We start from the raw sequence: 140,244 nt of genomic DNA, 5'->3' as shown, positions 1-140,244 counted from the left end.
CCCCAAAAATTGTGTTCTGGATCCGCCCTTCTCTACTACAACTTGTCCCCTCTGTTACAAGTACGTTTGTTTTGTTTTGTTTGCTATTTCTGTGAAGAGATAAAACAACACTGCCAAACATCCGCTGTTTTCGTTTGTCCCTTTTTAAGTGATCACTGATGTTCGGCTGGTTGGGCCAATGCGACCACTATCGGGTCGAGTCCAAGTACAAATGAATGACTCAACGTGGATTGACGTGTGCGATGATATGTGGGATGACGAGGACGGTCGAGTGGTCTGTCGGCAGCTGGGATTTCAGGGGCTATCTGAACGTGTGACACGCCTTGACATTGGAGAGCGAAGTACAGCATCAGTCAGGAATTTTAGATGCCAAGGCAGTAAGTCTGGTAGCGAATTTCTCTCATTTCAATTCTTAGGCAGTATAATGCCCATCTTTCATCATAACACAGTATTGATAAAGGTCGTTTTGTCATCAAGTAGCAAAATCAGACCCATAACAAAACTAAAATGAAAAGATAATTGAGAAAAGTTCATACTTTTCTCGTTCACAGTGTGTTTCAAATGAACTCCTAAATCTGTAGTCGACTCTGTGTAAATTGTATTATTTTTCCCAGTCGAATTCCGATTGAAATTGTGAGAGTACATTGTATACAAATAATTGTTTACTCAATTTTTATATATTTTTGGTCTGATGACTGTATTAAACAAACTATGATTACATCGATGAAAATCCTGTTTTTGCAGGTGAATCTTCACTTTCGGAATGCTGGCACCAACTTAGAGACAATATGATTTGTGACTCAAACAGAGGAGCTGCAGGAGTTACATGCAGTGGTAGGTGTTGTCTAAAGGATGAATTCCTTTATTTTAAAGGGCAACTGTAATTTTGTTTCAATGCAGTCCTTAAAAATACACCTTTGTGTCCCATTTACCTTATTTTCAATTTTCGTTTCGCCATTTCTAAGGGTATTTTGGTGCCTTTTTGGTTTTTATGCTTATGCAAATTTCCATTTCATGTGCAAAACTGTGATGTCTCTCCGGGCAGAAACGTCAATGCTACAACTATTGGAAAGTATATTACATGACTGAGGAAAGGCTCGTCGTACCGACAAGACGTTGCGATGAAAATACTTTTTCGCTAATCTTGGCTATCAAGTTAATATTTTGTCAACACTGTTTTTGTTTTTCCGAGTGCATCTGGAGAAAAGTGGTTATAACGGGACAACATCGTCTCTAAAAAGGTGTAAATGTTTCACTTTTTTGCTTTTCTTGTTGTGTAATTTGTTAAACGCGAGGTGGCCTATCCCTGCTATTTTGCATCAGCTTTTCCAACAACCAAACCACCCACCGAAGCGACAACTGCAGTACGTTTAACAGCAGAAATAACAACCAAGGGAGCAACTTCCCAAGAGCCCGAGCGAACAACACTCAGCATCGCCGGCACGACCGAAACAGACGAGATGGGAGGAACCACGGCCAGGGAGTCAGTCCCTTCCGCCCAGACTACGGGAGAATCCGTCCAAAACTCCCCAGTGACGATCGGGACCAGAACCGATGAAACCACGAACCCCGAGCTGACGCGGTCGCCTAACGAGAGAGACGGCACAACGATCATATCCACAGCCGGAGACGGAGGATCTGATGCGCGAGGCGGCTCAAATCCAGGTAAAACGAATTTTTGTATTTCGTTCCTGGAAGTAAACATTGTTGGGAGTAACTCCTTGCAATTTCAATCTTTTTAATGACGACTTAATATTTACCATTACCAACCGTTATATCCAATATTAAGAAATGTGCATGCGTTCATCTGCAAGTGCTGATACTCATTCTTCCTCCGGTTGTGAATATTGTCGGCTGCCATCCCACCAATCAGAAACACAGAGTCATGCATGCCAGGGAACCAGTTCAAGACACTCACCTCTTATTTTATGCATTATCAGCCTCTTTCCGAGGTATCAAATGATAATTACTTTCTCATTTCTTTGCTTCTGTTCTTTTGTGCAGGAGCATACATTGGCCTAGCATTAGGATGTGTCCTCTTCGTCGTGTGCGCTAGCATTATTGTCGTCTGTCTTCTGAAAAGGTACGGGTTCTCTACTTTAATAAAACAGTTTAATTATATCTTTAAAGCTAAAGTCACTCAAGTCTGTGTCTGACAAGGCACGGAATATGCCCTTACAAATCAATTGACTCAACTTGAGTAAAATCCGAAACAGGTTGCACAGTTAATCATCATCTTCCATGTCCTTTAATACCACATTACACTAACTAAAAACCGTTCCCAAAAATACACCACACGAATGAACAAATCCGCGAAAAAGACTAGGTCAGAACGAAAGTCACAAGCCAGTCACACCCGATACCAAATTAAAAACGAAACTCACAAACGGTTTTTATTTAAGTCTTACCCATGCCTAATCCCGTATCTTTTCTGATACCTCAGTGAAGCACTTCAATAAGCAACCGGATAAATCCTTCACATGCCTTGTCTTGGTTTCTGTCTTCTTATTAGACACAAGAGGCAAGACAAACCCACAGTCCCAGCCGCCTTCCAGTCGTCAGCCGGCTTCCAACAACACAGCGCCGTCTACGATAACTCCCAAGGATCGAATCATCTCAAGATGCGTGAGCTTGGAAACTCACAGGCCGAGAAGGCCGCTCCTAAACCAGCCGACGACTCAGCAGAATACGCTTACTGCGCTGTGGAGGGAAGAAATCTAGAGGTCGAGGCAGGATACGTTGCTCCTAATCCATCACCGGTCAAGACCCCCCAGGAACATCCGGTGTCTTCAAAACAAAAGCCGAGCAACGAGTTGGCTGGGAAAATAGCAAATCCATGTTACCTAGAACTTGATGGGAAAATAGCTCCGGATGACAAGGCACCGACATCTGGTCCAGAATCCGACGACGCGTACTATTTTAAACTGCAGCCGGACTCGCCTAAACCGGTGACAACTGACCAGGTTGCGGGGGGTACCGACTACTTCACCGTTGAAGAGGGAGGAGACTTGGTCGACAACGGGCAGTACACTACCGGAGTGGTCGGGGAAAAAGCCACACCAGAACCGCCCGGCAACCCAGATGACGTCGATGACCACTACTACTCCTACGCCAAACCGGACACCACCAAACAGTCGGATCCTCCGGAAGACGACGTGTACACGTACGCAGATGCACCGATAGATAGCACCAACAACCTGCCACCAAACACCGACTATTTCATGATTGAGGAAGGGGGTAACTCCATGGGTTCCCCCCAGCAACCAGCGACGGAGAGCGAGTATGCCTACGCAGATCCCACCCAGCTTCGTGAGGAGTCGCCAGACGAAACCGAGGGATGGGTGGAAAATATCGTGTATGCTGCGGGTCCGTTAAAGTAGTCCAGGCGGCCACAGTCACAAAACCCTACATAAGTCGCAAGCCAATTAAAAGTCCTCCAGTCACAAGTTAAGTGAGAAGCTTTTCAAAGTGAAACTTAAACATCAATTTCGACATTATTTATAATGTGACTACTTGTACTTGTTTGAAATCGACTGAATGACACTCTGCCCAATGTGTACAAAGTTGTATGTAATGTAATCTCTGGACAAATAATTTGAGAGCTCCCATCTCCAACAATGCTTAAGTTCGTTCGGTTTTTGCTTGTATTAATAGCAAGTTGGATTTTAGTTTTCCAATTGATGCAAGGCAACATTTTGTACAAAACAAATAAAAAGCTCTATCAATTTTAGACAGTCAAAGTTAATAGATATCGTCATCGTTGGTCACGTTTTTTTGAGCAAATATATTAAAAATCCGAACTTAAAAGCTTTGAATTCTCCTGTGAACAAATGGCTGTATTCGCTTGTATAATATCATGCTGCGCCGCTGCCGCTGTATCGAAAATTATTGGGGTTTTTTTTAATAGAATAATTAAGGTATATGCTATATTTTGCTGTACATTGCCTTTGCGTTATGCCTTTATCCAGCAGTACATATTGAATTTTGATACTTAACTAATTATAAGGAAGTCACTAAGTATAATTGTGTATCTATTGCTTCTTTAATACTATACGTTACTCTATTTTGTATTATTACGATGTATAAATCTGTATTGTCAGTGGAGAGTACAAAACAAATGTTTCATGAATTGAAACAATTGAAATAAAAGATAGAAAATAGCTACAAAGAAAACCAATGATCTTATCACCAGCGTTAAGACAACGAAGACTTTTTTATTGATTCTGATTGCCTGATTATCTTTTGAAAATTAAAAGTGTATAATTTCAGTCGCAAACATATTTGTTCCAAATGAAACACAAAAATCACATTGTGACATGAGTAATGATTTGACTGAATCGCAATTTAATCCTTTCTTGTATTAAGCATATATTATATTTCGCAGTACAGTGTCTTTCTACTATGGTTTTATCCAGATGTACAATTATATTTGCTTGATTATCTGCTAAAATATAAAATATATATATAACTTAAACAATGTTTTTGATACACATGTATACTTTTCCAATCTGTGGATAATGGATATTCTTGGTCATAGGCCTATTGTTTGTAAAATGTCCTAAAATGTAACTTAAAATATTTGCGTTTGCTGTATTTTTCAGAAATGGATGGATTTGGTGGTTAGTGTTTTATAGCAAATAACATAATTACTGACCTGTTTAAAGTTTTGTGTTCAGATGCTGGACATCGACAACCAAGACAAAAAAGCTGGTCTCGTGATCTGGTTCCCTGACCCTACTTCAAACGAAACGGAGCAATTTATAGACGTCGCGGAATTGTCAGGACAGGGAACCAGAATAACTGACTTGCACCCGTTCACGGATGTGTAACCGATTGCAAGCAAACTGTGGACTAACTAAATTTGATATGTTGGGGCAGTATTTGAAGAACAAAGTATTTTTTCAAACGTGGTCAGCTTGAGACTATAATTCATTTTTTGAGTCAAGTAAGGTATTTCGTAATAATTTTGTAGTTTTTGATGTTTGCAAATATTGTATGATTGCCTTTAACCTTGTATGCTGTAAATAAACATCTGTCCATATTACTTGTATAAGATAAAAGAAGTTAAATATAACTCGCTCAGAACAATGAAAAAATGATGAACAGAGTAAACTAAGCTAATAAAGAAGGCAGCTTATACACGCTTTTAATTCACTTTCAGCCTGACATTTTTTTAATGGTATTGATGAATTTCCAATTGCCATTCAAACCAAGGTGCTCGATGCCACAGATTGGCTTAGCACAGAAAGCCTCGCTTTCAATTCCAATTCTTGATTCGTCTACTGCATTGTGTGCCGCTTGGCAACCCTTGCAAATGTGTTACGCAACGCGGTACGAAAGAGAAAGACAAGTGAACAGGAAAGAGGTCGTGTGCTCATGACCTTGTATTGATTTCATGAACAGGTAAAAACAACAGACACAATCCAAGATACGTGCCAAACGTCTGCTGAACACTGACTGAGTACTTGGAACGCGTGTAACTATATGCTTTACGTGTATGAGTAAATAAAAAAGTTTTGTCTTGAAAAAAAATCGCGATAGAGAATGCCATTATTTGTTCCAAGGCTGCCACTGAAAAGAATCAACACACATGGGCAGTTTAATCAGAATACACAACCAATGGGGTGTAGGGGGAGGTGTCGCTCCCCCTTATTTTTGTCATTGGAACCGCCCCTCCCCCTCCGAATTCCCAGCAGCCAAATCACTCCGGACGTGCGTCACTTGATTTGTACGTGTCCATGTTGAACGAGACAACACAAAGCAGTTGCGATTTCCAAAACAAAAACCAGCGTCACATTCGCATGAAACAGGACAGTGTGGTAAACCATCTTCCTTTGCGATTTCTGTCATCATGAAGTTTAACTTAAATTGCCGATCTTCGGTTACTGACCACTGGTTCATAACAGTGGTTCCTGCCCGTCTTTGCCACATCAATCATGTGCGTCAATTCCGTCTGTATCACTAAAGCGAGTGGCAGTGAGTTGCATTCAAGGAAGTATTTGGCATTATATTAAATTAACGCAGACAGCAAATAAACACGACCTCACGGCTTCAAGTGAGCAGTCGCACTGTGAAAAGAAACCCAGTTTCTACAGCGATTTTGCTCATTGTGCTGATCGTTCAGTCGTTCACATCACCTGTAGCCAATTGGACGACACTGACCTCCCTCTTCACTGGGAACACATCAATACACGTCTTTCTCAACGAGAAGGCAACCTAAATGCTGAAGGTAGGCAACGTTGATGAGCCATTCCTAAACAAAGATTTGTTTTTTTAATTTGGTGAGTTTGTAACTTTATTGTACCTGTTTCCAAATTACAGGAGGCTCGGGTCCGGGTACATATGTAAATGACCCTTTCGTTGATAAGAACATTGGTTTAAATTCAATTTTCAAAAACGGAATGTTAAATTTCCTCCTCACTTGCTCGTTTGATCTATAGTTGGTGTTGATGATTAGATCTGTTTATGAAAAAGATATCATGATGGACATTGTGCTATAGTATCATTGCAAAAATAAAGTCAAATAAAAAAATTCCATTATAATAAAATAGAGTCTGTCACGACCCAATTTAGTCATCAGTCCACCACAGGTATTTTTCCCTGGATAATGTTGCTACCATTATATACTCTTGGGTTGAGAGAGGCAGGTGGGGTAAAGTGGCTTGCTGAAGGACACATGCAACATTATGGCAATTAAGCGGTTGGATTCGAACCTGACACTCTGATCATGAATCACAAACTCAAACCTCTTGGCAACATTCCCACTCTCATAATAAAAAAAAAGACACTTTCATTAAATTATACTATGGTGTTATCTCCCCATCGTATTACTGTCACTGCTAGTATTATGAATTCATAAAGAGAGCTTGGCGGATCTCAACTTTGACCGGCAACATGACGTTTTCCCGTACGGCTTCCTGAAAAAGATATAGGAATACACAATACGCCAACCGGTGACCTTGGAGTTTGGGAAAGCTGTAAAGCGAAGCCTAATGCAATTCTCACAATGGTCTTTGTCATCCTTTTATTTCATTAGTTTTAATCACACGTTGTGATTGTCAACTCTGTATGGACACAGCAATAAATTATAATTTTAATAATTATGCATATGAAAGCGCTTAACGTTAGTCTCGTTTCCGTCTTTTCATTGATACTCAGACATGAAGAGTTTCATCTTTCGACTCGAGTTTGTGCTGCTGGTCATTGTGTGTACCGTGCCACGGTTATCGTTGCAGATGGGAAGAAAAGATAAAACGCAATATGGTAAGACAAACATTATTTTCATTTACTTGTTTAGCCTATTACATTGCGTTCGAACATCCATTCTCTAAATCTGCATTTTACCACCGAGGAATTATGCATGTGGGTCAGTCACAGTACCTTACTGCTAAATTACGTCCGAGACAATAATGTGTCATCCGCGAGAATGTGCTGAATGAATTTAGACACAGCGATTTGTTTTGCTGAAAACTTGATTAAGAATAAAAACAATTATTTTACTTGGCTTTAAGCAGGCGGGGGGTGTCAAACCCCTACCCCCATCTATGACTCAATTTTTTTCATATAAATAAATAAAACAATAATGTGAACCCCCCCCCCCCCCCCCCCCCCCCCCCCCCCCCCGCTCTGACACCCCAAAACAGTTATACTGGTAATAATGTCCGACTGTGCACAAAATCCGGACCGAGCCAGCAGGGTTACGGGGGTACATGTATGTGTACACTATTCTGTAATATATAGAGTTTTTTAACAGCGCCCCCATTGAAAGTAAAGTACGAGCCCCCCCCCCCCCCCCCCACCCACACACACCCACGCACGTATTGAGTTTTAAACTAAAATACGGAGACCTGTCAACATGTTAGCATTGATTTGATAATAACCCCCCCCCCCTCCTGTATCCGCCCATTGATGACAACGTACCTGTTTACAAAAAGCTTTTCATCGTGTATGGCTACTTGTGTTTATCTGAAGAAGAAAAACCACGGCAAAGTACGTTGTTGTTTTTATTTGTGTGTATTTTTATAGAGTTTACCGGTGTTAAGCTGGTTGAGCCATGGCAACCAAACTCGGGTCGAGTCCAAGTACAAATAGGAGACTCAACGTGGCTCGATGTGTGTAATATGATGTGGGATGACAAAGACGGACAGGTTGTCTGTCGGCAGCTGGGATTTCAGGGGCTGCCTGTAAGCACGGAACGCCGTCGTTTTACAACGAGAGAATCTGGAGCAGTCAGGGAATTCAAATGCAATGGAAGTAAGTCTAATGACGAATTTCTCTAACTGCCCATCGTAGGTAGGAAGTTTGTTTCCGTATTTCATACAGTATAAGGATATGAAGGCCTCTTTGTTGAGTAGAAACGATTTCTTTGTACATTTACTTCTTCTGATGTTTGCTATTTTCCTTTATGACAGGAAGGTAAAGACAAATCCTGATAACAAAATATAATTGAATCACATACATAATTTATGTACATTTGATTAATATCCATAAAATTTCTCTTCGTGCAGTGGAGTCTTCACTGTCGGAGTGCGAACACAAAACTGCTAAAGACTGTGGCCGTAACAACGATGGAGCCGGAGTGACATGCACCCGTGAGTCAGTGTCGGCCTACGGCTGGATGGAATGTTTGACTAGATCTCTATGCACAACTACGCCATTAGAGGAGAAAACACGAAATACCAGCCACCGTTTATGGCGGAAGATATAACGATTTTCGGGCAATGCATATAATTAACACTGTTTTCAGTTTGTGCACGAATTTGATGCGCATCTAGGCTTAAAAATCACATTTTACTTGAACGAAATGAGTTGCCGCCATTCAGACATAACTGACGTGACCTAATGGTTTGTTGGTGTAATTTAGGGCTACAAATTTCATTTTTTCTCAACAATTCTTTTCCCGAGCATATCTAGAGTGTATCACAAAAGATTATTTTAACAGAACAACTTTGTTTCTTTAAAAGAAAGAATTAAATGTTTCACTTCTTTTTGCTCGGTCTAATTTATAAAGTTGAGTTTCCTATCTCTCTTATTTTGCTTAGCTTTTCCAACAACGAAACCACCCACCGAAGCGACAACTGCAGTACGTTCAACAGCAGACAGAACAACCAATGGAGCAACGTCTCAAGAACCAGACCGAATAACACCCAGCATCACCGGCACCACCGACACAGATGAGATGGGAGGAACCACGGCCAGGGAGGCAGTCACTCCCGCCCAGACTACAGGAGAATCCGTCCAAAACTCCCCGATGACAATTTGGACCAGGAGCGATGCATCCACGAACCCAGAACTCACGCGGTCGCCCAACGAGAGAGACGGCACAACGGCCGATTCTACAGCCGGAGACGGGGGATTTGATTACCAAGGCTCAAATTCAGGTAAAATAATCTTTAAATTTCGTCACTGGCAGTAAACATTGTTGAGAAACACTCTTTGCATTCTTTAGTGGTCGATTATGCCTCCTTCCTAATGATGACTTAATGTATTATTAGTGCACCGATCGTACACTTTTTACTCAAAGAAAGCAAAATATTATTAAGACATAAGTTATCCAATGTTAAGAAAGGTGCATACGTCCATCCTCCAATGGTTCTCATCGTTACCGAGGTGTGACATCTGATTGGCTGCCATCCCACAAAGAAACTCACCTCTTATGTCAAGCATTGTAAGTTTCTTCCTGAGGTATCTAATGATTATGTATTTCGAATTTTCGTTTCTTTCTACTCTTTGTACAGGAACATACATTGGCCTCGCATTAGGATGCGTCCTGTTCGTCGTGTGCGCTAGTTTAATTGTCGTCTGTCTTCTAAAGAGGTACGAGATTTCTCTCGATGAAAAGAAAATCTAAAATGCACCCCATTAATCAATTATCAACGAACCCGGGTGGGTAAGATCCAAAGTCAAGGACAGTCAGTGAATACTAAATCTAACATGAAACTCAGAAACTAAGTTTAACTAAGACTTACCTATTCCTAATCTTATTATTCTCTGCTACCTCAGTGAAGCACTCAGCAAACTGGTGAATCTTTCCATGCCTTACAAGCCTTGTCTTGGTGCCTATCTTTCTAGACACAAGAGGCAAGACAAAGCCGCCTTGCAGCCATCTGCCGGCTTTCAACAACACAGCGCCGTCTACGATAACTCACAAGGATCAAATCATCTCAAGATGGGAGAGCTTCACTCGCAGGCCGAGAAGGCCGCTCCTAAACCAGCCGACGACTCAGCAGAATACGCTTACTGCGCTGTGGAGGGAAGAAATCTAGAGGTCGAGGCAGGATACGTTGCTCCTCATCCATCACCGGTCAAGACCCCTCAGGAACATCCGGTGTCTTCAAAACAGAAGCCGAGCAGTGAGTTTGCAGGGAAAATAGCAAATCCATACCACCTAGAACTCGATAGGAAAATAGCTCAGGATGAAAAGAGACCGAAATCAGAAACAGAATACGACGACGCGCACTACCTTAAACTGCAGTTGGATTCTCCTAAACCGGTGACGACTGACCAGGTTGCCGGGGGTACCGACTACTTCACCGTTGAGGAGAGAGGAGATTTGGTCGAAAACGGGCAGTACACTACCGGAGTGGTCGGGGAAAAGGCCACAATCAAACCGGCCGGTAAGCCTAAGCAAACTTCAGATCCTTCAGATGAAGATGACGTCGACGACCACTACTACTCGTACGCCAAACCAGACACTGCCAACAATTCGGATCCTCCGGAAGACAACGTGTACACATACGCAGATGCGCCGAGAGAGGGCGCCAACAACAGACCACCAAACACCGACTACTTCATGATTGAGGAAGGGGGTAACTCCATGGGTTCCCCGCTGTACAACGCCGGAGAGAAAGGTGCCAAGCAACCAGCGACGGAGAGTGAGTATGCCTACGCAGATCCCACCCAGCTTCGCGAAGAGTCGCCCGACGAAACCGAGGGGTGGGTGGAAAATATCGTGTATGTTGCGGGTCCGTGAAATAGGCGTCGCGAAAAGAAAAAAATAATCAAAAAATCCTATACCTAAGCTAAGTAGTCAATACTTCAAGTCACATGTTTAATTATCACAAGTGACTTAGAAGTCATCCTGTCTCAAGTCAAGTAATAGACTTGGTTTAACTATGAAAAGCTACTCCATTCAATCTCAATACGAGAGGCATAGTTATCAAAATGAACCTTAAAACTCACATTTACTTGTGACATTGTATTAATGGTGAGGAAACGACCGACTTACAACTCTCCCCAATGTGTACATAATTAGGCCTATGTGACTGTAATATCTGGGGAAATTATTTGAGAGCATCCATCCCAAACAAAGCTTGAATAAGTATTTGTTTTGGTTTTTGAATTGTTTCATTTGTTTGTATTAATAACAAATTGGATTTTAGTTTTCCAATTGATGCAAGGTACAATTTTGTACAAAAAGATAAAAGACTTTATCAATCTGCACAGTTAAGGTTAAATAATGAATACCGTTATCATATGTCATGTTTCTTTCCTGAGTAATTTAGCAATAATCCGAACTGAAAAACTTCGCTTTTCATAAGGAAAAAATAGCTGTATTCGCTTGTTTAATATCACGTTGCGCCGCTGGCGCTAGCGCTGAATCGAAATTTGATATAAGGATTGATTTCGTAGTACATTGTCTGTTTTTTTTTATGCTTTTATCCAGCTGTACATACTTAAAAGGGAAAAAGTATACATCAGGAAAAACCTGAACCTTATCACAAGCTTTATTTAACACAACGAAGACTTGCTTAATATAAGTGCGATTGCTTGATTTTCTTTTAAGATATAAACTGTATATAATTTAAGCCGAAAACAATTAATTTCTTCTACTAAAACAATGTCTAGATACAAATGTAAATTTTCCAAGGTGTGGATAATACTCTTAGTATTGTTTACATCTTATTTGATAAATTTCCTTGAATGTTACTTCAAATATACCACATTTGCTTTGTTGTAATTTTCAGAAATTGATGGATTTTGGGGATTCATATTTTATAGCAGATACTGTTAAACTGACCTGTTTTGTGTTCATACTGGGGAAAAAACAAGAAAAAATGCTCATCTTGTAGTTTGGATCCCTGACCCTATATACTTCAGACAAAACGGAGCAATTCAAAGACGTCGGTGAATTGTCAGGTCAGGGAACCAGAGTACCTGGAATGCACCCGTTCGTGGATGTATAACAGATTGCAAGCAAAACTAAATTTGGTAAATTGGGGAAGAATTTTTTAAAAGTCATTCCCCTCCCCCTTAACGTGGTCGGCTTGGGTATATTATTCACTTACAGTCAAGTGAGGTATTTTATAATTGTGTGGTATTTTGTTTATGTTTGCAAATGTTTTATATTTGCCTTATATATACCTTGTATGGTGAAAATATACATCTGTCTATATCACTTGCTTGACGACTGGAAGTTAATTCAACTCGCTCAGAACGAATAAACAATGATGAACAGAGTAAACTAATCTAACAAAGAAAGCGCCTCACTCATGCTTTAATTCACTTTTAATAGCCTAACAGTTTTCGAATGGTATTTCCGCTTGAAAAGCCTGCAAATATTTTATGCAACGAGGTACAAAAAGAAAGAAAAACAAGTGAACAGGAAAGAGGTCATGTATTCATGACCTCGTATTGATTTCATGAACAGATAAAAATTCCCAGTATTCAAATCATTACAAAAATAGTGTCACATTCGCGCGAGACAGGAACAATGCGGTAATCACCTTCCTTTAATTGTGATTCCTGTCAGTGTGAAGTTCATGAATTTGCGGAACTGCGGTTCCTGCTCACATGGCTCATCGCAAATTGTCCCTCAGTCTGAATTACCAAAGCGAGTTGAAGTGAAATTGCACACAAGGAAGTATATGGCACATGTCACGCGGACAGCAAATATTATCAACACTTTATCTCAAAACACATTTTTTTCAACGATTTTGCTCATTGTGTTGATTGATTACACCACCTGTAGCCAATTGGACAACACTGACCTCCTACTTCACTGAGAGTACGTGAATGTACCTCTTTTTCAACAAGAAGGTCACCTGCACGCTGAAGGTAGGCAACGTTGATGAACGATTCTCATACTAAACATCGCTATGTTCATATAAACTAGGCCTACAATATGCAGTGTTGATATTGTTAATAATATTTTTTATATTATGATCGATTGTAATGAGGGAAAGCGTCTTCTTATTAATGCAAAGTAAATATAAAGTCGTTCATCGTGTGCCGAGGCAATCCATCGGGCCGGTGTCATATGAAAATTAGACTCGTTTGAAAATCGGACTCCTTTACCCGTTTATTGGTCAAATCCTCTCGTGGTCGGTCAATCTCCTAATTATCTTCGCTTAGGCATGCGCAGGAGTCCGTTGTTCATATAATCCACGCTACACCGGCATTTGTCTCCGATTTTCTAGACATTAGATAGCTGAATTATTTCCATATATCCCTATCCCAGTCCGATTACTCATCTTCCAATGCTGGCATCTATTTGTACTCTTGGGTTAATTTGAGAGAGGCAAGTGTAGGGTAAAGTGGCTTGCCCAAGGACACACACAACGTTAGGGCAAGCAGTTAAATTCGAACATGACACTCAGATCATGAATCCTCTTGGCAACATTCCAACTATCATTCCATGCAATAATAAGGTATTTTCCCTCGCATTTCCTTGTGGAGCTGATTGGTTTCACTATCGATACAATTAATGCAAGATTATGGTGGGTCTCCTGATCTCATCCTGAAAAACAATGGGAATTCAAAGTATACGCCAACCATGTACCAGTGACCTTGGGGTTTTAGAAATCTGCAAAGTGAAAGAAAAGAAGGTTCTGTGCGTCGATTGCTGTGATACTAAACATTTATGATGTATCACTTGTGAATTTGCAGTTTTTTTATTATGTTTATAATACTGTTTATGAAATGACAATTAAAGGAAAAACCCATTGAATCATCAGCGACGTTGGAATCAAAAGTGGTGCAGTTTTGCGGGTCTCAAGGGCCGGCCTATTTCCTCCTTGTATCTAAACCTCACTGACTGACTGACTGACTCCCCGACTGACCCCCCCCCCCCGACTGACTGACTGCCTGTCTGTCTGGGGCCAGCCTTACGAGATTTGCTTAGTCTTGCTTTCGTCTTTTCATTGATACTCAGACATGAAGACTTTCATCTTGCACCTCGAGTTTGTGTTGCTGGTCATTGTGTGTACAGCGAAACGGTCATTAACACATTATGGTAATGGTTGGTTTTTCCTTTTTTTTATTACAACATGTACAAACACGTTCCTTTTCAACACTTTTTTACACATGTCATTTCTTTCAAGAAGCACTAAATCATCTTTTCCCACACGAACACATGCACAACGTCTCCTTCCGCATACAAATTAATAATACTTTTGAGACAGCCTGATAGCCGAGGGAAGATTTGCTGGATGATTGTAAACAACAATTGATTTTTCTGCTGAAAACTTAAAATTATTTTATGAGTCTCTGCTGACAAAGTATTTACAAAAACGTTCCCTCATGTACATTATAATATAGCCACTTGTTTTATTTGGAAAGAAGCAGAAATCTCATGATAAATTCCTGGTTTTGTTTGCGTGTATTTCTTAAAGTTATTACTGATGTTCGGCTGGTTGAGTCATGGCAATCACACACGGGAAGAGTCCAAGTACAAGTCGAAGACTCAAGGTGGCTGGATGTGTGTGATAATGAGTGGGGTAGAGTTGACGGTCGAGTGGCCTGTCGGCAGCTTGGATTTCCAGGGCTAGCCAAACGTTTGGGAGGCCTTCCTATTGGAAATCGAAGCAAAGAATCAGTCACGGATTTTGAATGCCAAGGAAGTAAGTCTAATCAAACCCTTAAAACAGTAAAACAAAACAAGACTGATAAAGGTTCATAATATTTACGTTGTCTTGTATAAAGCACAAAGGTTTCAAATGCGTCCTTACCAACTTACCTCGCTGAATCTTGAGTCTGCTCGGTATAAGTTTTATTTTCCAGTCAAATTCCAACTAACATTTTCAGAGTATGGTACAGAAAAAAGTTATACATTTTTATATTGTTTTGGCCTGATGAGTTTAGGTTTAAGACCAATTAGGCCAAAAAAAAATATTCGGTCTCTGGTCAGACCAAAGTTCCGGAATTGACGCGGCCGCGCGGCTTTTTTTTTTTTTTTTTTTTTGCTTTTTTTTTTTTTCTTCAAGCTTGGATTGTACAGACAAGGTGGGTACTATTTTGCTTTTTTGGTGTCCTCATGTACATTGATGTCCTCCATAATTTGCCTTGGTGCTTTCGATCATTTGCCTTGGTGCAATTTCCCATTCCTTGTGCTCTTTGGTAAAAAAAAATTGAGGAGGTGCGGAAATAGAGAGCGCTGTTGGAGCTACCGTGGAACATTTTGGGAAAAAAAAGATCGACGCGCATGCTTAAAATCGACGCGCGCGCTGACCAGAGACCGACTTATTTTTTTTTTTGGCCTTACATTAAAATTTAAATCCATAAAAATCACTTTTTTGCAGGCGAGTCTAAACTTTCGGAATGCAAGCACGAAAATGGCACGATGTGTGGTTCGAACAATGGAGCTGGAGTTACATGCATGCGTGGTAGGTGTTGTCTAATGGCCCATTTATTTTAACGGGTCTGTGCATATGCATGTATCAATTTGTAGCACCCTTTTTCAAATTCCCTTTCTTTTTCTCGTTATATTCTAATTTGCAAGAAATAATACAATTCGGTTTTCCAACTCTTTTTATAGCTATCAGTATTTTTATAAGATAATATTGATATCAGTATTTTGTTGTTCTGGGGCCTATAGAAAACCTCGAACACATGCACAACGTCTCCTTCCGCATACAAATTAATAATACTTTTGAGACAGCCTGATAGCCGAGGGAAGATTTGCTGGATGATTGTAAACAACAATTGATTTTTCTGCTGAAAACTTAAAATTATTTTATGAGTCTCTGCTGACAAAGTATTTACAAAAACGTTCCCTCATGTACATTATAATATAGCCACTTGTTTTATTTGGAAAGAAGCAGAAATCTCATGATAAATTCCTGGTTTTGTTTGCGTGTATTTCTTAAAGTTATTACTGATGTTCGGCTGGTTGAGTCATGGCAATCACACACGGGAAGAGTCCAAGTACAAGTCGAAGACTCAAGGTGGCTGGATGTGTGTGATAATGAGTGGGGTAGAGTTGACGGTCGAGTGGCCTGTCGGCAGCTTGGATTTCCAGGGCTAGCCAAACGTTTGGGAGGCCTTCCTATTGGAAATCGAAGCAAAGAATCAGTCACGGATTTTGAATGCCAAGGAAGTAAGTCTAATCAAACCCTTAAAACAGTAAAACAAAACAAGACTGATAAAGGTTCATAATATTTACGTTGTCTTGTATAAAGCACAAAGGTTTCAAATGCGTCCTTACCAACTTACCTCGCTGAATCTTGAGTCTGCTCGGTATAAGTTTTATTTTCCAGTCAAATTCCAACTAACATTTTCAGAGTATGGTACAGAAAAAAGTTATACATTTTTATATTGTTTTGGTCTGATGAGTTTAGGTTTAAGACCAATTAGGCCAAAAAAAAATATTCGGTCTCTGGTCAGACCAAAGTTCCGGAATTGACGCGGCCGCGCGGCTTTTTTTTTTTTTTTTTTTTTTTTGCTTTTTTTTTTTTCTTCAAGCTTGGATTGTACAGACAAGGTGGGTACTATTTTGCTTTTTTGGTGTCCTCATGTACATTGATGTCCTCCATAATTTGCCTTGGTGCTTTCGATCATTTGCCTTGGTGCAATTTCCCATTCCTTGTGCTCTTTGGTAAAAAAAAATTGAGGAGGTGCGGAAATAGAGAGCGCTGTTGGAGCTACCGCGGAACATTTTGGGAAAAAAAAGATCGACGCGCATGCTTAAAATCGACGCGCGTGCTGACCAGAGACCGACTTATTTTTTTTTTGGCCTTACATTAAAATTTAAATCCATAAAAATCACTTTTTTGCAGGCGAGTCTAAACTTTCGGAATGCAAGCACGAAAATGGCACGATGTGTGGTATGAACAGTGGAGCTGGAGTTACATGCATGCGTGGTAGGTGTTGTCTACTGGCCCATTTATTTTAACGGGTCTGTGCATATGCATGTATCAATTTGTAGCACCCTTTTTCAAATTCCCTTTCTTTGTCTCGTTATATTCTAATTTGCAAGAAATAATACAATTCGGTTTTCCAACTCTTTTTATAGCTATCAGTATTTTTATAAGATAATATTGATATCAGTATTTTGTTGTTCTGGGGCCTATAGAAAACCTCGAGGTGTTTAATTCCTCACGAAACATTCCAAATTTGTCTAGTGTTTGAAGACATATAAAAGGATTTGAGGACGATTCCAGAGGGGATGAGATCGACTTTTATGCCTAAAAAGTCGACATATTAGCCTATAGATACTTAAACAAGCCGCAAAGAAAATAAAATACCATGTGTCCAGATTTGTTTCCATTTCAGTGATTACTGATGTTCGGCTGGTTGAGGGGCAACCACACTCTGGTCGAGTCCAAGTACAAATCAATGACTCAACGTGGCTGGATGTGTGCGAGAATGGGTGGGATATAGGGGCCGGTCGAGTGGTCTGTCGGCAGCTGGGATTTCAGGGGCTCTCTGAAATCAAGACAGGCCTTCCCATTACTGAGCCAACTTCAGAAGCAGTCAGTAAATTTATTTGCAATGAAGGTAAATCTAGTTGGGAATTTCTCTTATAGCACTCTGTAGACAGGAATCTTAATATAAGTTTTAACTATCATTTACAAGCTGCGAGTACGGATGGTTTGATTGTCGAAACATATACTTTGTATTCATGTTGATGTCAAGTTTTTTTTTTCGTCATGGCACGGGTAAGAGACAAATTCCGTGATAATAATTCCAATCCAATATACATGTATATTTGATTTATCAGTAAAATTGATTTTTATGCAGTGGAGTCATCACTCTCAGAGTGCGAATATAGAACAGCAGCTATCGGGTGTGGTGATAGCAACAATAAAGGAGCCGGAGTTACATGCGTCTGTAAGTGCTACCGTGCAATGTTCTCATCAGTATTAAACGAAAATCGAAATATCATCACTAACGGAAACATTTATCATTGCCATATATTAGACGTGTATTAGATTGCGTGCATGAACATTATGAAAGTACATTTGACTTGACGAATCAGAAATTTAGCACGAGTTACAATCTACTTGGACGAGTTGTAGTGCGGTCATTCAGGAGTATCTGACATGGCCAAGGAAAAACTCGTCATACTTACGTAATCTCAGCTATCAATTAAATCGTTTCTCGACATTCTGTTTGTTTTAACGAGTGTATCTCTAAAGAGGTATATGGTTATTATAGCAGGAGACCATCGTTTTCCAGAAGAGATTAAATGTCTCAATCCTTTTTGCTCTTTCTAATTTATAAACATGAAGTTTCTTTCTCTCTCATTTGCTTTGACGACAACTACTATGCGTCCACCAACAGATAGAACAACCGAGGGAGCAACGCCCAAATCCCCAGCCGGAGATGTAGGATCTGACGCCCAAGGCTCAAATTCAGGTAAAACGAATTTTAAATTTCGCCCCTTGCAGTAAAGATTCATGAGAGTTACGTCTTACATTTGCCGTGTCATTAGGTCATTTCCATTAAAAGAAATCAAGGTATTATTAGCGTACAACCGTACATGTTCCACTCGAAGAAAACATTGTTATTGAACAAATCCAATGCTAAGAAAGGTGCATACATTGATCTCCCAATAGTGTTACTGTAATACTGAGGTGTGGCATGCGTTGTTGGCTGCCATTCTATTAAGGAAATTGAACAACCCAGAAATGTTCATGTCAGGGAAAAGACTCTCCTTATGTCTGGTATTATAAGCTTCTATCTAAGTGATTATTTCTTTCGTCTTTTTTTTACTCTTGCAGGAACGTACATTGGACTAGCAGTAGGATGTGTCTTGTTCGTCGTGTGCGTTAGCGTTATTGTCGTCTGTTTTCTGAAAAGGTACGAGATTACTAACGGTGCTACTTTGCCCACTAAAGCGAAAAACAAATAAAACAGTTCAATCGTTAAAGCCAAACGCACCCAAGTCTGGGTCTGACATTGCAAGGCACGGAATTGTCCTTACAAATCAACTGACTCAACCTGACTGAAAATCAATTTCAACTTTATCCAACCGATCTGTTCTGCCAAACCAAATTTGCCCAAAAAATGTTTTGTTTAAAACATGCCAAGCCAAATCAACTTACAAGGCAAATCATTCAGTTTTAGATATATTGAAAGTCTCACCGCTGTTACTTTAAAAACACTTGTCACTCATTATGTCACACTTGTCACTTCTATGTCTTGCACCACATTTACACCAAAAACGTACGTTCCTAAAATCCACCATAGTAATCAACGAACCCGGGAAAGAATGGGAGTCAGAACCAAAAACAAAGCAAGTCATTCAACACCAACTACATTGTACCAATCCAAACCCATAGACCAACTACAGTATAACACATTCCAAAAACTACCATTCCCTCCTCCCACATTCAAGCACTTTGACAAGCAGCCTGAGAAATTCTTTCCAGTGCTTTTTATTGGTTTCTCTGTCTTTCTAGACACAAGAGACAAGATAAACCCACACCCACAGCCACCTTGCACCCGTCTGCCGGCTCCCAACAACACAGCAACACTCGGCAAATTCCAGCTCCTTCAGCTGGAGGTGAGGTGGATGACCACTACTACTCGTCTGCCAAACTGGACACCACCAAACCGTCTGATCCTCCGGAAGACAGCGTGTACACGTACGCAGATGCGCCGAGAGGCGGTGCCAACAACAGACCACCAAACACCGACTTTTTCATGATTGAGGAAGGGGGTAACTCCATGGGTTCCCCCCAGCAACCAGCGATTGAGAGCGAGTATGCCTACGCAGATCCCACCCAGCTTCGTGAGGAGTCGCCCGACGAAACCGAAGGATGGGTGGAAAATATCGTGTATGTTGCGGGTCCGTAAAATAGGCCTCGCGAAAAGAAGCAACTAATCACAAAACCCTACCCTACCTAAGCTAAGTAATAGGCCTCGCGAAAAGAAGCAACTAATCACAAAACCCTACCTAACCTAAGCTAAGTAATCAAGACCTCACGGGTCTAATGATCACAAGTGACTTAGAAGTCATCCTGTCCGAAGTCGAGTAAAATGCTGTACAAAATGAACCCTTAAGATCACATTTTCTTGTGACATTATTCATAACAACTCTGCCCAATGTGTCCATCATTATGTGATTATGACATTATTATGTGAACATGATGTCTGGAGAAATAATCTGAGAGTAGGTGAAGGGCAAAACACAATATTGTACATATGAATTTACATGACGTCACCCCCGACGAAAAAAATCCATTTGATGAATAATTTGAGAGCACCCATCACAAACGAGGCTTAAGTATTATTTTTCTGTTTTGATTGTGTATATCAATAACAAGTTCCAATTTATTCGAGGTAGTACTATTTTGTACCAAAGAATAAACAGCTTTTCACTCTTGGACAGTCGCTGCCACACTATATCGACTTTTTTTGTTAAATAGAACATATTGGTACATATTATAGTTTGCAGTACATTGCCTTTCCATTACTGTTATCCAGCTGTACGTACATTTTGAATAATTATAATTGCTTGATAATCGTTAAAAATATAAAATGTATATAATTTAAGTCGCCAAAAAAAATTACTTCCACTTAAACAATATTTTGATGCTAATGTAAAATTTCCAATCTAAGGATAAGGCCAAAAAAAAGTCTCCGGTTTCTGGTATGCGCGCCCGTCGCCGTAGCCATGCGCGTCGGCAAAATGAAAAAGTTTTTTTTTCAATAAAAGATGATGTCTCAAAACCGCCAAACTCACTGGTTTGACTGGAATCCTGCTGCTGCACAATTTTAACGTGTTTTTAGATGGGGTGATGATCGAGAATAAGCTTGATGTGGCCTCTCTGGACTCCCATATATTTGCACTAAGTTTAGTCGGGCACCATTTGCAGTCATCAGCCGACATTTGAAGCAAAAAAAAAACACGTAAAAAAAAAAAAAAAGCCGCGTCGCCGCACCACTTTTTGGGCAAGCTCCATACCAGAAACCGGAGACCTTTTTTTGGCCTAAGAGATAGATTCTTATTATAATATTTTATAACTTATTTAGAAAATATCCTCAAATATAACTTAACCATGTGTGCTGCATACTTATCACGTTTTGTATGACATGTATGAAGACAGAGAGTTAAATTAAACTCGCTCAAAACGAATAAAAAATGACGAACAGAGTAAAATAAGCAACAAAGAAAGCACATTACTCACGTTTTAAGTCGCTTGTTTGCCTAACAGTTGTCGAATGGTATTGCATTGTATGCCGATCAGCGGCGAAGCCGGGGGAGGGGGAGGCCGGGGCAGGGGCACTCGCCCCCGCTGTAAGTGAGCATAGTCCTGTAAGTGAGCATGGATAAACGGGTTAAACAGAAAGTGGGTGTCTTCTCTGTAACATCCAGCCCCCCTCCCCTCCCCCTTATCCATTCCTCCCCCCCCCCCCCGAAAAAAATATATATGTATATAAATAAAACCGTGGGAATTCTCGCTGCCCTCTATTGCCGTGCCAAACCCTGCAAATAGTTTATATAACACGATTCAAAATAGAAAAACCAAGTGATCAGAAAAGAGGTCACGTATTCATAACCTTGTATTGATTTCACAAACAGTAAAAACAACAAACCAAATCCATGTTCTGTGCCAAACGTCCGCTAAACACTGACTCAGTAAATTTTGACTCTGCGCGCAATGAGCAATTAAGAAAGTTTTGTCTTTAAAACAAATCATGGAAGAGAATGCTATTATTTATTTATAAAGGCTACAACTGGGAAAAAAATCATACATGGGCAGTGGGGTGAAGGGAAGAGTTCGCTCAACCCCCTCCCCTCCCACTTATTGTTCACCGCCCCTCCAAATATCCCCTCAGCCATAGTGTGTACGTGAATGCCCTTGCTAAACGAGAAAAGCACAAAGCGTGCGCTTTCGAACAAAATCAGCGTCAGATTCGCACGAAACAGGAAATAACAAAAATCTGCTTTCGATAACAGTGCGGTGTTTTGCTTGGATGTTGCTGATCTCTGGTTCCTTTCCACTGGCTTATCACAATGGGTTATTCCCGTTCTTTGAATTTCATTTCTCAGACTGTGCTCTGCTAGGCTGCAGTTGTATTGAGTTGCACACAAGGCAGTTAATGTAAGGCATAACACGGACAATACATGAACATGGAGTGAGAGTTTACACTGGAAACCCCGTTACTATTGGATATTTCAGTTTGTCAGCATTTCTGCTCATTGTGCTTATTATTCACAACGCCTGTGGACAAGTGGACAGCAACAACTTTACTTCAGACTCCATTCTAGTCATAAAGCAGATCATTCTTTCACCGAGAGTACTTGTTCATACTACGTTATTATAACTTGAATAACCTGCACGCTAAATTAAGGTAAGCAACTTTAATTACTCATTCTCATACTTAACATTAGGCATTCATCTCATTCATCACAATAAAATATGCAGTTGTGATATTATGTCTGTTGTATCATTTTCAAGACCACAGGAGTCTCGGACGTTGCGTAAATAACCATTTCATAGATTTGAATCGCTGACACTCAAATCACGAATCACCTATCCCAACATTCCTATCATTTGTGAATCTTCAGTTATTACATGTTTATTCAATTTTCATTATTTTAATTTGTTTGGGGTTTAATGAAATGAAGGTTTTCCTGGAAGTGCGAGGGCACCTTTATCAGTTTCAGTAAGGAACACTATAATTTAGGAGGTTCTCTCTCTTTGAACTATTTATTTTTTTTGGGGGGGGGGCCTGAAATGACAATTTAAGTTGGAAAAAACGAAATTACGTAGCGATTTTGCGATCAAAAGTGGTGTATTTTTGCTGGTTCCAGAGGACCGGCCTATATGTTCTCTTTGTACCTATCTCATTGACTGACTGACTGACTGACTCCCCGACTGACTGTCACTTAACTTAGTCTGGGGCCAGCCTTACGAGGTTTGCTTAGTCTTGCTTGCGTCTTTTCATTGATACTCAGACATGAAGACTTTCATCTTTCACCTCGAGTTTGTGCTGCTGGTCATAGTGTGTACAGCGCCACAGCTATCGCTGCAGTTGGGAGGAGGAGACCAAATGCCATTTAGTAAGACAGTAATTGTGATTTAGCCTATTACATTTCTTTTGGACATCTTGTAAACATTCATATGGTTTGTTTTTTTATAATCCCATTCCTTTCGAGAAGCTATATACATTTTCATTTTACCACCAAAAAAAAACATGTAATGTTAATCTTGGATGGGGCGCCATAAGAAATCCTTCCACCTTTATAATAAAATAATACGATACCCAAGAGAATGATTTGCTGAATGAGTTTAGCCACGAATTGATTTTTCTGCTGAAAGCCTGATTAAAAATCGGAAACAATTATTTTACGCGTCTCTTCTGACAAAGTACCTGGTTTATCAAACTGCTTTTCCTAATGTATATTATGACTATAGTTGCTTCATCTGAAAGAAGCAGAAATGTCATGCTAAATTCGTCAGCTACTTTTGTTTGTGTGTATTTCTTAAAGTGTTTTCTGATGTTCGGAGGAGCAGAAGTTACATGCAGTGGTATGTTGTCGAATGGCCGGCGAGATTTCTTATAATGGATTCATGCATATTAAAATGCATGTTGCTTTTGAACATCCTTTTTAAAATCCCCTTCGATATCTCGTTACATTTCGACTTGCTTCAAAAATAGGATTAGATATTCGAATTCTTTTTATAACTATCAATGTTTTGATGTTCTGGGGCTTAAACAAACACGGGGTGTTCCAATTCCTGACGGAACATTCGAATCGTCCTGTACACATGGTGTATAGTGTTTGAAGACAACTCGCTTTATACGAGCGAGAGTAACAAACACTCGAATAAAGAGCGAATATGGCTACATATTCTTTTGTTTGTTTGCTTGTTTTTACATCTGGGAAGAGGCAGAAACAAACAATATTGAATATCCACTTTTTTATATACATCCCTTTTAAAGTGATTACTGATGTTCGGCTGGTTGAGGGGCAACCACACTCGGGTCGAGTCCAAGTACAAATCAATTACTCAACGTGGCTGGATGTGTGCGATAACTTCTGGGATAACGAGGACGGTCGAGTGGTCTGTCGGCAGCTGGGATTTCAGGGGCTAGCCCAACGTTTGACAGGCCTTCCAATTGCCGGATCCGAATTGCCGGATCCGAAGTAACTTGAAAGGGATGGCGGAATGATACGATCAGTTAATTGTCAGTTCGCAAGAAGAGCTAGATCATAGCACCCTATCCCGAAATAATACAAGGAGGCTCTCTGCCGACAAACTCAGTTCGTAGTCTCATATGCTACGGTTCCTTCTGTTTTGTTTGCCATTTCTGGGAAGAGGTAGAAACAAAACTACCGAATATCCGCTGTTTTTGTTCCCTTTTAAGTTATTACTGATGTTCGGCTGGTTGAATGGCTGGTTGAGGGGCAACCAAACTCAGGTCGAGTCCAAGTACAAATCGACTCAACGTGGCTGGATGTGTGCGATGGTATGTGGGATAACGAGGACGGTCGAGTTGCCTGTCGGCAGCTGGGATTTCCAGGGCTAGCCGAACCCCGTTTGAGAGGCCTTACATTTGCCGGACAGCGAAGTGCGAAATCAGTCAGGGATTTCAGATGCCAAGGAAGTAAGTCTGGTAGCGAATTTATCTCATTGCAATTCTGAAGCACTTTAATGTTCATCGTTCATTATAGTACAGTATAGTATAAAGCCAATTTCGTACTTCAAATGACAACATCAGACCTAATATAAGAAGCTACAAATAAATAAGATTGAGAATGGTTCATAAATACGTTATCTTGTACGTTACAGGTTTCAAATGCATGCTTACCACTTACACCTGACAAATAATTCTGTTGTCTATTCGGTATGATTTTTGTCATGACTGTATGGGTTTAAGATATGCACCGCGAATCATCCACTTCAATTATACCGATCAAAATGCTTGTCTTCGCAGGTGAATCTACACTTTCTGAATGCGGGCACGAAAGTAGAGACATGATGTGTGGCCCGAACAATGGAGCAGGAGTTACATGCCTGCGTGGTAGGTGGTGTCTAATGGATGGATAGATTTATTTTAAAGAAGCATAACTCACGCTCTTCAAAAAAAGATTTGTTCTCAAGACGAATTTTCAATGTGTATGTTTTGTTTTAACACAAAACAATACTATATTCCGATTTTGGGCGTCTGCAACCCTCTGAGAAAGGGCTTTAATTGTATGCACATTTCGTCAGTGAAACAACGAAGTGTCACCCATGTGGACTTGAGAGTTCGCTACGCGCGCGTATTTTACAGAACCGAGTGATTTGCGTTTTCACGAAGTGACTCTCATGTACACAGACAGCTGAATCGGTCATTTTTGTTTTCACGAAGTAGCACTCATCCTATTTCATCAGTTTGAAGGCTTTTTATTAAAATTTCCTGGAATCCTACATGAAGAGGTTTTCATTACATTCCTGTCGCACGTTTTTAAACGCTTCAATCCAAGTAGTATTTCCGTAACAGTGTGAAAACGAAAATCGTTCCCGCCAGCGTCAAATGTGCGCGCGCACACTTGAGTGTTACTTCGTGAAACTAAATTTGTCATTTTGCAGTTTTCAGTAACGCTGAAGTGGACTTGGGTTACTTCGTGGTGTCACTGACGATTTAATTGACTAGCAGCCAATAATTCGAATTTTGTGAAGAAAAAATCCAATGACTAAACGTTTGTTGAATTTTTTTTTTTGATCTACGTTTTGTTCTAATATGTCTACATTTCCTCTTGTTTATTTGCTGGTTTTGTTTTAATCTGGATGAACATACCGCTTGAAGATGCAAGATTTTAATAGGGATTATACACTTGAACGAAATGGCTTGTATTGCCGACAAGACTTTGAAGAAATGAAAACTACGTCAGCATTCTCGACTTTCAATTCCTATTAATCTTATCTTGATGATTTACGGTTGAATGTTTCGTTTTTCGGTGTCTCTAGAGATAAATTATCTCAACAGTTAACAATGCTACCTTTTGCTTCCTCGTTTGTCTATAAAATGGGGTTTCCTTTCCTCTCATTTGGCGTTAGATATTCCAACAACTGAGGCACCCACCGAAGCAATTACCCATGGGCCCAGCCAAACAACAAGCAGCTTCGCCGCCACCACCGAAACAGACGAGATGGGAGGAACCACGGCCAGAGAGGCAGTCACTCCTGCCCAGACTACGGGAGAATTCTCCCAAAACTTCCCGATGCCAATCTGGACCAGGACAGCAGGAGTCACCAACCCCGAGCTGACGCGGTCGCCCAACGACAGAGACGGCACAACGACCCAATCCACGGCCAGAGACGGAGGACTTGATGTGCGAGGCGGCTCAAATGCAGGTAGAACGAATCTTTAAATTTCGTCACAATTGCAGTGAATATTGTTGAGAGTTCCTCCTTGCATTTACCAGCGGCCGCATATGCCACCTTTCTAATGATGACTAAATGTATTATTATAGTGTTTACCAACCGTACACTCTACACTCAAAGAAAGCAAAATGTTATTAAACATAATGAAATGTTACAGATCAATTCCCTGTGCTATAAGTTAGCTAGTTTCACCTTGGAACATTTGTGATTGCTATTTTTCAAGAAATATGAAAGCTATTCATTTGTGTAAGCGACATCGAAGATAAAATCCACCGATGTTTAGTTATTGAAGTATATGTCTTCTCAAAAATCGAACTATTGGCGGCCAGGCAATAAATCGGCTCTCGATAGGCGGGTTAATTTGTATGCAAGATGAAGTTCCTTTTTCAGAGGGATGCAGACGCCCAAAGTCGGAATAAAGAAATGTTGTGTTGTTAAAACACAACATACAATTTCCTAGCTGATACTCAATGCTGATACTCGTCTTCATTAAGATTTGACATCTGGCTGCAATCAAGGAAATAAAACAACACAGGAACACTCATACTAGGGGAACAAGTTAAAGATCCTCCCACTTATGACAGATGTTATCAGTTTCTTTCAGAGGTATTTAGTAGTATTTCCTTCACCTGTCATTTTTCCTGTTCTTTTGTACAGGAGCATACATTGTACTAGCAGTAGGATGTGTCGTGTTCGTCGTGTGCACTAGCGTCATTGTCGTCTGTCTTCTGAAAAGGTACGAGATACTTGTACTATAGCAAAGAACTTAACAAAAAAAATATTTCTGTCTGACAAATCATGGGGGAATTTCCTAACAAATGTACCGACTTGACCTTATACCGACTCATCCAACCAATCTGTCCTCACCCAAACAAAAAGCTTCACCAAGCCAGTTCAACTTAAAACATTCAGTCCCCGATCGATAGAAAGTTTGTTTAAAAAAATATATATTTATATATTATTCTGTACCACATTCAAGAATGCAACACAAAAACAACGAATCCCCCCCTCCAGTAGGCGATATCAAAAGTAAATCCCAGTCATCCAAGACCAATACAAATTTTTAATCCAAACCCCTAACCAACTTAGTTTACCCCATTCCCAACTATAGCAAATCTCCTCTTGACCCATCCAGTAAGCAGTCTGAAATATTCGTCATCACATGCCTTTTTCTTGGTTTCTTTATGCTTTTATAGACACAAGAGGTCTACCGACAATTACAACAAAGAACACGAAAACTCACAAGGATCAAATCATCTCGTTTTGGGAGAGCTGGAAAACTCGCAGGCAGGACAGGCCGCTCTTAATGTAGTCGACAGCTCGGCAGAATATGCTTACTGTGCTGTGGAGGGAAGAGAATATTCAGAGGTTGACGCAGGACACGTTAGTGCTCCTACTCAAGCACTGGTCAAGACCCGCCAAGCCAAGCAGGCCGCTCCTAAAGCAGCCGACAACTCAGCAGAATACTCTTACTGCGCTGTGGAGGGGAAAGGAATTCCAGTCGACGCAGGATACGTTAATGCTCCTAATCAAGCACCGGTCAAGACCCGCCAAGCCCAGAAGGCCGCTCCTAAATCAGTTGACACCTCGGCAGAATACGCTTACTGCGCTGTGGAGGGAAGAGAATATTCAGAGGTAGACGCAGGACACGTTAATGCTCCTACTCCAGCACCGGTCAAGACCCGCCAAGTTCAGAAGGCTGCTCCCAAATCCGTCGACAACTCAGCAGAATACACTTACTGCGCTGTGGAGGGAAAAGGAATTCCAGTCGACGCAGGATACGTTAATGCTCCTACTCCAGCGGTCAACACCCGCCAAGCTGAGAAGGCAGCTCCTAATCCAGGCGACAACTCGGCAGAATACGCTTACTGCGCTGTGCAGGGAAGAGGAATTCGAGAAGGCAGTGTGGACGCAGAAGCGGGATATCTTCTGCCTAATCCAGCACCAATCAAGACCTCTGTGAACATTTGATGTCAAAACTAAAAACCGAGCAGTGAGTTTGCTGAGAAAATAGCGGATCGGTATTACCAAGAACTAGACAAAACAAACACCGACTATCTTCATGTTTGAAGAAGGGGGTAACTCATCGGGAGAAAGGTGACGGGCAACCAGCAACTGAGTCTGCCTACACAGGTTATTAACAAACAAACTCTACCATGAGACTTAATAAAAACTCCTCTATCGAAACGATGAGGCTATCAATATGCACCTTTGACAAAATCTGTTGCCAAGCACGGCTTAAATGTATGCCCTTGGTGCAGCCCATACAAAAATGGCGCTCAAATTTCACAAAAAAAAAAAAAAGAAAGATATATTAGTAGTCAAGACCGCACAGGTTTAATGCTCACAAGCAATCTTCTCTCAAATCGAGTGACAAGGTTTGAAAATGAACCTTACAAAAACCAGATTTATTTGTGGCTTGACTGTTTGACTGTGTTTTTTTTTACTTGTGAGTGGACGACCGATGTGTACATAATCTGAATATATAATGTCTATTAACTTGAGAGTAAGCATCCCCCAAAAGGCATGATTAGATATTTTTTGGTTTTTTGTATTGTTGATATTTTTAAAAACACGTTGGATATTATAGTTTTCCAATTAATGCAAGAAACAGTTGTGTACAAATTAAACCCTGTATCAATTTTAAGCAATCAAAATTATATCGTTATCTTTTGCCAAAGTAATTGATCATGCGCTGAGAAAAAGCTTCGAATTTTCCAGTGAACAACGGATGTGTTTGTTAATTTGTAAAAAGTCACGCTGCAACGCTATCATTGTACCGACATTCCTTTTTTTTTAATATAGGCCTAAGGTATATATATTATATTTAGTAGTACATTGTCTTTACTTCATGCTTTTATCCAGCTGTACATAAACCAACTATGCAGACAAACCTAAAACTCATCACAAGTTTGAATAAATATAACGAAAAACACTACATGTGGAAAGTATTTAGTATCAGGTCGCCACATCGGTGGCTGAGTGCGACGTTCATTAAAAAAAATCTTTAAAAAATGCAAGTGTTTCTAAGTCCTGATTACCTTCTTAATAGGGGTGGGGTTGAGTGTGTGGTGGTTTTTTTTTTATAAAACTTGAATATTAAGATATTATGGTACTGCAATTTGTTCTATTAATATACATTCATCGTGTAGTGCAAACGCTGTGGTAGGCACATCGGGAGGGCAGGGTGGTGGTTCGGGGGGGGGGGGCAGGGGTTATGTTCCGTCACAAGGAGCAGTGCTTTGTGGTTATTTAAACAAATAAACATAGCACAATGATACATACCTGTCAGTGCGGCGCTCTTCTTGAAATCCTCCATGAAACTCAGGAACAAGATGCTGTAGTTAAACGCAGATCCCAAAGCGAGGGCCAGTTGCACCAACGCGATGTAGACGATGATCCAGCTCCACCAGCGCCGCGGACATTCACGCGAATTTGAGCTAGGCCCCCCCACCCCCACCCCCTTATCATCAACCATAGTCATTATACTAGCCTTCAGTCTGTCCGGCCGTAATTTGGGACTCCCATGAAATCCGTTGCCTTTTAACGTTGGTTGAACTTTCACATTCCTCACGTATGCATGCGCAATGTACAACAAGTGAATCAGTAATTTTCATGGTCCGAAATGCACACTACACCAGCCCAGCTGCGTTTTGCGCGACTGTCGCGCAGTACGCGCGACGCGCACGCCAATGTCCTTATAAGGTAACGAGTTATGCAGGGGCATTCCATATTATAGTCAGAGGGGTGTTGCGTAAAACATGAAGTAAAATTGTTGAGTTAAATGGTTGGCAACGTCTAGTTTTTGACATGTTTAGATTTTTGGACTGAAAAAATGTATTGTTTTTTTGACCGAAAAGGTATTTATAATGGGAATAAATATGTGTTCGGTCGGTATAAACCACTCGTTTAAAAAAATCGCCTCGGGTAATTATCACCCATCCAGACTCCCACCGGTCTTATAGTGTTATAATTCCCGATCACATATTTTACTCCCTTAACAATTATTTTTCTTTATATGTGTGGTCATTTGTTTTATTCCTTTCCTACCAGATTTAGCCGGGAAAACTGCATTGGAAGAGTTTTCTTAAAGTTGTCTTACCCCAGGCTATTCTAGTTTTACCCCTAAAAATTTAAGTCATTAATTGCTTTTTTTATAGCATTTCATTTTTCTGCCATTTTGTTTTAAGGTGACATTGAATCCGCGCACATTTATTACAGAATCATCTCTTTACATTTTCAAATTTGTTTGTAGCTCGATGATAATTCACGTGGACATTTTTGGTGTGTTTTTGAGCTGCAAAAGCAACCAAATTAAAGCCCTTTTTTGAGAGGGATGCAGAGGTCATTGTTGGGAGAAAAGAAAATCGAATTTGAAACAGCACGGTAAGACATAGCACCAATATAAAAAAAAGCATCGCAATCGACATTTTATTGAGACAGACTACCGAAAAAACTAAAATAATACAATATCAGTTTGAAGTTACACGACTTTACAGGCTAATTCGAGTTCACTGTCAATATGAAGGCAACTGTACATCGTCATAGCGACGGTGCGGGGTTCAATACCCCCACCACATCCATCCAACATTATCTGTGAAAGATGTTGAAATAATAGCTGTACACCTACGTACCTACTGTGACGGGTGGAGCGCAGCGAACGCTCGACACAAAGTGGGAACTGAAAGTAGAGGTGTAGTCTGTTACTGTACCCGATTTCATGAAACTCATCGTAACTTACGATGCATCGCAGCGATGCGACGCGTCGCATCTCTACGATGTGTCGCAGCTGCGACACACGTCCTGCGATCCATTTCACAAAACACGTCGTAAGTGAGTAGGTGTATTTAGCACAACTCGTCGACTGCTTCATGTATTTAGTCAGCGTATAGTAAACAGTCGTCTGATACTCAACAAAGAGTCGTCGGTTCTCCTCTCGAAATTGTTTAACACGTAAAACAAAATGGCGGCAATGCAACCGATTTTTAAGGAAATCAAGCTCTCAGTGGGCTGTATGGCCACTCTGAAATTTCAACTGCGATGACAACTTTACACACATTGTCTCCAGCATTATAGTCTCGTTTGCGTATTTTTATGGCACAAAACAGCTAAGAAAAAGATTCATCTTATTTCTTATTAATTTTACTCAGTTTCTTATTATAATTTTAAATAACTTATATACGGTGACCGTTTGCTAGTTATTTTTTATCCATAATTCCCTCATTTTTTATTTTTTTTTACCACTGATGATTTACGCAATGTGTTAGTTCATGTTTGTTGACGTCATTAAGATTGTGAAACGGGCCAGGATTCTTGCAAAAGCGGCAGAGGTAAAGGGAGCTTGTACTATCACAACTAGTGAGTTCTTCCCATGGGGCTGAGTGCGTGTTTGCTCCATCGATCTCATAAAATACCCCGGTGACGTCATCCCCTTCCGGGGGTCCTCCGCTGTCTGGGACGGCGCATGACTGTCCCTGCTCGGAAAGTTCTTCCCATGGGGCTGAGTGCGTGTTTGCTCCATCGATCTCATATAATACCCCGGTGCCGTCATCGCCTTCCGGGGGTCCTCCACCGTCTGGGACGGCGCATGACTGTCCCTGCTCGGAAAGACCCAAAGCGGGTGGTTGACCAGCAATAGGTCGGTTGCACACAGAGTCTGCTGAAATCCCGGGATGAAACGGACTCGAAGGCCCCGCAACGGTGGCATTCCCGTGGCCGAAGCTGATGGGCACTGATGGGAAAACATCTCGGCTAATTTGGGCGCTGTCTTTCACACTTACACTTCCCGGAGTCGCATCCGGGACACGGGTTGATTCGATTACGGCGGGGAACGAGTCCAACCCCTCAAGTTGAGCCCGGAACGGAGAGCTTTCAAAATCACAGTCACCGGCAATGCATCTGCTTGGCTGCGGATACTGCTGCAATATTTGGTAATGCTTCCCGTACAAATCTCGGCGCGCAGTTTCAAGCAAAGAGCAATGCAGCCGGATCCCGTCAGCTGCTGCTATCACCTTGAGGGTCAAGTCGTCTTCCAGGAGCCGAAAAGACTCGCTGCCAAGACTCCGGCCTTGGTTGCTCTGTAGCGCGTCGGCGTACCGGGACAGCGCCCTGGATGTTCCGGAGAGCCGACGCACGAGATTGGCTCGGCGATCGGTCAGGAAGACATTATCGACTGGGAACCGCTTTCTCACCGCCACCTCACTGGAGTAACGTGCTAGTGAATTGACTGCAGAAGACAGACAAACATCTAGCAGTGACCTGTCCTTTCTTGGTGACATTCCGAATCTTCTGCGCCGTTGAGGCTGAACAACTATCAAGTTGAAACTGTGTCCGGAATTGTAAATGGGAATAAATATGGGGGGAAAAAGTTTTAAAAAGCTTGTCTCCGTGTGAGAAATCAGTTTTCACATAAAACAAAATACTCTGCTCCTTACAGGACTTAGTGTAATATTTGAGGCCACAAACCAACTTTGTCCTTGCAATTAATATCGTGACGTCCTTATAAAACACCTCATTGTTAGTGACAACATAATCAACTTAACCACAGCTCACACTCAAAGTAATAAATGGTACTTTTTGCGATATTTTTTTCATTGAAGTAATTGTACTGTTCTCCGAGCATAATATTTTCAACCCTGTGAAAGATGCTGAAATAGCTGTACTTACCTACTGCGATGGGTTAAAACAGCAGAGCGAACGCACGACACACTATGCTGGAAAGTGGGAACTGAAAGTAGAGTTGTAGTCTGTTACATGTTTCAAAGATGTCTGACAATCGTGAATACAGTCGCATTGTGCTGTATGCAGAGACACCGTACCAAGGTGTTCATAACAACAGACTAGCAATCCCGACCTAGTTTGCAATTTTCTATAGTCGCACTTGATTGTGGCAGTGAAGTGTGACGACATTTTCAAAAGAGGGCTGAACAACAAACACTGACCCAGTCCTACATGTAGACCTAAATGTCACCGATGTAATATTATAGCACAAAACATTTCACGTCGTCGCTTTATTATTTTTTCTACACACATACAGTACTCAGGGAAAAGTTTCATTTGTTCTTAAACCACTTCGTAATATCTTTGAGATATTTTAAGTTTATATCAGAGGGATTTTTGTAATTTTTTTGCGGTAAACATTGACAATTTTCATGTATGGGTCGACACTGAGGCAGTAATAGCTTGTAACGTTACAAGTTAGTAATTATTATTATCCTGATAATGAATAAACCAAGGATTCTTAAAAAGGGAACAGGCAATATTATGGATTGAAGCCTGCAGAAAACTTGAGCGGGAAGATGCATATCAGATGAAAAAGAAAAATTCGGCTGTAGAGTTTGGAGGAAAACTTCAGAGGGGCATTCCGGGGTGAACCAACGGAATCAGGCAGGGACTGAAAGTCCGGGTGTCGGCCTAGATTGGACCTGGTCACAGAGGTGGAATCAAAGAAGGTAGCGGTGACCCACCTGACTCCCTTGAAGCTCTACTTAATCTAACTGAAACTAAAATTTAGTCCCCGGTGCCAGTACGGAGCCACGGGGGAAAAAACGAAAGAAAGCAGTGTTATTCCAAAATTATTACAACTTCCCAGTCCTGTTCATGTTGATGTCTCCGAGTCGAAGTCGTTTTTCAAGGGCATTGATGATACCTCCTATTTGCCTAATCTTTTCCCGAGGGTATTGCTTTTGCAGTTTTGTTCCAGGGTCACAACATCTCGATTTATTTCGATAGATACGGTGCTGATGAAGGAATCCACCTGCGAGTGGAGATCTCTGATGTCATCCAGTTTCTTGAAGACCCGCAGGATCTTCCAGTCGGGCATCGGGTAGGACAGCGTCGTTCCCCGGTACTGGTTGGACAGGGAGATCAGCTGGCTCTGTACTGGCTCTGGGCGGAGATTGTCTAAGACGATTTGAATGGCCGCGCTGGCGAGATCATCGCAGGGGTAGTAGCGCTTGGAGAGCTCTGATGCCGCCTTCACCGATGGTAGGAAGGTCATGTTGAACGACGTCCATGCCAGTAACAGAGCCACGCACAAGCGAACTTTAGAGAAGCCCATACTGTTTCGCCTATTTTTAAGAACGAAGGAAAGTACTCACATTATTTTATTTTTTTTGACAAGATGCGGGAGTGTCTTCAATACGAGATGATGGTGATGAGTGACTATCAGGTATCTGTGATTATAGTTGCGAGAATAAAAGGTTGCTGAACTTGAAAAAAAAGGTTTAATAAGAGAGCTATTGTACTATTAAAGAAAAGTGTATTGCGGAATTAATGACAGCATTAATTCGAAATGGATGCCTGAAAACGGAGGCCTCTGTACCCAGATCCCAAGTGTAAAACAAATACTTTGTTTCCGAGACGTTATAAGTTTGGGATATTTTGCAGATTTTACACTTACCTGTTCTTGGACGGAATCATCTTGAACCAAATGCTTTTCCTTGTGAGTCACCAGGACAAAGAATAAGGTGTCTCAACCTGTACTGCCCAACTGAAATGCTGCAATGATCCACATCCCATCCTTTATAATGGTTTAATTCCCCAACAGTTTCCGTGTGGTATTTGATTATCGAGTATACACTCCATTATGTACACCAACCGATACAATCATGGATTGAAATAGAATACTTTTATACGCGTGATATTGATCCAAAAAACGGAGAACTTCTGGAAATTGGTCGTCGAAGTTTGCTTGATTATAGAAATGTTTAATAACCGCGTTTACCTTTTGTGAACCGACATATTAAAATGGTCACATTTTTAATTAGTTTCTCTATTCAGTGTTTACAGAAATATTATATCTTTCTGTTTTGAGCGTCCTTCTACATCGTGGGAGTTGTATCAATTAAATCAAATCGATCACAGCGTTGTCGAAATCCATAATTTCTGTTCTTTTTTTTTCTCTTCAAAACGGCATATCTAACGAAGCTCCTTTATTTTGTGTTTATTCAGATGCCTATTCAGATGCCACAAAGAAAGATGAAATACCGAAGAAAATGTATTATTTGAACGTCGGGGTGTACAACTCCTTCATGTTGAACTGCATCAACCCAACGATCTTAAAGCCACCGCGCTCGGCGAGGGTGAGTTATTATGACTAAAAATCCATGAGAATCGGTTCAACATGTGTGTCGATATACTCTTTTCAAACAGGGTGTATTTTACAACGAGCAAATCCAGAGATTCCTCGAAAATAATCGAGGAATCTGTTTCTTTTTCAAAGTGATGTGGAGCACAAACGTTAGATACTTTCAAGGGGCAGTTATATACTGACTTCAAACTCTCTGACATCGGAGACATCAAAACGAACAAGAAGTTGCAATAATTATGCTATTTTGGAATATTACTGCTTTCTCTCGGTCTTTTTTCCCCCGTAGCTCTGTACTGGCATGGGACTACCATTTAGTTTCAGTAAGATAAAATAAAATACATATAGAGCTTCAAGGGAGTCAGGTGGGTTCACCGCTACTTTCTTTGATTTCACCTCTGTAACCAGGTCCAATTCTCATCTAGGCCGACACCCGGACTTTCAGTCCCTGCCTGATTCCGTTGGTTCACCCCGGAATACCCCTCTGAAGTTTTCCTCCAAACTCTACAGCCGATTATTTCTTTTTCATCTGATATGCATCTTCCCGCTCAAGGTTTCTTCAGGCTTCAATCCATAAGGCCAAAAAAAAAAATGTCTCCGGTTTCTGGTATGGAGCTTGCCCCAAAAGTGGTGCGGCGACGCGGCTTTTTTTTTTTTTTTACCTGTTTTTTTTTTTTTTTTTTTGGCTTCAAATGTCGGCTGATGACTGCAAATGGTGCCCGACTAAACTTAGTGCAAATATATGGGAGTCCAGAGGCCACATAAAGCTTATTCTCGATCATAACCCCATCTAAAAACACGTTAAAATTGTGCAGCAGCAGGATTCCAGTCAAACCAGTGAGTTTGGCGGTTTTGAGACATCATCTTGTAATGAAAAAAAAACTTTTTCATTTTGCCGACGCGCATGGCTACGGCGACGCGCGCGCATACCAGAAACCGGAGACTTTTTTTTTTTGGCCTAATATTGCCTGTTCCCTTTTTAAGAATCCTTGGTTTATTCATTATCAGGAAGAATAATTACTAGTAACCTGTAACGTTACAAGCTATTACTGCCTCAGTGAACCATACATGAAAATTGTCAATGTATACGGCGAAAAATATATTACAAAAAAATCCCCCTGATATAGACTTAAAATATCTCAAGTATTATTACGAAGTGGTTTAAGAACAAATGAAACTTTTCCCCGAGTACTGTATGTGTGTAGAAAAAAGTATTTAAGCAACGACGTGAAATGTTTTGTGCTATAATATTACATCGGTGTCATTTAGGTCTACATGTAGGACTGGGTCAGTGTTTGTTGTTCAGTCCTCTTTTAAAAATGTCGTCGCACTTTACTGCCAAAATCAAGTGCGACTATAGAAAACTGCAGGCTAGGTCGGACATCCCAGTCAGATGGAATTGCGGGGTGATAGCATTGTGTTCCTTTTATATCTTTTTCTAAAGATCTTCTCTCAGGGGTGATGTTTTTCTATTGTTAAGATAGTGGTATACAAGTATGGTATGGTCAGAGCGGGGTCGCTAGTCTGTTATGCACACCTTGGTACGGTGTCACTGCATACAGCACATTGCGTCTGTATTCATAATTGTCAGACATCTTTGAAACCTGTGTAACAGATTACACCTCTACTTTCAGTTCCTACTTTCCAGCATTAGTGTGTCGTGCGTTCGCTGTTTTAACCCATCGCAGTAGGTAAGTACAGCTATTTCAGCATCTTTCACGGGGTTGAAATAATTATGCTCGGAGAACAGTACAATTACTTCAATGAAAAAAATATCGTAAAAAGTTCCATTTATTACTTTGAGTATGAGCTGTGGTTAAGTTGATTATGTCGTCACTGACAATGAGGTGTTTCATAAGGACGTCACGATATTAATTGCAAGGACAAAGTTGGTTTGTGGCCTCAAATATTACACCAAGTCCTGTAAGGAGCAGAGTATATGTAGTTTGATTTATGTGAAAACTGATTTCTCACACGGAGACAAAGCTTTTTCAAACTTCATTTCCCCCTATATATTTCCCTGAGCAATTTCGGACACAGTTTCAACTTGATAGTTGTTCAGCCTCATTGTAAACGGCGCAGAAGATTCTGTTTTAACCCTTTCACTTTTGTGCGCAAGCCAATTCAAATCTGGTGAAAGTGAATAGCTAGTGTTCACTCATGCGGAAAAGCTGAAGATTGACATGGTGGTAATTAAAGCATAAGACCTTGGTCCATCAATCGATAGTGACAGATTTTTGGAAAATTATCAAACATCCGTTTTTGATACATTTTTCTAAGTGTATACTTTTTTTTGATACACCCTGTAGTGTGTCGAGCCTAATTCGCTCCGCTGTTTTGACCTGTCACAGTAGGTAGGTGTACAGCTATTTCAACATCTTTCACAGATAATGGTGGGTGGATGTGGTGGGGGTATTGAACCCCGCTCCGTCGCTATGACGATGTACAATTGCCTTCACATTGACAGTGAACTCGAATTAGCCTGTAAGTCTTGCAACTTCAAACTGATATTGTATTATTTTAGATTTTTCGGTAGTCTGTCTCGATAAAATGTCGATTGCAATGCTTCGCGGTTTTTTATTGGTGCTATGTCTTACCGTGCGGTTTCAAATTCGATTTTCTTTTCTCTCAACTAATGGCCTCTGCATCCCTCTCAAAAAAGGGCTTTTAATTTGGTTGCTTTTGCAGCTCAAAACACACACCAAAAATGTCCACGTGAATTATCATCGAGCTACAAACAAATTTGAAAGTGTAAAGAGATGATTCTATAATAAATGTGCGCGGATTCAATGTCACCTTAAAGCAAAATGACAGAAAAATGTAATGCTAGAAAAATAACAATCAATGACTTAAATTTTTAGGGGTAAAACTAGAATAGCCAGGGGTAAGACAACTTTAAGAAAACTCTTCCAATGCAGTTTTCCCGGCTAAATCCGGTAGGAAAGGAATAAAACAAATGCCCACACATAAAAAGAGAAATAATTGTTAAGGGAATAAATGTGTGTTTGGGAGGTATATAATAACACTCTGTTTAAGACCGGTGGGAGTCTGGATGGGTAATTATGACCCATCCAGACTCCCACCGGTCTTAAACGGAGTGTTTAATACCGACCCGGAATTCACTACCTTTTAGGTCAGAAAAAAAATATATTTTCAGTCTAAAAATCAAAACATGTCAAAAACTAAATGTTGCTAACCATTTTATTCAACAGTTTTACTTCATGTTTTACGAAACACCCCTCTGACTATATTATGGAATGCCCCTCCACAACTCGTTACCTTGTAGCGTTCCCTTTAAAGTTCAGACTGCGCCTTTAACGCATCTTGTACATAATGTTAGTTCAAAGGTCAACTCAACCATTGTGCATTCATCATTGATTATTTCATTCATTTCGTTTCATTATCGTTCGTCTACAGTTTTCTGTCACACACGCGATTTTTACAGTGCATTTTCTATACTTTCGCTAGGAAATTACAAGCTAGAATCAACACTACATTTTACATGAGTTAGTAAACATCGGCAGAGCTATTCCAGTGAGCAATCCAAGCTTCTTTTGTGGACTTTTGTGAGTGTTTATTGACCGAACTTTTTGTGCGTATTCATCACGTGAGTTAAAACACGGATCCTACACACAAGGATGAACGACTCGGCCGCGCCTGCTGCTGCTGGTGGTGGCGCTGTTTTAAATAGAGATAAATTGAATATGATTGTTCTTAACCTGTCGAACAGTTTGCATTAATATAAATATGACGAAGTTGTCGAACTTTTAAAAAGTTTTTAACCTGAATAAATTGGCTATTAAAAGTCAACCAATCAGATGACAAGGATTTATTCAGCGGGTGTTATATAAAACAAATAATGAATGTTTCACGTTCGTGCAATGGAAAGAATAATTTCATTCGGTGACATGTGGAATAGAACATTTCATCTGTCACCTCATGAAATTATTCTAACCATTGCACTCACAAACATTCATTATTTGTATAATAAACTCGGAGATGAGTAGGATCAGGACAGTATAACTAAAACCTACAACCTTATAAGGTCATTGCCGTGCGCGTCGCGCGTACTGCGCGACGGGTCGCGTAAAACGCAGCTTGGCTGGTGTAGTGTGAATTTCGGACCATGAAATACTGATTCACTGGTAGTATTGCACATGCATACGTGAGGAATGTGAACGTTCAGCCAATAAAACGTTAAGGCAACGGATTTCTTGGGAGTCCAAATATCATGTGACACTGGAAAAGTGATTTAGACCATCTAGCTTTATCATCCGTTTAAGACTGGCCACGTGACCGTGCTTTCGACCAAAAGGAATGCGTAAACTGCATGTCTTAGGTATTGATGAATGGGAGTTTATTGCCTTGGGGGAGGGCCGGGAGGGGGGGGTTGTGGGTGTATGGGATAGAGGGGTGGAGCTTTACAACCAAACTAGAATGCATTCTTTTTGTTGTAGTATAGTATTCAGTAATGAACAATGATGGGTTCTGCCGGTACGGTATTCCCCAGCTCAGCTGCATGGGCACTGAAAGTAAAAAAAATGATTGGTTCGTTAATTGAAATTCTACACCTAGGCGTAGCCGGGGGGGGGATATCCCCGCGATATGTTGTAAAGACTGCCCTTTTCCATTCAAATGCATTTTTCCCCCCAGCTCTTACCCCCCCCCCCCATATTTGTAAAGAGTGCCCTTCTGTCGCTAACAACATGTAATAATTATATGTTGATACGCTGGTATCAGTTATTTTTAGCTATTTTACACTCTAAAAAAGAAGTGTAAATTTATGTTGTGTAAAACTGTTGTGTAAAAAAATTGTGTCATTTCTGCTCAATATTGAGCAAAATGAAAATTTCGCTTGTACCTCCTACTTGTGTCAAATGTGTTACACATGAAAAGGTAAAATAATACCCAACATTGACTACAAGTCCAAGCAGCACAGGAAAAAAGTTAAAATCATGGTATTATTACCCAAGTGATGGGTTAAAGAAACTGAATTTACCCCACAACTGTGTAACAATTCTTTCATTGAACACGTCGAAGAGTAGAATTTACCACGACATTAGTAAAATGTTACCACGGTGCGGGGTAAACTGACGCACGTGACAACGTTTGCCCAATATTGTGCACGCGTATCACTCATGTACAAAATGGCCACCATTTGTGAGACCTTTAACAATTTGGGGATTTTGAAGACGTGATTTCTTTGTTCCAGGTAAGTCAGTGAAAAGAATTTTAGTGTTGTTTCCTCTAAATGCGATCCTGATGTATGAGGATTAATATCGGAGAGATTGGACAAGTGACATGCTTATTATTTAGACATTATTTGCAACTTGGACGTCACGGCTCTGTCATCCACGATTCCATGCACATGATGCATGCGTTTCATGCACCGTATAGTGAGTGTTCTCAGATCTAGAAACACGGGGTAAAGTGACCGACATTTGGGGCATTGTTTTTGAATGAGTTGATTGAGGGAAATTCTAACACCCCTGCCCATCATTTAGCCCACGTTCCTCGTAATAGTCCTCATGCATCAGCACCATATTTGGGGAAATATCATCTTATTCATTTTACTGACTTTCCAACCCAGGACTCAGTTATTGAAATCCCTCGCGATTGCTGTCTCTAGCATGCAATTCACATTGCAGAGTTCAAAGTTGAATAAAACCGCAAGGGTCAATAACAAAGGTACATAACAACTAATTTAAAAACAACCCAAGTGATGGGTAAATTTAGAACCCAACAATGCAGGGTAAAAATTAGAACCCAATATCTGGGTAAGAAACTGACACAACACTTGGGTAAAAGGAGGGTTGGGTAAAGTTTACCCAATAATTGAGTAAAAAGGGAACATGGTCGTCACATGGGTAAACTTTCTTACCCAACTTTGTTGTGCAAACACGAACACAATTATGGGTAAAAGTTACACTGAAATGGGTACTTTTCTACACTTTAGCTGTTGTGTAAAAAAAAGTACACAAGTTGACGACCATGTTCCCTTTTTACTCTCGAAAAGGTAGTAATTTTACCCAATATTGAGCAACTTTTTTTTAGAGTGTACGGAATTGAGTGGACTTTGGACCAAACTCTACATGGCCCACGGATCCTACACACAAGGATGAACGACTCGCCCAACTCCTGGTTAGACGCGTGATAACGGCCTGTACTGGTGGCAAATACCATGAATACTTTTCAACAAAGACCACTGCGCGCGGTGGCTGTCAGATTTGCAAGACTCTTCGCCCGATCTGGCCTCGAGGTCTGTCAAACCAGCGAATTATATTTTTGAATATTCATGAGTCTACGTTTTTGGTCTTTATTATTGAATTCTGATGTGATAACTACATAACCACATGGTAACGCCGAGCACAATATCTTTAGCTTTGAAATGTCGCTTTTGTTTCATCGGTTCGGCATCCTATCTCTCTAAAACTTTGTAATAAAAGCCTAATTAAAAACGAAATTTGGGTAAACGGTGTTCTCCTCGAAATTTGACGTTTATTTCCCGGGTAAATACTTCATCTATGACGACAAAAACTGCACAATACCATCTGTTATATCCTGAAGTATTTATTTTTTTAATAATTTGGAACAATTATATCTTAAATAAGAAGTAGTTTTACTTACAGTTTTATGAATATTCCGTGTTAGATGTCGTGCAAAAACCAAACACAATGGCACATCTGGAAAATTCGCGATTACGCGCCAACGGGTATTAATGCCCGTTATCACGCGTCTAACCAATTAAGGCAAGTCCACTGAGTGCATTTTGTACTAGAGCTCAGAACAGTCGTTTATCCTGGTGTCTAGGATCCGTGCACGGCCAGACCATTATCTGTTACCATCTGGGCTACTATTATCTGGGCTACTCTTTCCATTATTGGTTTTCTTGTAACTAATCTTTCGACCGATATGTCTTTTTGTAGGCTTATTTAATAAGGCTGAACCCGTTACAAGAACCCATCAATTTGAACCGTTTCCCAGTTTTGGACTGCATTCTTCTTTTTTAAGGATATGTTTGAAAAAAATGGAGCAGTTTGAATCGACAAACTTCAAAGCAGATATATACACCAAGCAATCAATATCAGACATTGCAAGATGGACCATCGAGGAACATTTGATGGTGGAACAGGTACATATATGTTTTTTTCTGTCTGGCTTGCTGTCAGTCCGTCTAGTGGTTTGTCTATCTATATCCGGTATATTCGCTGTACGTGGTAACTTGGGAAAGAGATCATGAGCACCAGTAAACCATTAAGGGGCCCATGACAAGAATTTTACTTAGGAACATATTTTGTACATCTTTCTAATCCTCTTAAATTTATGAAAACTATTTTACATCCTCTTTTGGTTAAATAGTCTTAATGAAAAATCGATTTTTGTAAACATTTAACATTCCTGACAAATAAGGGCGCTGTTGTCGGAATGATCTTAGAAAGATGTTTAGGGGTTTTCTGTTCAAATTGTGAACCTAACATTTACTCATTAAATCATTTGTGGAAAAAGTTTGCTCATTTTGCTCATGTCTTGTACTGAAACAACATCAAATCACCAAAGAAAAGAAAGTTACAACAGCAAAATATCCCAAAAAGTTAAGGCAAATTTTGGTGCTGAAATAGCTGGAACATTGAGGTTTCTGCCTGAAACTACATCACACTTTTGCATAAATATGCATAACATGAATATGCAAATTTCATAAGCATAACAACCAAACAAAAAGGCACCAAAATGCCCAAACAAAAATTTAAAATAAGGTTAAATGGGACACAAAGGTGCATTACATTACGTTACTTCGGCCTTCAATGTCGCACGATGAAGGTTTTATTGAGTGTGATCGTACTATTTTGAACACTTTTACTTGAAAAACTCCGTGAAGTTTTCTAAATTAAGTCTTCATGGCATTTTCTGGATATGATTGTCAATTAAGTGTTTATTACTTATTTGCCATCAGTTAATTTATATTCTGAGAATGTGAGTTTCAATTTGTTCAATGATAGTCCGTGTTCAATGATTATTGAATAAATCGATTAATTTCTTCCTTTGTATTTTGCTTTATACCAGGATTACGGTGATCCCTTTTACATTTGTGACCTCGGTGACGTGATTGCAAAAGACAGACAGTGGCAGGAGTTGCTACCTACAGTAGAGACATTTTATGGTCAGTATATTGTATTCCTTTATTTTTCTCATGTTTACGGTCATATGGAATTTTGACAACAAAGAAATGGTCCCCCTAATGAAAATTACTACATGTCGCTACACTGTCTCGGTGGCGCGGATCGACCTGCGCTTTATTTCACGAATTATTAATCAAAAGTTAAACCGAAATATTACTTCCATAATGCAACTTCTTTGCCTATCCTGACAAAAGCAATGCTTATACACATCCCATTACAGTTATTGATATATTTATATCTGTATTGTGTAATTAAGGTCTTTTATCCCTGTAGCTTATGTGTTAAGCACCCTATAGCCACTAATCTCTTCATCTAGTGGTCTTCATATCTTCAATTGTAGCCGTCAAGTGTAACCCTGACCCGGCAATTTTGAAGTTGATGGTGGGACGTCATCGAAGCTTTGACTGTGCAAGTAAGGTAAGAAGATAATTATCTTTCAATATTGTATGGACGTGTGATGCTAGTCATGGAGAAATAGTGACATGCTCGAGTTTTCTTTTGTATCTAAGAGAGAGATTGAGATGGTGTTGGATGCGGGAGCTAGCCCTGACCGCATCATCTACGCCAACCCATACAAACAGGTGTCGCATCTCCGCTACGCCAAGGAGAAGGGAGTCAGTCTCATGACCTTTGACACCATGGAGGAGTTGCAAAAGGTCAAACGCGTCTATCCAGAGGCAAAGTGAGTATAAAGGAGACTAAATTTGTCTCAAACCTCAACTATGATGAAAGAGGACGCATTAAGAGTTGATGTTTAAAGTCCCTCGAAGTCAGCATCGGTACCAATCTTTAAGTTTTCGTGCTTAACTTAGAAAGCAGTAATTAAAATCCAGGGTTGTTATAAGCCATCTAAAGTGAGTATCGTGTAGATGCTATAGCTATGTTCCCGCTTGTTTACTCCTGTAGGCTTGTGCTGCGCATGTTGTTTGACGACCCGAGCGCAGTCTATAAATTGGGGTCCAAGTTTGGCTGCCCACTGGATGACATCCCAGGATTGATGCAGCTAGCTAAGGCGTTGGCAATGGAAATCATCGGTGTCAGGTGTGTTTCTGTAGCAAGAATGTTTGATGGGAGAAGATACAATAGATCTTTATCATGCTACCGCCATTTCAGTCATGTTCCCTGTATCCAATAACAGGACTGAATAATAGTTTCCTTTGCAAAAAAAGGAAACAGACTATTTTTCCTTCCAGCCTCGCTTTGGTTACGTTGATTTGAATAGGAAAAAAACAAAATGACCATAACATGAAAATGGTCTTTGAAGACTTGTATGTTAAAGGGAAAATACAACATTTGCAAACATCAAAGAATAAAACTACCAAATCATTTTGAAATACCTTGTTGGACTGTTAGTGAATGACAGTGTAAAGCATCCTGTAAAATCATGGCACCTGGTATACTGTCATTTTCAAGAAAAGTGATATTTTTGTATCAATTTCCAACGCTGATCGGCCGATCAGCGTTGGAAAAAACTGGGTTTTTTTTTCAAATACTGGCCCCAATTGACCATCGCACTTGTTTGCAATCGATTACAAACCTATGAACGGGTACGAGCCAGCTAGACTGGTTCCCTGACCTTACAATTCCCCAATGTAAGTAAACTGCTCTATTTCTTCTTATATGGAGTCAGGGAACCAGACTACAGGGAAATGATTGTTTTTCTTGGTTTTTATAGCATTTTCGAACCCAAAACCTCAAAAAAGTCAGTGTAATTATATTTGATATATATTTCCAACCCCCCAATTCCATCCATTTCTGAAAATTACAGTAAAAGCAAATGATGTATATTCCCTTTAACCAAATATCACGTTTAAAGCTGTACCATCATCGTTCTCCTTCCTGTCCATTTTTCATTGTTATAAATACCAATTAGAATTCTTTCGTTTATTTGTCGCGACAATTCTGTCCCGACTGTGCAGCTTCCACATTGGGAGCGGTGCTTCCAATCCGGAGGTGTTTTCCGGGGCCATATCGTGTGCCAAGTCGCTGTTTGACGCCGGGAGAGCCCTCGGCCATGACATGAAGTTGTTGGACATTGGAGGAGGATATCCTGGAAGAGAGAACTTCAAACCTGGATTCCAACAGGTGATTGAAACACACGTTAATTGCTCGTTTGCAATACATGGTTTTTCTGTTTTCCAGTCAAAATGATAAATTTGTAACGAGTATCTAACTATATATGTGCAGTTATATCGCTTATGGTTTTAGGAAGGGGTGGGGGGGGGTACCCGAGGAACAAGAGAATGACAAGTTGAAGTTATTTTCACGTAAAATTTACCGACGTAACTTTATACGCAGTTTGCAGATGCAATAAGCGAGTCATTGAAGCGGCATTTCCCGTCGGGCTGCGGGGTGAGAGTGATCGCTGAGCCCGGTACGTACTACGTCGAATCGGCGGTGCATCTCGTGGCTAACGTCATAGCCACACGTGATGGCAACAACAACGGTAGGCAGTTTCTTTTCTTTTCAATTTAATAATGACCAGCTCGTTAAAACGGCCTATATGAGCGAAGTTTTTACTTTGCAACTGCTTCTTCTACCAGATATTTACCCATTGTTTCCGATGTGTTTTTTTTTTTAGGTGCTGACCAGAAAAGTGGCAAACTGACAAAATATTACTATTTAAATACGGGGTTATACAACTCCTTCAGTCCGCTCTTCACGGATCCGAATTTCTTCGCGCCACCATATCCGCTGAGAGTAAGTGGGTAACGCAAGTACAAAACAAATAATCAATGTACATGTACTAAATACAAATAACTGTATTCGTTAATCGATATACTTTGTTTTACCGACTGACAATAGAAACTGCAAAAAGACGAGCCTTTGTACCCATCATGCATCTGGGGTCCGACTTGTGATGCAACTGATTGTCTGTTTCCCGACTGCAAGCTCCCGCTATTAACAGCTGGCGACTTCGTCATTTTCCAAAGTAAGTCCAAAATTAGGATATATTTCTAATAATAAGGTTGTCTCAAAGGCCCGCAGAGCAAAGTTGACTATGGTAGAGCCGGGACAGAAACTCCATGCATCATTTCAAGATATGTTTTCCTTTTGTGCATGTATGTGTTTATTTAGCCATGGTGTCACCGTTAGTGCGTGCAAACGTTTATGAATTTGTTGTGTTCATTTCAGTTCAAACCTCTGTACGGGCCCGTTTCCCGGCAAAAAGTCTCGTAAAATGGCCCTTTTTCCGACGTTTCCAGTCATACTTTGATAACCATTCGGTATTTTTCAATAGGGTAAAACGGTTCTATACAATTGAACTCTTTGTATTTCTCACGATATTATATATTTTTTGATCTTGAACATAATCCACGTACTTGTGATTTACGAATGACTGTGCACTGAATTTGCAAATAAAGGTCAATAAAATAGCGAATTTTCATTGGCTTTCATTTATCTTGATGTCATTTTTTTTTTAACCTTTTCTGTTCTTAAGATATGGGAGCATACGCGTCTTCAACTAGCTGTGATTTCAACGGATTTGGAACCCCGAAATCCTATTATGTCGCACCAAAAGAATCTCTGTGAGTAGACAGATTGCATATTGGGGCAAGTGTTAAATTTCCACGGCATATCACGATATTGTCCTTTTTATCCTTTGCTCTTAGCGTGGGAAACAGGCTACCACATTATCATCATCGTATATAGGCCTACATTTTCGAGGATAAAACATTTGCAGAAATTGACATCAATATTCAAAATGTCTAATTCTCCTATATTTCTTAAGATTGGCATCTCAGAAACCTATTAATTGTCTATAGTTCCGCACTTGTATTAGGCTGAGTGTCACCCGTCCAACGGAGCCCTCTTCGTAATTAACCAATGTGAATGTCTGGATATTAAATGAGCAATGCAAATTTTATGCCACCCCGGCGCCAGCCAATCAGGATCGACTTAAATGACGTCATTGCGAATCGATCAGAAATACGGACTGAGCTGTTCAGTGGTCAATTTGGATGCCATATTTTTGTAATACAACAACGGTTTATTGAAGCCCCTACAAGGCGCCTCCTGAATGGTCGGAATCTCGCGGTCTTGTTTTGCACAGTCGTGCCGAATCTGCACAGCAAAGGTCTATTCCCTGCACAGACTACACTTGAACATGCACGATATAGTATTATAAAGTCTGTTGAGGTATGTATGTAAGGCCACTCAGCTCAATATTGCATGGATACGTACACTATCATATGGGTGAGTCAAATAAACGAAACCCAAATGTTGAGACCATTGTTTTAGTGAAGTTCTGCATGTAGCATTTTCAAAATCTAGGATATAAAAGCCCAATTAGTACAAGAATCATTCAAATTACTTCTGTACTTTTCAAGTTACGGAATTTTAAACACAACCACCGTTTTAAGGTTCCGTCCACGGATCACAAAAAAAGTTCAGCGTTCTTTCATAAATTCAGCAAAACGAAAACAAATCACATAGGGATGTGTGTGAATTGTTTTTGTTTTGCTGAAAGAACGCCCCCTTTTTTGTGATCCGTGGACAGAACCTTAAAACGGTGGTTGTGTTTAAACTTTGAATTGATTTGAAAGATTCTTGTACTAAAAGAAAGCTTATGAATTGGGCTTTCATATCCTAGATTTTGAAAGTGCTACATGCAGAACTTCAATAAAACAATAGTCCCGACATTTTGGGTTTCGGTTTTTTTTACTCACCTTGTATTTTATTTGATTATTTTTCCTCAGACCCATCCTACGCGAGATTTTCCAAGACAGCACCATGAGCAAAGGAGTAGTTTTTGATGAGCAAGCGTCCGTATAAAAATAGGTCTATTTAAGTAGGGCCTACTATAGGTTCCACTTAGGCCTACACGGTTCAGAAGTTTTTCATTCGAAATAAACTTTCGAAATGAATACTAAGATCGGTAAATCATAAATAAATGTTACCTGATTAGTGAGTAATCAACTATAAAAACGAAAGGATCTTCCTATTAACAGCGTCTCAATGCTTCACTCGTTCCCAGGCCGCTGGCAGCAGGGTTAGGGTTATCTGGCCGTTAATTAATACGGCTGAATTTCGTACAGCTCTTATAATACGAGAGATTTTGGTTAGCTGAGGACCCCCCCCCCCCCATTTTGCTCGTGTTTCTACGCCATACAATGCAATTTCGTAGAGCTGTAAAGTAGGGGGATGGAATGGTTAGCAAATTTAGTTGCTTATTATTTTTATTTTATTGATTTTTTATTAAACTTCTCCACTGGCCGATATGAAAAAAATATTACAAGATACATATACACAATCATAAATTTAAAAATACAAAGAATTTACAATATATATCAATTGTAAAAAAAAGAAAGAGAGTTTATGACAGACTACAGATGAAGCCAGTGAGCGGTAAGATGACTAGCACCGTACCTCTACAGAGCCATCCTACCACTAGCCTTTCGCCAAGGTCATCGTGGCTTAGAGCTGCTGTGAAACAGCGAGCGACTGGTCGCGTATGTGGTCTCCCGCTCCAATCGCTTCGCCTGTCTAATTGTATTTGACTGATTTCAATGTTTTAATTGCTTGTTCTCCCAATTTGTTTTGAGTATATTTTTAGTATATTTTATTATATTTTTCTGGTTCAATTGTTTGTTATTCGTTTTAATTGTTTTAGTTGTCCATATTATATTTTTGTTGTAAACGTTTATGTCCCTAATGCATGTGATGATCTTATTTTAATGTATTCTGGTATGTTTAATATTAACTACAATTTAGTAATTTCCCTATTTTTTCTATCTTGATTTAGAGCCGTATGTTACATACATATTTTCCATTATTTTAACATAATATGTATGACACGTTAAGGATTTGTTAGGGGGGTGTTTTAGTCTTTTCTTGATTTTAATTTCTTTGTTTTATTTTCAATGTTTTGTCTCTATAATGTGTTGTTCATACCTTTTAATATGATATGTTTGGCATTTTATGATTAACTTACTTTTACTTATTCATATTTTCTTATCCTCGCGTCTATAGAGTACAGTAAATTCATTTTCTCTATTATTGTAATCTTGATTTATCAACTACTTTAAATCTTACATTCTAATTTGAATTTTAACAGACCCACTGGGCATTTTACCCGATATTACCCGGGTTGTAACGAGTAATAACGGTAGTTATTACCGGGTAACATTATACCAGTGGGTAATAACGGGGAAATAGTAGACCAATATTTCCTTGTTGCAACCCGTTATTACCCTATTTACCCAATATTACCAGAGATATGCTACCGATATTTCCGGCATTACCCCATTTACCCAATATTACCAGGGATAATGTAACCGATATTACCCCATTTACCCAATATTACCAGGGGTAATGTAACCGATATTTCCGGCATTGCCATGTTATTACCACCCGATATTACCCCATTTACCCAATATTACCAGGGATAATGTAACCGATATTTCCGGCATTGCCATGTTATTACCACCCGATATTACCCCATTTACCCAATATTACCAGGGATAATGTAACCGGTTTTTCCGGCATTGCCATGTTATTACCACCCGATATTACCCCATTTACCCAATATTACCAGGGATAATGTAACCTGTTTTTCCGGCATTGCCATGTTATTACCACCCGATATTACCCCATTTACCCAATATTACCAGGGATAATGTAACCGATATTTCCGGCATTGCCATGTTATTACACCCGATATTACCCCATTAACCCAATATTACCAGGGATAATGTAACCGGTTTTTCCGGCATTGCCATGTTATTACCACCCGATATTACCCCATTTACCCAATATTACCAGGGATAATGTAACCTGTTTTTCCGGCATTACCATGTTATTACCACCCGATATTACCCTATTTACCCAATATTACCAGGGATAATGCTACTGATATTTCCGGCATTACCCCCATTTACCCAATATTACCCCCATTTACCCAATATTACCCCCATTTACCCAATATTACCAGGGATAATGTAACCGATATTACCCCATTTACCCAATATTACCAGAGATAATGTAACCGATATTTCCGGCATTGCCATGTTATTACCACCCGATATTACCCTATTTACCCAATATTACCAGGGATAATGCTACCGATTTTTCCGGCATTACCCCCATTTACCCAATATTACCAGGGATAATGTAACCGATATTTCCGGCATTGCCATGTTATTACCACTGTATGTTGATCCGTTTTTACCCACATTACCGATCGATATCTAAGACCATTATTACCGATATTACCTGTGGCATGTGCCCATGGTAATAACTAAACATACGTATCCGCCTGGCTATAACAAAGGAAACACTGCACACATATATATTTTTTAAAAACATATATTTACCAAACAAACTTATACTTTTAAAATATGGTCCAAAGAAAGAACAAATTACATGTACCTTGAACTCACACACTAACCAGGCAAGTATGGTGGCGCATGCGTTCTGCTGATGTAACGCATAATGCGACAAGTTAGGACAGAGTGAATTTGGAATCATTGGCAGTACTGCGCAAACATATCGAATGTTACACACAAGGGAACAGATATATAGTAGTCCATGTGACGCCCAAAAAGTGTTAAAGACCAGCTAGCCGGTGCTTTATAAACTGTTTCCGGTCATGTGATGGCTCTCGACCAATGGCTAAACTGTCTCAGTATTTATGAGTATTTAATTTCTTCACAGAGGTCATTCTCTCAATGTTAAAATGCATTCTGTACATGTATCCAAATTAAAAACTGTCAAATAAACCCCGAGGGAAACTGACTGGGTTCAATTTTGGTGATTTTAAAGTTGAACAAAGAATTGACTGGGGCGGGACTCGAACCTGCAACCTCCGGGTTTACCGTACCAGAGCTCTACCAACTGAGCTATCCAGCCCTATGTTGGTAGTGTCCCAAATTGTCAGTCATCTTTGTGATCAGAAGCCATGACACCAATACATACTGTGTGGCCAAGGATCACTAGATACATGCAGCATTAGCAATGCTGCAACTTGGGAAGCAGTAGTAGGGGATCACTGTGAAAGGATACGGCTTTTTAATATCAAATTGTCAAATAAACCACAAGGGAAACTGACTAGGTTCAATTTTTGTAAATTACAAACTCTTAATAACACGAACAAGTTTCAAGTTTCCTTAAAATCCAACTGAATGTACATGTACAGGGTGCCCCACAGTCAAAGACCAATTAATAAACGTATACATGTATTGCATGCAAGTTTTGGAATATTTTAAAATCACCTCTTAAAGTCAGATAATCAATCTACCATATAAACTTGATTTCGTTCAAATCGAAGCACTGGAACGGACGCTATGCTTCATCAAAATCAGAGGATGAAAATTGCCTGGGGCCACTTTCCTTGAAAATGAGACAGCGCAGTTGAAACACACAAAAGATGGGCCAAACACAAAGGATAGATCAAACACCCGCACGCGTATGTGTGTGTTTCTCTAAACTGCGCTGTCTCACTTTCAAGGAAGGTGGCCCAACTCCATTTTCATCCCCTGAGTTTGATGAAGCATAGCGTCCGTTGCAGTGCTTCAATTTGAACGAAATAAAGTTTACATGGTAGATCACTGACTTTAAGAGGTGATTTTAAAATATTCCAAAACTCACATGCAATATACCTTTTTTAATTGGTCTTTGACTGTTTTTTGTTGTGGGGCACCCTGTAGATGTGTACTTAGTCAGTATGATTCACTCTGTTTAAGACCGCTTGAAGTCTGGACATGCCTTCGGCTCTGGTAATTATAAACACCCAGACTCCAAGCCGTTGTAAACTGATTGATTTATACTGACCAAGCACATTTATTCCCATTCACAAATACATTTTCGGTCAAAAAGTCTAAACTTTTTGAACCCCAAAATCCTGATTTTGATTAACAATTTCACTTCATATTTTTTTGAAACCCCTCAGCTAGTGAGATAAACAACACCTTTTATGGTGATTGGTGTGTGTGTCCCACAGAATGCACTTGGGATGTTGCATTGTGAATTTATTTGTAAGATGGAATTCGCGTCGGGGTGATGTATTAGGTTTTGCCCTTCACCAATGTAATGTTTAAACACTGTACATGTACATGTATAATCAGTGTGTTACCGCCCGGGTGAAAGTCCGAAAAAATCACTTTGGTGGGACTGTATACAATGTATACAGTGTTTATACCAGTGTTGTAGTCGAGACCGGATAGTCCGAGACCGAGACCAAGACCGAGACCTGAAGATTCGAGACCGAGACCAGCCCCTTCAAGGCGGACCGAGACCGAGACCAATATGGTCCGAGACCGAGACCGAGACCGAGACCTGAAGATTCGAGACCGAGACCGAGACCAGCCCCTTCAAGGCGGACCGAGACCGAGACCAATATGGTCCGAGACCGAGACCAAGACCGAGACCTGAAGATTCGAGACCGAGACCGAGACCGAGACCAGCCCCTTCAAGGCGGACCGAGACCAATGTGGTCCGAGACCGAGACCGAGACCGCTGATAATAAATAACAATAGTCGAAATAAAAAAAAACAAGACACGTTATTATCGTTGAAAAATGTAACCTTTCTATTCACAAAGAATACAGACCAAAATTTTGACCAGTGGCAGTGTTGACAAATTGATACATGACACCTTACTTGAGCAAAAAGTAGTTACACTTAAGAAATATGGGCTTTGACATGTTGTCTACACCCAATCGTGACAAAAGTAAAAAGTTAAAGGCAGATGCTTCTTTATCTGTTATAGGAACTCGGATCCTAAACTCCACAGTCACCCCCTTGGTTTCAGCTATGACTTCTAACGGATATTTAAAGATGCAATTTTAATTTTACATTGCCTCTTTTTTCCTAAAATAAATTTAGGACTTAACTTTTAACAAGACTTGTGTACTTGATTTTAAAAAATGGGAGCTAGAAAATGTTGAATTAATTTTTAAATTTGTGTCATAGAATGTGGACTTGTACACAAGTTGCGACCCACAAGTTGCGAGGTGGTAGCCAGAATGTGTCAGATATGGATTTTTAATTTTTTTCTGAACGGGACTTTTAATTTTTGAGGAATAATGGGGTACTTTAAAATGAGCAGCCAGAAAATGGGGTCTAATCATACACTCTCATGGCAACAGTGAGTGGTAACTGGTAAGAGTGTGTGAGCTCAAAGCTGGAAAATCAGGTAAAATACTGTCCCAAATTAAAGAGAACATTGGTGGGGTCGAAAATATAACTAATTTGAAGCACCTCATTTATTATCAGAATACAAAATGCAAGTGATTACGCCCACAGGGGTGGGCTAAACTACACACCTTCCCGAAAATGGTTGACCCTTATTGCATAAATTGTTACAAGTTTATACTTTGCTTTATGTGGCCGACTCAACAGATAAATGCCGAACTTGTTCCAAATCGTTCAGTGACTGGTACTGCTGCAGCTTTACATGTACTTTGGGGACTTCCAACGTGCTGTCGAGTCCAAACCGAACGCGATATATAACAAGCTTGATCTACGGGCTAGCAAATGTTTTAAATAACAACGGTACTGAACGAAGTGAACACAAAGTAATCGATCGAGCTGTAAAAGCTACATATTGCCGGTCTCGACCCGAGACCAGCCAAAATATCGAGACCAAAGGGGACCAAGACCGAGACCAAGACCGAGACCACAGCTTCCGAGACCGAGACCGGTCTCGAGACCTACAACACTGGTTTATACGTATGCCAGCGAAGAGCAAAACGTAATATTGTGAATTTAGGCAAGCCTAACTCATTCACTGTCGCTGGCATCCCCAGCCTGAAGATTGGCACCTGCTGCTGCATCCGCCACTGCATCTGCCTTGCGGCCTTTTTCCTCTCGTCTTTTTTTTCTCATCGCTTCCAGGGATTTTTGCTTTCGAATTTCAAATTTCGATCCACCCTTTGTGATTGATGCTGTCTTGATGAGTGAGGCAAGCTTGCTATGCAACGTTGGCTTTATTTTGTTCTTCCCTCTGTGTCTCTCCACCATATCTGAAATCATTAAAGAAACGTGGAGACAAATTTATACAGAGTTTAATTTCTGACATGTATGTATACAGGAGAGCAGTAAAACCAAGCTGATTTAGAAATGTACATGTACCTGTACAAGTGTACACATCAGGTACATGTACCTGCATGCTGTACAAGTGTACACATCAGGTACATGTACATGCTTGAGTGACCCTCAACAGGCATGTGTACAGTTCAATGCATTTTGGCTTAACTGTTCTCCTTTCATCTGTCCACAAATGCCTTGAGATCCCATTTTTATATTTTGCAAGCAGCACAAGTACACTTGGAAATTATTTTTTGTGGCCCAAGAGGGGTCAAAGGTGAAACTTAATTTTGCTTGACCTCATGTTGAAATGTTCACTTGCCGCGTAATTGGCAAACAAGATGGTTTCTCAGGTTTTGATGAAAATCATCTCTACATGACATTCCTATCCGGAGATATAGCTGTTCAAATTTAGAGGACAAATCAAAAGGTCCAAGTTCAATGACCTGTAACCTACAAACCACATGACCAAAAATATTTAAATTTGGGTTTGGGATATTCTCTCATGCATGACCCAACATATCCAGTAAATTTTAGGGGACTGTGAGACCGAGTGCAAAAAAAGTGTTTGATTTGAAATGGAAAGAACCCAGGAATAAGTTGATGTGTAATAGATTCCAGAATGTTTACAGTTAATCTAGCCACTTGAACTTACATGTTTTTACTGGTACATCTGCAGTCGACTCTCGTTAACACAAAGTCAGCCGGATCTAGATAAAATGTTGTTTTATCAGAATTTTGTATTAAGAGGAGTGCTGGTCCCGCTCATTGTGCACATAAAGCACAATCAGGACCAAGGCTTTATGTTTGCTATAACCAGCATTTGTATCATACAGTAGATATTAACGAGAGTCAACTGTAATTGCCAACGTTATCCCAATGAACTGTCACAGATGCAGAGCAACAAAATGGTGCATGTATTACCTTCCATGAGCACGTGGTGGTTGGATTCCTTCACTCCGGTGGTACCGTTTCCGCCACCCCAAGTGATCGCCTCTACGACCTGGTGCTTAATCAGTTTGAAGAGCGCCATTCTCAGAAAACCATCTGACGGCACGCGCACGAACTCCTTAAGAAGCTTGTTTCGCTGTGATTACAGAAAGGTTGAGAAATATTCAATCATTAAAACATCCAGGCATGCAACTGGGAATTTAGAAATAAACGAGGAAACTCCAAACCCCAAAAGACTTTGTAAAGTGATTTTTCAATTTGTAATGGCATTAATGAGAAGTAAAAAAAACGAGGAAATCAACAGATCCGAGGAAAAGTTGCATGCCTGAACATCGCCAAATACTTTAATGCCCACTCTTTGTTCAGATTAAGCTTGGGCGGTTTCAGTTGAAAATTGGTTCTACCCGGTTCCAAAATGAGAACCAGAACCGCGGTTCCACTCTTTTGTTGAACCCGGTACCCGTGATTGTCGGTTCCAGATGCCGAGAACTGGGTCCGAGAGCCATCTCCACCATACCCCAAAATACATATTTGCCAGACCGAAATTTTAGAAGACATTAAGTTACAAGCAACACACTTTTTCAGCACATCTTTGTACCCCACGGCATGAACAAACATACTTCATGTACTTGCACCTGTTTTGCAAATGCAGCATTTCGTGCTCTCAAGAGGCATTGCGAAATGTGACTGTCGCCAACTTTTTTTGAGTCAACAAAATATCACCGATCGTGAAACACCACACGATAAATGTAGCCTGCATGTAGGTCTAAGTCTGAATACATCGTGTGCTTTTGCAATGTATCTGGCGCGGTAATAATTTTCCCTAGACTATGGCCTACACAAAATGAACCGCAAGAGGGCGCGCTACTATTCTGCACTGGGCGAGCGCTGTGTGCAGAGCATGCACGTCACGCATGCAACGGAAACGATTGGGCTTAAATTTACGCATGCAATCGGAAACTTAGCGCACCGCACATGGTGTAATCTTGTGGAACCGGTTCTGACTCGGAACCGGTTCTGATTTATGGAACCGGGTCCAAAAGTGGTGGAACCGCCCAAACTTAGTTCAGATCAACTTTAACATTTACGCTTACCACTAAACGGCGTGTGTGAGGGTCTGACAACTGGTTATCATTCAGCAGAAACTCTTCTTCTGTTTCCGCTGGCATTTTGAATTTGAGACCTTCCTCCTCTTCTTGCGAGCCTTCTTCCTCTTCGTCAGCCACAGTTCTCGGGGTGGATGGTAATGTGTCCTCCCCTCTCATTGCTGCTACTTCACGTTCAAGGGAAGTCAGCCTGTTAAGGATGGCTTTCTCGATAGTTATAAACTCATCCATCTTTTTCAGTACTAAATCCAGTTTATCCTGAAATTATAGATGAAAAAGAAAAAAAAATTGTGTTGCCTAGCATTGCAATGCATTGTTAATTTTTCTCAGCATTGTGGTGTGTTGGCATTTCAGCCCCATTCACAAAGCGTACGGAATGCCGTTACGTCTTGGCCTATTTTGATAGATATTGATAACATGCCTCTCATATTAAGAACATTTTCTGACTATACCAAGGTCCTCACCGGCTGTACTTTGCTGTTCTGAACTTACAGCTTGGGCTTAGGCCTTCACTAGATTATGATTGGAAATACACCAATCGGCTAAATCAACTCCCACTGACTTATCTTAAAAGTGAGATTTGTCTGGATTATTCCCATGTGATAATTAATGGCAGCTACCAATTTTTACACAGCTTAAGGCTCCTTTTTTTTTTTTTTACAACTGTGTGCTGTACAGTTAAGTCGACATGTACAGGACAGTCGAGGTTCATTCAGCAGACATGAAATATTATTTTACCAGCTTTATGTGTAGAATTGGCAATAGGAGAGTGACTGATGAGACTTAGGCACAATTCACCTACCTCATGAGTGTCGTGTACAGGACGACCTTCGTCCATAGGACTATCGCCACGTCCCCCATCACAGTTAGTTGCATCATTAGCATCCATGCTGTTCCCTGATGATAAAATTGCAAAGCATAGTCAACTGCGGATAAGTCGGATCCGACAGCACCGACTGATTTTGTCAGACTTGAGTAATAATCTGACTTGTGCATACAGTCATTGATCTCCAACCACACAACGGTTGATAGTCCACAAAGCATGAAATAAAGTAATACCGCCATTGTTTTCAAACATTCAAATATTTTTTCTCACACTAAATGTATTGTAAAACAGAAAATAGAAGCATGTTTCGCTGGTCATGCCACGAGCTCAAAAAAACATTTTTTTAAAAATCAGCCCGTGATCAAGTGCGCACATAGACTTTTTCCAGCGGGTAGTACTTGCCCCTGATGCACAACGCTAACTTATTTAGACGCAGGTGAGGCAGCCTTGCAGGAATCAGTCATGCAAACCTCTTGCCATGTATTAATTCCTTGGGTAGTTAATATTCACTGCTGTATATAATACCCACCTGCCACACTCTCTAGTGGGGTAGCATCCGAGACTTCAGAGTCTTCTTCTTGTAAATCATCATCCAAGTCCATAAGAGCTGTAAAAATAGGTCATTTTGATAAATCATAAATAAATTTAACAAAATTGTCAATGCTTAGTTCTTAAGCGATATTATGTTTCTGATGCAATTTGTTTGTGTTTGTAACCTACCCACGTTCGACGTTGTTTGCCTTGGTCTTGAAAGGGCACTTGACAGCTTCACTGTAGACAAAAAAAAAATAAGATACATGGAGTAATTACAGGGTGCCCACAGAAATCTGAAAACCAAATTCCAGGACTTTCATGACTACAATATGAATTTCCATGACATTTAACGCCAATTGCATACAATTTGTCAGCATTTAAATATAAGTTTAAATTAAATGGGCTCCTCTATAGCCACAACTAACTGACAAGAATATATATAGCCCTGTAAATCTGTCAATATTCTGTTATCACATCAAAAGCGGTTATCAAAAAGAACCGTATCATACATGATCTTGATTTTCATGACTTTTCCATATTACTCAAATTTTCAATTTTCCATGACTTTCGTTTTCCCCCAATTTTTCCATGACTTTCAAGGATAACTTTTTTTCAAGGATTTTCCATGACTGTGGGAACCCAGAATTATACTTAAATTACAACTGACCATGAAATAACTTTATGCGTAACTAAACTGAAAGACCTGCTTACCTGTAGGTGCTCCAGCCAAACACCTAGGTCTGGGGATGGCTTCCTCGGCGTCTAGTATTGCCAGGCTGGCGTTGCTGGCATCCTTGGGTGGTGGCTTGTAAACAGGCTCCTTCCCGACTCTCCTCTTCTTTTGCGGCACTTCTCCTGTCTTGCCCATCTGCTTTTTTGGCACTCTCTTTGATAAGCCTGTGTCAAGTTCCAAATGTTTAATTGACAATGGAATATTTGAATATTCCCTATTTTCAAATGAGAATTTGTTGTGAATGCAATAAATTGTTAGTATAAAGAACCAACCTTTTGATATTTGATTTGACACGTCAGAATGTACACACGTATTATGATAAAATTAAATGGAAACATTGCTAATATATTCCAACCACAATCTACGGCGCGACAACACACAGCAACAAGACATGCAAGTCTGCTCGGCAAAACAAGAACCAAACTTCACCAATAGAGGTTGCCGTTTTATATTAGTGCACCATAGGGTCATCGGATAGTGGTCTTGCTCATGCTATAGGTACGCGCACAAGATATAAATGCGGGAGCAATCTGTGTAAAAGAGTTTCAAACATGACATTCCTGTGGTGATTATTTCTCCGATATTATAACTACATGTATATTTGTAAATATTACAGCTTTACTTTCTGGTTCTCAATTTTTGAGTTGGAATGCCTAAAGGAGTTTTTGAAAAATAAAAATAAGTTTGATCTCCTCTCCAACAATCGCGGAAATTCAAACACTGATATTTATTACAACAGACAGTTGTGCGCGTGAATATCATTGCCACTTTTAATGCCTTAGTGCCACCAAAAATTCTCCTGATATGACCGATTCCAACAGTAAAATTCTCAAATTGTCTAGGGCTTACTCTTTGACTGGCTGGTGTCAAGCTCTTCAGAATTAGACGAGTACTCGTCAGAATCAGAGCTCCAATTATGGTCGCTGTCCCCGTTGTTCTCTTCAGCTAACCGCATTGGCCTAGCGCGTACACGACATGGTCGCTGTGCATCCTTTTGAGGAGCATCTGATGAAGATGAGGCATCAAGGCGTTCTCTGAGGAGGGACTGGCCGACTTCATAGTCAGTTATTGCTATAAAGCAACAAATTATAATTAAAAGTAACATGAAAGAAATTGGCACACAGGCATTCCAAATTTTAGAAAAATGTTGTAACAATGATATAAAAAAACGTACCTTGGCGTACTACAACAGTAACCTTGAGCCATTCAGCAATATTTGCACTGGGAGGCTTCGCACAGGTTTCCTTGAGACGAGTGTACTCTGGCGCCTTGACTGTCCCTTTTACTGGGAACCAGGCACGTTGGCAGTCTTCACCATGCCTCTTTCGGACCCAGCGGAACGGGATGAGGTCATATGTTGCATCTCGCAGGTACTTGACAAGCGTCCAGCTCTTGTCGGGATTACAGCCTGCCAAAAAGGACATTAACCAAAAAACAATAAACATTTACTAAAAACGGCCCCACTCAAGACTTTTGGAAAGGAACATCCAATTTCACACTTGCAATTAATTTAAAATGACAGATACATATTGTGCCTTAATTGTACAACATATGTACATGTGTATAATCCATCAAAAATGTGCAAACGCACCGTTAAATTAGCGTTAGCCAACAAACTTTTTAGCCGTCCCTTGTTTAAGCGCACACTTCAAAAATGTGGGAGTTAAGTGAATAAAAGAGCAGAACATTCTTTAACAAACCTGTATATCATTTGATCCTCCACGTTTATGCATTCAGCCTCAAAACCAAAGAGAATATTTTGAAGAATTGAAGGCAGTTGGGGTCAAGAGTCAATCTAGTCGATATCCAGCTAAGTGTTCTGTGCGAAAGCAGAGCAGTGATTAAGAACCATAAACAACACTCGGTTGACCCCAGGAACTGTGTGCTTCCATACTTTAGCAACTATCTTGGTGTCACCCATGTCTGTTGGGAATGAGAGGCACAAGTTCCCATTGGGGCACTCAAGGAATCCCACCAAGGTGGTGTCCACTGGGGCAGCGACAGCAGGCCGTAACCGTGTGTATCGACGGTAGACGTAGGTGCCATCATCAGCCTTCTCGAGTTCAATAATTTCCCCAGTAGCAGTCAGATATACATTGTTCGGGGCTGTAACGCAAAGTTTTTCCTGTTTCCAGGTATTTGATCTGATGGGGTTTTCCCTGAGCCGCTTAGCCAGCTGCACGAGAGGCTTGTGACCAGGCCTAACCTTCTTTTTCAGCTGGCCGAGAAAGTTTTCAAACTTAAAAGCTGAACAGTTTTCCAAACAACCATGCTTCTCAGTGACGTCTGCCAAATGTAGGAGATGGTGTACATTGTATACAACAAAAATATCGCCGTAGAGCCTAAAAGCTTTCTTTACAAACAGAGTTAACAACTCCCTCGCATAATCTATCTGCAGATGAGCTGTCCTCTCACTCACTAAAAGACCGATGGCCACTGACAAGAGAAGAAAATGATTGTAGTAAGCAGGCCTCAGGACACCTTTGAAGGCAACCGGGCCAGTGTATAGCAGAAGTGTCCTGTATTCAGTAGCCTTATATCTACTGATCTTTTCCAATGACCTTGGTTTGCGGGCAAAGTTGAATGGCATTGTCACCTTCATCCTCATTAATTTCCTGTTAATGTCAGCCACTGCAACCTGGTCTAGATGAAAGGCTGTCCGATTAAATTGCCTGTTCATCCAGAAATCTGTTAGCCGCTTAACCACACCAAGACAGACCATGTGCATGTAATCCAATGCAAACCCATGTATCATGTCAAAGCCTGGAATGTTCAGCCATGGGCTGTCGATGCAGCGAGAATTATGATGTTCAGTGTAGTCTTTCCTGCGGAATGTGTCGTCACTTTGCAGGTCAAAATCCTCAGTCCTGTAGAACACCATCCTACCATCCACCTTGATTGCTTTGTCTCGGCAGCGCTCACAAGAATGACCAGCCATGTGTCCCATGATGCTTTTCATGAAGGCCCGGGCTGGTGCATCGCATACTATGCACATTAGACACACTTGGTGGTGGTTGCCCCTGTAAACGAAGCCATCGCGGAGTAGACTAGACAACTCATCGACGCACTGGTTCACATAGGACACACAGCTTGGCTTGCCACCCATTGTTGCACATAATGGAAAGATTTTGTTCAGTGACTGGTCATTCTCTACAGACACCAGTACTGGCCACGAGTTAACGTCTGACGAATCAAAAATCAGTACACCATCGACACCAATCATAAGTTTGATCTCTTCATCAAGACGAAGTGGGCGAACCAAATAGTCAAGAGCACGTGTTAACTGGTCATCAATGCCAAACCAGTGGTACTCTACACCAAAGTAGGATGGATTTATGTTAACAGAGCCTGGTGTGCAAAGTAGAGTGCGCGGATCCTTTGGCAAACCCTGGACACCAGCACGGTTGAAAAGCCCAAGTAGGTACTGCTGCTCAGTCCGTGAAAGTGATGTTCTCCCAAACAATTCACGCAATGACCTCTTGAAGAACTCGGCCTCATTCGCTGCTTCTTCAACATCAACCTCCTTGACATACACAACACGATTGTCATCAGCCTCTTCATCAGAACTGCTGTCGTGTGTATTGTAACCAGGGCTCGCGGGACCGGGAGTGTCGTAACCAGGGCTCGCGGGACCGGGAGTGTCGTAACCAGGGCTCGCGGGACCGGGAGTGTCGTAACCAGGGCTCGCGGGACCGGGAGTGTCGTAACCAGGGCTCGCGGGACCGGGAGTGTCGTAACCAGGGCTCGCGGGACCGGGAGTGTCGTAACCAGGGCTCGCAGGATCGGGAGTGTCGTAACCAGGGCTCGCGGGACCGGGAGTGTCGTAACCAGGGCTCGCAGGATCGGGAGTGTCGTAACCAGGGCTCGCGGGACTGGGAGTGTCGTAACCAGGGCTCGCGGGACTGGGAGTGTCGTAACTAGGGCTCGCGGAACTGCGAATATTGCCGTTAGGGTTTGCAGTGACATCATCACCCTCTTCATTATCACCATCTTCATCAGAAGGGCTGCTGTAGTTATATGCATTACCATCAGGACTTCCTGTTTCAGAAGCGTTATAAACTCTGTTTGTTGGACCAGGGGAAGAGTCTCCAAAGATTTCCTGCAAATGTCTCTCAAATAATTCATCCTCGGTCACAGTTTCTTCATCGACCTCCACATGTACGGCATGATCAGTACTGCCCTCTTCATCAGAAGTGCCATCACATGAATCAAGGTTTACTGGACTGGATACATCATTGACAGGTATTGAGGGGCCGGGAGCACTGTTTCCAGGGGCATCAGCACAGAGTGGCCTTCTCCTCACGTCTTCTAGGACAGAAACAATTCTCAGTGCATCTCTTTTCTTCTTGGCCCATTTTGCTTTCTGTTCACGCCGCTTTTCCTTCCGGATATATTCGTCCTCATCCATTACGGCTTCTTTTCGAATTGGTCTATATGCTTAAGTTGGTGTGTCACCCTGAAAAATAATTTTTCAAATGAATTGATAATTTTCTAGCATATTGTATTTGTTATCAGCTTTCGAATGAGACATCGCACACAAAAAAGAAGAAGGGGAATCGGTCCGCACCAAGTAATTAATTAAGCGTCCTAATTACAAAATGCAACTTTTTTCCCTGTTTTTTGGGGGGTTGTCAAAATCAAAAAATGTCAACGACAAGTTTTTAATTTTTTTTTCTCTAAAATCCACATTGTTTTGGCAGTGATTTCATAATTAAAGTAATTGAAAAAAAAAATAATTATGAAGAGTTGGCCCTGCCAAAATAGTTCCTTGCTGGTCAAGAAATACAAGGGTGATCATTACTTACCAAGACCAGACATATTGCACACAAGAAAACCACAGGCACAGCACACCTCCACCAAGGGAACTTGAAAATGTGGGGGAAATGGAGGACAATTTATTAACCCAATCTAAAACTCATGAGAAATTGTTACATGTACCGGTACACTACATACACATAGCAATATAGGCTAAATATCATAGGCAGCAACCGGTCATGCCAATGGTCACAATATGCTTTCCTATACCTGTACATTTACGTCAGCGATATTATACTGCAGGAGTTTTACACTTTGAAGTAATTAATTTACAATATTCTTTAAAAATATGAAATGTACATGTATCTGGAAATCTAATTGTACACATCCTGACATGTACATGTCTAGAAATCTTTGAAAAAAAATGTAGGTCTACAAGTACAACGTCCAAATTTTTATTTTTATATTTTTCTTAAAAAATAATCACAAATTTTGTTGGAAAAGTCTCAAAGTTGGTTTTCCGATTAAAATCCGAAAAAGAGTGACATCAGGATTCAGGCTGTTCAAGTCTTAAGGAAACTAATTTTCCTCCCGCAATTCAGTTAGGCAGATTCATTTGATCCCCATTTGGTGAAATTTGTAAAACAAAAAAATGCCCTGAACACACGCTGAAGGTTCAACATTTTTTCCTACATCATGTAAATGGGATGATGTCAGTCCCTTATGAAGTATGTGGCCCAATGGGGTCATACTAATCACCGTCAAGAACCATCAAGACCATCGTCAAGCACTGTCATGACCATCAATGGACCCTTCCGGCCTGTCAATCATACAGCGCGCATTGACCAATCAGATTACGACTTTTGGTCAGGGGACTTAACAACAGTTGCCATAGGCGTGTCCGCCATTAGGTCGGTCAAACTCGGTCACATGCGCTGTGAAAAGTACATACAAACACATGGGATCTATGGAGCTGCGCACGATATTTTAGACATAAAATGCGGTTTTGTGAGTCCCATCTGTATACGATACTTTAAAAAAATGGACAAAATATGCTGCTGTGGAACATGCAAATCAGACACTGTTGTAGGTTTACAAAGATATACCGAATTAAATTATTTTCCGTCTTCTAAAAAAAAAAAGGCCGGACGTTACCTTGAGGCTTGAACAATGTTCTCGTACTCGTACACAGTTACGTTTTAACATGTCACTAGCATAGATTTTTTCACTCAGATCGAAGTCTTGGAAAAGGATATTTATTGTCATTGATTTGTCAAAATATTTAGGTCAAGGCTCTCAGTATCATATCAGTATGATCACCTTTCCGAACAGGCCCAACCACCAACGTTAGGCTGAGTGACGGAGTTTTTATCCGGCACTGTGGCAACTAATCCGAAGGCTCTTCTATGCTTTCACATGCAGTTTGTTTTAGACACATACGAAGAAAGTAATTCCAAAAACTCAGGCTTACCTGCTAAAAATTTACGATAGGCTAGGCCTAGCCCTACAAACATGGCGGTATGGCTCTCTTAAAATCTGTCTTGTTACTGTCGCCATTACCGCCATGCTCCGGCGCAAGCCGTTAACACCAAGTGTCGACTGCCGAAATCCGAGAAAGTTCGACTCCAAAAATCTTCCGAAATACAGAAGACAGAACCCTTTCACATATACCATCGTGCTCAAGAGATTCTAGTGTTTTATAAATAACGGTCAAACTTACCGAAATTGTACATTTGTCCATGTATGGCGCTTGACAAACTAGGCAAACTAGGCAAAATTCTGACAACGTTATGGCATGTATGGTTGGGCGCCGCCATCTTAGTTTCATCTGCTCGTGAAAAGCCGAGGTGCCCGATTATTCATGCATAATTCATAATGACGTCACGCGTATACGGTAAATGCCATGTACGCGTGCAGCACGTGACTCGGCAGTCTCAGTGCACGAATCAACATGTGCGACGTCATTATGAATTATGCATGAATAATTAGGCACCTCGGCTTCTCACGAGCAGATGAAACTAAGATGGCGGCGCCCAACCATACATGCAATAACGTTGTCGGATTTTTGCCCAGTTTGTCAAGCGCCAAACATGGACAAATTTACGACTTCGATAAGTTTGACCATTATTTATAAAACACTAGAATCTCTCGAGCACGATGGTATATGTGAAAGGGTTCTGTCTTATGTATTTCGGAAGATATTTGGAGTCAAACTTTCTCGGATTTCGGCAGTCGATACTTGGTGTTAACGGCTCGCGCCGGAGCATGGCGGTAATGGCGACAGTAACAAGACAGATTTTAAAAGAGAGCCACATACCGCCATGTTTGTAGGACTAGGCTAGGCCTAGGCTGTGTTTTGTCGATGACACGCCGCTTCCGACCTTCATTTCATGCATTCTTCTGTCATGTTTGTCGACCAAGTATTTCCCCTGTCTGGCCATCCTTCAAAACTCCAAACAAAACTTCGTGCACAAACGCACTCTTGAGGAAATTGTACTCTAAAGTTTCCCCCGTTTTCCGCCATTGTTAATGTTTATATATAGCGTAGGTTTACATGTACGTGGCACGTACGGTACACACACACAGTTTGTTGACTTTGACCGAGCTTATGGCGTTGCCATGCCGTTGCTAAGGTGGGCGGGGCTTATGACCAAATTCTGATCGGTCCATTGCTGTCAAGACCATTTCATTACGTTTAAAATTTACCCCAATTATTGACACCAAAAGCTCAATGTAGCTCAAATATTTACAAATATGTCAGTTTTATGACAGATATTACAACATTTGCAATAATGATACAGAGCGCCCTCTGCTGTCAAAAGTTAATTTATTTAAGCCTAGGGGGGCCTATTTATTTATTGAAAGAAAAGCATTTAAAATATTTTTTTCTAAACATTTCTTCTAGGCCCACGCAATTAAACTAATTAACTTTAATTTCTTTTCAAAATTATATTATTATTTAATCAAACCTGACCGGAAAATATGGGCCTACCCATGGATAAATAATAGGACATTCCTTCCAAAGCCTCAGGAAAACAAGATGGCGTCTAATCTCACGGCTCTTTGGAAATGTTGAAAGATTCTTTGTTTGCCACGTTAAAAAACCCTTTCTTTGCTTAACAGATAATTATACCGACCATATTTCAGCTATAATTAGCTTTTGGTTTCAATAGTTGGTAAATGTCGGTCGGAAAGACGATGGTCTTGACGGTGCTTGGCGATTGTCTTGACGGTGCTTGACGGTTCTTGACGGTGTCCAACATTCAATTTTCGTAAATGTCACCATAAAATACGGCATTGAAATGCAGTTTTACATGAGAAATCTCTGTGCAGGGAGGTAGTTCATATACCATATTTGTAGTATGAAGACAAAACAACCCAAAGTAATCATTTATGTCAAGGATGTTGACGGATTTATTTGAGACTGATTTGTAATTTGTAAGCGCCATCAATAGGAAGCATGGTGCATGCCGTGAACATGTGGGGCACTGCCACTGGCTGAGTCACAAATATGCCTTTATTTTTTAACGTGTTAAAAATGACATGCCGAGCATCCAAAAATTGCCTAACTCATCCTCAATTCCTAGCAAATACGGAAAATCATAATATTCTTACCTTATAATTGGAGTTGGGGGTTAAAAACGATCAATCCGAGCCTTGCAACTTCAATTTTAAAACTGCACGAACTCACCGCCTTGCAGAAATTGTGGTACGTACGTGGCAGGCGCCGGTCACGCGGACTTACATATTAAAGGCCCGCGCTTTCCGTCATTTCACTGGTACCCACCACTGATCTCTATATATAAAGATCAGTGGTACCCACCCACCCCCGCCGCCTGGCCTGCAACATAACAGGCGCTGGGGCTGACGGATTCGAGTTCTCATTGGATAGATTTTGTGCGATCTGTGACGTAACGCAACACAAACACGCTTCGCTGTCATTATTATTTTTATTATTATTATTATTTATTCGGCCAACAAATTAAACAATTAGTACAATTTGATGGCTGTCTTATTTATCCAGGGTGGTCTTATCAAGGGCCCTGCATTACCTAAAATTATTAAAATAGTTTACAATATTGGATTAAAACAAGACCAGAAACAAAAAAATATTAAGTCAGAATTGAATTAAACCTAAAAAAAATGATAAGAACAGATAAATTCTAACCTAAGGTTAGAAGAAAAAAAAATCATCAAAAGTAAAAAAACAATACATAAGTTAAATAAGAATATTTACAATTACACACAATGGGAATAAACCAATAAAAGAATAAACCAACTAATAGACGTAAGCCCCATCCACCAACTGTACTAAAACAATATAATTAAAATGAAACAACGATAGTGATACAATTGAACAACATTTTAAAAACAGAGAAAGAATAAAAAGTAAATAACTAAATGAACAAGAATTAACCAAGTAATGCTAAAATACAAAAAATGGAATAAAAAATATAGATAGCAATTAATAAGAAACGTTTGGACTAGAGATGAGGCCATGTTAGAAGGATGTGGGGGTGTAGCAATTTAACATTACCCATATTACTTCTCATCACCCTGTTGTAACTCGGTAATATATCGGTTTCAACAGGGTGATAACAGTAGTATTTTGTACTTGAACATTTCGCGGGGATTGCTAGAAGTTTACTGTTATTACTCAAGTTCGCAATGTTATAACCAATTCAAGCCATTCAACATTACCCATATTACTTCTCATCACCCCGTTGTAACTGGGTAAAATGTCGGTTTCAACAGGGTGATATCAGTAATATTTTGGACTTCAACATTTCGCGAGGATTGCTAGAAGTTTACTGTTATTACTCAAATTCGCAATGTTATAACCAATTCAAGCCATTCAACATTACCCATATTACTTCTCATCACCCTGTTGTAGCTGGGTAAAATGTCGGTTTCAACAGGGTGATATCAGTAATATTTTGGACTTCAACATTTCGCGAGGATTGCTAGAAGTTTACTGTTATTACTTAAGTTTGCAATGTTATAACCAATTCAAGCCATTCAACATTACCCATATTACTTCTCATCACCCTGTTGTAGCTGGGTAAAAGGTCGGTTTCAACGGGGTGATAACAGTAATATTTTGGACTTAAAAATGTCACGGGGATTGCTATAAGTTTACTGTTATTACTCAAGTTCGCAATGTTATAACCAATTCAGCCATTAAACATTACCCATATTACTTCTCATCACCCTGTTGTAACTTGGTAAAATGTCGGTTTCAACAGGGTGATAACAGTAATATTTTGGACTTAGAAATTTCGCTGGGATTGCTATAAGTTTACTGTTATTACTCAAGTTCGCAATGTTATAACCAATTCGAGCCATTCAACATTACCGATATTACTTCTCATCACCCTGTTGTAGCTGGGTAAAATGTCGGTTTCAACAGGGTGATAACAGTAATATTTTGGACTTAGAAATTTCGCTGGAATTGCTATAAGTTTACTGTTATTACTCAAGTTCACAATGTTATAACCAATTCGAGCCATTCAACATTACCGATATTACTTCTCATCACCCTGTTGTAACTGGGTAAAATGTCGGTTTCAACAGGGTGATAACAGTAATATTTTGGACTTGAACATTTCACGGGGATTGCAATAAGTTTACTGTTATTACTCAAGTTCGCAATGTTATAACCAATACAAGTCATTCAACATTACCCATATTACTTCTCATCACCCGGTTGTAACTCGGTAAAATGTCGGTTTCAACAGGGTGATAACAGTAATATTTTGGACTTGGAATTTGTGGTACGATGGTGCACCATTTTCCAATTATTTTCCTCAACAGAAACAGACCGTTGGCCTCGAGGATCATTTATATCTTATCCTTATCCTCAAAATACCAAATATTAAGGAATTTATAACACTTTCATTATAACACAGGTAATATCATTTGGGTAATAACATGGTAATATTGGTAATATTTGGTCTTAGTCAAATTTTGGGGTGATATTACCGGAAATATCCGGTAATCTCGGTAATCGGTAACAAATTGCCCAGTGGGGAGGATTTGTTTTATTCTGATCTGTTGGGTTGTAGTCGTTATTTTTTTTATATGTCTGATTTAATTTGATTATGATGTTTTTATTGTTTTGTTTTTATTCAAATTATCTTACTGTTTTAATTATATTTATGTAAAGGACCCAGGGCCCTTATGGAAAGCAGATCAGGCAACCCTGTATAAATATGACAGCAAATAATAGATAAAAAAGGGAGAAAAATCAGAGTGAACTTTCTTTCCCATGCTGTTTCTTATTAATTTTTCACAGTGACTCGACTGAGGGCGCACAAAAGTATGCATGCGCATGATGTTTTCCTTTAGAATAACTAGAACTAGCGGCTGGATTTGAGTCTAATTCATTTCAAAATGGCTGCCCCCAGTCTGTCGCGATTTGTCGAGACTGGACGAAAGATTATCTGCGTTGGCCGTAATTATGCGTAAGTAACCTTCCAAGCGTAAAGAAAAGAAAGCTAAGTTGGCCTAGCCTTGGTTTATAAAAAGGTGGACGGATCTGGCAGTTAGGTCGATGAAAATGTTGGTGTGAAATAAACGTTAGATTAGACTAGTAGAATGTGTTGGGTTGAAATACACGTAGAGGGCGCTATAACCAAAACATGCAGTGAAGACTGTGCATGTACTTTTGCAGTGCAAAAAGCTGTCAGTTTCAGTCGCTGTTTGCGAGAGTATAGCCCGAGGGGGCACTGGCTTTCCTGGTTCCTGGTATGTGAAAAAAATTAGATTAGGCCAAGAAAAAAATATATATATGTTTAGCGTCCCCGCCCGCTTCCTTTTTGGAGGCTGCAGTGCAGGCCTCCTTTCTTTTTTGGGGGGAACACAATTTTAAAAAAAGATCAATCATTTTGGCCTCTTTGTCTGTTGCATCTAGGCCCATATAAAGTTGGTGTGTCATTTCCTGAGTCCAAGTGGCGGCCATTTAAAAAAAAAAAAGTGGCGGCCATCTGGCCATCTTGATAAATAGCATGGTCGGCCATTTTGGAGGGGGGTTGGAAGGGCCTCCTTTTTCAAAAAGGAAGGACGCTATTAAACATGTTTTTGTTTTTTACTTGGCCTAAGCCTTACTTTTTAAAAAGCCCCAGCCTAGCCCATATACTTTGCGTAATTTTTCATATTGTAGGCCTACTAGTACTATTTCTAATTATAGCCAAATTTTCATTCTTATCATACAATTTTAATTAACAAACCAATCATTTTCACTCTCAGTGCCCATGCAGCTGAGCTGGGGAATACCATACCGGCAGAACCCATCATTTTCCTGAAACCAACGACTGCGTTCATTACAGAGGGTACTCCAATAAGAGTAAGACTACCACAAAAAGAATGCATTCTAGTTTGGTTGTAATGCTCCACCCTCCCCTATACACCCACAATCCCCCCTCCCCTTCCCCCTCCTCCCATACTCATTTTTTTTTGTATATAGATGTCTTTAAACAATTTTCTTTCATTTTAAAAGCAAGTTGATTATTTTTGGCTGCTTCCAATGGGCAGTGGTCATACTTAAACAGTGCCATCAAAAATCAGAGATACTTTGACTGGAGGCATCTTCCAATGTTTTCTGTCTTGCAGGCTCCTCCTGGATGCAACAATTTGCATCATGAAGTGGAACTGGGCGTGGTCATATCCCGCCCTGGGAGAGACATCCCAGAATCCTCAGCTATGGACCACGTGGGCGGCTACACCCTGGCGCTAGACATGACGGCCCGAGACCTCCAAGATGCGGCCAAAAAGAAGGGTGCTCCCTGGACGCTGGCCAAGATGTTCGATACCTCCTGCCCAGTCAGCGGGTTCCTGGGGCGAGATGAGGTACCAGACCCGCACAACTTCCGGCTCTGGCTTAAAGTCAACGATGAGATGAGGCAGGATGGGAACACAAGTGACATGATTTTCAAGATCCCCGCGCTCCTCAGCTACATCAGTCGCTACATGTCGCTGCAAGAGGGTGACTTGGTGTTGACTGGGACGCCCTCTGGTGTCGGGCCAGTGCAAGGTGGTGATGTCATCACATGTGGCCTGTCAGATGGCTCATCAACCGATAAAGTAAACATGTCCTTCACAGTTGCAGAAGGAATATAAACTTGAACAAGTTCTGTACTTACGTCTCTCATTCATTATCTCTAAAAAGAACCTCAATTTATGCATTTTTGCAGTAAACCCACCATATTCAAATAATTTTTCACTGCATCCACTGGAAAATCTTTGGGGCTAGATTGAAGAAACTATTGCATCCAAATGTAATGTGGTGCCCTGATGAATACTCTTTAAATTCTTACAGATATTTATATATATACCTTTCGTTAAAAAAAACTATCTCGGCTGTTATGTTGGGTACATCTCTGGTTTTGCAGTTATTGCAAAGGGGGCTAAAGTAACTTTAAATTCCTGGGATAGATGTTCTCTAATGAAAAATTATGAAAAATGTATAAATTGTAAAATTTAAAAACAGAAATATTAGATTTTTAATTTTAAATTTCATACCTTAAAATTGTGTATTTACAGTTATTAAACAATTTCTGTAACTGAAAAAAATATTGCACTGTATGTCATTGAGCTTTCCTGTTTCATTGACTCGAGAACCTTTAATAAAAAAGGTAAAATATTGTTTTGCATCGACAAGATTGCAGTCCGTTTAAAATAAAACTGCAGCGACGTGGAGACCTATAAATTTCAATGCAAACAATTTATTCAACTCTTACTGAAAACAAAGTACTGTACTGCCCATGCTGAATACATCTGATAAAGCCACATAAAACACAACAATCTAAATATTTGTCAAAAAAAACTAAATAAAACAAACACGAGGTAGCAAATAACCTGTAACACTGTCCAAACTTTGGCAAATAATAAAAGCTTTACACAGTTCATATGAAAGAAACCTTTAAATGAAAGATGCACTATCTGTGGCAAAACTGACTAGGCAAGGTCATGGTATGAGTAACTAACATTACAAGTCTATGCAGATGGTCTGGCTACCTATTAAATCTGTAAGGCAATTCTATGATAATGTGCATACAAGGCAGGGTTCAAGACCAAGATGGCAACAACATCGGTCACACTTAGGACAACCATCAGTATAACTTGATGCTTTTGCTCACAATTAAGAAATGACTAATAATAATGTAAAAAAGACCCTTCATTTGATCCATTTATGCATTGAGATGAATATTTGACAGTGTATTGGCATAAATAAAATTATAGATGTTTCAAATCCAAAGAAAATTGCCAGATAGGCATTTAGATAACGCTCTGGTATAATTACATGTACCAGTATTTGACTACATTATTTCAAAACATTTATAAATCATGTGATTCAAACAAGTCACAACATAACAGTGGTGTTGTCAAAAAAAACATGTATTTGTTCAGAAGTATAGTTCTGGTATGAATACAAATGAGATAAGAACAAGTGTTACAGATTAAGACGATTACATTGTGGTTGAGAACATGTTGAAGAATACGTGCAGAAAATTTTCAACAGTCTGAGAAAATCTGAGAACAGTACAGCCATGAATACGAAAACACTGCAAGCCAGCAACAGGAATACGCCAAAATTTGAAATATTTGTGTACCTTGTATATTAGTTATAACTGAATGAATCAACACAAACATGTTGATATTTTATATTTCAAAATCATTCAGCCTAACCCCTGACTGTCAAAATATATTTCTTTTTATACAACACCTGTGCTCTTTTTCTTACATGCACAAATTTTAACTCTCCAATAAAGTATCTGTTCAAATATTATAATGAACTTGATGTAAACTATTATCTTTTGGTAAGTAAAGTACTAAACTGCAAAGCTGCTAAATATATTATAGAAACATTTCCACTTATACAAGGAAAGTGCTGTTATGGTGAAGACAAACTTACACATTTGTGTGCCCGACTTGTGCTTGACAAATTGATTTTGGGAGTCAGGTTGACGTAGCGGTACTTTCCTGGCCTTCTACCGCTGTGACCTGGGTTCAATTCCTGCCTGGGACAATATGTGAATTGGGTTTTCAGTCCATGCCTGATTGCGTGGGTTTTCCTCAGAATATTCTTCTGGGCTTTCCCCCACCTCTTAACTGTAATTTCTTCTCATTGTCTTCTCTTTACTGGTCCCCATGGGAGACCAGTGGATTCCACTGAATGACCCAGTTAAAACAAGAATTCATAAATACCCAAGACAGTTAACCCATTCCTATTGGTCGAGAGCCTGTCACATGGCCGGTCTTAAATGGATGATAAAGACATGGCTAGCTGGTCTTAAACCCTTTCCCAGTGTCACATGAACTTTGGACTCCTAAAAATCCAGTGCCTCTTACTGTTTTATTTTTGGTTGAACATTCACTTTCCTCATGTAGGCATGCGCAATGCCTAGATGCATATTTGAATTGTTTTGTCAAATAACTACAGATTTAATCTAATGCACTACATCTGCTTCTGGTTAAAAAAAAACAACAGTTACGGCAATACAAAAAACAGAAATTCTACTCAACATAAACAACAAAGTCAATATTTCACACAAAAAATAAAACAAAATTACTGTTCAAATGCAGGCAGTTATTTATCAAAATATTGCTGAATGATCAAATTTAAATACTCCTGCGATACCAAGAGTAGGAAAGTATTTTTACATTTGATTAGGAAGACCTCAATATAAAAATACAAATAAAAAACACCAAACTAAAATTTCATGGAAACTATCTCAAACTTAATGCTTGCATCTTTTATGTCAAAATGCTCATTTCATTTGGATGTATGGCAAGACTCCAATTTTTATGACAATGACATGATATTAGAATTACTTGGGCTTCTGCATCACAGCATAAACACTGTACTTTAATGCCGCGGTTACACTACTACAAAGGGATCATGCTATTGGTCGTTGGTTCAATATTTTCACAATATGACTTCATATGCTACATGTGTATGTCTTCTTGTCATCCACAGGGTTTATATGTAATGAATATTGCTCCTAATGTTCTTTTTGGCTTACAAACATGTGGTTATTTTGCTGAGCTAAGATAAAGAGCCTTGCGTAGTTAAAAAGAAAAGGAACCATTTGAGATTTCTTTTCTACCGCTTTTTGTCATCAGTAAGGACAATTTGTGTGGTAATATCCTCTGATTGAAAAGGGCCACTTGTGACGATGGGAACTCACACGTGGGTGTCTTGATGTATGTTGATACTGCACACAATCATACAGTGGTGTGGGGTGACTGCTTGGACATGTGAATGAAGTCTGAGATGATGTCATACCCTGCATCTCTGGCAAGATCTGAAGCTGTGGCGCCCTCCTAGGTTAGGGGTTGGGTGGGGCAAATAAGAGATGAAGTACAATTATATCACTGCCATAAAGGATGCACTTCCCAGGATTGATCCTTGTAACTTCTGATGTGAGATCATTAACAGATTTTTTTTTTTCAGTTCAGTTTTTTTATTTCATAACTTCCATAATGAACACAGATAATGTACTTAATTAATAGTAGATAAACAAAACATGAAAATAAATGACAAAGATAAATAACAAAGATACATGGAAAGCACTTTACAAAAATGTCATTGCCATCATTGTTTTTTGTTTAATTGGGATCAGTGTTGTAGTCGAGTCCATTACATGTCCTTTCATAAGTCACAAATAACTGGACGAACAATGACAAAGGAATATTTTTGTAACAGTTCACTTGAATAGCTAGTGACTTGACTTGAGACTGAAGGTGTTGTGATGGACTTGTGATGGACCTGTGATGGACTTGTGATGGACTTGTGATGGACTTGTGATATGGACCTGTGATGGACTTGTGGTGGACTTGTGATGGACTTGTGAAGGACTTGTGATGGACTTGTGATGGACTTGTGATGGACTTGTGGTGGACTTGTGGTGGACTTGTGATGGACTTGTGAAGGACTTGTGGTGGACTTGTGAAGGACTTGTGATGGACTTGTGATGGACTTGTGATGGACTTGTGATGGACTTGTGATGGACTTGTGAAGGACTTGTGGTGGACTTGTGATGGACTTGTGATGGACTTGTGATGGACTTGTGATGGACTTGTGGTGGACTTGTGATGGACTTGTGATGGACTTGTGATGGACTTGTGATGGAGTTTTGATGGAGTTTTGATGGACTTGTGATGGACTTGTGATGGACTTGTGATGGACTTTTGATGGACTTGTGATGAACTTGTGATGGACTTGTGATGGACTTGTGATGGACTTGTGATGGATTTGTAGGGACTTGCAGGGAGGTGTAATGGACTCTATTAAAACACTGGTTGGGATGGAGCAGTTGTGATCATCTTAATACCATACCTTGTTCTTGAGATTGACATCTGCTCCAGCGTGCATCAATTGCTTGACGACTTTGAGATGTCCAAACAGAGCTGCAGCATGTAAAGCACTCTCACCATTCTAAGAAGGAACAAGCAAACCCGGCAGTGGATTTTTGATTCAACAACACATTGAAAACTTGCTACTACACTACAAATTTAAAGATGTCAGATGTAAATGGCAAAGCTGCCCAATATATGTTGCAAATTTTTCCAGGAACTTGCCATCAAAAAGCCTCGAAATCACATTGATGCCTTTTTCGGAGCTTGAACACAAAGTGTTAATCTATTTAGTTGTATTTTATGAACTGTGAAATGGAAATAAATGTGAATGAATTATTATGATAGAATGTGAGCATTATTCATATTATCACACTCCTCTCAAATGTGTTCAAGTTTAGCAGGTAACTTGCAAAACTCTTGAAGGAACCATCCCCAAAGTAGGAGTAAGAGTGGAGAAACTTGGAAAAGTTTTCCAATAAAGCAGGACCTAGTTTTGAGAAAGTGCTTACCTCCAGTAATCCTAAACAAGCACCATGGCTGACCAGGTCCGACACACAATCAGTGTGTCCCTTATGAGCTGCCTTAAAAAGGGGAGTGGCACCATCCTGTCAATCAAACAAAATCATGAATATTCATATCAAACAATGAATATTCAATACAATCTCCGGCGCCCATACACAAGAGCTCAATGGCATCCAATATTGAGGCTTGATAGAGATGGGGGTTTCGGGCAAAAAACTTCTTTAAGTTCATCACAGAATGACCAATAAAATCTGTTCCTACCTCCCTGAGTATTGTCAAGCTTGAGCACGCGAGCAATCTGAGTCATTACAGAACAAGAAGACATCTGACAAAAACACACACAGAAAGACAGTTAATGAGACGGACAGACAGACAGACACCTAACCTCTCTTGCAGAATCAATCTTAGCACCGTGGGAGAGAAGTTCCCTGATGATGTCTGCATGTCCCATCTGAGCGGCAATCCACAGGGGGCTGGCCTTGTCCTGAGTAAACAAACATCAAACAACCAACCAACTTTAAATGTGAAGTCGATTTTTTGATAATGCAAGTCGGGCCATGGCCTCACACCTAGACTGCTTGTAAATTGGATTTGTTATAGGGATTCTATATTTCTTGTAGTCTGTTTGACCTAGTTTTCGAGGAGATTAACATGTAAAATGCTGTCATAAATGTGTTTGTGTTATTATTCCAATGAAGTTGACCTGTGTCAGAGTTCAAAAGGGCAAGTCTTTGACCCTTGAGAAAGCAAAGATGAGGCAGTTTTTAATAACACCCTTTTGTAAAAAAAAGGAATTACACAGCCTTGAAGCCATGAGTACACGCTGTCTATCCTTTTGTCTTTGTTAGGGGAGGGGATTGAAGGAGGGTTGGGATAGGGGATGTTTGGGGGGGGGAGGGGAGGGGAGGGGGAGGGGTGTCAAGAAATACTCACCAATCTTGATTGGTTGACATCGCAATCTCTTTCCAGGAGATACTTGAGCATGTTGTAGTGACCGTTCTGTGAAGCAATGAAGAGTGGTGTCGCACCATCCTGTACAACCAAATGATCAAAACACTGATGAGCTGACTTATACACTTACAGACTTCTCACCAAGATGTAAGTAGAGCTAAGCTCTTAAGACACTGCTGAACCACAGACAGTCGGGAACAATTGAAGAGTATGAATTGGCTTCCCAAAATTACATGCAAAATTCAACATACATTTTACCACATTTTTATCTGTGTATTTTTGAAAAAGATTTCCCTACTTTAATAGCAAGCTGCTTCACACATAGTTCCATTGCAGTATACTTGGTTCAGAAATATCACTGCATTCACTGGTATTGAAAAATTGGGAGAACTACGGTAAAGTTCTAGAACTTTGTAGTACATCCTGCAATACTCACGTTCATAGTCCGGTGTACATCAGCTCCTCTTGCAACAAGTTCCTTGACGACATCTAGGTGATTACACTGGCAAGCTACAAACAGTGGTGTACCGCCGTCCTACAGATACAATAACAAACGGTTCAGTGTCACGTTTTCACAGGCAGGACGCTAACAAATGCATTTCTCCTACAGTTTTCTTTCGTCCTTCAGACCATCACAGAGAAATAAAATTTGCCTTTCTTTTTTTCGTCGGAGATTGCCAAACAAGTTGCTGTAAAATTGTTGCAACTCACAGCATGCCTTGGCATGCCTTTCGGAGTGTCTCCTGATTTTGAACCGCGACAGGGTTCTAACCAGGGACCTCATGCTTACAAGTACAGACAGTTTCACCAAATAACTGGCTACCTGACTTGGTAGGTCCACCGACGCTCCTTTGTCAAGTAGTTCCTTGACTATGTCTAGGAAACCTCCTTGGGCTGCAAAGAACAGGGCGCAGGTACCGGTCTAATAAACAAAAACAAAAAGGTTTAAAAGTGAGTGAGAGAATGAGGCTGTGTTATAAATGTGTAATTCTGTCAACAGGTGCTGATGTTTACCGAAGTTTGGCTACAAACAAATTTATACTGTTTCACGTCGGTGAAGGGCAAAACCTATCTATGAATAGTTATATGCTTTTTTGAATGCAGGGCTAGGAATAGATAATGGCTGACTGGCTGTATCAAGTATGTTTTGGGGTGCATCTTACGTTTCTTCTCTCATCCACCTGTGCTCCTTGCTCCAGGAGTTCTTTGACACACTGAAGATGGTTGTTGGCTGCGGCAAGAATTAAAGGTGTTGTGCCCTCCTGCAAACAAGAATAAGGCAGGTTCCAGATTATTGGCTTACAGCTTCCAATGATTATAGCTGCACCAAGGTTTTTTTCTCGTGAACTTGAGTAAACAACTTCACATTCCTGACCTATTTTGCTACACTATATCTTACGGAAAAACAGTAACTTTCTTGCAATAAATTTAACAGTTTATACAGTCAACATCTGCCAGATATTTCTTGGTTTATTAAGTAAAATTCCCGGTTAAGAAACTAAAGCAGCTGATCGCAGTTGGAATGGAATTATTGTGGAGGATACCCTACGTTGCCTGATTGGGTTTGTTGGTTGAAACATGATCTGGACGAAACCAAACTTTTCCAGATGATCGTGGGGAGAGGGAAACTTCAGACTTTGCAAGATGGAGGAAGGACTTCTGATGTAGGAGACATCACAAGTCAGCAAAGACATTCCTTTGTCATTGTTCATCCTGTTACTTGTGTCTCGGCTGATGCTTTGATCTGCTACTCCAGACTTGCATGCTCTGGATGTTGCTTTGCCATCCCTATTCAAGAAACTTAGCTCCAACTCTAAAAGCAGGCTTCGATTACCTTATCCTTGCAGTCTACATGCACCTTGCCTCCATCTAATGATCTCCTGAGCAGGGATAGGTTGCCCTGCAAAGCAGCTAGGTGGAGCTGCTGGTCCGATTTGCTCTCCTTCTGTTAATGAGCAGGGAAAAACAACAACATTGAATAGTAAGTCAGTTGTAAGTTGTAACTGCAACTGCTCTATCTGCCAGAAATATTCAGTACATACCTGGTAAGTTGTCACTATTTTTAAGTAAAGGAGTCTGTTTTACTCCAGAGAAAAAAATATTTCTTGATACTGCATTGACTAGAATTATGAACACTACCTGAACAGGCGATTTGACCAATCTATAAATTGTGGTAAACTTGTGTTCTTTTTGTAATAAAGGGGAGCTTGGATAATCAAGGTCATCTTTGTCAAGGACATCATTGTATTGTGCCGAGTTCTAGCCAATTCCTTCCACTAAGAAAGCAATAACAAAACAATACTACAACTTTTTTTCTGCATTCATCATGTACACATACATATATTTATTTATCTATTTATTACATTTCTTTACCATGGGTGTCCCCAAACAGTTTAAAACTGGTTTCCACTGGGGCACAGCATATATGTATGAATTATTAACTAAACTTAGGCAAAGTAAAATTCAAACAGTACATCAATGAAACGGATTCCGTACTTTAATACTTTTACAAATACATGTACTATAATAATTTTACACAAATAAATCCATGTACAATTAAGTTTTAAACATTCCAGTATATTAGGCTATTGCTGATTTACGAGATGGGCGTAAAACCAGCCAAAAAAAAAACTTTGGGGGAAAAAACAGGGGGAAATTCCCATCTGGCTTCAAAATTCCCATCCGGTTCCAAAATTACCGTGGCAACCAAGTTTATAACTCCGTAGATATGCGCAAATGGCAGAGATATGACTAACGCCATATAACGGATGGCTTTAGCTTCGATTCAATGTACCTAGGGAGTTCATGGTTCTCAATTTTTCAGGCAGATTAAATATTTGAATTAAAAAAAACGTGTGCACAACTGCACATTTATCTTCCATGATCTTGCAGCTTATTGTATATATACATTGTAAAAAAATATGCTTTGGTACATTCAATAATAACATGAATAAATGGGGTTGTTTATTATGAGAAGATATTTGAATGCATTCACTACTCCAATGTCTGCAATCTGATATTGAGACTTGGCTGCAGTCTTGATATGATGGATGATGCATGCATACAGTAATGTGTGGAATGCAAGCAGGCATCTCAGGTTGCACAGTAGTCAACAAGTCCATGGGCAAGTACATGTTAGCATGTAGGGTTGAACATGTACACATGTACATATACTGTACACCCTTAAGGGATGCATACATGTATGTACATGCACATAATGCATTGCACACATGTACATGTGAAGAATTTATTTTCAAAACGCAACTATCCATTTGAAAAAGGTGAACATTTTGTACAGTTAGGCCAATTAAAAACAAATATCATGTTTTCATCCTGCCTTTTTGAAAAAACAAGGAAGGAGGAGGCCCTTTTTTTTGGCAGAATGACCGGCCTGGCATTTACTAAGTGTACATGCACATAATGCATTGCACACGTGTACATGTGAAGAATTTATTTTAAAAACGCGACATATCCATTTGAAAAAGGTGAACATTTTGTACAGTTAGGCCAATTAAAAACAAATATCATGTTTAGCATCCTGCCTTTTTGAAAAAACAAGGAAGGAGGAGGCCCTTTTTTTATTGGCAAAATGACCGGCCTGGCTATTTTTAAGATGGCTGCCAGCTTTTTGGGGGGGATTCAGAAAATGACATACCAGCTTTATATGGGCTAGATGAAACATACAAAGAGGTGTCACTGTTTAAAAATAAATCCTTTTTTTTAGGTTTTTTTTTTTTCAAAAAAATAATAAATAAAAAGGAGGCAGCCCCCTTTTTTTGGCTTTTTCAAACTTTAAAGAATAAAAACAGAATGACAGCTGTTTCTAAATTTCAATTTTGCCTAATTGTATTCTTAAGTTGTATTTAAGTACAAAATGTTTATACATGTGACAGCCATTGATTTGCTTTTTGGCAGCCAGGAGAGAGCTAGATTCTAAAAGAGAACAAAATGGCGTATATTGCATTTTGGAAATCCTGTCCACATGTATGTAATGTGTCTGCTGTCTATTGATTTTTACAACATGCAAATTTTAAAAGCATATATAAAGCAGCCTACATTGCACATATATTTTTTATCTCCAAAAAGATTCCAATAGGATTTTGGCATTTTAAGGGACTCTTGAAAACATACCTATTTTGATTTTATTTGTTTCATATTCTCTTGATTTGTTTTCAGCACTTTGAATCCTTCGGCAAAGGGGCTTTATAAATTCCTGTTATTATCAATTATTATTATTGGCAAGGGGAACACCTAGTCTAAAAACACAGTTCAGTCTTGTTTTGGAACCTCCTAGCCATCTGGCCAAATTATTCAAAAGCCTTCAGATTTCTCTCAGCATTCAGAGCGATCTTTCAGCATTTACTAATTACCATCAATATTCATGGTTGCACTCTTGTGTGTAATGACATCTCCAGATGCCCATCTGCTTAATTGCATTGTACACGTACCGTAAGTAATGGACTCATTTACATTAATTGTTACTGGCTGTTAAGTGGTACCATGTAGTTGTTATTCTCCATGGTGGTATATGGCATTTTGTATACATGTGGGGACATTAATTGTGTGGATAATATTTAAGCCATTTTAATTGTTAAAGCAGCCATCACCTACGTGGAAACAATTGATAGGTGCATTATTTGTACGCAAACAAAGAGTGATAAAAATGCAGTGCAATTAGGAAACACATAAACAGTTGTTTGTTTTATCAAAGAGCCATTAATCTCCTCCCCACCCCCATTTTTCACTTAGCCTAACACAGTCATACGTCATGACAATAATCATATACTTGATACAACAATGTTGTTGGTAGGGCAAGGTCCTAATTAGTAATTAGGGCAGGCTATAAAAAAATGACATGCCAACATTTGGAGATACATCACATACAAGACAAGTCATGCAAGTAGGAGTAGTACTCAGGATTTAATAAATAATTATTAATATAAATAAAGTTTTTGTTAAACAGGGGAGGGGGAATCTAACCCCCCCCCGTACTATAGGCTATGTGGAGAGCCCCCCCCCCCCTCCCCCGCGGGCCCGCCCCCGGCCGGCCTATGATGCCGCTGTGTGTAGTGCTAGTGTTACTTTTTACTGTACTGTAGAAATGAAACTTGCACAAACATTTGTTTCGATTTATTTTTCACAATACTTGCCTTAGCTGACATCTTCAGAAGCCTGATGACTCAGTCAATGTCAGAGCCTTCAAATCCAGCCCATCGGCGAAATAGATGCATCAAAATGCTTGAAATCCACTAAATATTGCTGTGTTCACGAGACGATCTTTAGCCCCCAATCGATCGCTTATCGGTCGTACATGTATAGACTTGCCACCAGTATTACGGGTATTTGCGCGCGCCAACGTGGTAAAACTCAATGTTCAACTGCAGGGTGTGTAAATGCCGTCAATCCAAAAAATGTTATGGGACTTGAAGCAAGTTTACTCAGTCTCCCACAATGCATCATCCAATATGGGCCCTGAAGTCCACATCGCTCTTTCCTCTTCGAAACATTTTAGTACAGAAACTCACTTTTTAGGTATTTTTCTGCAGTGTGCGAGGGCGTAGCACATAAACGAAGATGTCAAGACATAGGAATGTCCGGGGAATGGACTATGGGGAGGGTATGTATCCCACATAAAGCTGTGTAATGTTTGACAGACTGAACCGCCGACAGACCGACGTGCGTGCGTCGTGCCACTACGACAGATCGGAGGGGGAAGGGATGGGTGTGGCAGGGGGGGGGGGGGGGGGGGTTAAGCTTAAAAATTATATTAATATCCCAACTTGGGTAAGTTACCTCAATCACGTTAAGGGGAAGTTTTCCGGCACAATTGCATTTGCAGTATTTACATTGTCCCTGCTTGCCGTATTAGCACGATTAGGCCTAGCTGGAGTTACCCAGCCCTGAGTTTTATCATTGGGTTGTCTTAACAACCCAATGATAAAACTCAGGGCTGGGTAACTCCAGCTAGATTAGGCCTACTTATTTTTTAAAAGTTATTACAGGGAAATAGCACCCTCGACTTTAGACCCTCCAGTGCGCTCAACTCCACCCTGTATATTGTATTCGCGTATCCACTTCCCGACATCTACATGTACTTTGGACATTTCTGCAACATTTTCCGACTGTGTAGCCATTTTTTTTTAGGGGGTAATTTTCACGTGGCGGGGTATTCTGCAATTAGCCTACACGATTTTTGCATGCTGCGGCTTGTACTCCGCGCGGCTTATATTCCGAAAATTACGGTAGTTAGAAAAAAATGGATTAGACCATGATATGGCTAACTCATGACCAGGGCTTAATTCAGAAAGTGATAAAAAATGTTATTGTTAATGTGTTTCATGGTTCAGCAAGATGAGATGTTTTTTATGATGTAGTTGGGATAGTCCTTAGACATGATCGACAGTAAACTTAAAAGTTCCACATAAGCCTACATGTAACTTTAAAGGCAATTTAATGTTATAAACACTGATTGCCTTACTACTTTAAACAGATTATGAAGGCTACGATGATGTATATGGACACTCAGTGGAGGACGATTATGGAGTATCTCCATCTACAGGTATTCTTTGTAATGAACCAAAATGCTTCTCTACGTTTAGTACATGTACTAAGCTAATTGTCTCAGAGTCTGTTGCTGTTAGCTTACCTAGATTCTAACAGTACTGGCATTGTTCAATGAGTCTAGCTCCCATCGCCCCTTATAACCCTAACCCCCTAGAGTGATTTACTAGGAACCTTTCTCATCCTTGCAAAGTCCAACACCATATGGTCAACTGCACACATAAACCGTTGGACTCCACCGAACCCTTGTGTTGGGGTTTGGCTGGATGGAGATCGTTGAGGTTAAACAGCCGTTTATGCACCAGTGTTGACTGCTCAATGCAACTTAGTCCAACAGAGTTTCACACCTGACGCCTCTTGTTGCGTTTTGCAGGCTTATGCATGTACATCGCAGTCATCCAGAAATTCAACAGAGATTTGTGCAAATTTTTGCCTGATAATAATTGTAGCTTCTCCTTCTCCTGGATAAAATGTGATACATCCTTGCATCCTTTCCTGTAGCTGAGCAGTTCATCTTCCAACGTAGCCTTCAGCATCACCAGTTGGCATCCTTTCTTGAGGAGGGGGAGGAGGATTTGAAACGAGAGGAGGAGGCGGATCTGGCCAGAAGAGACTCTGAGAGGTCCCTCAGTGATCCCACCAACTTCCAGAAACCACAACTCTCGGATATTGAAGAGGGTTAGATGAGTCAAATTTCTCCTCTTCTTTTTTTATTTCCAGTATAGGATTGTTTATTAACCGTGTTGTAAATTAATGTCCGTGAATTGCCATTATCTTTATACAAATTTATATTTCATTTTGACTTGCTAGTTTGGTCATAATGTCTCAATTGAATGTCAGAGAACACAATGTATACGTACATTTTAATGTTATATATCAATATTTTTATTTATTGTAAAAAATGAAGGGAAGGCCACAAGATCATGTTTCTTCATCAATTGAGGGCATGAATTGGGCAGAATTAATAAGCCCTTGGCCACAGCTAGGATTAAAAGTCATCAAATGTTTCCCAGATTTTTGTAAATTGAAAAGAAAAATGTGAACTGAATGTTAAGTATAAATTTCATTTGCTTTCTTTTCAACTCAGCTCAGCTCCAGTCCTGCCTGGAGGAGGTCCGCAATGTGGTCGGGGAGACGGTTCCTGAGCGCACCATGATAGAGATGGCCGTGACGCACCACTTCAACTTTGAGAAGACGCTGAACGCTCTCCTAGACCAGCAGGAGAGCAGTGCAGGGAATAATAACAACATGGAAACACAGAGAGGTGAGTAGAGCTCTGGCATCATTGCACCTGGTTGGAAATATAGTGTATTATTATACCTCATGCATATTTATGAGCATATTCTCCTCTTTCATTGGTCAGTATTCCAGTGGTCATGGAAATAACTCACTTCAAAATCTCTGATAAGTAGAACTTTTTGAAGGTACAGAAAATTCCCATTTAGTTTTGTTTCAAAACTGTCAGCCTTGCTATTATTATGCTGTAGAATAGAGATCAGTGAGAGGGGTCAGTTAATGAATTATTTCATAAACATTGGAACAACTATTCCACAGTTAGCGCCTGCATGCTTTTACCATTCACCTAATAGAATGCCCATCTTTTTCTCCCTTTCTCTCCTTCATAATTCTCCTTGGCCCTTTCTCGCCTGCCATCTCTACCTCGTTCCTCAACGACCCTTCCCATCATGCATTGCTCGGCATCCTTTGGCTATGGTAAGGTAAGGAGTTAGTGATTTAACAGTAGAGAAACAAGGAATTGTTGGAGGAGAGTTTGAAAAGAAAGCTGATGGTTTATTAAAAATGAAGGGTCAGGAAGTAGTATCTGAAGACTCCATCAGAAATTCTGCTTTAAATGTGAATTCAGGTTCCCTTTCAGATGTCATCAAATCCAGAGAGGTACCACATCAAAAACCATCTCCAAAAGTATCAAAACTTCCCCTTGCGGATCTTATTGAAGCTCACCATTCCCCCAAACTATTCCCTTCTCCAGCCCCAGCCAAAGCAAATGCAGGGGTCCTGCCAATGTCTTCGTTGCCCCTGTCCGCTTTGGCCAATGCTCATCTTTCTTCACCCCCAAGAGGAAGTAGTATAGCCCAAGGTCAGGGGTCACTGTCACTGTCTGAGCTTGCTGGGTCACACTTGGGTGAAACCAAGGGAACAGCAGGCGGGGGAGTTTTGTCAGGACGGTCCTTGTCTGAATTGCCGCAACGTTCTCTTTGCTCTACTCCACCGAGGCAACCCCCAACCAAAGGAAGCTTTCCAGAGGGAGGTCATGGATTGAAGCCAGTTGCAGGGATCTCTCTTTCAGATTTAGCCTCTGCCAATCTCTCTGCAAACCCAACTGAAGTTCAGTCCAAGCCATTCCAATCATTGGGTCTAGGCAGTCTCCAAAATGTTCCCTTAGCTGCGAAACCCTCTGGTCAAGGTGCTCTGAGGCTTGGCCCAAGGAGTGAACCATCTTTGTCGAGCTTAGCATCAGCCCAGCTTTCATCAAACCCACCTGGACCACAACAAGAAGCAATAAATTATCCTCCAGCAAGCTCTCTTGGTAACACTGGAATTTCACTGTCAAGTTTAGCATCAGCACACCTGTCATCTACCCCTCAGTTGGACCTCCCTGGCACAAACAGGTCCTCTGCAGATGGCAGACCTCATGATAAATCCAAAACTGATTTCTCAAAGCCAGCTGGTTCTTCACTGTCAAGCCTAGCCACTGCTCACCTGTCCCAAGTTCCTGGCACAAAATCCACACTTGGCTTTCCTAGCTCCTTGACTACCAAGCCCATTGCTGTTGGAGTCCAAGACCAAGCACCAGCCACAGTGTCATCGAAAGTCAACCAACCAACTTCTGAAAACATTCCAGCTATGTCAAAGTCAGATCGGACTGCCAAGACATCAGACTCCTTACATTCCACCACAATTCTCACAGATCCTGAAATTCAGCTGACTCAAGCTTCAAGTAAAGGACCAACATTCCCAACGGGATGCAAACATCTACCTCTGAAACACTCTGCAGGTTTTAGGCCTGTGTCTGCAGAAGAACCACTGCCTGGTATTGTCGGAAGTGACTCCAAGACTAGGGTACCAACACCCCCTGGTTTCCAGTCCCGGGCTGCACTGATGCTGGATCGCTCATCTCCAGTCGACCTTCTGAGTCCCGAACCTCATGACTCTACATATCCCCTTGACCCTACTAACAACAATACGAAACCTCTGTCAAAGTTGCACAAATTGCGTGCAAGGCAGGACAAGTACTGTCTGCTGGCTAATCCCTCTGTATTTGGAAGGGCACTATGCACAGAGTTTATTGACCAATCAAAAGCACTGTCTGATCAGCAAGGGGTCAGGATTGCCTCGTACGTCGTCCAGAGACAGCACTCTCGGCCCACTGTGCACAGGCAGTTCTTGTACCAGAGACAAAAGTCTTGGACCACAGGCACAGCGGATCACGAAGATGAAATCATTCCATTTGATTTCTCCTCTCCTTCTCCTGATGACATCATAAGACAGAGGCAGGCGGGAGCATTTGGTAACACCAATAGCAAAAGTAAGAGAGTATGGAACAATCCTCCTCCATTCGGAATAATCCTTTTGAAGCAGTGCTTTCCTAACAGGAACATCTGCGTGTTCCTTAAAGTATAAGTTCAAACATAGACAGAGTTCCCATAATCACTTTGTGTTCCCAGACTGTTTCTCAGTGAGAACAGCAAGTGTCGCCAGTTAAAACATGCATGTACATTTGTATTTGATTCCCATGGAAAGCTACAGGTTTTGCTAGATGTAGCTTCGGTTGATACCCTTCAGGAATTGCTGGGGAAAATAAAACAAACATAATTTTGAAATTTCCAGTTCATTCTGTACAAGTGCCGTAGATTAAAGTTCATCTGCCAACTCCATCCATTTGGAATCTTAAGTTGCTGATCAGGTTTTGCATCCTCCATAGGCGTGACGTGCTGTCTGGTTAATAATTACAGCCAGAGTAAGGTTCAATTATTTCCACTGTATACTTGTTGGGTTGTGGTTGCCCAGACTGACCCTAACCACAGTACCATCCATAACCCGCCATGTTTTACCGCCAGGTCTAGGAGCCACAGCACAACCACCCAAGAAGCAGCCCTCTCCAGGCAGAACCAAGCGGCCTTTGCCGGCAGCTGCTGCTGCTGTAGCAAGCGCAGATGACCCCGCAGTGGCTTCCATCGCCCCTGAGGTGGCTAAACTCAGCATGCCCTCTAAGGGAGCCAGGAAGGGATTCGTACTGGGGCCAGTCCCTTTGCCTTCCGAGATCGGAGACAAGAGGAGGAAGAGTGCGGTTGGGAAATCAGGATTAAGGGGTGATTTCCTGGATGGTATGACAGATGGCAACATGAAAAGGTAACTTATATTCCTGGATCCAAATAACCTTGGCAGAAGTAAAGAACATTATGCTGTTCGAGAAATTGAGACATTCTGTTCAAAAGTCATGGTAAAACAGCTAGTACAGTAATAAAAATGTTGCCAAGTTTTGTCCATTATTTATTTCAGAGGGCCATCATCTGTGTGATACCAGGGCCCAGTTACATTGAGCTGTTAACTCGCTAAGCAGCAGATATTGTTCAGCGAAACCCAGCAGGGAACCACTCCTAAGCAGCATAAAGTGCATGACATTTTGGCTGGTTACCTGTATTTTATGCTCAGCAAATTCATGTGCTTGGCAAAGCTTGACCTGAAGTCTCGATCCACTGAGATTTCTTGTCATCTAGTTTGCTGTTGCCTCCAGTTGTATTTCGTTTTCCTTTTTGACCTCAGTGAATCCAGAGGCAAGCTTCCTACCGTGATGAGTGCTCCAGACTTGACTGTCATGGCAGGGTCGTCAGCGGTACTACCTGGTGCCTTGGCATCAACACGGAGGGAATCCAAGACGTCTAAGGCCGGGGTAGGAAATAAACATATACCCGTATACCCCAAATCATGTTCGAAAGTCCAAAACTAATTAAATTTGTAAGAAATATAAGTAATGATTAGGTATGCACAAATTTCACATGAATATGCACAAGTGTGCATTGACACGTTTTGCTTTCTGCCAAAAAGAGTCAAATTTCCACTGTACATGTCTATGTATAATGTAAAAAAATATAACACTTGACCAAAGTCAAGTTTGATTAATGTTTTCTATTTGCAGACTATTGACATATCCAAAGAGTACTCCAAACGACAGGAAGGCAAGCAACTCATAAACCTGGTGGTGATAGGCCATGTGGACGCTGGCAAGTCAACATTAATGGGGCATTTATTATATCTACTAGGACAGGTAAGAATAATACCACTGTCAAAGTATTACTACAGGGTAAGCTAGTTTGACCTTTGACATTCAATTAGTCTCTGTTCAAGTTACTGATTCATTTCTGAGTTTAAAAACTGAAATTCCATGTCTTGTTGTCTAGAGTATCAAAACGTATCTTGTGGGTAGTTTACTGATTGGTGGACCAAAAAAGTAAATTAGTGGCGCGTCTTTTCTTGCATGACAATGACCACACACACGAGTGAGTTCATGTCCATTGAGCAGGTCGGTTGGATAACCTCTGACCTTTCTGACCTCTAACCTCAGGTGAACCAGAGACAGATGCACAAGTATGAGCAGGAATCCAAGAAGCAAGGCAAGGCATCCTTTGCTTATGCCTGGGTGCTGGATGAGACGGGAGAGGAGAGGCAAAGGTTGGTGTGCTTTGCATCACTGTGTAAGTTGAACAGATACAGCAAAGCAACACAATTTCAGAAGCCTTGAGGGCATTGCCTGTCTTCATATATGATGTCAGGTCCCAATTTATATCCCAGTATGAACAAGCAGTGTTCTCAACTGAAACCTGAGTGAGCATTCAATTTAGGCGTGCAACTTTTCCTCGGATCCGCTGATTTTCTTGTTTTTGACTTCTCAGGAATGCCATTACAAATTGCAAAATACTGTAGAAAATCTTGTGTGGTTTGGAATGTCCTCATTTTTTTAATTCCCAGTTGCATGCCTGTCAATTATGTAAGGAACACCTGTTTTCAACCTGTTCTATTTAGAGAAACATGTGTTCCTAAGTGGTATTTCTAGTGGGCCGTTGATATGCGTACAATGTAATCAGGCTCTTTTCTCGCAATCATTCGGGGGCAACACTGAGTATACAGTATTTATAAAATACGTCGTTGAAGGGCATAACCCAATATTGAATTTGCATCACCCCGATGCAAATTCCATCTTACGAATTGATACACTTTACTTTTTTATTTCAATTGTGTTTTTGTCTTTTTATTGTAGGGGAATCACCATGGACGTAGGCTTAACCAATTTTGAGACTCCTAACAGAACAGTAACTCTCCTAGATGCACCGGGTCATAAAGACTTCATCCCCAACATGATCACAGGAGCTGCACAGGTACTAAGACGCACCTTGTTTAGGGGGGGGAGGTTTAACAAAGTAATATTATAAAAATGCCTCCAAATATTGAAGAGAAGGTTACTTGACTTCATCTGCATTGAATGTTTTCTCGGCAGGCCGACGTGGCGATCTTGGTGGTAGACGCCACTAGAGGGGAATTTGAGACGGGCTTTGACTCGGGTGGTCAGACCAGAGAACACGCCCTCCTGGTGAGGTCACTAGGGGTCACTCAGCTGGCTGTGGCTATCAATAAACTGGACACGGTAGGCTGGTCAGAAGAACGGTTCAACGAGATCGTGGGGAAGCTGGGACAATTCCTAAAACAGGCAGGGTTTAAGGTGAGTGGAGGTTGGCTTGTTATGACCTTCTGTAAATGCCCACAGTCTTATGGGAGCTAGGTTGGGACAAAAGGACAATAAAGTTTTAACAACTTTCTTGGATTTCTGCATCACTTGATTGAAAGTTCTATTCCAATCTGGACAGGAATCGGATGTTCAGTACATTCCCTGCAGCGGGCTGACGGGTGAAAACCTGAAGGACAAGGCCAAAGAACCAGCTCTGACTAAATGGTACAACGGACCATCCCTAGTTGATACAATAGGTAAGGCTTTGATCATGTGACAGTGGAAAACAAGATCATCATCATCATCATCTAGCGGTCACAACCGAGATCCCATTCACAACGCCACGCCAGGTGTCTTCATCCCTCATCATGTGTGGAAGCTCCTCAATTTCGCATTGCGTATCTCTGCCAATCCCGTCAATGTAGTTGAAAAAATGTGCCCCATTCCCCATTAAGCCCCTCAAATATGAAAACAAGACTGACACACTGACAGGTAGAAAGTGTTAAAGTATATTCAAATTCAAATTCAAGTTTATTATCCACCCTAAAAAGCATACAAATTCAGCTAGAAATTACAGAAAGCAGCACTTGCGACTACTCTGATTATGAGTCCAGAAACATCTCCACTACAATTAGCTCAACACTTCTGCATGATTTATAAAGTTTGTTTAGATTCCTTGCTTTCACTGACCCAAGTTTTCTGTTTTAGCTGCTTCGTCAAACTTTATTTTACAAAGTGGATCTCTTTTTTCGGTTTCATTTTCAGACGGTTTGAAATCTCCTAAGAGACCCATTCACAAGGCTTACAGACAGTGCGTATCTGATGTCTTCAAAGGTATGATTCAAAGATGGCCGAAAGAGTCTGAAAATTCAAAACAATTTGCCAGTTTACATGAAAACAAATAATGTAAGCAGTCTGTGTATTGTGTTATAGTCCATTCAGTAATGGTTTCATAAACGCTTGGAGAAATTGCAGATTAGATAACATACGGTAAATTCCTTACATCCTAATAATACAAAACTGTATTTTCACTTATCTGATCACTATTTTTTGTAAAACCTTTTATTTTTAAGGTATGGGTGCAGGTATCAGCATCGCTGGGAAGATAGAATCGGGCGGTGTGCAAGTTGGAGACAGAGTTGTCATCATGCCAACAGCTGAACATGGACAAGTGCGAGGTGGGACCATTGTTTATGTCAGTATTTATGAGGCTGAGCAAAGCAATTGACTTGAGCTGGGTTTAAAGTTGCAACCTTCAGAGCATCGTACTCTAGCTCATCAAACTGAGCTTTCCAGCCATATGTTCCTAGCCTTCAAGTTAGTCAATGTCTTGCTTAAGGGACACCACTTTTTAAAACTTCCTGAATATCTGTCTTTCATTTTCATGTTTGTAAAAAGAAAATGCATTACTGTTTTCCCTTTTGGTCCAGTTTAGGGATTGGTTGTTCTCATGTGAACAAATATCTTCTTAAAAAAAGGGAACTAGTGTATATTGTTCGCTTGAATTCTCAACGGGTGTTTCATGAGAGTTTTTTTGTACAATATTTTGTATTGGAAGGTATCTACATCCATGAGGAGGAGACCAAATGGGCCTGTGCAGGGGACCATGCAACAGTGGTGGTAACCGGCATAGATCAAGGCAACATTGGGTGAGTCATGGGCAAATGTTTGTTTCCCGAAGTATCCCAACAATGGGCCCAATGGACAAGCACAAGAACCTTCTCAATGGTGAAGAGAACAAACACTTCACAACTCTGCACGAGGGAATAGGGACTCCACAGTCCTTTGTGTTTAATGAATACTTGCAAGTAAAACGCAAAGCTCCTTGTCTGAAGTTTTTTTTAGTTCTGAGGCATCCAAATGCATTTGTGTTTGTTATTTCAGCTCATAAGAAATAAAGGGTAGATAATTCAGTGTAGGACAATATACATCAAGTTGAACGAAAAGTCGTCGTTGAGGCAAAGGCTTTTCTTCTAATCAGAGCCCAATATGTTATTATACAAATAACGAATGTTTGTGAGTGCGATGGTAAGAATAATTTCATGAGGTGACAGATTGAATGTTCTATTCCACGAGGCGAAGCCGAGTGGAATAGAACATTCAATCTGTCACCGAATGAAATTATTCTTTCCATCGCACGAACGTAAAACATTCGTTATTTGTTTTATACAAAACCTGAATAAATTCTCGTCATTTGATTGGTAAATTATAAACTACAATTTATTTTGATTTTAAAGATGCTGAACTACCCCTTCACGAAAATGTTTGAACCCAACGCTGTAGCGCTGGCTCTTTGGAACAATACGCGCTACGCTGAACGCGCACACCAGCATGCATTTTGCACGCAAATACCGCGTCATGGAACAAGCGCAAAGTGAAACGGTATAACGCATGGGTATAACGCATGGTCGCACCGTGCATTATACCGAATAATAATATGTCACGTGATCTACAATTCACCAATCAGATGACGGGGATTTATTCAGGTGTTGTATAAACTACAATCACGCATGAATGTTTGCGCTGTCTCCCCAACTTGACCTTCTTACTACTTTCTCCTACAGTGTTGGCAGTGTAATGTGTAGTGTAGACCATCCAATCCCAGTCGCTAGTCGCTTCCGAGCCAGAGTCATCATGTTCAACTTGGATGTACCAGTCACCAAAGGCTTCCCAGTAAGTTGGACTATTAAACCCCGATGTTATCCAGAACACCAAAACAAAACAAAATGTGGTCTTACTTTTGAAATGTGGCATTTGGACAATTTGTTTTTTGTTTTTTGTGAGTGCAGGTGTTGCTACACTACCAGACTGTCAGTGAACCAGCCATTATCTGTAAATTAATCAGTACACTACATAAGAGTACCGGGGAAGTCCTACAGAAGAGGCCAAAGTAAGTGTGTCTGCCTGACTGTTTGTCAGTCATTCAGTCTTATTGTCTCTCTCAGTAGACTCCAGACAGGTGCAGCAATTTGATGTCTTGCCAGTCTCAACTGACCTACCAAACTTAAATAGAGATCCTTAGCTGTCGATCCGTAGCTAGAGACCTTACCTCTGGATCCTTACCCCTGGATCCTAAACTCTGGATTCTATATTCTGCATCCATAGCTCTAGATCTTTATCTCTAAAGTCTCGCGCATATTCTTTTACGCCCATTTCAGACATGGTCAAGTGTCGTACCAAACCCAATAGATTAAGGAGACAGTCAGGTTGACCATAATATGTTTCCTTTTAGACAGACGAACATCATGTATTAATTTTCCATTGACGAGACTCTGGTGTTGTTTCGAATAGCTGCTGTAGTTGATCTTTTTTCAAGTCGACGTTTTGTGTCTGGATTGTTGGTTACAAAGTGATTAACTTGGCCATCCCTAACCACTGAGCCCTGAATTGTTATATCCCTGTATTACCTTGCTAACAGGTGTCTGACGAAGCAGAGCAATGCCATCATAGACATAGAGACCAGCCGGCCAGTCTGTCTGGAGCTGTATAAAGACTTCAAGGACTTGGGCCGGTTTATGCTTCGTTACAGTGGGTCTACCATCGGTGCAGGAGTCGTCACAGAGGTAAGCATGGTGGTCCTTGGAGACAGATTCAGAGTGACTTCAGTCAATTTATTAATATCTTTGATGGGGGTGCAACCTTTGACATGGGTTTGATATATACATGGGAATCAGGTTGCAAGAGTGGTACATTGTTGTATTTTCTTGACCAGGGTTCGAATCCCAACCTGGTCGACTTGTTTTCATTCTCTGCCTTGAAGTTGCTTTCGTGTGAATATCACGGTTTTCCGTCCGCCTCTAAAACTGAATGTTGCTTCAATTTCTTGTCTCTAGCTTTCTTCCGGCATTTGACAATGCATTCCTATATATTAACTTATTCATGAATATTCCTCAGATTTTGTCTGCGTTATCAATTTTCATTTTCAGATCAAGAGGTAGCTGAAACAGAACTTGAAAGTTGGACCCAGAGAATCTGCTCAATCTCCCTGAAGCATTGGCTCCCGTTAATCTGCAGTGGAATGCTCTGTAATCTTTGACTTGCTGCAATGGGTGCATAAAGTAGGGTTTTCTGCCACCTGTGCCAGATTGTATTTATATGAACCCCTTGATGCACAGGGCGGTTGCTCGCAACTGCCCCCCCCCCCCAAAAAAAAATATTACAAAATAAATAAATATAATCTGTGCATCTAATCCAAACAGTCTGTACACCAAAGGGTTAAATTGAGACACTGAATTTGCCATAAACCTTATTTTTGATTAATTAATTTAAAACTCTGCCTCATTTAAACATCAAAGAACCGTTTAACCATTTAAATTTTGGCTCTTGAGCGTGAGGTAAACTAAAGTTCGAGACAAAACTGGGGTTGACAAAAAAAAAATGATGTTTTTACTGGATCCTTTACAGTTGTTTTCTTCCAGAAATGCAATACTTGTCCGTCCTCGGGCAATGAAATTTAAAAGGCATTGAAATGTCAAAAATAATGATCTATTTCAATCCATTAAATGGACTTCAGATTGATAACTTGTGGTGATTATTGTATAAAAGGCATATTACATGCCACACTTTTTTTCTGTTGATTTTTATTGTTTGTCATTTATTTTGTTCCTCTCCATTTTAAATGCAGTTTTATTTTGTCAAAGCCTTTTTGCGGTTGGGTTTTGTTTAATTTTCCTTTTTGTCTATATTTTTCCTCTATTAATAAGCTCAACGAATCCTTACAATGAGCTATGCGTATTTAATCAATCGGCAGAGGGTAAAGTGCACAAATATTTCACAAAATAGAACGACAAGAATTTGCCTAACTGCGCCAAAGTATCTATAGTTGATTATGGAAGTCATTTAATGTACCCAGAGAACTGGTGCTGAAGCGAATTAAATATATTGATTTAATATATTTGGCGTATTGATAGCCGCACATGAAATACAGTGTCTTTACATGTGTAATAAAAGAAGGAAGCTTTCCTAAAAATTAAGACAATAAATCTACTTTGTTTACTGTAGTTATTTATTTGCCTTTATCATAGATTTTCAACAAACAATGTTTTTTCTCTTTTTTATGATACAAACAACTCTACTTTTTAAAATATATTCAAAATCTTCTACACACTACTTTTATTTCCTACAAAGTTTATAATTCTGAATGTATCGAAAGTATCTCTTACAAAACTATCCCGACATCAGCACACATTAATCTACAAAAGTATTCGCTATACATGTGCATGTATTTAATGGACGAAATTCCAAGGATGGCTTTTGTGTACTTAATACATGTACATAATTATTTAAACAAATTTAAATTTAAATACAATGAGAATGATAACAATGAATAACGTACTTCTAAACAGCTGTGCACATTGACACTGGACAATATGGAGTGGGGTGGGGTTATGCCCCCACCCCACCCCACCCCACCCACCCGCCTTTCCCTAAAGAAAAATGAATACCATTTTGCCAAAGACTAAAACAGGACGTCTCATTTCTCCAAGAATGCACTGTATGATTTGGGCCACCTCTTCTCTGTTTTGTAAATCTCTCATGTAGCACAGTCATTGAGGCCATGCCTTCATGACTGAATTGCAACTACAAACTTTTCATGCCTTCAACATTGGTAGAATAGTTCTGTGCTACTTGCCACCCATCAGCAAGATGGCTTTGCCCACGCTGGCCAAGTTCCTCCCCTTGCCACCATTGTTCCCTCCGCCTTTCTTGCCATGCTACTTGCCACCCATCAGCAAGATGGCTTTGCCCACGCTGGCCAAGTTCCTCCCCTTGCCACCATTGTTTCCTCCGCCTTTCTTGCCATGCTACTTGCCACCCATAAGCAAGATGGCTTTGCCCACGCTGGCCAAGTTCCTCCCCTTGCCACCATTGTTCCCTCCGCCTTTCTTGCCATGCTACTTGCCACCCATAAGCAAGATGGCTTTGCCCACGCTGGCCAAGTTCCTCCCCTTGCCACCATTGTTTCCTCCGCCTTTCTTGCCATGCTACTTGCCACCCATAAGCAAGATAGCTTTTCCCACGCTGGCCAAGTTCCTCCCCTTGCCACCATTGTTCCCTCCACCTTTCTTGCCCTTCTCTTTGCCCTTCTCCTTGGCTCGTTTCTCCGCCTCCTGTTTCCGCTGCATCCTCAGTTCCTCCTCCCGTCTCCTCTTCTCCTCATCTTGTCTTTCTCTTTCTTCTCGCTCCAGCTTTTCTTGTTTGTCCCTCTCCCTCTGTATCCTGTCTTCGTACTCCGCCCTGCGTAGCGATGAAAGACATAAACCACAAGATGTTTAGTGGAGCCCATTCCTTGGAAAGTCTACACAATGCTGCCATTTCAGCTGCATAGTAAGCAGGTCGTGGGTTTCCATCTGAGTCAGCTTGTGATATTTTTCTTGCAAGCTCTTCGACAGCACTGAGTATGTAGAGTGTCTAACCCTTTAGTCACTGTAGGGCCTGAAACCGCCCTCTACTGTTTTATTGATTATTCAGTGAAAATACACAATGTTATACAATGTAGCACAGGTACTAATTAGTGGGTTGAAATTTCCACCATTGAAGGACAAAACCACTATTAAAATACTTGGTATACATGTACTCACAATTTGAGGAACTCCACGCATTCCGTCTGCCCATAGACAGTGGCTACGTCCCTCGGCGTATCACCGCAGCTGTCCTGAATCTCAACATTAGCTCCAAGCTTATGCAGGGCCTTGAGGGCACTAATCTTGCCAATCTCTGCTGCGAAATGCGCTGGCGTCCAGCCACTGTCTGTGACAGCATCAACATTAGCACCGTAGTCTACAAGGACACGGATACTCTCGGCATGACCTGCCATAATACAGCAGGAATAAAATACTTCAAATCATCAGGAAAAATTTGTAAAGTTCCACCAAATAGCCTAATACCTTTTGAAATTGAAATTAATGTTCATGATTTACAGAAAAAGACCACAAAAAATGAAAATAAAACACCACCAACCCCCTCCCCCCAAAAAAAACTCAGACTCCATGATTATGCCTATTTTTTTAGGTCTATGTGTTTTGAATAGAAATCAGTGCAAGTTTTGTATTGATAAATTTAAAAACATGCAATGATGCAGTAGGCCTAAGGTAAGATCTACAGAAAAGAGTCAAAAATAGCATTTTAAAAGCTTTTTCACCTTTGATTGCAGCCCAATGCAGCGGTGTTCTATCGTGCCACTCAGCATCTTTCTGGTTGACATCATACTTCCCAAGATTCAACAAGTTCAGGATCTGCTCGCTGTCCCCTGCTGCAGCGGCCTCATGCACCTCACTCATAATGGGGCCGTCCATATCAAAGGTCACAGGTCAACGCTCTCCAAGCCATTTATGTTACTGTTTGTTTCTGTGAAAGAGTAAATGACTTTCAGTTAGGCCTATTGAATTAATTATAAACTATTCAAGTTAACTACACAATACAAACTTCACATACATGACATACTAGTACTACTAGACTATAGTGCTACTAGTAGTAGTACTACTACTGCTGCTAGTCCGAATGCCTCTGGCCGTACTCTACTACCAAGCTCTGTAGACATCCGGTTCGTTAGTGTGACGTCACCTCCAGCACTTTCTGCATGATCGGAACCGGAAGTTAACGCAGCTCGAGCGTTTGTAGCCAATGGGCGCTAGTAATCAGTGCTGCGCGCGCGTGTATGACGTTTTCACTAACGAATCGGATAGCTTGTGATAGTAGAGTATGGCCGGCCAGAGGCATTCCGTTTGGGCTAACTGTATATTGCAATTTGCATGATGTTCATTAGTCCGGAAACTGGGCACCCAGGCCTACTAGAATAAATTCATTTTCAAAATATGAAATTCTTCATGTTTGTACTTTTACCAAGTGGATTCAAATTACGTACTTTCTGTTTTGCCACATGAACCGGTTTTTAACTGAAAATGAGGCTACAAGTACAAGAAAAACAACGTGAACATCTCAAAACTTATCCGCGATCGGTTGTCCGAGTCGGCGGCCATATTGTTGGGTGTCGGACGCTTCGCCCCATTTCCACGTCGCCCCATGTCACTTCGCCCCTAACCACTTCGCCCCATCCCCACTTCGCCCCATCCCCACATCGCCCCATCTCCGCTTCGCCCCATCCCCACTTCGCCCCATCCCCGCTTCATCCCCACTTCGCCCCATGTAGTATGAAAAAGGTGAAGGCTAGGGGCGCAGACCAAATAAACTGCCAAAGACCCCAGATAATAAATGCTCCCAATTCTAGAAACTTAGGAAAAATACAAATTCTCTGATGAGGTGCTCGAGACACAGATGAGAGAAATGATGGCTCTATCCCATTCAGAGATGCCTCTCCTATTGGCTTGTAAATAAAATCATCAGCCGCTGGATTCAAAAGAATCCGTAGGTATGGGTCAGTGAGTTAAAAGGAACTCACTGCCTTGATAAAAAAATGTTCCGTCGAAATTTGTCTGATATGTGACACTTACAACTTCATTTAGATGAGATTGGTTCCTCCAAGAGTGAAATTAGGATGTCAAAGGTATTGTCGTTCTCAGATAAGTGGGAGACGGGTTGGTATAGCCGGGTTGGGAACAAAGTTGGATCTTTTACTTCAAGCTTTTTTCTCGGTAGGGGAGAGCCTAGCTAGAGAGGTTGGTTATGAATTGTTCATTTGGTGATGGGCTAATTCTTTCCGTTGGTTAGCAATTAGTGAATCTATTGAAATAGTTTTTCAGCCAAAAAAAATAGATGAGATTATTTTTTTTTTTACATGTATTGTAACGGCTGGGGCGAAGTGGGGATGGGGCGAAGTGGGGATGGGGCGAAGTGGGAATGGGGCGAAGTGGGAATGGGGCGAAGTGGGGATGGGGCGAAGTGGGAATGGGGCGAAGTGGGGATGGGGCGAAGTGGTTAGGGGCGAAGTGACATGGGGCGACGTGGAAATGGGGCGAAGTGTCCGACATTCCATATTGTTTATGGTTGCCCAGCTAGGCTAGACTTGCCACAGTCGAACGGACTACATTTTCTGCGTTAGTACTAGTACGGACATGTACTCAAGCCCGTTTGGCCCTGGGCCCCCCCCCCCCCACCCCATCGGCAAAAAAACATAAAATAAAAATTATACATAAGTGTGATTGTCTTGTGGTACGGTGTGCCCCCTAGTTTGTACTGTGGCCCCCCTATATGCCCGGAGCTGGCGACGGGGCTGCATGTACTGTGTACAAGTAGGCAAATTGCCAATCATAAAATTGAGGTATACAAAAAAATCAATTCAACAAACCAAACCCTGAGAGAGGTGATTGTATAGCAATAACTGATTGACATCTATCAGTCAGGGAATGTAAACAAAATAGAGCAACTGACTACTTTTCAAAAAGTTAAATAAATTGAAATCATCGACCCAGCTGTGCCGTTGAAGCTAGTGATCAATACAAATTAATTAAGTGCAACAGCTGAGAAAAAATATCATTGATGTGAATGAAATTAAAACTAATTAGACACATTTTTTCAGGGTAGGGAATGATTATATAGACTCGTTTTATTTCTTTAAACCGTAAAGTTGTGTAGCCTAAAATGTGCACAGACAGTTATAATTTTCGTTAAGTCGAATTTATTGATTTTATCGAGTCTCGTTCTGCGTATTTATTCGAAAAAAAATATTCTGTCAGTCAAACGTCAGAGTTTAACTGACAAATCCTTGATAAAGATGGTTGAAATTGACGTTTGTCTCCAGTCCAAGTAATAATTTTGTGTCTTCAAACAAGAGCAAGGGAAGTACCAGGTGGACAAATATTTCTAAGTCCGCAAGCGGGGGACTTATAAAGGTCCCCGAATGTCGACTTCACCATTTTCAACGTCGATGGTTGACACCAACGGTTTGTCCTGGAAAACCTAACAAGTAAGCCATACTGTAGCCACTCAACTTATTTAGCAGAATTGTAGATAGTTAACTGAAAGATTGTCACAGTTTTTGATTCTTAGTTTTATTCTTCCTATTTACCACTGCTCTGTCTCTGAAGAATGGTGCCTAGACGTTACTTCGTTGCAGTGGTGCTGAGCTGCCTGCTCTCCTGCAACGCTGGATTTGGCGGTAAAAAAGTTTCAAGTTTCATTATTTCTCCCCCCCCCAAAAAAAAAGCTATAAATCATAATTTGGTTCATTAGCTTTGCATCTAGAAATAAACAACCTTTTCGGACTGCATTTGTGAATGATTCTTCTTATTTTTTCAAAGCGCAGGGAAGCTTGGAAAGGATTCGATGCTCAGGAGAATTCCCGTGTTCCTAAAAAATTAATGGAACCGTATTGTAAAAACTGTTTATATATTACAGTTCGCATAATATGCATTCAAACCTGAATATCTGTTTAATTTATTTAAAATTCGTTACATATAAAACAATGTGTTAATCATTCCTATGCGTGAAGGTATCGCACATACATGTATAAGAATATAATAGAAATGTGCAGACTTGCCCAGCATCATGCACCATTTTTTTCTGTTTCTTTTTAAAGATCTAGAAATCGGCGGACATGATTTCGAACTCCCTCCGCCCGTCGGTAAGTTACTGAAACAGTAAAAACGAATATACTCGGTCTGTAAATCTGAGAATTTTTCAGCGGATTTAAAAATTCTCAGAAATAGTGTGCCATTGGTCAATTAGCGTGCGACGATTTGGATTTGACAGATTGTTAGTTCTATGTTCAGTATTTTCTTGTTTGTATTTGAGAAATCAAAATTATTACAAAAATGTCGTTATGTTTTGTTTATCTTTCCAGGCATTGTGTGCGATGAGTTAGGTAAGCAATTTAGTTGTCGCCACTTTCATTTCTACTGAATAATATTTGCATGGAAAGAGTAATTTTCTGATTTATAGTGCAAACTGTTATTAAATTGTGATAATGCTAAGATAATCATTAACAACTTTATAAAGGAACTGCTACTGCACTAACATTGCTGTATTTTATTTTTGACAGCTGAAGCCATCGAAGAAGCCAAAGGTACGTTTTGTTTTATTTTCTCTCCCCAAAATCCACTCTGTATTGAAACTCGAGAATTCACCGCTCAATCCAAATTAATTTGTATTGTCACCTAGCTTAATTCAGCGACAACAAATCTCACGATTTAAAACCGTTCGCCTTTATCTGTTAATTTCTTACCGAAAATTGAAACAAAATAGGCAAACTCCCTAATTGAAACAAAAAAGGCAAACTCCCTAATTGAAACAAAAAAGGCCAACTCCCTTATTGAAACAAAAAAGGCAAACTCCCCAATTGAAACAAAAAAGGCAAACTCCCTAATTGAAACAAAAAGGCAAATATCATTGGTTAATAAAGTCAGCGAACTATAGATGAGCTGTCTTAGTAAAACAGTGTTAAACTTCAATTTTAATGCTGTCTGATTCACAAAAATACATAATCACTTTGCCTTTTCGTTCGTACATTGTACATGCAGTTGTCTTGTACTATACACTCCACATCGACTTCGACTGTCCCACCGCTCCCCCATCGCCCTCAACAACGGCACCCCCTCCACCGCCGACTACCCAGCCCCCACCACCGCCGACTACCCAGCCCCCACCACCGCCGACCACCCAGCCCCCTCCACCGCCGACTACCCAGCCCCCTCCAACGCCGACTACCCAGCCCCCTCCACCGCCGACTACCCAGCCCCCTCCACCACCGACCACCCAGCCCCCACCACCACCGACCACCACGGAGATCATCGACAGTTCCTTCAGCTCTCTGTCATCCTTCCAGCCCGATGGGCCGCTCTCCGTGGCCTCTGACAACGGTATAAACCTGTCATGCGTTAGTAAACATTGAGTGGAATTTTGTATGGGCTGCCACAAGGGCATACATTATTTAAGCTGTGGTTAGTAATAGAATTTGCACACAAAATTGCATTAGACGCATTTGTATTGACTCTTTGTAAAGCAGTTGTTGGTAAGATATTTTCGAAAATCAATATTTATTCAAACATAAATGCTTATTGCAACTTTTACGTTCCAAAGAGAGAATCAACGGTGGCCCTCCTTTTGAAAACTTTTAAAACAAATTTTCCCACATCCGATTTGTAAAAAAACTTTTTGGCATTTTTTCCATCATCCTCCACGCAGTCATCGAAACATATACATGTAAGCCCTTCGTCCATTTGATGGTTTATCATCATTGTTATTCCCAGATCCTAACGTCGTGACTTTTTTGACGTAGACATTAATTTTTTGATAATTTCCCCCATGTTTCAGACGGGGAGTTCATTGGAGGCGGGGACGAGTGTTTCACTCGGCCGGACGCGGCAGACTACCGCGGTGTGGTCAGCCAGACCTGCAGCGGCAAGACCTGTCGTAGATGGGACTCTGAGGGAGTCGATCCATTCTACAGGTACGGTTTAGCCTGTCCCTTGCGGACTCTCTTATTTGTAACAAAACGGTTTCCAGCCTGGGCTAGGTCCAGGCCCTTGGCTAAGTCCAGCCAGCCTCCCGGTTTGCCGCGTTGTCGGCACAATGCCGGTATACTTCTTTCGAAACTCTGTGTGCTGGTTTAGGTTATTTTGTCCTTGCTCTTAAAAACAAATCTCTGTACACTTACATAACTATCTTTGGACAATAAGGCATTACGAAAGCTGCCGTTGATGGACTTTAAATTCCACTGTTTTAATCCAAAACAGAAAAAAAAACAAATGTTTATGTACCTGAACCTATTATATTAACAAAGGTTCGCGCCAGCCGTTTGCGTAGCGGATTGCCATGCGCGGGCAAAGCATTTCCTCAGCGTAGTGTACTTGGGCTATGCTAAGGCTGTGCCCATGTCGATCAGCGTTGCATATCGGAATAATACCAACTTCTAACAGTCACTGGTGCTTTCATATCATACCATGACACTTATTATTTCCAGTGAATTGTTCGGCGACGACGCCAACTACTGCCGTAACACGGCCGAGCGAAGCACCGACGGTGGGAAGCGTTGGACGGCGTGGTGCTACGTCGACGGTCCGGCGGGTTCCTGGGAGTATTGCGACGTGGGAGAGTTCCAAGACAAGTGCGAACCTGACCACAGTCCTGACGATGTGGGTAAGATGATACCGTGTTTACTAAACACTAACAGGACCGATTTTTATTTTACTCTAAAAGAATGAGAGTTATACGATGTACTTGTTGCTCATCAACAAATCTTTAAATAAAGCACAAAGGGAAATGGACTTTTTTCAAGTCTTATAAAGGAGGTTTAGGTTGAGAAAGGAAACTGACTGGAGCGCGATTTGAACCAGACTTCCAGTACACCGTCTTTGTGTTCTATCAACGAACAATCCAGACCTATATCCTCAACTGTCAACTCCAATTTTTATTTTTAAATTTGCTGTTAGTATAGAATCGTGGCTCTGAATGTGAACGCTATAAGGTGTCCACATAATAATGGTGCATTGCCTCTGACTACGGCGCCACAAACAAAGAAATATTGAGCAATCGGGTGACCACTGACATAAAACTGGATAGTTCACTTGGTATAGGCTCCTCGCATTTATTTATTCCGTAATTTATATTTTTAAAAATTATTAGGAGAATACGTTTGTGACGGCACGAATCCCGAGTGTTACGAGGACCGCTTCGGCTCGGACTACCTGGGTCATGTAAGCGTGACGGTCAACGGTCGAACCTGCCAGATGTGGAACATTGACTACCCACACAAACGCAAAAACAAATACAAGCCGTCTAGCGACTCACTGCGATTCGGTGACCACAACTACTGCCGGAACAGCGGATATCAGAAGGATGGCCAACAGTAAGACAATCAAACATTACTAAAGTTAATTTCAAAAGTTTCCTAATTCAGTGTTTTCATTGGAGGGTATCTGCCACTTTGGCCAAAGCCTAGGCGTAGTTTCAAGAAGTTGCTGGAGAACATTGCTGAGACAATATACATCGCATGACAATTCGCTTGGTAAACCGACTTTCATTTGTTGATTGGTTCACTTTGCATATTGAGCACTGTCCAATCAGCATCGACTCTCTCTACTTTGCATATCAGGATATCCAATCGGCGTCAACCCTGGTGCTATACCACCGATCCCGACGTGCTTTGGGAGTACTGCGATGTGGGTCTTCCGTGCGACACGTGCCAAGGAAGAGACTTCGATGAGAACGAAGGTAAAGAAATAGACATTTGATTTCAGGTGGTTATAGGACTACGGCTTTCTGTCCATCAATCTATTATTACCCTCGTCCAAAAGGCTCAAATAATTATTCTCATGATCATGCCTCCATCTAATCAGGATTTATTCTATTATGGTTTCCCGGTTATTTTTAAACATTTTTCGTTCGAATTCACCGATTCTTATATTCAAATTCGTCCGGCAACATCGATTTAGTGCACTTGCAATGTTTAATTTCGTCTGTCAGACAATTTCAAATTTAGTCCAAACAAATTCCAACAATGAGCACATGGTCTACGCCGAATCGTGTTATTCAGAAATCGAATTCGTCTAATTGATTTATATAAGACGAATTCGATCTCTGAATGCTGCCATTCTGCAACAACTTAGACGAATTCGATCTGTAATGACGAAGTTTCTCGAGCCAGTCACTAAAGATGGTGACCAAACTTTATAATTGAAAGGTAAATGACTAAATTGTTTTTGTTAAAAGCGTGTGAAGTTTTCGTGGACGAAATTAAATGAGAGAGTTGGTGAATTTGAATGAAAAATCTTTTAAAATAGCCGGGAATACCTATGGTTTCTCTGTTTTCTATGGAAACAAGTGTTTTGAAATTTAAATTGAGTTGATTTATTCCCACATGTGCTTCCAGGAAGGCTTGGTGGGGTTTATTTTCATCCATACATTCTACATATATTTTCTTGATTACTCTTTAGAAACCCTGTACGAGGGTTCGTACCCAGAATGCTACCTCCGGAATGATGCAAGTGACTACCGTGGATTCGTGAACCATACTCGCTCAGGTGAGCCAAAGGGCCTGAGTCAAATCATAGTTTATAGACTTGTATTGTTTTGATTCCTTCGTGTTCTAGTTGTTTTAGTTTTGTTCAAATAAACCAACAACGGTCACGACTTTAAAAACTTACTAAAGAGCAAGGATGTAGTCGAGTCTATCGCAAGTCCATCATAAGCCCAGTCAAAAGGAAAGCACAACTAATCACAGTCATTAGTAACGGTGGATGAACAAAAACAAAGGAATGTCGTCAAAGCTCATTTGAATAGTTTTTTATTTAGTTGAGTTGGGACTGGAGTATTTGTGGTGGACTTGTTGTAGAGACTTGTAATGGACTTGGACTCGACTGCATCCCTGCTAAAGAAAGCTTCACCAAACGGCTCTTTCCTTCTCCGAACTCAGGTCTACCGTGCCAACGTTGGCTTCAGCAGTTTCCTCATCCCGTTGCCAAGGGCAACGTGATGCTGTTCGGTCACCATGACAACTACTGCCGCATCCGCCGACACGCCTATCGCAAGGGCAAGAAGCCATTCTGTTTCACCACGGACCCGGAGGTGGAGTGGGAATACTGCGAGGTGGGTGATCGGCACGAGGTCTGCATCAACGAGCATCTTAAACCGGTCGGTAAGTTGATGAGGAACTCTCGGAGACGCTCATTCTTTTTTAAATGTCCCATGCCCTTGATCTTGTTAATACCAAGATGTGTGCCGGTGTTTAAAGCATGTGTGGTCGGTATTGTGCTGCTTTGGGCATAAGCTTATCGGTTTGTTTCCAGGCTAAGTGCCAGTATGAAGTTCTTTGCCAGAACCTTGTGTCGATATGATCGGGAAAGGACCGATATTTACGGCCGGACGCGGTGTCGGCTAAATGACCTTGCCAGAATGTTGGTGAACCGCAGCGATGTATGGCAGGAGGCGGGAAGAAAGCTATAGTGCTGGCGTTGACAGGATAGCTGGGTTTCTTTGTTCATTTTAGTCGCGCAGCCTTACATCTTTCTAGAGAATATACAAAGATTGCAAATCTTGCATCAACGATAGTAATATTGTGAAGCATTCATGGAATGCCCCGAGTGCGCTTTAATCTGTTTCAATGCGTTTAACCTAATGCGACTTAATCGGACCACCGTGCCGTATTCGCTGCAGTTGTTCCGATTTCATCGTCGACATTTTTATTAAGTGTATCATTTTCTCTTCAAAATGTACACTTCTGTCGGCCTAGGTTCTTCAATAAATTGTCTTGACCATTTCCCGAGCATTGTCCTGAGTGTTTCGTCAATCCCGGTGATGTTTTATACACACAGCATAAAAACCCGTTATTCATTATTCTGGTTCTCTGACTAGCGCCGTACGTTGGGTACCGACCGGAGTGCTACATGGAGAAGGACGGGCAAGACTACCGTGGTTTCATCTCCACCACGGTGTCTGGAATCACCTGCGAGTTCTGGAGAGACAGACCCAACAACAAGAAGTACTAGTAAGTCAAATTTGAAAATGTTGTTGAAGACGTAGGTACCATTGGTTTTCCCGACTATTTAAAACAAAATTCTTTCAAATTCACCAACTCTAACATTCAATTTCGTACGGGGAAAATTTTCACACGCTTTTAAGAAAACCAGTTCAGTCATTTACCATTCAATTTCAAATTTTGTCACCCTCTCTAGTCACCGGGTCGAGAATATTCGTCATTCATTACAGATCAAATTTGTCTAAGCTGTTGCTGAAAGGCAGCATTCAGAGATCGAAGTCGTCTTATGTAAATCAATCAGACGAATTTGATTCCTGCATAACAAGGTTTAGCGTAGATGAGACGAAATGGAATACCCCGAGACAAAAACGTGTGCTTATTGTTTGAATTTGATTGAACTGAAAATGCAATTGTCTGGCAAATACACGAAATTAAACATTGGAAGTGCACTAAATCGATGTTGATGGACGAATTTAAATGTTAGAAGCGGTAAATTCGAATGATAAACGTTTTAAAATAGCTGGGAAAACCTATTCTAAACAACTTGATTTCGCGATATTACTTACAAATGTCCAGTCTGAGGAGGTGCAGTAGCTGCTTATCAGCAGAAACAATGACTGCACAGTGTACAGCAAACAAATGTACTAAGAAAAATCAGTCTCTAGCAATGCAAATCCCGTGGAGTTTTGGCTGATAAGTTATTTCCGCTCCGCTAAGAATATGTTGTCTTATGCTTAGCCAATTTCCTCTGCCTTAAGAAGCCCCATGGAGTTGGAAACATTGAAGAATAAACAGTCACAGAGGTTTAGATTTGAAATTCATCGGGCTTCATTACTTTCAAATGGGAATTGATATTTTTTTTGTCCGGAATCCACAGCAAAGCCTTCAAAGAGGAGGAGAACTACTGCCGTACTTTAGGCATCGAGGCCGGTCCAGGCCGCGGCAAGCCATGGTGCTTCGTTGTGGGTCATCCCACCCAGGACTGGGATTACTGTGACGTGGGACCGCGCTACAGACACTGCGTCGAGGAGTATGTCTAGCCGGTAAAAGTGTAGACAAAAACTCTGCTCGAACGGAACGATACGAATTGGACTTCAAGGTACACTTATTAGACCTTACTTTCTTTCTTTAATTATTGCTTAAGAACCTCCTTTGAAATGAAATAGTATTACTTCTTTATTAAGAATATGGTTGACTGGAGCAAAATGTTCAGAGGGATGCAAGTGGCTCTGACATTTTAGCAGGACATTGGATGTATACGACAACAAATATTCACGGTGTTTAAGCGCAAGAAATGTTATCTACAATTTAAAAAAAGCAGGAAATTCTGCCATGGCAGAACTTACATCCTTGATGAAACCCACGATTATCTTTGCCATAATACCTAGATTCTCATCAAGTCTTGGGATTACACACTTTTGGCTCGCTCCTTACATTGTTCCAGCCTTGGAAAGAGCCTTTACTGCCCCGTGAAAGGTGTGCTTCTCTTGCGAAATATGGTGCATGTCGGTACTCACTCGGTTGAAAATTGGGCCAACTACTTTAACAGTATCACTACTAAATGGTAAAGTCCACAACGACCCGAATATGAAATCACCTGTCAAACATCAAGAAACCAACAATGGCAATAGCTTCATTTATAAATAGGAGTTTAATTATGTCATCGGCAAGAAATTTGTGTACACGACTGTTAAACTTTAGTTGTGATTTAAAATTCAAGTTTGACTTCAATGTAATACTGTTTAATCCTTTAAGTATAGTTATACTGAATGTTAATAAACAAAATACTTACTTGGCAACCAGATACCGTTAAGGTATTGGATTTTATGCATTCATTAAAAAATACATTATAGGAATATTCATCTTCAACAACAGATTTGTCTCTATATATTATACTCCAAGGACTAATTACCAAAAATATATAATTCAGTACAATATCAAAAACACCACAAAATTTAACAAAATTGCACCAATTACCTCTGACTCCCCAGGAAGTTTTGCATAATTTCTTTGATCCTCCAAAATCCTTCACCGTATGTAGGAAACTAATGGCACATTCTTTGTAATACCACTTTTTAGGAAAGTTTAGCTCCGAAAGCAATAGAGGCCGAGTTTAACCTTAATCTATTACTGCAAAATCCTTCAACGACCCAAAATTACCTCTTGTTTAAGAAAATCTGTCGCAATTCCAAATTTGGTACCACATTGCCAATTTGTTATCCATAATCATTGCAGAATATTTTCTAACACGCTGAAAAGAATACTGTTGTCCAAAATGTTTTCAATGGCCAGAAGATTATATTCTTCCATGCGATCAACTCTAAATCAGCCTGACCTGGCTGGATGATGCAATGCATGCTGGGAGGTCAACTCAGACAGTGACCTTTCCCTCCTTGATCAGGTCTTGCCATACTTGACCGTCTGGGTAGGCATAGTCTATCAGTGTCTGCTCCTTGAGCTCCGTGCTGTAGCCTGGATCCTAGGTCATGACAAGATAACACACATACAAACAGACAATCACAATATATGCAAACTCGCAACACAGTCCACCACCAAGTTTTCCTCAAAGATTCCCTTTTCAATTTTGAATTACTTGATTTTTCAAAATATTATCTTTGAGTTGATCAGTTGATGGGTCGCATTAGTTGGAAAGCTGAAGAAAGTGAAAACATACAATACAGGAAAACAGACCCTCCCATGAACACTTCATTTGTACTTTACATGAAGTGTGTGAACATTGTCATTTGCAGAAAAAAAAATTATATATATATATAAGACTGCTGACCTTTGGTGGCATGTAGTGTGTGTTCTTCATGACAATCGGATACTTGGCGTGCTCATGAAGATGGTCAACGTACTCCAAGACTCTAAGACAGTGGATTAATGCAGAAGAAACACAGAGTTTATCCAAAGTTACCAAATTCAAACTCTTTCGGATAAAGGAATTACCACAATGATGAATCAGTGTCTTGGAGATGTAATGGAATGTATTCATCTTCATCAGTGTCTTGAAGATGTAGTGGAATGTATTCAACTCATCAGTGTCTTGGTGATGTAATGGAATGTATTCATCTCACCTGTTTTCAAATGTAGCAGATACGCAGAGGTAATCAAACATGATGACATGCTGTATAAGCTCACACAGAGACACCCCACCGGCATGTGGGCACACGGGAACTGTTGGTGAGAAGAAACAAAATAACAAGGGGAAAGTGGAAACTGTTATTCCTCTATGGACAATGTAGTATTCTTCTGTGATCAAATATGCAATTCTGAGGCCTGAGGTAATGAAATCTAGGGACTTGCTCAAGTAACCCCTAAGCAGGGACAAAGACAGAGTTATCACTTATGAATTGCATTGAGACAGACGACCACATAAAAATGTTAAAAGCTTTTCCAATTTCAGAAGAAAGTGAGTGGTGTTCACTTTCCACAGTAGGAGTGTTAGTAAGAGCTTGCACAGTTCTTGCGCACATCTCTACTGCTCGTCAGACAATACTATCTGCTATTCCTACACAGAGCCTAGGGCCTGATGCACTTGAAAATCTTCACCAGTACTACTGATTTTCTGAATGGAGGAGGATTTTCAAGGCTTCAGAAACATCAATTAAAAAAAAAATAACTGTAGATCGGACTTATGCTAAGCAATTTTGGCCTTACCTCCAAACTTCTTGGCCATTAGGATGATTGATAGCAGCTCGTTGATGCTACCAACGCGGCAGCTGTCTATCTGACAGTACTGCAGGGCACCGGCTTGCAGGAACTGCTTGAACATCACACGATTCTGGCAATGCTCACCGGTAGCCACTCCGATGCCCAGTGGCTTCATGGCCTGGGGGGGGGGGATATACAAGTAAAATACATGTATTCCTCCCATGTGCAGTGTATTATGTCAGGCAGGTGACCGACAAAAACAATCAGTCAGGTTGTAAGATTTAAAGTAATACCTGAACAATCTTGGCATGTCCCAAGATATCATCAGGTGAGGTAGGTTCCTCAATCCACAGTGGTTTGAACTTGGCCAGTTTGCCCATCCATTCAATGCTCTCATCCACTCCCCATTTCTGGTTAGCATCCATCATCTAATGCAAGGACAATCAAAAAGGTTACCAGCCAATATGTCATGCAATATTATACTTTTGACTGGTTCCCAATAAATTTTTGCTCAGCGCAGAAAATTTGCTAAGCCTAGAAAATGTCTCGCGTCAGAATTTGTAGAGAGACATTGTTACTTACAAGGATTTTGTCATATCCAATCTCCTTACGAAGCAACTCAGCTCGGTGGATGTCGTCTGCTAGGTCCGATCCAACCTTCATCTTGAACTTGGTCCAGCCTTCGGACAAGGCTTTCCGGCAGCGCTTTATAAGAAACAAACAAGCAAAACCAATGAAATATCTCATCCATGAGGTCCAATTCTGGTAGATATTATGCTCATTGTGAATAAACATTCGTTCTGTAATTATTTGATGTTTGTGAATCATCAGACACATACCTGCAGCAGGACTTGGTCAGTGTAGCCTAGCCAGGCAGTTGATGTAGTGTAAGCTGGGTAGCCTTCAGTTAATAGCGTTTGCTCTAAAATGAAATATTTAAAAAAAATGGAAATTGTTTAATATTTATGTCAGATGCAAGTAATTTAACAGGTGGACGACAAACATTTGGCCTGAAGGTTGCCAGCCAAACTGACAACCATTATTTTACTTCACATTGCAATTTATTGTGTAGCCAGCAGTGCTTATCAGAAAGAAACCAAGGAACAGGTAGTTTAGAAAAAAGGAAAATTAAACTTCATACCTCTCTCTTTCTTAGTAGCTTGGTTGTTCCTGAGTATATCTAGTGCCTCATCCTTTGTCAATGCATCTGTTCTGATTTTAACAAAACGACAAAATAATGAAACTTGGATAATTTTAACTTCTGCTAGACTTTCTAGACTGCTGTATGAGAATATGTTTGGCTTCAGTGAAGAAGACAACAAAGTACTTCACTTAAGATCTTGTAGTTTTCCTATAGTTTCAAATGTAAGAATAACTATGTTGCTCTTTGTTGTTTTTTTAGATATGAAATACCCATACTCACATGTATCTAAAATCGATGCAGTTCACAATCTGTTCTGGTTCCTGGATTGAAAAAAGGAAAGCAACTACCTTTTACAGTTTCATCTTGCCTGAATAAACATTTTGTTGAGTACCTTTAAAATCAGTTACAGATGGGGTTTCATGACGGCTTAAAAAATGTATGGGTCAATTTTTCTGCAGCAGATGGTTAAATAAAGAAACTATTCTGAAGGAATTGATGATGATCAATCACCATGTCTGCTAGAAGCTTCCACAACGGCTTGCCCTCTCGCTTAGCCCACAGGTCCCACAATGCATTGAGAATGGCTGCTGTGGCTAAGTGAGTCACACCTTTCTCTGGTCCAACCTGGAAGAAAAGTTGTGAAAAAAATAAAGATGACCAGAATTAAGTATCTATTGTAGTAAGAATTGGGATGCTTAAAGGGAAAGAAAGAACTGATTTATATCTATGAAAAACAGAGGGAAATAATTCATGAAAGAGTAAAGGGGAGCTTCATGACAAAATCACAAGGCCCTGCTGTGTCAACTGGCCGTTTCTTGGCCTGTTTTGACTTAAACTTAAAAGTAAAATTCAAATCAGCATATTCAAAAATGGATCAGCTTTCAAACACTGCCTAGAAAAAAGAACATTTCTCACCCATCTTAGTTGAGGTTCACTGGTTAGTGTGCGGTAGAAGTCTGCAAAGTTGTCATAGATGTCTGACAGTGCCTTCCCAATGATAAACGGAGCCAACGCCTTGACTGCAGCAACCACTAGACAAGGGGCAGAAACCAAAAAAACACAAAAAGTTATGTTAGTAAAGGCACTTTTTTTTCTCAAACAACCCCCAAATCTAACACTTTGCAATGAACAATTACACCTTTCTTTTGGTTTTCTTCAACAAATCCAAGACATCAAGCCCAAATTCACGGAGGTACAATAATGATAGCAGGGCTGTACAATCCAGAATCCTCCCAAATTTGGCCCCACATGACAAACGACATACATTACAACGTCAGGCTTATCCGTCAATGAAATAAAATGAGAAGCCTTTTCTTACCAATTTCAGTTCCTCGTCCAATCGTAAAAGTCAACCCATGGCCACAAATTCCATTTTTAACATCATTGGTGCTGATGATGACATATGCACAGGAGTAGTCAGGGTCTGTGTGCTGTTATAAATAAAACAATTTTTATAAACATGATGTACACCTCAACATGGTCAAGGACGGATCATAACTTGTAGGTGTATTGTATTACAAAAACCCATGAATGATAGGGAGATTAAAAAAAGAAAAGAGGCCGCTGTTTAGGCCAATTAATAAAAAAAAAAGGTTAAGCCTCCCCGCAAGCTTCCTTTTTGGAGGCCGCCTCCTTTTTTAATTTTTATTTTTGGAAAAGAAAAATGATTAATTTTAAACAGTGACATCATTTTGGCCTCTAAGTCTGTTGTATCTAGCCCATATAAAGCTGGTATGTCATTTCCCGAGTAAAAAAACAAACTGGCCGCGGGCCCTCTTGAAAAATAACCCGGCCGGTCGGGTTTGGGGGGGGGGGGGGTTGGAGGGCCTCCTCCTTTCTATTTTTCAAAAAGGCAGGACGCTAAACATGTTTTTTTTTTTATTTTATTTCAATATTTGGCCTTATCTGATGACACATTTTCTTAATAATAATAGTAAATTTTTTAATAGTTAGATTTTTTGGCTCATTCATGGTTACTAATGGTGTAGCTAAGTTTTAACCATACATGTCATATAGAGTCTATATAGAGAAATAGGTCTGTCCGTCCATGGAGGAATATTCCTCCATGGTCCGTCATTGTCCGTCATGTCCGTCATGTCCGTAAACTGGGCTTGGCAGCTTACTCTTTTAAGTTGGCGTACACAGTATAAAGCAGGTTAAATCTTGAAACAAAAGGTCATGTTAATGCAAGACTTATGAGACAGAATGATCTTACCATTGCATCCGATCCATGTTGCTCCAGAGATGTTGGGAATCGAACGTCTTTCACTTCGACGTTTGTTACACAGATGGGGGCCGCCATCTTGGATAGTCAACCACGCCCCCTCATCACGCGAGGGCGCTGTGTAAAAGGCGCTGTATGCGAGCAAAGATAAATCGAACTTGTTTGTTTACAAAAAAAAGGAGATTTATTTTCATGAGACATGCGGTACAAATGTCCAGTTATATGGGAAGAAGAAGCCATCATTTAAGCCCCTCTCTGCCAGCCAGGGTGACCAGCTGCTTACCGGAAATTCGACGGGACAAATTGTACAGCTGCAGTGCAGTGAAGTCTGCAAATTACTGCAAATTTAATTTACAGACTGCAAAATGCACGTGGTGCCGCCGACATGACAGACATGGTCGCTGTCGAGCAGTCGAGGTAGGCTTAAACTTTATGTGTTCTGTCTGTTACGTGGCCAGCTGTACTGTATGCATGTTGCACTTCTGTTTTTCCCGTAGACCTGTCAGTCTGCGCTTTAGAATTAACACTAGACCTGTACTGTTTTCTTTATGTTATTGTCGGCCTCAAGTGAATGAATGAGTTTGCAAAACTTCTCCACTTGAACATGTTCAAGTTGTATGATGCATGAAATGTACACGTACGCGCAGCCGCTGCGCAGCTCGGCCGAAGCTAACATTTTGGACCCTTTTACAAACACATTGACGGTATAAACCATGTCACAAAATTATGTTTACAAATTGGATGCTGTGGTCACGTGACTCCGTGCCAACTTTCAGCAAACCGTGTTTCTCGTGAAATGTGATTGCTGTAATTTTGGTGACAAACTGTTTAATGTGGGCAAAACGATATGCAAAAGGTGCTTAAAGGTTTCGTAAAATTACTTTTAGGACCACATTTTGTGCAACTTTCTACTCTTCTTAAATGTATGAAAACTGTTTGACATCCCATTTTTGGTTACTTTTATTGAAAAGTGCACTTCTTTAAGCATTTTTAAAAAAAAATGTTCAATGCTTTTCATAACAACTGAGGGCGCTGTTGCTGTGATGTCATTTCAGGAAGACACTGTTCAGTTTGGGTTTTCTGTTCAAATTGTGAACTCAAAAAATTGCTCATTGAAAGCATCTGTGAGAAACGTTTGCTTATTGGCTTACTGTCATGTACTGAAACAACAACAAATCACCAAAGAAAGAAAACGGCGCGACAGTAAACAAAATCTAAAATTCTGGCAACTTTTGGCGCTGAAATAGCTGTAACATTGAGGTTTGAAATGACCCAAAGGCACAAAAATACCCTCGACTATGGCAAACCCAAAATTGAAAACAATGTGAACTGGAGCACAAATGTGCATTTTCAAGGATTTCATTAAAACATAACATGCATGGGTCCTTAATACTTGGGTTGCCCGTCTGTATGACGTCACAGAAAACATGGTCTATTGCGCTTGCCTACGTCGAATGATAAAACCGTCGGTTAATTTGTGTCATGAGTTGCACAATTTAGCGTTGAAATTTATTTCATGTTCTACAGTTGATACAAAATATATATCATGCACCAGGCGAGCCAGTTAATCTCAGTTTATTGCAGCGATCATAATTATCATGGTATAGCACAGCTCATACTAGCGTGCCATCGTGTAAATCCATCTCCGACAGGAATGCACCATGTTTTACATGTATGTATTTTGTCAGTATGGTGATATTCATGTTATTACAGTCGGTCGAGGGATACAGCGTGCGTGGGCGAGCTCGTAAATTAGAACTGGAAATCAATGGCTACACAGCGTCTTGTGGAATTACCTGCCAATTACATCACCACCGATACCAGGAAAATGGAGTTAATACAGACGTCCCCGGTCAGTGTACTTTTTTGTTTCTAGAAACAAGTACACCAGGGGTGTAGAAAACCTTCGAAAACCCAAGGCTCTTACATAAGGGTTCATACTGGGTACAAGAAATGTTGAAGGTTTATACTGAGATTACTGCATTTGGTGAATCGAAATATTGCAAGTACGTCTATAAAAAGCAGTCAAAACTGCACGCAGCTTACTAATAGTCCAGTAAGAATTGACGAATACGCTGACATTTTAGTCGGGCAAATTTTAGTGGCAATGTGTTTATGCCCTCCAGCTGTCTTCCTCATAAATTCAACCAAAAGCAACCTTTGGGGAAGAGATGAACAATGTATATTGAAAGGCATGTATTTCCGACATCCAAGCGAAATCTTACCAGTTTGAATAGTTGGATAATGATCCTTGCAATTAAGTTTGTTTTCAAATTAAAATAATATAAAATGGCAAGGGCAAATCATAATGACCGTTATGACCAAAATTAGCTAAAATATCAGAGTCGGGTACTTTTCATGTCCATGATTCTTACTGGACTATATGGGTAGGGTCAGTTGGATATAAGTTCGACTGTTTTCAATTCGAATTTGACTGCGCCAAATACGATCAGAATCAGATGATTAGGTCAAAAGCATTTCACACTTCAATTCTAAGACATACTTAGCTTCTATTTCAAATTTAATTAACCTGTTCTTAATGTCTTCTTCGATTGAATCCCAACCGCGTGCACAAAATAATGCGGCGTACATGGAAATCACCACCAACTGGGCTAAGATAGGCGCTGTTTCACTCGCCGATACGTCGATAAATTCCAAATGTACAATTAAGACCGATGTGCAAATAATTTCATCCTACTTAAAACATCAGAAAAATAAAAGAATTATTCTGGCATTGGACCAACTGGTGTAAAAAGAGATATCAAGAAAACGTGTCATGTTGAAGGACTAAACGAAACGTAACAAAAATCCACCTCTTACCTCTACTTGCGAACGTGCCGGACTGACAAAAAGTCGGGGCAAAATACCAGAGGCATTGAAAACATCGACCTCGGGTTTTGTTTGCTGTAAATAGGTGTAGAGCACGTGTTTATAACATCACACAAAGTAAACAATCCTCTTACCAATTCTGCACGCCATCATTTTTCATCGGGTGATTCAACAATACATGTTGTTTCTTTCCTTGGCAAAGACGTGATTTATCGCCAAGGTAAGCCAAACAATCCGGACAAAACAAAACCGGAAGCTATTTATTTTCTGCAAGAATTGACTGGCATAGAATTAGTTGCATAATTTCTGTGCGGAGGTCGTGAGACCCTTCTCTGATGCCAGGACGCGACTCGACTACACAGAGATGCTTATCAGAAAAGTTGCATGGGAAGTTGCTTAGCAAAATTCAAAAGGACAGCGGGACATTTTGGCTGGTTGTCATCGTTTTGTCATTTTTGTTGCCATTAACGTCGTGGTCTTTGTCCCTTTCTTTTTTTTTTGCTGTCTTCTTCGTTTTCCTTATTGTCATTGTCATAGTCTTCGTCATCGTGCCCACCGTCAGTTTGTCATGGTATCACCATCGTCTTCGTCATCGTCCAAATCTCCGTCATCGTCTTTATTCTCCTGATGTTCTCATTATTGTCATCGTCTGTTGTCACCTTTCACATCATTGTCGTCGTCTTCATTGTCCTGGCATTCTTGTCATCGTCATCATCGTCATCGTCTCATTACTGTCACCGTCTCGTCTTTTTCATCGTCATCGTCTTTGTCACCATCGACTTTTTTTCATGTTTCTAAGTTATTCTTCTTGCCGGCGTAAAAGTGCTAATTAAGCAAAAATGAGGGTACATGTATTTCAGCCTTAATTTAATTTGAGGATTCCCGAAGAATGTATGTCTTATAAGTCGCCGAAGACGTGACACAACACCAACAAACCGGAACTCTATTGTCCTCTGATTGGAGGTCACCCTCGCAAATTTCATTCATAAAAGAGAGAGAAGATATTACCAGACCAGTGGCATTGAGAGGGTGTTACGACGTGGTGTACACAAACATGACGTTCCGCCAAGGTCGCCTGTATAGTCTGATGACACCAAAGCCACCTCCTCCATCACTTATTACCACTCGTGTAATTACTACTCGTGTATCAAGCAGGGGAGGATTATTAAATCGGATATCGTACGACCTTCAGAAGGAGGGGGAGCCGTGTTTGCTTTTAGGCCTACCTGCGGTCGATTGCTCGGAGAAACAAACAAGTGGACGATATATGCCGCACTGGTGGATAGAACAGCCAAGGTCCTGGCTGGACCCCCCGATCTCATCTCATTCATAAAAAATATATTTGTTCGGATATTCTTGGACTAGTAGAATTAGTTTACTGGGTTTGTTTTGCGAATTTGTTCAGATATCCTCAGCATAGGAACTGGCTTACATTTTATTGTTGCAATTTTTAGTATTCCGATGGGACTCCCATACAAAAATCTCCGTTTTGCCCACGTCGCAGTGGTGATTTGTAATTACAATATTTAAAAAAAAAAAACACTAGACCTTTAAAAATATGATAACGCTTCTAATAAGCAGGAGGTCGTGGGTTCGAGTCCCACCGAGTGATTTTGCTCTCACAATCACTTGGAACGTGTATGCAGTTTTTATAAAAATGCGTCGGTGAAGGGCAAACCCCAATATTGAACGCTTCTAAGTTTGCTCCTTTATCTCCCTCACAAGCCTCCCCATGTGTGGCAAACATCTACCCTGTGTTGCCATTCAATCAGGAGATAGGGGTGAATCCTTCAATCGTCCTAGGAGGTACTTGTCGACAGACTGGATTACGCTGAATAAATCCATGACCTAAGCAAGTCCCACTAGTATGCCCCATTCGCATATCAAGCACGCCCCTCCGCTAATATAGCCATATCCGCTTGCACACAAGTGCCGCGAGTTGGCATCCCCAGAAAAAAAGTACACATGGACATTTGACATTTTTACCAGACCAAGAAGTATACACATAAGCAATGCTCAGCAGAGAGAAGAGAGAGATAGGGAATGGTAACGGTCGCGTGAAGCGAAAATTGGCAGTCCGGAACCTCGAAAGACATTGTTGTCTCGAGTCAGGATCCCAGCGATTAAGCATTAATTAGATGACAGATGTTCCGAGAAAACATCGACGGCGACCTTTGAGTGATAGGGGATGGAGTGCGGGGTCTCATGGGGGGGGGGGATGATCGTGTGTGCCGCGGTGCGTGCGTTGACGAGTGAGGGAGGGGCCGATGAGGTGTGTCATTAAGAAAACATGTTTGCTTTGAAAGGTTCAATCATGGTTCAATGAAGTGCTAGCTGTAATATTTATGCCATAGAGAGGAAGACAGTCGGAACATTGGAAATTGGATGAGCAAAGGCAGTCATTTTGAAATGCACAGTGTGTTCAATAAATGTTTATTCTACCAAATTACGTTGTCATTTTGATCGGTTGAATATTTTGCAGTCTTCTTACGGGTCAAAAGTTCTTTAAGACTTCAACTAAAAAAATGGCGGATGAGATTTCTAAAAAAAAAATTGTCAAATTCACAGCAGCGTAGCAGTTACAAATATGTCGGTGTTAGGCACGTGTAGTTTGTGTACTACAGAAACGGATTCCAAGGTTTAAGGATTTATGTTGTGTTGACTCCATCAGAGTCGAAACTGTCACAATATTTGGCCACAGGATAATATGGATTAGGATGGACATTGTCTGGTGATAAATAACCGCATTTCGATGCTATTGGATATCAGGATAGGCCTACAAGGCCTACGAGACCCAAGGCTGAAACAGAGTATGAAAAATAGCGATACTTTATACCATGGAGCCATGGTTAAACTGCCACGTTCATTCAAACATTCTGTAATGGCAAACCAAGCCTTCCTAGGTCATCTTGTAAGATGTTATAAAACAAACAGGATTTCTTAACACAAGAAGTGAAAATTAAAAGGGAATTATACGTCCTGGAATAAATTGGGCGCATTTGAAATAGGATAAGTAAACAATTCGAAACATAATTTATCTGGGAGTTCCTTTAAGTTCCTTTAATGGGAGAAAAATGAGGTAAAAACTACATATGGGGTAGAGGATCGAGGGGTGCAATGTTCACTGCATGGGTCTACCTACCCCACACGGGGTACTTCTATGTGCCCCTACGGAGATAAATATTGCCCCCCCCCCCCAAAAAAAAAAAAATCCTTGCCCCCGCCCATTGAATATCTATATCGCAAAACATGCACAGAGCAACCCACAACGGAGGTCAAGATGAGGTCACGCCTATTCCCAGTCGCAATAATTAAACTTGTCACGAGATGGGAGCATTCCCCGGACACCACTACCGTCGGTTGAACCATTGCGGTTGCCCTTTTTATTAGTCGCGTGGAAATATTAATTAAAACAAATTATCCGAGTATTGGTTAGAAAGCCTTCATGTTGTGCGTGCGTCGACGCGACCGCAGAGAGAACCAGGATTTCTACACGACCCTTGCCCGAGCGAAGACCCAGTATAGACCCCTTGACTCAGCATAAAATTGCTATACCAGACAGGAAGACATCGTGCTGTATTGTGGGACACTTTAACCTGTACAAAATCTCCATTCCTTCAGACAACCTGCCCCACAATGCCGTGCGACATCCTAAACACTTCCGATGTATCTGGGTCTATGTAATTGTAATATTGAACAAAGAACAGTGGCTGTAAGCGGGAGTTGAACCTCCGACGTCCGGACTATACGTACGGGGTCGATGTAAAGGAGTCACAAATATTTGCTTGGCATTTAACAGGTTGCAATGATTTCATAATGTTCTTCAGTGCTTGCCTGTGCTCGGCCGGGAAAATGACCAGCTGAAAAAGAGATCAGTTGAGTAACCTATCATGGATTTCCCATTATCGAGTCAACTAGTAATGGCGGTATGGCGGATGTATTTATCGGAGTGACTAATGACTAAGTACGCAAAAGGTCGTGGATTAGTACTGGCGAAAAAAACATTACGAGTCTTTGATTTCGCCCTGCGGTAGACCCACACGCTCCGTGCAAATTGATACACTTTTCCCAGAAGGGCTTGTTCTATCTTGTGCACTGAAACCAAAATAAGCTTTTACTTGGGAAGTCGGCACTATTTGCCATTTTTAATTTCTAATGAGGAAATGTCCAATCAGGAATTACCCAGCAGTTGTAGAAAATTGTCTTGACGTTTACACCGTGACACGTTAAACCAGCCTAACGGTGGTACAGGTTGCACATACTTGGCAACCATCCCTAACCACGATGAGGATTCACCGAATCCTATTTATGCAATGCACACTCATACAAGTGGGTTCTCTGCCGTCTATTTGTCGCGGACAAATCAATTGAAATTGCTCAAAGACGACATAACACGTCCCCGGGGACTCATCACTGATTTCCGGTTGACGAAGCCGGATTTCATTTGGGGATCGAGGTTGACGACCAGGATTTCTGACGTAAACAGTCGTTCATTAGATTCACCCACATCCGGAAGTTTTGGCTTTCTTTAACCTATAGTCAGACTGATACAGTGTGTTGCCTTTATCATCATTATCTTTACAATTTTGTTTTCATCCTCTTTCCTTTGTCGTATATTATTGGTTTGAAATATTCTGATAAGAAATATTCTTGTAATTGGTTCCTCAAACGAGCACTATGTTTGGTGAGGGGGGGGGGGGGTTAGCTCGTAAGCCCAAGATCCCCCTAGGCGATGAAGAAATGTTCGCTAAGAGAGATGGGATATGAACTCCGGTAGGGAGTGAAACCATTCTACATGTTGGCCTGGGGCGGGATTCGAACCCTTGCACTAAATCTCCTTATGGCAATATCACGTATTGTGTGTGTAGCACAGTGAAAAAGTGCCGCAGAATATGTTACATACCGCAGAATATGTTTCTATAACATTTGTTTCTGATACAAAAATACATTCCCGTTTGTCAGAGCAAAACATGTTTATGTATGCCATGCAGATAATTATCGTATATTAAAAAAAAACTTACCTAAAATGTATGTGAAGTATCTCCTTTTCACGTTAGCACGTTCCGTTTAAAACTTAACATAATTTGAAGCACGACATTGCCGGGAAAATGTAGGAGAGCAACTCTCACAAAGTGCGGGGGAAAATACCCGATAAAGGTAAACAAGTCTTGTATCTTTTGGAGGCAAAATATCCCCCAAAACACTCGACTCCTCCACCTGATGATCTTGACTTCTCGAGTGCACGCGTGGTAAGTGTGGGAGGGCTGTTTTCCTTGCGTTTTGACGCAAAAAAAAAAAACAGTCCTCTCAGACGCCGATGTGCGTTGAAAGCCATTTACACGTGTGTAAGCGTTAACTATTCCGCACGATCTTTATTCGAATAAATGAATAATGTACGGGGATTACGAGGAGGTTTCAGTGATACGTTTTTCGCACCTGTCGTTCCTGTACCTATCCTTTTCTTTTGCTTATACCTCCGCTAAAGTGATCAACGTATGATCAAATTTGCCCTATAAGCGAAGCATGTCCTTTTTCGTTTCCCGGGAGATTTATCAATTCATTTTCAGTGCATATTTTGTCTGTCTATTCTTTGTTGTTTTGTCTAGGTAACCCTTAATTATTTGGTTCCTAGGTCTCCCAGTTTCATTAGGCCGGTTCCTTGAATTATAGGAAGAATTTGTACTTTTTTTAGCAACAGTCTCGTGAATGTAGTCACTAAAAATAAAACGCTCGTGTTTTCGCTTATTTACGCCTATAGTAAATTCGATTCTTAATGTTTCGATTCTTAGTGCTCGATCAATTTTGCTGAGTCAAGGGGCAAACAGATCGACCCATATTTCCGTCGCGTCGCGTAATCGGGTCTGGACCACATTGTGCAGTTTTTGGCACGATATAATGTGATCGATTCTCTAACAACGTAGCGCACCAAAGCCACCGCAGGCAAGTTATAAATATCAGGCGACCGCATCAGTTATTACATAATTTCCTGCTAGTCCACTGGCACCAGGCGGAGAAAAAAATAATAATTGTTAATTAGGTTATCGGCATAGCAACGCAGATGTTGGCGCACTATTTTGCCGGTCCGGATATTGGAACATCCCGCGCTGTGCCCGCGATACGGCCACACTGACACGCGGTCTGTATCGATGAATTTGGCCCTGGAAAATTGATCCTCCCAAGGTCTCTTGTAGCCCCGCCCTCAAGGTCACCGCGCCGTGACCTCGACCGTGACGCGTATGACGTCACGCGCGCACACTAGCCAATCCGAGGCGTTATACGACCATCATAGGTGGTGCTGACGTATATGAGTATGGTAACACTTCAAGTTGGATCGCCGACGGAGCGCGCAATCGCGTGTGATTAGTAAAATACAAACGGCGTTATTTCACATTAACAAAGTGACTTGCTTCATCTGACGAGTTGACTTCGAGGAACGAAATAACATTAACATTGACGAAGAACTCCAGTGTAAGTACGTTTGTTTTCCACCTTCATTGTTCGAGTGTTTTCATGACATATGTGTTGTTTTTGTTATTTTGCCAAGCAAACCCAACTCCTATATGAAAATAATGCGGCACACGCACTGAGGAAGTCACAATTACTTTGTCTGGGCAGACCAATTAGCATGTTAAATTTTTATTAATATAGTCACATATCTATTTCAGGCTGGAGACTGTAAGGTGTACTTTAAAAGCCCTTGTATACAAAATTAACAAATATTGCCTTAAGATAAGTTACTGAATTTGAACCTATTTTGTATAGAAATAAAATCTGGTCACAAAATTATACAAATAAAAATAAAAATAATAAAGTAAACAGCACTTGGTGTGTCTCCAAACGAAAACAAGAGGTTGCCGAAAAAAAGTTTCAAGTACAGTGTGTTGCCGACACTTTGCGCAAAAAACAAATCACAAAAGCTTATGGTATTGGCGTGTTTCTTTGTCTTGTGGTCAATTCAAATGTTTCGCTTGTGTACCTATTGTTGAGTTTATAGATAACGTCACCATTAACCGCTGTTTAGTCCACCCCCAAAGTTTGAACCCCTCTGGAAAAAAAGAACAAAAATTCACTTTATACTCCTTGTTTTTCGAGGTCTTGTGCGCTTAGCTTTTTTAAGAACGTGTAAACAAGTTCAGTGCCCTGCTATTTGTCATGTTGACGATGTGTTTTGTCCGTCGGAGACCGTGTCGATGAGGTCGGAGGAGTATACGTGGCGTCACAGACTGTTGCTCATGAGGTGGAAGAAAATAGTAGAAAATATATCAAATTAGGTTTTGCCCATCCCCGAAGGGCAAAACCTAATTTGATTTATATCGCCCCGACGCAAAATTCCATCTTATAATAGAAAATAAGAACAAAAACATGAACATTTTGATAATTTAGATGTGGTTTTAACTTCAGGTTATCTTAATTAAGTCACATTACTAAGCAAAAGTGTGACCTCCTTACTAAAGTGAGACATAATTTTCTGTTGTCTTAACTCTCCAAGAATTAAAGTACACTTGATTCAAAATTCAATTATGCCCAAGGAAACAAATTGTCTTACGTAGAATTGAAATTATCTTTATCGTACAATGTATAACAAAATTCTTTTATTATTATCAATAAAATTATTATTATCAATTCGTTCATTTTATTTCCATCCCTCAATTGTAGAGCATAAATTTACAAAAGATATATCTTTTTCAAGCTATCATGATATGTTAGTCACTTTCTCCCCATCAGTCAATAATTTAATATTTCCACGAAGTGTTGATTTTTAAAATGTACCCACATGTACCCACATACCCATATCATAATGGACGTTATCCCACATAATCAACTTAGCCCGCAGATGAAATTATTTAAAAGCTTTCACTGGAAACAGTGGGCGTCATTTTTATTTTTGTCTAAGCTATTCCGCATATGTCTCATTTCCTTGTCACCCGTGCAGGTTTTGCCGTCATATTCATCATTATCATCATCCACATCTTTCCATCGTCTTCGAGAAAAACACCTGAGTCTTAAACTGGATCGCTCCCTCACGTGTGTTTAGCCCCGCATCAGTGGGCCCACGCACGCACTTCGCACTGCGCACGTGATAGGCCGACTGCGACAGTCGGGCCTTGAAAATAGAAAGGGGAAAACGGCACACATCAGACAGACAGCGCATACCAAGCGAAAGGAGATTCTATTGTAGTACAGACGAGAAACGTATATATTGGCGGAGAGCGCTGGTGTGTGGATCAGTTGTGTTATCGTCGCGATTAATGAGTGGGAACAGCGTGTTGTGACAGACATCACTCGCTCCGTAGTACACGCGGACTTTTTAGTTCTCCACACACAAAAATAAAGGTGAGTACATATTGGCCTATCGTTCGGATGGTATGTTTAAACCGAGTTGTGAGGAATGTTTCTTGACATGTTTTTTCTTTCTTTGTTGCTCCTACTTTGTGTATTTATAAGTTGTTGTATTTACGCTTATATTTACGCGAAGGAATATAAACATTGCCCTATAAGTGCACGATGCTTGAAGTTTTCTGTCTTGCTGTCGTTCTTCTTAGTTTCATATCCACTATTTCTCTGTTAACTTTACTAACATTCAATTTATTGTCTGCTTTTTACCTCTTTTTTTGCTGAATAAGTCTAGGTTGCGTTTTAACAGAAGTGATTATGCGCATTACTTCGTAAATGCAAGAGTTCGTAAATACAATGTTGAGTTGCCCTTGATTAAGCTAAAATTTTACGTGCGTTCAAAACTGTAATTGGCGTGTATTGTTGGTTAAAGTATTACTAATATCGGAAGTGCTATTCTCGTCCTGTGTTGCGGTACATTTTGCACATCTGAGTCCAATTCGGTATTTTCTTTTTACGGCGTGGATGGCGTTCGGATGTTGTCTCAGTCCAACTGAGTCATTGTGTTGGCTGTTATCACCGATAGCACACACGTGGTAGGCATGGGTAGTCAAAACCTTGCGTTGCTTTATTATATTGGACACGCAAGGGACGCAATCCGATTTGGGATCCTGTTATAATAATAGCACATCATGTGCCTCCATCGTGAGATATTGTCATTGGGATTTAATTCGTTGCGTCGGGGCTGATAGTCAGATTGTGTCGATTTTGAATTGGTCAGTTAGTCGTTCTGTCTGTTTGGCTGTTGGTTCTTTTCAAGGCAATAAATGCATTTTGTCAGTCAGTGCAGCTGTCATTCAGCAGTCTGCAGTCAGTTTATCAGTAGGGCCTTCATTCTGTCAGTCAGTCAGTTCGTCGGTCGGTCACTCCGTAGCAGAGCTGACAAACCGGCGATTTGACCATTTCCGTTCGGTCAGTTTGTGTCTCTTAATCGAACGGTCGGTCGGTCGGACGATTGGTCGGTCAGTTTATCACAGTCAGTAATTTTTTCGGTCAAAAAATCAAAATTTATAAACAAAAAAAAGAACTGTTAATGATCCTAATTCAAATCCGAGTTTTAATTTTCCTCCAAGCACCTACCATTTGCGTTCAGCTGTTTGTTCCCAAGTGAATTAAACCGTAAGAATACCCCCAAATTTAAAGAAACCATTCTGTGGAAAATTGTCACGTTTTCTAACCCGACAAGGTCTAAAAGACAGGTGTAATGCATTGCACAATCGCCACAAAATGATTGCCTAAATTGGCCTGAAACTATCTACGATGTGACACCCAATGCAAAAGCCATTAGCTGTAAGGAGAAAAGTCTGAGCGACCCACGTCAATTCATCAAGAAAAGTGTCGCTGGCATTTGGAACACGATTCCCGTTACGAAAAAAGATGGAAATTGAAACTCCGCGTTTCCGTTTCGTGCCTGGCAATTTTGAGTGCATTATATCATACACTAGGCCAATATAATAATAAGAATATCAACCTCGTCGAAAACACAGCGGTGTTCGAGCAGAGATGCGGCGGGGGGGGGGGCATAAAAACCTCCCACGCAGAGCCCCCCCCCCCCGGTGGTATACAGAGAGCTAGAGAGACGGTCTTTCCGGTTTAATGAAAAGTCAGGTTAAAGTGCTTGAGGGGAAGGTGGTTGGATGCACATGTCTTTGTTTCTTTTCTCGTATTCTTTTGGTAACAACCACAATATTCTGGAACAGTTTGCGTTTTTTTTTACTCCTCCGTTCTGCATGCAGCCCTTAGTGAAATGAAGGTGTGTAATTTCACACTTTGAGTGTAATTTCACAGACGATCTTTGCAAGAAGAGGCGACAGTCCGCTAAACCTCCACCCTTCAATAACTTAGCAGTTTTTGTTTTTTGCAGAACTTTTGATTGATAAGTGGATCATCGAACGAATGATGATCAGTTGTTGATCAGGATTTGTCATCAATTAATTTGTGAGAGGCAAATCAATAAATCGATATATTTGATCGCCCGGACTGAAATATCCAGACAGATACAAAGTCCATTCGTCCAAAGTGCATCTGTAGGCCTCTTGAGGTTTTACGATTACAACATTTCGTTCTCAATATTTTAATACTTTCTTTTTTTTCCTGATGCAATTCCAAAATAATGAAAATGGTGCTCAGTGGCGTAAATTGTGTCCTCTGATTACATCAGTCGGGCTCATCCAATCAGAAAACGCGTCTGTCCCTCGCTGTGACATAACGATTCCACCCCTAGCTCCAATTGCAAGTCTTGTTTGAGCGATATGCAGTGCGCTTACGAAAGGGGGGGGGGGCGCAGAATAGTGTCTCGGCAGTAGTCGCAGCTGTAATCATTCAGTTGACATTTCAATACCACATTGGTGGCGCCTCATAGACGGCTGGTGTTGTTTGTAATATTGATTTGTGGTTTGTGTTTTTGTGATGAAGAGACCGCTAAGAAGCGTCCAATATTATTATTATTATTATTACATTATTTTTTTTCTTTTCTTTTTTTTTTTTTTTTTTTGGGGGGGGGCGGTTTTTTTTCTGGCTGCGGAACCGACACCCCGTGGTGACACGCACAAAAGATACAGTTGCCATCACGGTCCTGTGGAACTGAATTGAATCTATCGTTGCGGCGTTGACTTTTGTTTTGACAACTGCTCAATTAGTGTTCAACGTTGCTCAGTACTCGGTATGATGACATTTTGTAAAGCGTGTAATTTTTTTAATAAGCAATTATTCAATGTTCAACTTGCCGTTATGATGTCATGGACGAGGAGAACAACACTACTGGACACTAAATGTCCATAGTGCTTTGATATTTCCCGTGTAACATCATTTTGTCCAGACAAAATGACACTGATATCTTTGCGAATTTTTGATATTTTTTTTTCAACATATTTTTTCCGGACGGTTGCAGCACTTTTAATAACGGATTAATTTTTTTTTTTTTGGGGGGGGGGAGGGAAGTACATTAATTTGCGCCACTAATGCACAATAGAAACGCCTGTATTGTTTCATTCATGCTATATCCCAGTCAAAAGTGAATAATTTTGTACTGCTATGAAAAATAAAAAGTTTAACAAATATCTATTTCAATTCCGAGGTGGAACCTCGAATACAATTAGACAGTACATCTTCAGAACCAATTGCAAAACACTTACAGACAGACAGCAGACAGTTTCTCAGCCACCATTGCACTCGTAAAGCAGCGATCACATCATTATCCCCCAAAGACAGCCATTGTGAAAGGGGAAAACTGACAATACTTTATCCTCAGAAGAATAGAAAAGAAAGCAAGCGTGCTCTTCAGCACGCGAAATTACTTTAACCTTTCTTCTTTTGAATGGATATTACCATGTACATTGTCGGTTATGTAACAGAGAAAAAATCACGTGTTCATTATGAGTACCCATTGACAAAAGTGTATCGGTCAAAGTGTATCAAGGTCGATCTGTTTACGGTGAATGAAGTCTAGACTACGTAATACATCATCGGTTGTCTGCTCGGTGAAGTGACAGTAATCAGATTTTAAAAAGTTCATTGTGTCAAATGAAAATGTGTTGTCTCACGCGCCCCTGCCTGCTTACTGTGTAGTTTTCCAGGTGATTCATTTTTACAGCATACACGTAGGTCCATCGGTAAGTTGTTGGGTCTGATCTCGGGCCAAATTTTCCGCAAGACGAGTACCCAACCGATTTTCTGAGCGAACAAACTTTTTGTTCAAATTTAACAAGCAGAAATTCTGTTACCGGCCAACTGTGATATCATGTGATGATTCAACTTAAATGGTTCGTATCCCGAATGGCAATAAGAGAAGAGTCATAATGCCTGACGATAGTTCCCTTGCTTTCTTTCTTTTTCTCCAGATTTGTCGTTGTGACTAGAAACGTATTTTAAAATCTCACCATGAGTACAGTAGCCGCACCGCTCGAAAACGGATTCTGTAACGGGAGCGACGAGGGCGCCACCAGCGCCAAGAGAATCAAACTTGGCCCGCAGCTGACCAGCGAGATCCGCACGACAACAGCGAAACCAGCCGCCGCCACCAACGGCCACACGACCGCAAAGCCGACAGAGAGACGAAAGAGCGCCACCGCGTGCTCGACCGAGAAAGCAAAGGTGGCCGAGAACGGACACCGAGAAGCTGGGAATGTTGAGGAGAAGGTCACCTCTACCGCGTCCGAAGTAACGGTTAGAAGAAACCAAGACGGGGAAGTATCAGACGGTCACGTGACGACGGAGGACTGGAAAACAAAGTGGGAAAGAGGAAAGACAAAGTTCCACAAGGCACAGGTGCATGGGTAAGTTAAAGATCCAAAAAGTATACTATTTTGATAAACTGTTATGGCTTAACATTATTTCTCTCAGGTCCGCCAAAACGACTAAATTGAAAAGTTAGGGTGTCATTATCTGGTATATGAAATAATTATGTTTTAAGCAGCTTTTATTGTTTTCTTTTGTGTCAGTATGCTGAAGAAACACTTCCACAGACTCAGCCAAGAGAAAGAGACACCACGATTCCTAGTTCCGCTTTGTGGGAAGACGGTCGACATGATTTGGTAATTGATGGTTTTTCTGACATTTTAAATCATGGTTGCTGAAACGGTGCAAGGAAATCTTGTGCTAACTCCTTATCCGAGGCTTGAGTAAGAAGGTCGTGGGTTTGAATCCCACACGAGAAAGCTTTTGAATATTTTTTCCCACAAGCTCCTGGATGAAACTGAATATTCAGCGATAATAGATAGGGGCGGAGTGACGTCATCTGATGAAAACATCTATTCATTTGCACACCAGCTTTCAACGGTTGCATGGCAAAAACCGGAATAAAAATGTGCAACTCCATATCGCAAACCGTCATCATACTAGGATACTTTTTAACAATTATAATCTGCGTTTTTTTCCCAGGCTTCTAGAGCGAGGCTGCGGTGTAGTAGGCTGTGAGTTCGTAGAGTTAGGTGTCCAACAGTTCTTTGCAGAAAACAATCTGGAGTACACAACAGAGTCCCTGCCAGAGGACGTAGGTGGCACGGTGTACAAGGTGAATATTTGAATAAACCCCTCTCAAAGACAGCCATCTTCGTAGGAACATTGCAACTGCGTGTTCAACGCCATCAGGCGCACGCGCACGTGACAGCCTGTAGGAAGTGACGTCATTTGAGAGAGACCTGATATTAGTTCTCGTCGGTGATGTTAGAGTACTTCTCTAATCACAACAATCTTGTCCTTAGAGCTAGTCAGCAGGATATTTCCGATATCTCACCTCTTAACTTGGACTAGGGCTGAATTGTAAGGGTTTGGGAGGGGGGGGGGGTTAAACATATTTGTTGTAACTTTCTCGCTCAGTTCCTTGCCTTTTGGGGGCTAACAGATGTTTACATTCTAGTTTGTTTTGAATTTGGCAGGGCAAAGACAAGGATATCACCATATACTGCACGGATTTCTTCAAGCTCTCTAGCGCCCTCATCGGTCAGTTCGACTGCATTTGGGACCGAGGCTCCATGGCGGCCATTAATCCTGAGGACAGACAGAGGTATCTCAGCATGCAAATAATTATGTCTACAGTTGTTTTTAGAGGTGACAATTTTGCGATACAAAGATAGATTGCATACTTCTTGCATAAAGTTCTAATTACCAATACTGCACTATGAGAAGCCAATAGTGAAGTTATAACAAATGAAAAACCAAGGTCTTTGCGGAGGATGTAACGATAGTCATTCCATAAATGTGGGGTTCAATTTGTTGTGTCCCTGTTACATTTGACATTTTGCAATTCAGGGACACATTCTTTAATGTCGTCTGTCTCCAAGAGTGATTACGTAAAGCAAAGTGCCTGCCAAACAAATGATGAATAGTGTGAAGTCAATCTTGTTTGGCAATTAACACAAGTCAGGTGTAACAGAGACACCACAAAATGTCACACTTTCGGACCCCAAATTTATGGAATAACCCAAGTAACAAATAAAGCGAATCAAAGGTTTTTAGTTTAAATTGGGTCATGACCTAACGCTTGATTTTCCAATCAAATGCATCAACATTTCTCAGTTTAACAAGCGATTTCAAGGATAATATTGACAGGATGAGCAAGGATAATATTGGAAAAAATTCCTAATAAGGAGTTGTTGGAAACCCGCACCATTCATACTCACTATTCATGTGCTGCGTTGATACCTCTTTCGTTTTTGAACAGATATCGTGACATCATCACTGACGTATTGAAGCCGGACAGTCGTTACCTTCTAGATATTTTTGAGATTCCTCATGATGTCTTTTCCGGGCCACCACACAACATGGATCCCAAAGACGTCACACAACTCTTTGGTAAGCGTGACCTTTGACCCATTGCAACCTCGTACGCGCCTAAGATGACGGAGCGCAATGGTCCCACGAATTTCTTTCCCGCCATTGAGAACGAGTTTGAGGTGGACCGTGGAAAATTTGACGAAATGCCACCATTAACAAACAACTGCCTGATGAATTTCCTCCAGAATTTATTTTTTCATTGTACATCAGCTGCAAACTATAAATATACCTAAACATTAATCAATCATCCTCTTAGAGGTTTCAGCATCTTTAAAGTGCATAATGAAATGTATACCTTTGACCTCTTTGCATACCACGACGCCCTCTTGCGTTGAAACTGAAGGGTAAAACTGTCCTCTTTTCTTGGCAGGTGATTTATGCACCGTGGAGCATCTTGAGCACGTGGATGCGATGAATCCCTGGTCCAAGACGTGGGGCGTGAACTACTTTTACGAAAACGACTTTCTTTTGACCAAGAAGGAGTGAAGACACCATTGTATCTGACAGCAAAGGGAGGGTACAGAAACGACCCGTGTGGAATTAGAACAAAATCAGCACCGTATACGCGTAAACCAGGACTTTCAAACTCCAGGAATCAGTTAAACATTATGCATTACATTACCTAGGCGATTAGACCTAATACATAACAGGTGTGTCAGAGGCTGGTCTTTGCTTATTACAATTCAGTTACAATGAATTCACGAAGAGGTTCACTAATGCCTATCCCAGTGATACAAACCCATTGCCTCAGACTCCGCCTAAATGCATAAGGTCTATACCATAATGTCATGAAGGCTTTCGACATTAGAATCTGCAGGCTTTCGCACGTAGTCATATTTCTTAAGTGATCTAGAAATCTGTATCATGTTAAACATCATAAAGTACCTTTTGATTGGACTTTACATTGGGTTGTTGTAAATACTCAATTATAATCTGAGATTAAAGAAAACTGTTCATGTCATGTCACTGAATCTTATTTTGTTCAGTGTATGGATATCTGTTTGTATCTATGGAGGTAAATTAACCTCAAATTTTTGAATATCAGTCCAATATGTAAATATAAATACCAGATATTTTATTCCAATACATAAATAGAGTTTTACGACAAAAATAATGATAAGATTATATCGCTAACATTTTTAATGGAATACTAACAATCTCAAGTGTAAAAATACCAGCAGAAACAAATTCATTTTTAAATTTGGATGCGGAAGTATCAGACATGATATTCCATTTACAAGTGTCTTAAATCTGTTTGTATATTGTTTGCCGATTGCTCCTCAAAAGTAGGCCTATGCCTTTTCTTTTCAAATGAACAGAAAGGGGAACGGACTAGGTGCATTATGGAAATTATAAAAGTTAAACAAAGAAATTGACTGGAGTAGGGTTTAAACCTGCGACCTCTGGATAAGAGTTCCGATGCTCTACCAACTGAGCTATCTAACCTTATGTTGGCGGTTCCCCAACACCGCGCCGGAACGGTTATCCCCAAGACCGGAACGGTTATCCCCAAGACCGGATTAGTTATCCGGAGGTCGCTATTTAACCCCACTCCAGTCAATTTCTTTGTTCAACTTTTAAAAATGCCTTTTCGTTTCAAACAGTTTGTTTTAGATTGTGATTCGTCAGTTTATATCACCTGACCTCTTACGTTGATTTCTACCAGTCACGTGATTGGTCTTATGACACTCTCATAGTGCCTATTTATCATGTCGAATCGGATGTACAAAGAACTATTTTAGTATTAAGAAAATAACTCATTGTAAAATATAAAGAACTTGAAAAAATAGTATCAGATTAAATATGATATTTTAAACGCCGTTTTGTTTTCCAGCTTATTTGTAGTTGCTTGCAAATGCACGGTAATTTCATCATGTTATGATTTTTGCTCTAAATATAAATGGACTTTGCAAGAAGGAATTTGGAAACAGGGATAATAAAACAAAAAAAGAGGCTTTATAAGTTGTTCTTGTAACCCTGTTCATCCGGATGTTGCCCAAGTTCGCCAGACATGACTGATGATCAGCAGGCAACAGCCACCTGACTCATTTCATCATTTATCTCTCCGTCTCATCACGCCTCGTAAAAAAAGCGACAACCGATCCGCATCCACCTTCGAGGAACACGGCGCGAGAGGTAAACACCGAGGGGGGCCGGCCAGTGAAGGGGGACGACACCGTTCCGTCAACGCCTGGCTCTGGATCACCAGGCAAGTACCGCCTGGTGGGTCGGTGGCCGCCCGCTCCCTGCCTCGATGAACTTGTAGACAAGAGGCGTTAGATCTCTCCTCCGGGGGGAAGTAGTCCAGACGTCATTGCTCCCGAATCATCTTGATTGCTTTCTCTGAAAGTCTTGACATTATTGACGGTCATCTTTCATCCAATTCAGGGGCTGTGGTAATTTAGTTGAAAAGTTCGATGCACTGGCGTTTTTCTCCGCTTCGACAAATATGCCACATTTTTTAATGTAGAAAAGATAGTTTGCATTTCATTCACAAGGGTAAGGACTAATACAAGGATACAAATCCGATGAAAATGGAAACGAGATTTTGAGAATATTGTAACGAGGATTCGCCTCGTCCACTTCGCGGAGGGGGCGGCTTCGCTGCCTCGCCCGTTTCGCGGGGAACGCCCGCTACACGCGGTTAATCAACTCGTGAATTCATTTACTAGAAATGTATCTGAAATGGTATTGAAAAGGGTAAATGCTTTGCTGTGTAACATATCGGAAGCAAATTGTACAACTATTTGATAGAAATACACAAACACATAAGGTTGCAGTTTGTTTTCCTTTAGGGTTAGGGTGAATTTGTAAACATAGCCTGCATTTAGACAACGATAGGCCTAAAGAAAATGTAGCTATCACGTTTCTCATCAGAGCCAGCGAAACAAATCCCTCCAAGTAACTTTATTCCAGCGTTGGTTTTGTTTTAGTGTTTCTTCCAAATCCCGTCACTCAGCGAACAATGAGGTAGCGAGGTACCAGTAATCCTACCCGACTCCCAACCTTCGTAAGACCACGATCTAACACCTCATAAGACCGTCACATCAGTGTCAAAATTGGTTCCATGCATGGCTGAAAAAATACCAAAAACTAGAAGACACACCCCCGGAATAAGAACAGCCTGATGGCAGGGTTGAAAGATCGCTGGTAAACGACACGACAATATGCCATCGCTTAATGCACTTGTGATTCGCGCGCGCGCGTGGAGTTTCCCGCGCCATTTTTTAGCGCGATTCAATTAGGGAAATTACTTTCCTCTACCCCGTCCACTCCTCTTTTTGCTTTTCTCTTCCACTGACACATATCAGTGGCGGCATAAGGACACAGATCCCGGGGATTTTCCAGACCAGATTGGTATTGGTGAACCGTGGCCAGTAATTCTTTGTATATATGTTCCGGTTTTCTACCCCGCGCGGGGATTAGGGTTGCACTGATGAAATTTTGAGCGACGAGAGGCATGCTCGTAGTGCTTATCGGCCGACAGCCTCCCGTACCTGTTCCTTCGGCTGAAATCTACTGGCATGAACTCCGCAAGTCCTCTATTAAAGTGTACCTTACAGATCATGAATAAATTGTCATGAATTATTGTAAATTATTCAGACATCTTGGGTTGTAGAGTATATAGTTAGGACTTGGTATTTGCGGTATAGTAACGATCTGCAAGTGGCAGAAAAAAAGCGCGATATAACAAACGCTCGTGCGCCATCCTATTTTTCAACATATTTTCTTCTGAAACTGCAAAAAATGCGAATTGCCAAAGCAAAGGCTACTTTATAGTAGCAACTTTAACTTTCAAATTGAAATAATTTGCTTGTTCTATAAGAAATTATGTACCCCATAGCGTAAGCTTTTGGTATGCAGAGTTTAAGCTGATCATTCGTATGTTCTTTGTCATAAATGGAACTTTTCTTAAGATAATAATTTGAGATAATCTTCTCAAAATACCCTAGCTCCTGGAACGTGCTAACGTGTCACTGAAATTCCAAATTCGAGTATACGTCACCGTTGGCATTATACCCCGGCCTGTAAGTATTCAACTTAAGGCATGCTATTTCATTGTGCTGTAGTTTGTTGATGTTGCTTTCCGAAAAATGTCAGATTATTATTCAATTCATCGCGCTCCTTTTACTGTTTTAATAAATGTATCATTCCAATTTTGAGAAATTTGAGTTTAGCTCAATGAACATGATTGTGTATTTCGTTATTAAAAAGAAAATATAGGGCCTATATGAAATTATTTAGATCTGCCTAACAAGTCGACGTGATAATCTCCTTCATGATTCAACAATGCTCCCTTGTCCATTTCCTGAGCTGTTCTCATCTTTTCAGCCGCGTAATAAGTCCTCATGTCTCCTCCAATCCCTCCAAGGAGTCATTCTTTTCGCTCGGCAATCTCCATCTTTTCCCCGGGATAGAACGGGGAAAAAATTGCCTAGCAGATGGAGGTATCACAAGGCGATTAAAAGTAAATAGACGCAGGCGTAATCGTCTTGTCTCCCCGTGTTTACCTTTGCGTTTTGGCGCGCTGCTCGCTGCAGCAACCGCGACTGTCGATGTTTGACAAAAACTGACAACCGTTTGTGTTTACCGAGACAGGAGGAGATGTATCAAGGGCAAGTACGGGGGATGGTCTCGAGGCTGAGGGAGAGGGGCGAGTGATTCAAGGAGGGGTGAGAGTCGGTAACCGGTCTTGTTGACTCGCAGGGCGTCCGTGGTTTGGTGACCATCAGTATGGTTCTGTATCCAATTGAATAAACAACAGAAGTAAACTGAATAGACTGTAAAACAGTGAAAGTTGTTTGAGCGAAATTTGTACCAAGCTGACATAGCTGAGGTCATCTGATGAGTGCACGTAGTGTCAATCATATTAGACTCTACATATTTTGAAGAGCAGATCAACTTGCAAGTACATGTAATCTTTTTCAATCCTTTCAAAGAACATCCACATAACGGGGTTCAATCTACGACCTCTTATAAAATGCTGGACCGGCGCTCTGTCCCGATCACTCTGCTCTACCCCGACTTCTTAGAAGCAGTGCAAGAATATCGACAGTGATAAGTGGAGATATACCATAGGACAGGATAACCACAGTTGGTAAACAACGGTGCGGTATTGGGGCGGTCGCCGGTTCGAGTCCCAATTTAGTCAATTTTCCTTAGCCAACCCAAAAATTTCCAAAACTCCGCTGTCAAGCCAATCGCACGCGACCAATACATCAAAATAATGGATGTCTTCTGATGCCAACGTCAGCCGATGCAGTCGCGCAACGCGGTCAATTTTCCTTTAATGTAATTCGTTTATCGGCTAAGCTTGTTTCGCCGTGTACGACTACACCGGTCGCGGGGGGCCATCGCGATCATTCCTCGGCCGCTAATTTACTCTGAAAGTCACTGGGGACCTAAGCGACATCTGCTCCGCTAAAATGTTATTCTTTTCTTTTTTTTGTAGCGGGACGGACGCTAATTGAGACGGTTGTTGCTTTTGCGGAAAATATTGACTTCGCAGAGAAATAAAAGGACAATGAAATTACTCACAACAATTGAAGTAAATTGCAAAATTTAAAAGTTATTGGGGTTTGCTTCTCTTTTGGGTTGACCAAATATTACTTTGTGAGAGTAGGGCCTATAACTATTAGGCGAATTTGCTCTCTTTTTGTGGACTACAATGAGAATGTAATTATTAGGCACATTTTGCTGTCCCTTTGTGGACACTTTTATAATGTGAGATCAAATGAACATTCATAATGCTGTCACCCTGGGGAACCCATTATGATTGGGCACATTTGTTAGTGTGAAATTCATAAAATGCAGATCGTGAGTAATGAAGCAGAATTGTCCACTTCTATGTGGTCACTAATAGACACAATGATGCAACATCAATGTGCATCCAATGGGACAGGGTTTGTACATAATAGTTATAGCTTAGGTAACGAGGGACCACTAAATCTATTATTTTCATTTTTGTTAGAGTGCCCATTTTACCTCTGTATATTATTGTGCATAATTCATCGCGTTTACGTGTTATGTCTTCGGTTACATCCTCTTCCCAGTTTGGTCTCATTTTTCATCTTTGTAGAGTCTTACTTCATCCAGCAATAGCCTCATCTCGTTCGGGGATCCGTCTTTTTCTCTCTCAGCTCCAAAACCCAAGCTGATCCATCAAACTTTCAGTCCCCGTTTTTATGTACCGTGACACGGCGCATCCAGTGAACAGATGTGGCCGTCTTTGGAGTCCGTTCGCTCAGTAATGGACCTCGGTCTCCCGGGGCCACACTTGATCGCCTTCACCGTAAAAAGAAAAAAAAAGAGAAAAGAGAAGGAGACATCAAAAATAAAAAGGTGAAATTGCTACACAATGAATCTAAACAAGCCGGGTTCTCCAGCGTGTGACTTGGCAGCGGGGCGCACATCCAGACATTCTCCCCGCACATTCCCGCTGATTTTTTTTCATCACACGGATCGGCGGCGATGGAGGAGAGCGGCTGCAGGACATATGGTGCGCGGGCACCAAATCGCATTTTCCGGGCCAGGGTATTATGCCGACGCGCTCGGCCTTGCCTGATGAACCAGGCATAGGTTACAATTGACTATGGCGTGACGGCAGTAGAGCGGAGCGCCGCAGTCTTGTGTCCTATCCGATAGAGTGATATCGGCGTTTAGCGGAGGGAGGGGCATAAGAACAAAGATGGGGAGAAACTCCTATTTCTCAGGGAGACGGGGAAATGTTTTAGGGGGTGATTAGTAATCCGATTAGACCACTCAAAGCTTCCGCTTGCTGTAAGGGCTCTTAAGCTCGTATTGAATTGATAAAACTACCCTCCAAACCTTTTATATCAAGTGTCATAACGTGAATTATAGACTCTAACAGGAATTAAATATTTGTATTAATCTGAAACCGCATTAATAAAGAAATGTCATTATTTCAGTTGTTATTCAACCCATGCCATTTTCTAAATTTATCGATGTAAACAAAAACAATCAAATGTTCAAATCATTTGGTAAAACGGGATGATTAATTTGATTTTATAAAATTAAGATATATCAACATAATTATAATTCTATTCTTGCATTTAATTATAATGCTTTTGTTCTTTTTTGGATTGTGCGTAATTAGGAGCATAGAAACACATTATCAAAAAAATACATTTTCTCAATTACCCCAGGAGAAAGGAGAACGACAGTTTTAACTTTACTGTTAGTGTGGGCCGTGTCCCCGGGATGTTTTTGCAAGTGAAAAGCCACTTTAGATATTCGCGCTCCATTGGCGTAGGAAGAAAGGAACTCGATATTCTTCTTGAGTGGTGAAAAAAATGGCAGGAAGTGGAAAAATCTGTCTCCTTTGTCTGTTTCCTCCGTGTCTGTATCCAGGTTCCTTCTGGCGATAGATATAACGTCTTTTGATTGGCAAATAATGCAAGATGCCGTGTGCAGTACTCAGAGGCACTTACGGAGACGTAAGTTTGGAGTACTGACCAAATTGTTCGTTCACTCACTTTGTAGTTTCCTTGTTCGGTGTGTTTGTTGGTCATTTGGTCGCTCGAATGGACTGTCGGTCGGTCGGTTGGTCGGTCAGTCTGTTTGTATATTGGTCGGTCGGACGGTCGGTTGGTATCTTGGTCAGTCAGTCTGTTTGTCGGTTCTTCTGTTTGGTTGGTTGGTTTGCAAATATGTCGGTTGTTCCTCCGGGGTTTTTTGTATACATACATACATCTCATGCAGGAGTCAGGTTGGCGCAGTGGTTACTTTCCTCGCCTTCAACCGCCAAGGCCCAGGTTCGATTCCTGCCCGGACGACAAGTGGATTTGGTTTTCAGTTGGGCCCTACCTGATTCCGTGGGTTCTACCCATAATATTCTTCTGGAGTTTTCCTCCCGCCTCTAAAGCTGTAATTTCTTCTCTTCTCAAAAATTCCAAATCAGCGCCTTTTGATTATGGCTTTTGACCAAAGTAACGCTTTGCATTTTGTTAAGAGCACATACTATTCATGCGTGTAGACCACGTGCCTTGTGACGTCATACCAATCGGCAATTGATGGCCAACCAAGCGTCTTTTGCGTGTTTTTTTTTCCGACATCAAAAACAATTAATGTCACCATGTTTACACCAATCATATCTTACGAGATACACATGCAGTGCAGAAGAGAACCATTTGCTGAATGTTGGTATTACATGAACACAACGTCCAATTTGTAAACAAATGTGACATGGTTTACACAATCCGTCCTTGAGGTTAGTTAGCTGAAAGGATGCGTTGGTACAATATTTGAATTTACCATTCGACCATAGCAGCCAAAGGCATAATGGTCAAATTAAGATAGAAACATCATAAATGTTGCACATACTTCAAAAGAAGAAAAAAAGAGAGAAAAAAAGGATATTAGCATTAGCAATGACACTGAAAAGCAATGATAGGAGAGCAATATTGTACAAACATCTGGCGTAAAATGAAATAAATAAATGTTAAATTACGTGTATCA

General features: G+C 40.7%; 14 protein-coding genes across 24 annotated transcripts in view; 9 read left to right on the top strand and 5 right to left on the bottom strand.

Moving 5' to 3' along the window:
- LOC119729290 overlaps positions 1–4,629 on the top strand; it is a 6,834-nt gene extending 2,205 nt beyond the window's left edge. Inside the window, exons 5-9 of the mRNA XM_038201903.1 lie at positions 150–377; positions 745–834; positions 1,324–1,665; positions 2,005–2,083; positions 2,513–4,629. Of these exons, the coding sequence (XP_038057831.1) occupies positions 150–377; positions 745–834; positions 1,324–1,665; positions 2,005–2,083; positions 2,513–3,380 (1,607 nt within the window). The 3' untranslated portion in view covers positions 3,381–4,629. The remainder of the gene's footprint in view (positions 1–149; positions 378–744; positions 835–1,323; positions 1,666–2,004; positions 2,084–2,512) is intronic.
- A 3,377-nt stretch (positions 4,630–8,006) lies between these two features.
- On the top strand, positions 8,007–12,470 carry LOC119729289. Its single transcript, XM_038201902.1, has 5 exons — positions 8,007–8,253; positions 8,508–8,591; positions 9,042–9,380; positions 9,738–9,816; positions 10,072–12,470. The coding sequence occupies exons 1-5, from the start codon at positions 8,121–8,123 to the stop codon at positions 10,970–10,972; spliced, it is 1,536 nt and encodes a 511-aa protein (XP_038057830.1). The 5' UTR covers positions 8,007–8,120; the 3' UTR covers positions 10,973–12,470.
- A 5,369-nt stretch (positions 12,471–17,839) lies between these two features.
- LOC119728147 lies at positions 17,840–20,782 on the top strand. The gene is made up of 5 exons (XM_038200220.1): positions 17,840–17,876; positions 17,959–18,048; positions 18,502–18,576; positions 18,942–19,020; positions 19,623–20,782. Exons 1-5 carry the CDS (start codon positions 17,840–17,842, stop codon positions 20,017–20,019), a joined length of 678 nt encoding a protein of 225 aa, XP_038056148.1. The 3' UTR covers positions 20,020–20,782.
- Positions 20,783–26,311: 5,529 nt separating this feature from the next.
- On the top strand, positions 26,312–28,818 carry LOC119728146. Its single transcript, XM_038200218.1, has 3 exons — positions 26,312–26,516; positions 27,204–27,282; positions 27,743–28,818. The coding sequence occupies exons 1-3, from the start codon at positions 26,312–26,314 to the stop codon at positions 28,515–28,517; spliced, it is 1,059 nt and encodes a 352-aa protein (XP_038056146.1). The 3' UTR covers positions 28,518–28,818.
- Positions 28,819–34,150: 5,332 nt separating this feature from the next.
- On the bottom strand, positions 34,151–34,967 carry LOC119728145. Its single transcript, XM_038200217.1, has 2 exons — positions 34,948–34,967; positions 34,151–34,615 (listed from the first exon to the last, which is right to left on the bottom strand). Exons 1-2 carry the CDS (start codon positions 34,965–34,967, stop codon positions 34,198–34,200), a joined length of 438 nt encoding a protein of 145 aa, XP_038056145.1. The 3' UTR covers positions 34,151–34,197.
- Positions 34,968–37,189: 2,222 nt separating this feature from the next.
- On the top strand, positions 37,190–49,864 carry LOC119729283 (ornithine decarboxylase-like). Of its 4 annotated transcripts, XM_038201892.1 has the most exons (13): positions 40,674–40,846; positions 41,225–41,322; positions 42,646–42,766; positions 43,696–43,792; positions 44,152–44,228; positions 44,321–44,493; positions 44,718–44,852; positions 45,731–45,896; positions 46,110–46,257; positions 46,393–46,511; positions 46,617–46,743; positions 47,254–47,341; positions 48,512–49,864. In XM_038201892.1, the coding sequence occupies exons 3-13, from the start codon at positions 42,662–42,664 to the stop codon at positions 48,585–48,587; spliced, it is 1,311 nt and encodes a 436-aa protein (XP_038057820.1). In that variant the 5' UTR covers positions 40,674–40,846; positions 41,225–41,322; positions 42,646–42,661; the 3' UTR covers positions 48,588–49,864. The 4 variants fall into 4 exon arrangements, with proteins under 4 accessions (XP_038057823.1, XP_038057820.1, XP_038057822.1 ...); XM_038201895.1 differs by lacking the exons at positions 40,674–40,846; positions 41,225–41,322 and adding an exon at positions 37,190–37,325; XM_038201894.1 differs by lacking the exon at positions 41,225–41,322.
- A 4,283-nt stretch (positions 49,865–54,147) lies between these two features.
- Positions 54,148–67,484, bottom strand: LOC119729282. Of its 2 annotated transcripts, XM_038201891.1 has the most exons (11): positions 67,359–67,484; positions 63,794–63,854; positions 60,163–60,396; positions 59,838–60,059; positions 58,967–59,152; positions 58,442–58,492; positions 58,251–58,328; positions 57,698–57,792; positions 56,884–57,153; positions 55,763–55,925; positions 54,148–54,774 (listed from the first exon to the last, which is right to left on the bottom strand). In XM_038201891.1, exons 2-11 carry the CDS (start codon positions 63,804–63,806, stop codon positions 54,533–54,535), a joined length of 1,554 nt encoding a protein of 517 aa, XP_038057819.1. In that variant the 5' UTR covers positions 63,807–63,854; positions 67,359–67,484; the 3' UTR covers positions 54,148–54,532. The 2 variants fall into 2 exon arrangements, 1 of the variants encoding a protein (XP_038057819.1); XR_005271212.1 differs by lacking the exons at positions 54,148–54,774; positions 55,763–55,925; positions 56,884–57,153; ... (4 more) ...; positions 59,838–60,059; positions 67,359–67,484 and adding an exon at positions 60,689–63,444 and having other exon boundaries at positions 60,306–60,396.
- A 2,616-nt stretch (positions 67,485–70,100) lies between these two features.
- Positions 70,101–73,689, top strand: LOC119729286 (acylpyruvase FAHD1, mitochondrial-like). Its single transcript, XM_038201897.1, has 3 exons — positions 70,101–70,207; positions 70,992–71,088; positions 71,355–73,689. The coding sequence occupies exons 1-3, from the start codon at positions 70,137–70,139 to the stop codon at positions 71,859–71,861; spliced, it is 675 nt and encodes a 224-aa protein (XP_038057825.1). The 5' UTR covers positions 70,101–70,136; the 3' UTR covers positions 71,862–73,689.
- A 612-nt stretch (positions 73,690–74,301) lies between these two features.
- Positions 74,302–82,899, bottom strand: LOC119729284 (ankyrin repeat domain-containing protein 29-like). Its single transcript, XM_038201896.1, has 10 exons — positions 82,727–82,899; positions 79,411–79,521; positions 78,740–78,838; positions 78,400–78,498; positions 78,013–78,111; positions 77,559–77,657; positions 77,011–77,109; positions 76,613–76,708; positions 76,084–76,182; positions 74,302–75,068 (listed from the first exon to the last, which is right to left on the bottom strand). Exons 1-10 carry the CDS (start codon positions 82,736–82,738, stop codon positions 74,970–74,972), a joined length of 912 nt encoding a protein of 303 aa, XP_038057824.1. The 5' UTR covers positions 82,739–82,899; the 3' UTR covers positions 74,302–74,969.
- A 96-nt stretch (positions 82,900–82,995) lies between these two features.
- Positions 82,996–95,861, top strand: LOC119729281 (HBS1-like protein). Of its 2 annotated transcripts, XM_038201889.1 has the most exons (19): positions 82,996–83,193; positions 84,067–84,135; positions 84,639–84,815; positions 85,225–85,401; positions 85,861–87,684; positions 88,217–88,508; positions 88,923–89,049; positions 89,296–89,424; positions 89,722–89,828; positions 90,415–90,532; positions 90,652–90,873; positions 91,019–91,136; positions 91,645–91,713; positions 91,953–92,057; positions 92,438–92,528; positions 93,444–93,552; positions 93,669–93,769; positions 94,298–94,442; positions 94,806–95,024. In XM_038201889.1, the coding sequence occupies exons 1-19, from the start codon at positions 83,151–83,153 to the stop codon at positions 94,815–94,817; spliced, it is 4,035 nt and encodes a 1,344-aa protein (XP_038057817.1). In that variant the 5' UTR covers positions 82,996–83,150; the 3' UTR covers positions 94,818–95,024. The 2 variants fall into 2 exon arrangements, with proteins under 2 accessions (XP_038057817.1, XP_038057818.1); XM_038201890.1 differs by lacking the exon at positions 85,861–87,684 and having other exon boundaries at positions 94,806–95,861.
- A 5-nt stretch (positions 95,862–95,866) lies between these two features.
- LOC119729287 (ankyrin repeat domain-containing protein 66-like) lies at positions 95,867–98,864 on the bottom strand. 3 transcript variants are annotated; one of them, XM_038201899.1, is made up of 5 exons: positions 98,744–98,864; positions 98,021–98,226; positions 97,461–97,689; positions 96,941–97,116; positions 95,867–96,850 (listed from the first exon to the last, which is right to left on the bottom strand). In XM_038201899.1, the coding sequence occupies exons 2-5, from the start codon at positions 98,172–98,174 to the stop codon at positions 96,774–96,776; spliced, it is 636 nt and encodes a 211-aa protein (XP_038057827.1). In that variant the 5' UTR covers positions 98,175–98,226; positions 98,744–98,864; the 3' UTR covers positions 95,867–96,773. The 3 variants fall into 3 exon arrangements, with proteins under 3 accessions (XP_038057827.1, XP_038057826.1, XP_038057828.1); XM_038201898.1 differs by having other exon boundaries at positions 95,867–97,116; XM_038201900.1 differs by having other exon boundaries at positions 95,867–97,116; positions 98,722–98,858.
- Positions 98,865–100,687: 1,823 nt separating this feature from the next.
- Positions 100,688–109,052, top strand: LOC119728144 (plasminogen-like). The gene is made up of 14 exons (XM_038200216.1): positions 100,688–100,741; positions 100,863–100,933; positions 101,354–101,398; positions 101,618–101,638; positions 101,816–101,839; positions 102,294–102,632; positions 103,087–103,222; positions 103,736–103,911; positions 104,398–104,620; positions 104,867–104,985; positions 105,708–105,794; positions 106,187–106,408; positions 107,125–107,257; positions 108,126–109,052. Exons 2-14 carry the CDS (start codon positions 100,864–100,866, stop codon positions 108,286–108,288), a joined length of 1,758 nt encoding a protein of 585 aa, XP_038056144.1. The 5' UTR covers positions 100,688–100,741; position 100,863; the 3' UTR covers positions 108,289–109,052.
- LOC119729280 (mitochondrial enolase superfamily member 1-like) lies at positions 108,876–117,171 on the bottom strand. Of its 3 annotated transcripts, none has more exons than XM_038201886.1 (14): positions 117,091–117,171; positions 114,262–114,401; positions 113,365–113,476; positions 112,962–113,077; positions 112,557–112,670; positions 112,326–112,366; positions 112,044–112,114; positions 111,742–111,824; positions 111,485–111,607; positions 111,196–111,330; positions 110,909–111,080; positions 110,326–110,425; positions 110,034–110,115; positions 108,876–109,727 (listed from the first exon to the last, which is right to left on the bottom strand). In XM_038201886.1, the coding sequence occupies exons 2-14, from the start codon at positions 114,346–114,348 to the stop codon at positions 109,620–109,622; spliced, it is 1,344 nt and encodes a 447-aa protein (XP_038057814.1). In that variant the 5' UTR covers positions 114,349–114,401; positions 117,091–117,171; the 3' UTR covers positions 108,876–109,619. The 3 variants fall into 3 exon arrangements, with proteins under 3 accessions (XP_038057814.1, XP_038057815.1, XP_038057813.1); XM_038201887.1 differs by having other exon boundaries at positions 114,262–114,387; positions 117,091–117,161; XM_038201885.1 differs by lacking the exon at positions 117,091–117,171 and having other exon boundaries at positions 114,262–114,426.
- Positions 117,172–123,420: 6,249 nt separating this feature from the next.
- LOC119729278 (thiopurine S-methyltransferase-like) lies at positions 123,421–133,582 on the top strand. Of its 2 annotated transcripts, none has more exons than XM_038201883.1 (8): positions 123,421–123,567; positions 125,033–125,433; positions 129,333–129,767; positions 129,933–130,025; positions 130,372–130,504; positions 130,869–130,996; positions 131,654–131,784; positions 132,137–133,582. In XM_038201883.1, the coding sequence occupies exons 3-8, from the start codon at positions 129,373–129,375 to the stop codon at positions 132,250–132,252; spliced, it is 996 nt and encodes a 331-aa protein (XP_038057811.1). In that variant the 5' UTR covers positions 123,421–123,567; positions 125,033–125,433; positions 129,333–129,372; the 3' UTR covers positions 132,253–133,582. The 2 variants fall into 2 exon arrangements, with proteins under 2 accessions (XP_038057811.1, XP_038057812.1); XM_038201884.1 differs by having other exon boundaries at positions 123,421–123,571.
- Positions 133,583–140,244: the final 6,662 nt, after the last annotated feature.

The sequence above is a fragment of the Patiria miniata genome, unplaced genomic scaffold, assembly GCF_015706575.1.
Source record: "Patiria miniata isolate m_02_andy unplaced genomic scaffold, ASM1570657v1 HiC_scaffold_20, whole genome shotgun sequence".
Taxonomy (NCBI): Eukaryota; Metazoa; Echinodermata; class Asteroidea; order Valvatida; family Asterinidae; genus Patiria; species Patiria miniata.
This window is presented reverse-complemented; position numbering and strand designations above follow the sequence as displayed.

Coding starts and splice junctions, on each gene's coding strand:
- LOC119729289 (XM_038201902.1), top strand. CDS start 8,121: ATGATGTGGGATGACAAAGACGGACAGGTTGTCTGTCGGCAGCTGGGA. Junction 8,592..9,041: donor AGCCGGAGTGACATGCACCC/GTGAGTCAGTGT, acceptor TATTTTGCTTAG/CTTTTCCAACAACGAAACCA. Junction 9,381..9,737: donor TTACCAAGGCTCAAATTCAG/GTAAAATAATCT, acceptor CTCTTTGTACAG/GAACATACATTGGCCTCGCA.
- LOC119728147 (XM_038200220.1), top strand. CDS start 17,840: ATGTTGATGTCAAGTTTTTTTTTTCGTCATGGCACGG. Junction 18,577..18,941: donor CGCCCAAGGCTCAAATTCAG/GTAAAACGAATT, acceptor TTACTCTTGCAG/GAACGTACATTGGACTAGCA. Junction 19,021..19,622: donor GTCGTCTGTTTTCTGAAAAG/GTACGAGATTAC, acceptor CTGTCTTTCTAG/ACACAAGAGACAAGATAAAC.
- LOC119728146 (XM_038200218.1), top strand. CDS start 26,312: ATGGGAGGAACCACGGCCAGAGAGGCAGTCACTCCTGCCCAGACTACG. Junction 26,517..27,203: donor GCGAGGCGGCTCAAATGCAG/GTAGAACGAATC, acceptor TCTTTTGTACAG/GAGCATACATTGTACTAGCA. Junction 27,283..27,742: donor GTCGTCTGTCTTCTGAAAAG/GTACGAGATACT, acceptor ATGCTTTTATAG/ACACAAGAGGTCTACCGACA.
- LOC119728145 (XM_038200217.1), bottom strand. CDS start 34,967: ATGATTCCGTCCAAGAACAG. Junction 34,616..34,947: donor ATGATTCCGTCCAAGAACAG/GTAAGTGTAAAA, acceptor TCTTAAAAATAG/GCGAAACAGTATGGGCTTCT.
- LOC119729283 (XM_038201895.1), top strand. CDS start 42,662: ATGGAGCAGTTTGAATCGACAAACTTCAAAGCAGATATATACACCAAG. Junction 42,767..43,695: donor AACATTTGATGGTGGAACAG/GTACATATATGT, acceptor GCTTTATACCAG/GATTACGGTGATCCCTTTTA. Junction 46,744..47,253: donor CGACTTCGTCATTTTCCAAA/GTAAGTCCAAAA, acceptor TCTGTTCTTAAG/ATATGGGAGCATACGCGTCT.
- LOC119729282 (XM_038201891.1), bottom strand. Junction 58,329..58,441: donor GCAAACAACGTCGAACGTGG/GTAGGTTACAAA, acceptor CTATTTTTACAG/CTCTTATGGACTTGGATGAT. Junction 55,926..56,883: donor CTCACACACGCCGTTTAGTG/GTAAGCGTAAAT, acceptor CTGTAATCACAG/CGAAACAAGCTTCTTAAGGA.
- LOC119729286 (XM_038201897.1), top strand. CDS start 70,137: ATGGCTGCCCCCAGTCTGTCGCGATTTGTCGAGACTGGACGAAAGATT. Junction 70,208..70,991: donor TGCGTTGGCCGTAATTATGC/GTAAGTAACCTT, acceptor TTTCACTCTCAG/TGCCCATGCAGCTGAGCTGG. Junction 71,089..71,354: donor CAGAGGGTACTCCAATAAGA/GTAAGACTACCA, acceptor TCTGTCTTGCAG/GCTCCTCCTGGATGCAACAA.
- LOC119729284 (XM_038201896.1), bottom strand. Junction 76,183..76,612: donor CTTGTTTAGGATTACTGGAG/GTAAGCACTTTC, acceptor GTTCCTTCTTAG/AATGGTGAGAGTGCTTTACA. Junction 75,069..76,083: donor ATGTCAATCTCAAGAACAAG/GTATGGTATTAA, acceptor CCCCTAACCTAG/GAGGGCGCCACAGCTTCAGA.
- LOC119729281 (XM_038201889.1), top strand. CDS start 83,151: ATGTCAAGACATAGGAATGTCCGGGGAATGGACTATGGGGAGG. Junction 89,425..89,721: donor TATTATATCTACTAGGACAG/GTAAGAATAATA, acceptor CTCTAACCTCAG/GTGAACCAGAGACAGATGCA. Junction 93,553..93,668: donor CAGTCACCAAAGGCTTCCCA/GTAAGTTGGACT, acceptor TTGTGAGTGCAG/GTGTTGCTACACTACCAGAC.
- LOC119729287 (XM_038201898.1), bottom strand. CDS start 98,174: ATGGACGGCCCCATTATGAGTGAGGTGCATGAGGCCGCTGCAGCAGGG. Junction 97,690..98,020: donor GCATTGGGCTGCAATCAAAG/GTGAAAAAGCTT, acceptor GTATTATGGCAG/GTCATGCCGAGAGTATCCGT. Junction 97,117..97,460: donor TGCGTGGAGTTCCTCAAATT/GTGAGTACATGT, acceptor ATCGCTACGCAG/GGCGGAGTACGAAGACAGGA.
- LOC119728144 (XM_038200216.1), top strand. CDS start 100,864: ATGGTGCCTAGACGTTACTTCGTTGCAGTGGTGCTGAGCTGCCTGCTC. Junction 103,223..103,735: donor GGAGTCGATCCATTCTACAG/GTACGGTTTAGC, acceptor TATTATTTCCAG/TGAATTGTTCGGCGACGACG. Junction 106,409..107,124: donor CGAGCATCTTAAACCGGTCG/GTAAGTTGATGA, acceptor TTCTCTGACTAG/CGCCGTACGTTGGGTACCGA.
- LOC119729280 (XM_038201886.1), bottom strand. CDS start 114,348: ATGGCGGCCCCCATCTGTGTAACAAACGTCGAAGTGAAAGACGTTCGA. Junction 112,671..112,961: donor GTGAACCTCAACTAAGATGG/GTGAGAAATGTT, acceptor CTTTTCTTCCAG/GTTGGACCAGAGAAAGGTGT. Junction 110,426..110,908: donor AATGGCCAAGAAGTTTGGAG/GTAAGGCCAAAA, acceptor TCTCACCAACAG/TTCCCGTGTGCCCACATGCC.
- LOC119729278 (XM_038201883.1), top strand. CDS start 129,373: ATGAGTACAGTAGCCGCACCGCTCGAAAACGGATTCTGTAACGGGAGC. Junction 129,768..129,932: donor CACAAGGCACAGGTGCATGG/GTAAGTTAAAGA, acceptor CTTTTGTGTCAG/TATGCTGAAGAAACACTTCC. Junction 130,026..130,371: donor AAGACGGTCGACATGATTTG/GTAATTGATGGT, acceptor TTTTTTTCCCAG/GCTTCTAGAGCGAGGCTGCG.